This window comes from Tinamus guttatus, unplaced genomic scaffold (assembly GCF_059628265.1).
Source record: "Tinamus guttatus ecotype Peru unplaced genomic scaffold, ASM5962826v1 Tinamus_guttatus_pri_ptg000411l, whole genome shotgun sequence".
NCBI classification, from domain to species: domain Eukaryota; kingdom Metazoa; phylum Chordata; class Aves; order Tinamiformes; family Tinamidae; genus Tinamus; species Tinamus guttatus.
Window position 1 is genome coordinate 748,108 of NW_028288945.1, and position 114,045 is coordinate 862,152.

Below are 114,045 nucleotides of genomic sequence, written 5' to 3' on the forward strand. Positions count from 1 at the left end.
TGTAATATGATAGCTACTAATGAGAAATTTATAACAAATGTTTTGCAGTCTTAGCAAAACGTGAATGCTACCTACACGCAAGAGGTGTGTGGAGAACTGCAATTCCTTGACTGTTTTGCATTCTGGGAGATGTTTCATTGGTAGAGGAACAGCAGTACCTGCTTCTGACGGCACTTCTCGCTGGCCTCCACTGGCTCCTGCTGTCACCGAGCTGCCCCTAAACTTCAGGATGTCAGCACGTGGGTGCTCTTCGAGAGGGCTGCAGAGGCACAATGTTCATACTATAGCTTTGCAGAAAGACCCTATCTCTTACTCCAGTGTCAGCACTAAGTAACTTTAATGATATTGCTATGGTTAGGTAAGTACAGCCTGAATTCCAAGAGATTTTCCAATCTATTTTTCCCTTTATTTTTGTACTTACCTTAAAAGGGGTTGATTCACCCCATAAAGGTTGTGTTCCTACTTCCCTGTGCACATGTGCTCATGTATTAAGTTCATAATTTTTTTTTTCACTCATAGTGACTTCTTTGCAATGAAATACATATATCTATGTTGTCAGAAACCCTAGTAAGCCCATCCAAGGTCAAACAAATACATATATATATATATATATATATATATATATATATATATATAATATATATATATATATATATATATAAAAGCTTGAATACTTGGATTTGATTAAAAAGATGCTTTGTTAAATTGTTAAAAACCATCTGGTTAAACGTAAAATGTTGGGTACATCGTTAAAGGATGTATAAACCTCAGGCAGGCTTCGCGAAGAAATTTCTGAAGACTGAATAATTCTTGTAATTGTGGTTGGTCAAATAGCTTTTGGGGCTACTTTGAGTGTGCAGCTACTGATGTCCTGGATGTGGACCGGTCCAAAAGAACCATCGTGACACTTTTTTTCCAATGGCCTACTCCTGCCACCCCGCTTTGATCCTCCTTTACCAGGTTGTATTGGTGAATGTATTTTCAGGAATAGGAGAGCCATTTCCAGATTTATCAACCATTCATTGTAGGTGCTGTTATAACTAGGTCCCTTGGAAGCTTCTGAAAAAAATATTGTTGCTGGTTGGATTGCTTTAAGAATGCAAAGGTAGGCACCTAATCGAGGATTTACAAGAGTCCCTAAAAGCATTTTTTTATACTTAAAAATATCTGAAATTTTCAATTGATATTTTTTTCTAAACCATCATCAGTTAAAGATGGTCCTGCTCCACATGCAACCTTCCTCTAATCTGTAGAGGAATATGACCTTCAGTATGGTAACTTGCTGGGAATAGGTGCAATATTGTTGTATCCTGAGACTTTTATACTTTATGTTCTCTTACATTTTTAAATTGCCAATGCTTTACCTAAATGTCTCATAGTACAGAATATGGTTGTAACCTTGAGCTCACTATATCCAAAGCATTTGCTATCACTGAATTTTAAGTGCCTCCAGAATCTGTATTTATGGATACAGCTTATGGCACAAATTTTCAATTCTATAAAATGCTAAGCAGCATTCATTCAAGCTGAATAAGGTTGCTTTTATGGATCTTTTTCAACTTTGGGGTGCTTCCTAAGCACTCTTATTCAGCCCATAACAATATGGTATTGGATTTTTTCTTCAGAAAAGCAGAGTTAAGGCTAAAGTTTGCTGGCTGCATGTAGTATTAACAGTCACCATTTAATTTGGCTTTGTTCTACAAATATAGAATATAGTGCAGGCATGCAATACACAAATTTCAATCTTTGAAAAATGACATTGGGCATAAAATAAATATTAGAATGATTTAAAGTTCTTAAAAAAAAGTAATGGAAATTAAATATTCTTTTGAAGGACACACTACTAGATACCAAAAGCTATAATTTCTCAAACACAAGTTACATTGGACATGAAGTCATTTAAGAGATATGTGGTGATGATAACACATTTCTCAATGGTGAATATGCTTTTAAATAGAGTAAAACCCATGGAGATTAAAGTAATTTTTACTTCATTACCATTTAAAACTTAATATTAAACACAGGCTCTTGATGAGAGAAATTAAATGAATCGGAATGCCTCTTATGATTGAGTAAAGAAGTGGTGTTTTTAACAGTTCAGGGATGATACATTCTAGTATTTCTGAATATGGATTCAGACAGAGATAGATGCTCATGTCAAATTATTGTAGAAGGGTTGGACTGTTATAGCTTCAGCTGTGAAAACATGAGTGTATCTCACAGAACGCTGTCTGCCATATGCGCTAAGCGCACACGCGACTCCGCTCTTTAGCACTGGCTGTGTAAGTGCATTTTTTTTGCTACTGCAGATAGCACAGAATATGACACGCACAACTTCTGAAGCTAATGTCAAACTGCTAAGATTTCCTTCAAATGGCTTACTGAAATGTTTCATGGGCTTACCTCCATGTTTGGTGCTATGTTAGAGCCCATCCAAAAGAGCTCTTGACAGACAGTTTTGCAACTTATGTGTCAGCTGGCCAGAGCAGCCCAGTTGAGCCAACAAGAGCATCCCTTTGATGCCAGATCCTAGGATCATAAATTGTTATAATTGGGAAAGACCTTTAAGATCATTGAGTCCGACCATAAACCCTTCAACACCATGCTTGCTAAAACATATCCTTAAGTACCTCATCTACACGTTTCTTGAACACTGCCAGGGAAGGTGACTCCACCACTTCCCTGAGAAGCCTGTTCCAATGCTTAACTACTCTTTCCGTGCAGAAATTTTTCCTAATGTCTAATCTGAACCTCCCCTGATGCAACTTGAGGCCATTTCCTCTTGTCCTATCAGTAGTTATTCTGGAGAAGAGATCGACCTCTGCCTCACTACAACCTCCTTTCAGATAGTTGCAGAGAGTGATAAGGTCTCCCCTGAGTTTCTTCTCTAAGTAACCCCAGCTCTCTCAGCTGCTCCTCTTAAAGTCCGTGCTCCAGACCCTTCAACAGTTTCATTATCCTTTGGACACGCTCCAGCACCTCCATGTCCTTCTTGTAGTGAGGGGCCCAACCTGAACGCAGTGTTCAAGGTGCTGCCTCACCAGCGCCGAGCACAGGGGGACGGTCACTTCCCTGGTCCTGCCGGCTACACTGTTCCTGATAGAAACCAGGAGGCCCTTGGCCTTCTCGGCCACCTGGGCCCAGTGTTGCCTCGTGCTCAGCCAGCTGTTGACCAGCACCCCAGGTCCTGTTCTGCCACGCAGCTCTCCAGCCGCTCTGCCCAGGCCTGCAGCGCTGCCTCGGGTTGTTGTGACCCCAGTGCAGGAGCCGGAGCTTGGCCTTGTTGAGCCTCATACAGTTGGCCTCAACCCATCAATCCAGCCTGTCCAGAACTTTCTGCAGAGCTTCAGCTCAAGCAGAACAGCTCTTCCTCTCAACTCAAGCCCCTCATGCAGATCATCAAAAAAGATCTTAAAGAGGACCAGCCCCAACACTGAGCCCTGGGGAACACTGCTCATGACCAGTCATCAGCTGGATTTAACTCCATTCACCTCTACTCTCTGGGCCTGGCCATCCCACTGGTTCTTCCACCTGCATAAGCCATAAGCTGCCAGCTTCTCCAGGAGAAGGCAGTGGGGGGACTGCGCCAAAGCCTTACCAAAGTCTTGGACAATTAGATGCAGATGGCAACACTGTAAATGGTAACACAGAAAAAGCACAAGTTGGTTTTCTGTTCCTTTTTATTGTGGACAGATAGATCAATCCCATATCCTTTTTCTGCTAATATCCACTAAAATCACACACTTTTAGATAACAATATTTTGAAAGTTGGAAAAGAGTTAACAGCTCGGGCATAATCACAGCAGTAATATTCCTTTAATAGGGGAAGGGACTGTAAATATATATATTCTACAATATGCCTAGTCCAAAGCCTGGATCTTAAGAGATAACATGTTTTGTTGGAATCACTTCTCTGGCTAAATATCTGCATCCAATATGATGCATTTATAAACCTGCTGATGCATCAAGTTCATTATCTTAGAGGAAACTTATTCCCAGGTCTGTAGTTCAGATTTAATACGTATTTCCACTCTAATAAAGAAAAAGCAAAACAATTTTTTGCACCTTCCTTTCATAGCTGGAGGCAAAGCTTGTTGGGAAGGGCCATGCAAGCCTGTCTTCCCTAGGAAACCCTATTCTGAGGGTTTGGGGTAACCTCAGCACCCTGTTTTTGATCATTTATTTGTGTTACTTGCCATCATTTGATCTTTAGTCTTACTTATGATATTCTACAGGAGTCCCTGTAGCCCTCCACGTAAATTCTCCGCAAAGCAAGAAGGGGAAAAAAACCTGCCAAGCTGGTACATATTAGCAAGGAAGAAAGTACTGTGAAGTCCACGATTAGCACCAGTGCCATATCAGAGGAAAATTAAAAATGCTTTGCTGGGAACAGAAAGGTAGAAACCCCAGGGCCCATGGGGGCTGCAGTTCTCACTGGGCCTTAACGAAGTTTTGAGTTGTTTTGGCTTATATTGACTCCCCCTCTGTCTTTTTTTTTTCTTCTTGTTATCCAGAGGAGAGATTAAACATTTTAAAAATTGGAATTTAAGAGGATTTAATGTGACAGTTTGGGGGACAGAAGGGGAGGATTGTTTGGGGTTTTTTTTGAGTGTATGTACTCCCTTGTTATAGTTCACTAGAATTTATTGAGTGTAACAGAAAATAATCTTACATTAGCTCTCGGCCTATCATTTGTGAAGCTATAAATAAAGTGAGATCATCCTATTCAGCTATTTTCAGCTGGTTCAGTAATGATACCCAGATCCCCACTAATGAATCCTTTCAAAATGCTGCATGAAATACCTAGGAAACAGACTACAAACAGTATAGATGTTAAAGAATACTCTTGGTTATTTTGTTGTTGTTTTTTTGATGATGGTGGGGTTTGTTTGTTTCTTTTCTGGAAGGACTGTGAGATGAGACGAACAGTTAGTACATCATTTATAGAAATACATTACAAATCATAATGGGACCCCAGTTTAATGAGAATCTTGCAGTGGTTCCATCTGCACCACATAGTGGCTCTGGATGTCTGTTTCACATAGTGGCTCTGGATGTCTGTTTCTTTTACTTGAACACCAACTGAAACAGAAAAATGTTCTTAAAGGACAAGCAGAATACAGAGTGAGACAGACTTCAACTTAAGTAATTATACCCAAATCCCTCCTTGCACTGCCCACTGGCATAGCAAGGCTGACCTTCCCTTTTAGGCTCATGTTCAGGCCAAAATAGGTTTCCAGCTTCCTAAGTTGCCACAGATTCTAGGGACTCTCAGTTTCCCTGACGTCCCATGAAAAGTCGGTGAGTAACCTGTCCTTTCTCATTGCTCTGGATCCAGCCTTGCAGTGCAGGCTTTCTGCTCCTGTCTCACACCATGCTGTAGAATCTGTCCCTGTCCTTGTGTCCCTCTGCCCTGCACTGCTCCATTCGGGAAGGAGCAATCCCCTCCTCTCTCCCGCTGAGGCTGCCCAGGACAGTGCAACGAGGTCCTGTTCAGCTTTGCTGCTCAGGCACCCTGTCTGACACGCCAGGCAATAAAGCGTTTACACAGCAGATTCTGAATGGATAAATGGTTCTAAAGCCATGCAAATACTTCATAGAAAAGTTTGTTTGTCACCAAAGCAAGTGGCTGTGAGGACTGTGAAACGGTCCTACGTTCAACTATAGCTTGTTTGCAGATTGTCTCTTTTTTGGTTAAAATATTTGAGTACGAAATATGGGAAGTGTTCCTAGAGGGGAAGAGATTTTAAGAAAACACCTTCACTATGTAGGTGGATTTGTGCAGTTTCCACAAAATACAACAAACTTGAAAAAGCAAACAAAACTAAATACCCTTGGCTTCTCTATCCAAGTACTTGATTAATTTTCCCATGTTCATTCTAGGGGCAGAGGTTTTTTGTTATTGTTGTTGGTTTTTTCCTCCTTTTAAATGGTTTTAGCCCTCTAAATGACCTCCAATCCTTGCTGGGCTGTTTGGAAGCTATGGAGCAAATAACACGATGCAGGAAACATTCTCATCACCCTTCCTGTCAATATGTGGGCTGCATGGACGGATGATTCTCCTGGCCACAAGGGCTATTATCAAATCTTGTAAGCAGTGCGAACCAAAAACTGGGAAAGACTGGCGTAATATTGTAAAAAACAATAAAAAAGTTATAATAATGATTTAAGAATGCTTTCAAATTAAATATGGTGTAGATGAGGAGGGAGGATAGATTTGTAATTTTCCATCTATATACTAATTAAAACTAGATTTTCTTAAGTTCTGGAGCCTTTCATGCAGATAGATCACAAGTTCTATGTCAAGAAATAATATAAAACTCTCAGAAGACTCAAAATAAAGCTCTTCAAACTAGAAACTGTTCCCTTTTCATCTTCAAAGTTGAAAATTGTTTCACACCCTTAGCTTCATGAAGTCTTCAGAACATTTAATCCTAATTAAGTTGAATCATTTTAGACATTTTAAGATACTTCAGAGTTTCAGAATATGTCTCTGAGATATTGCCATTCAGGAATGCAAAACAGCCTGCTTTCCCCACCTTCAGGTTGTTAATATTAAGATGTGGCACTGAATTCCCAACCTCCACTTTGGGGGAAGAGAGGTAAGGAGGGGGATCATATGAAATGACTGGCAAGTTTTGTATTCCATTCCCAATTCTGCCCATAAGACCATGGGCTATCTTATCCTCCTTATGCCTCATATTCCCCTTCTGTGCATATAGATAAAGGTATTTTCTCTCTTCATGGTAACATAAATCTGAATTCATTAATCTCCTATAAAACCCACAAGTGCTGCGTACAGCTCTCTTAGTAAACAGGGAAAAGGGTCATGTTATTCTCCTTCCTTCTTTCCTGTGTTTTTGAAGCCAGTGCTATTTCTAGGACAGCAGAAAAGCCCTCTGTGCTTCTGTCTCCCTTGTGCCTGGACCATCAGTGCCAATGTTAGGGCTCTTCCTTAAGAAAAGCTGTTTGGCAACTGTGGAGTGGAAGAAAGAGGAGCGTTATCTTTTCAATTAACTTCCAAAAAGATAAGTATTAGGTAACCGTTACTGAGCAAGCCATTTTCCAGTTCATCTACACTATTCCCTAAAGTGTGTCACTGATGTGTATGAAAATTCTTAAGAATGAAATATGAAAAGTGCGTTATCTTAAGGACAAGTAAATAAAATGATCAGCAAACAACTGACAAGACACGGAAATGTTAAAATGCTTTTGTGGATAAGGGATCTGAGTTTCATGGCCTAGTGGCTCCCCAGCGTGCTGTGCCTGGAAGTGGCGTGCCATGTTAAATCAGTAGGAGCAAACCAAAATAGGTCTGTTACCCTATTGGCTCACTTTCAGATCAAAACTTTGATGTACAACTTGCCATCTTAACTATACTAAAAATAACTGTATAATGAAAATAACCTCTGAGACCATCTAGAAAATGTTGTTTGCAACAAGGCAGGCTATGCACCTCTTTCCTTTGATCACAGCTTCATGTTCCAGATGTCTTCCTAGCAACATCACAGCTTCACCAGGCCGTTTCTACTGATCCCTCCATCATTCAGTGCAGCTCCACTTCGTGTAATAATAGAGCTTGATTTAATGCAGGTAATTGCCAGCTCCTGAACAGAGGGCTGTGTTACCATACACCTGAGACCTCCTGTTAATGTTTTCTGGTTTTCAAAGACTTCTCATTGCACAAAAGACCCTGGAAGAGCGTAAGGCACCACAGGGGAACTTTAACTCTGCATTTCTGATGTTCAAAAGTGACTTTAGTTTATTGTAAAGAGCAAGATATGCCCAAAGAGTTTGTTTAAGCAAAAAACTTGTTCTGAATAGTTAGCGGAAAACAAAATCATAACCAATTCAAATTTACCTCTGTGTACAAAGCAAGAATCAGACATAGACTAATCCATGGGGAATACAGACCTTTAATTAACCAATATTAGGTACTACTGTTCAAATTATGTACAGCTGAGAGCACTTCTCAGGCAGTAAAAGAATGGTGTATGTGAGAAGCAATTTGTGCAATTACTTCTAAATAATCCCACTTTGTAACAAGATGGTTTACAGGTTTCTTAAAAGCAGCTGAGTAAACATTACATTGAAGAAATAAACTCATGTCACTGTAAAATCAGGTAGCATATGCTGTATTTTTTGCAGTTTTTCCACTGCTAATTCCCTTTTAGCTTTCTGTAGCTACCCTGACCACTCCACAACTGTCCTTTGTTACTGTTACTTCAAAAACAGCCATATCTCTCTGGTACTCTGAATTTATCCACATGCAGATTAGGCTGCTCCATCTGCTGCATGCACAGGTAGAAGAGGAATATACAGTACTTTACTGACTGCAAACAACAGGCAAGAAGGAGGACCCAGGCAACTACAGGCCAGTCAGCCTCACCTCCGTCCCCGGAAAAGTGATGGAACGGCTCATACTGGCTGTTGTCTCCAGGCACATGGAGGACAAGAAGGTGCTCAAGAGTAGTCAGCATGGATTCACCAAGGGAAAATCTTGCCTGACTAACCTGATAGCCTTCTATGATGAAATGACCGGCTGGATAGACGAGGGGAGAGCAGTGGATGTTGTCTATCTCAACTTCACCAAGGCTTTTGACACCGTCCCTCACAACATCCTCCTGGGCAAGCTCCGGAAGTGTGGGATAGATGAGTGCACAGTGAGATGGATTAGGAACTGGCTGGATGGCAGAGCTCAGAGGGTGGTGATCAGCGGTGCAGAGTCTAGTTGGAGGCCTGTGGCTAGTGGGGTCCCCCAGGGGTCAGTCCTTGGTCCAGTCCTGTTCAATTTATTCATCAATGACCTGGATGAAGGCACAGAGTGCTCCCTCAGCAAGTTTGCTGATGATACCAAACTGGGAGGAGTAGCCGATACCCCAGAGGGCTGTGCTGCCATCCAGAGGGACCTGGACAGACTGGACAACTGGGCAGTGAAAAACCTCATGCAATTCAACAAGGCCAAGTGCAAGGTCCTGCACCTGGGGAGGAATAACCCCAGACACCAGCACAGGCTGGGGACCGAGCTTGTGGAGAGCAGCTCTGCGGAGAAAGACCTGGGTGTCATGGTGGACGACAAGTTGACCATGAGGCAGCAGTGTGCCCTCGTGGCCAAGAAGGCCAATGGGATCCTGGGGTGCATTAAGAAGAGCGTCTCCAGCAGGTCGAGGGAGGTGATCCTGCCCCTCTACTCAGCCCTGGTGAGGCCGCATCTGGAGTATTGTGTCCAGTTCTGGGCTCCACAGTACAAGAGGGATGTGGAGCTGCTGGAGAGAGTCCAGCGCAGGGCTACAAGGATGATCAGGGGCCTGGAACATCTGCCCTATGAGAAGAGGCTGATAGAGCTGGGCCTGTTCAGCCTGGAGAAGAGAAGGCTGAGAGGGGATCTAATCAGTGTATATAAGTACCTCAAGGGAGGGAGTGCAGAGGACGGTCATGGTCTCTTTTCAGTGTGGCCACTGATAGGACTAGAGGAAATGGCCGGAAACTGAAACATCAAAAATTCCATAGGAACTTAAGGAAAAATTTCTTAACAGTGAGGGTGACAGAGCACTGGAACAGGCTGCCCAGAGAGGTTGTGGAGTCTCCTTCTCTGGAGATCTTCAAAACCCGCTTGGATGCAGTCCTGTGCCACGTGCTCTAGGTGTCCCTGCGTATGCAGGGGGGTTGGACTAGATGATCTCTAGAGGTCCCTTCCAACCCTAAGCATTCTATGATTCTATGATTCTAACAGTATTAGGAGATGCAGACTTCACCAAAGAATAAGCTGATATTATCTGCCAGGGTTCAGGTGGGCAGAAGAGCTGGCTTTACTTCAGAGGAGTGAAAACACTGAATACATACATACAATGAAAAATATCTTTAAGCTTTTCTTTATATACTTTGAAGGCCTTCTGTATGCCCCAACATGTTTTCAAAGCCTGAGTTAGACATTCAAGGCAAATTTGTTTCCCCAGATAAGCAAGATCTACAAGTGCATCCAGCTTTTCAAGTACCTAACACCCAAAGAATTGCAACCTTTCTAAGCTCTCTGCAACACTGAGAAGTTGGAGCAAGAATTATATTTTCTGTGTACAACGTACAGACTTTTTTCCCTTTGAAGACACTTGAATAAATCAAGCAAAACTTTTCCTATTTTAATATTTAAAGAAACATTCTTTAAGTAGTCCCTTATTCCTGTCTCATAGCTCTCTTCGGGCTAAAGGAAGTTTTTCAATGTTTTTTCTCTCCAGTACTGTAGCCCTAAAACATATTTCATCATGCGTATGCTACCTGCACATGAAGTCTTTAACTGGAAGTTCAGCCTAAGCCTTTTGCAGCGCCCTTGTAGATAGATAGGAGAGCAACAGTGCACTTACATTGTTGAATCCTGAATAGTTGGGCTTGCCTGTCCAGCTTTTATACATGTTGCGAAGTCATACCTATGCGGTGGGTAAGGATGTAGGATCAAGTCCTTAACTATGTACTCCAGGGATTCTATTGCATGAGAGAATTAAAAGAAAGGCCCTACTGCAAAAACATGGCAGGTAGGCAGGAGCTGCCAGAGAGCCATGGATAGCCACTAAGCTTCCTGCATTCAATGTCAAACTTACAAAATTGGCTGCTGCTTCACTTTCTCCATGCTTTTGTAGAAAAACACCTGGGACGAAAGTAACCTTGGTCAGTTGGGGGCCAGCCTGATAAATGGCTGGTTGGAGAGAGCCCGTAATGCTGCTCTCAAGGGATCGAGCAGAGGCAGATACTGCTATTGGGACAGTTTCATGCTTAAATGGTTTGATTTTCACAGTTTGAAATTAACTCTACATCTCTTTATGTAGCTTATTTTATTCATTTTTTTTTATTCAGGCAGTTTTGCTCCTTCCCATCCCTCAAAGACAAAATGGTCCACAAAAAGACTTGTACACTCAGAAGTTCATTTCTTTTTCTGAGTTGGTTATGTGGTCTAGTAAGAATGACCACATATAAATATATATCCTTGCTGTGGTCACAGCTGGATGATATGTGTGCTCCATGCGATATGTGTCCATCCTTTAGGAATACGTCCTATCTTACTAGGATGCCCAAATTACAGGAACATAAACTAACCTAATACAAAGTGCACAGCATTCACATCAAGCTGCCAAGGTGACTCTCACTTTTTTTTTCCCCTCACAGATTTTTTATTTTTGACTGTTAGTAATTTCAGGTATGAGCACTTAGCAAGAATGCAAACATTTAACATAGCTGCTCTTGTGGCAGCAAGGCAATGAAATTTTGAGGGGTTACTGGGAGATGCAGTTTCTTTGAAATGTGGTGCTGCAGCTGTGGCTTCCAGATAAAGGGCCAATTTGCCCACAGGTTTTTGCCAGCAGTAGTTAACACGAATTTCTGGCAAAGACCCCAACTTTGTTTCAAAGACAGAGACCACAGGGAGTTTGCACTGCCTAAGTCATTCCAAAACAATAAAAAGCCTTTTTTTTCCAAAAATCCTTTAGCCATGCTTTATTGTAGTTTTTTGTATCTATCTGTCAAGGCAGCTTATACTATCAGCCCAATGGATGGACGCTAACAGGACAGTTGTACCTGAACATTCATTTATGATTCCTGTTTGGGAGCTATCCCCTAAAACACCTCACAATTGTTTAAAATCCTTCTGTCTCCTGAAACACTTAAATTGCTCTGATTGGTGTTATTACAAATCCTTCTCAAGATCACTCTCCAATGCAGATTAAATGAAGTGAAATCTGCTGACAAACTTTCATTAAAAGTAATGACCACAGCTAAAATTGGGCACTACTTAAAATGTCATGTGTATGTGCATTAGGGAACTTTCCATACAGCTCTTCTTTCCTTTTGTTTGCGTTCATGAAACGACTGCAACAGCCTTCACCAAAAAAACAGGTACAAAAAACAAACTGAAGACCTTGCGCAAAAATTCCCAATTTCTGGAGTACTGGGTCCCAGTTCTGGTGTCTTGCCACATATTCAGGAGCAAACTTGAACATTGCTTTAGATTTACCAAAAGCTTTCTCCGGCAAATCCAGTCCGACCAAATACTCGTAAGATGCATGGGTAAGCTCATGGGTTGAGATCTGTGTTTATGGGCACAAGGATTCATCTCAGATTATATGATGAGAAGAGGATTCATGAAGCCATGTAAGTCAAAATTTTAGACTTACCTTTTTTTTTAAAAAAAAAAAATCTTGCAAGCATCATAGTCCAGTTTGGGAATCACAGCTCTAGTTTGGAAGTAACTAACATAAATAATAAAACGTTAGGATGTCATAAGAAACTAGTTTCTCAACTAAGGCACTAGCCACTTCAAAGTTACATATAACGTTATCTTAAACACGGAACTGCCTACTGCTCTTTAAATATATGTGAGAAAATTTGTTTTTAGTACTGTAAATTCAATATGTTCTCCAACAAACATTGAAAAAAAAAAAAGAGTCAAAGAGAAGCTGTGTAATACTGACATTTTTAGCACTAATATTCCATTTTAAGATAAATCTCTACTGACAAATGACTTAATAGCAAAAATCCCCCAAGAGAAGGATTTCCTAGCAGAAGTGTTGCTGGAGACTGGAATGCAAGTATCACAATGCCTGTAAGCAGATTATTACTGCATCCTTGGTAGAGAATCATCATGCTGTGAGAGATGGAAAAAAATTATGGCAGGTCAGAAGACTGTGAAATATGTGCCCTCTCTTCTCCTACCGTCCCTTTAATTATTGACACCCTGTCAGTTAGGCCCTATGGTACAATGAATAAAAAAACAGCATCCCAACTGGAGAGTTTTTTTCCAAATGAAATACTGCCATCTTGAGGCACACAATGTTTCACGTTCACCAATCTGCAGGAATTCAGATGCTCAGTAGATCATCACCTCAGACAAAGAAAAGCTTGATGCTTTCACCAACCAAAGGATTAACACAAGACGGAAAGGGTTCTTAAGAGGTCACCTACCTTAAGGCAGAGTTAACACTTTCTAAATACACTCAGCTAAACCTGCAAGGAAAACATCCAACTATTTCTCTAGCTGCAATACAAGATCAGCAATGAATATAATCATACTTGAGCCTGTAAACATTTCCAGAAATACAGGATATATGTTATTAAATACAAATGCAGATCACTGTAGGATGACAGATTAAACTATTACAGTTTGAGTGGGGGCAGAGTATACGAGTGTCACACTCTTTTTCATTTCTTCCAATAAAGTAGAAATTTAAGATGGCATTAGAGCGTCACATTAATATATGTTCAGAACTAATTAGAAAATGTAATTTACTTCGGGAAACAGATTGTTTCATATAGACTACTCAAGAATTCAGCAGAGCAGTAACATTTAGCTTTCTTTTCCCTCTTACAGTGCCCTGGAGCTGTGTTGACCTACTGTACTCAACCATAAAGACCACATAACAATTTAATCAGTGCAACAGTTGAAATGAAGATTATCTCTGTCTTTAGGTAGCTCTATTTCTGGGTTGACGTAAGAAGTTGTTAAGTCTTTAATTTAAACACCAAAACAGAGGATTCTTAAATTCTTAGTTATTCTTAAGTATAAAATCAGATACTAATATTTTCCTCAAAATAATTTTTCATCATGCAAATGATTGCTGCTATCTTACTGTGCCCCGGGGTATGATATGATAGTATTATATTCATTATCAACAAATCAGAATTCCAGAAAAAAATAAACAAAAAAAAAAAAAAAAAGAAGAGCAGCTGCATCCTGCCTGCTGTTTTCAAACAATTATACAACTCAATTAAAATGAAGTAGGCTTTTTATATTACTTGATATCCTATGTTTCAAAAAGTAAAATTCCAGCTGATGTTATCACAAATTTTATGCTTTGTGCTGTTTTCTTCTCCCCAATTAATCCTGAAAACCTCTGCGCTAAGATTTGCATCTCCACCAAGTTTTCAGAATAACGGCCATGAGGGATTAGTCCCCCTCAAATTCTGTTTCTTTTCTGGGCTGACTCTAAGACTCTAATGGTTCTGTCCTACCATTTTTCCAAATGTCCTTCTGCTATTTCTGCTTAGGCATTTTCATGTCAAAGATCCAAGACTTCTTCTAGTCCCTCCTATACTCCCTTTTCTAATTTCCTTGCATTATAGACAAACTAGTAAACTAAATGGAGCTTGCAGGTGTTCAATAATTCCTCTAATTAGTTCTCTTGGGCATCTCCTTGCATTACTGGAAGGTATGTTATATGGCACGTCAATATTGTTGAATTATCTTATCAGTTAGAGTTTTCATAGCCCAGAGGAATTGCCTCCTGGTCTTTAAGGAGCAAGAATTCAAGATTGTTGCTGAGTCTGCCTCTCCCACAGAAAGGAGGTACATACTTCTTCTGATCCTTAGTAATTAACATTTAGCTCTTTGAAATATGAAAAAATTGACAGTTTAAATTGTTGTAAAGAAAGCCAGTAGCAATTAAATGTGAATTTGTAATATCTCAGAAACTCAGAAAGTGCTACTGATGATTCCATTCATTTGTTGTGGGTTGCGGGATGCAGGAGGAGTAAAGTGTTTGTATGATGTATTAAAGGCCAAGGACTTCAAAGGTTTCTGCGGACTTTCATTTAAAACTTTATAATGACAATTCCTTTCCTTCCTGTTTTCTGTGATAAAGTATTGGAGTGACCTAAGGAGTCTAAGATCTAAGACTATGGTTCAAGGACTCATAACCTGTGATATCTTTACCATATCTGATATAATTACCACAGGCCTAAATAAACTTTCTTAATCACCAAACATTCATCATTAGAAAAATCATACACAATAAAGATGAATTATTTTGCCAAAATACTGCTTGTGAAACACCTACACCTACACCTGTTCTTTGCTCAAATGGTCCTAGAAAACATAATGTTTCAGTCAGTTACTGAAATGAAGGGAACTGACAGTCATCCAAGTTCTTTTTTCCAGCTACAGAATTGGGTGAAAATCTCAACATGACTCTTAAAAAGTAGCTCAAGTAGCTCACACTTTCACTGGGTAAAAGTACAGATAAATTTACATGCCCAAAAGCATGCATAATTGCAGATAAAAAGAGAGGCTGCAAGACTAGTCATTTCCAGACACGATCACAGTAATTTCATGCACTTAGGTAGGTGCTAGCTTCCCAGATAATTTACACACTGGGCTCTGTCACTTCCAGCTTCATGCATGTGTACTGCAAAACACTGTGCAAGGCATCTAGCTTTACACTGGAGTGAAAACATGTTCTCCTTGCATAAATCTGAAAAAGCTTCTTTGTGGTTGTTTTAAACTTACAAATAAGAATTTAGTTCTGCTATTTTATCAGTGAGGTAAGTATATGCCTACTCCCACTTCTCTTCTGTAGGAAATAAATGAAAATTAGGTTCCCCAGTCTTACCTGCTCTTCTTTTGAGAGCTATCTGAGGTAAAACCTGCTGCGTTCACAGCTTCAACCCACATCCAACAGAGAGCAACGACTGTCATGATGTGCACCTTCCACCCCCTCCAACCAAACAGGCTCACCTGAGTTTTTACTCTAGGGCCAGCAAAACCAGATGAAATGATAAAACCACTGCAGAGGTCTACTTTGAAGCTAGAGGATAGTCATTCTCTTCCATTTCCTTTTTCTTCCTTTCCTATCTGTGATGCCCATACCAATACTTTTGCAGGGTAGTACAATGAACCATATCTCTCTTACTGCTTTGTAAGCTCTTACAGCTAATGCATACCCTCCTCCGTGGAAAAGACAGGGTGTTCACATAGGCACGTGCTGCTGCTCTTTTGGATGACAGGGTGGTATGATTGCCAGTGCACCCCAGTCTGCCAGTGCCTGCAGTCTGCTGCAGTTACAATTAGCCGGCCGAGCTTATCCCGTGGCCGAGGGAGATGGGCAGCACAGGCCTGTAGGCCAAGCCCTAGGTGCAAGGCAGCAACATGGCACAGGCCTGCACTGCTCACGGTAACTGCTATGCAGGCCACGAACACCTCGATGTGCAAGGGCCCTGATCACAACCTCTGCAGTGATCATGGGATCACTACACTGTTCCACTGGGTTTCTGTTGTCTCCTATGGAAATATGGATGAAGGCAAAGGATCTATGAAAAGGATTTTCTTCACTTTCCACTGGCCTCTGCTAATACTTCTGGGATCTTGACTAAGATACTCTGGAATGACTATATATTCCAGACAGCATTACATTAGCTGCTCCAGGTTCTCATCGTCTCACCAAACATGAATTTAACATAGTAGTCATCCAAATAATCTGTTACAAATGAAGTATTTTGTAGGTAATGTAACATGTTATAACAATAATATTGAGTATTGGTCACCAAAGAGCATGCAGTTGCACCCAGCAGCCCCAAGCAACTTTGCAGTGACCCTTTATATAAAATTACTTTTTTATAAAATTGACCTCTCTACTAGATTCAATTTTATTTAATCTCTTTAACTAATTAGTATTCTCTCTGTATGTGAAGCAGGCACTCAGGCTTCAGATCTTTACTATTCCATGTGATCATTTCAAGCTATATAGCTTAAAAGCTTTGTTTTGACAGCATACTTTCATTGTACCAATACCATACATGTGTAAACCTCCCTGATGCTTTGACTATACACATCCTGCTTGTTTAGTCTATTATCTCACTGCCTATCAGTCATAAGTGCAAGCACCCCGCCACATCAATCGCATAGCTGCAATAATTAAACTTCCTGTTTTTCAGGTTTTTTTAAGTGTGGTTTTAGCCTGCACTGAGGTAAAAGGAAATGCAAAGCAGTTAATACACTGAAGCCAAAGGAACAAGATTTCACTAGTCGCAGAACTTCGCAAACTAAGTTGCAGGGGTTTTTTGCTAACTATAGAAGGAAGAAATTAGAAGTTCAGCTGAAAGCAAGCAGGTGGTTTCCAATCACAAACAAGCGATATTCTAGTGTATTTTCTCCAGGGATGTAGTAAGATCAAGAAACACAATGGTCTTTAAAATGCAGCTTGATAAATGCCATTAACAAGATTGTGCAATGTAACTATTCACGGTGGCAGAAGATGAACTGACACTAGCAGCCGCTTCCAAACCTATATTTTTATATAGATTCTGCAAAGAGTAAAACTTAATTTATACAATATTCCCAGCTCTTCAGAGACATAACTGCCCATAAGGTGCCTGGAAAAGTGAGGCTTATCTCTCTCTTGAGTTTTCTCGTTCCAGCAGATACCACAACTATATTGCTTTGATGAAAATGTTGCAAATTATCAATGCTATAATAGTCAAATACACACACATATTTTGATAACAATGTTACAACAGATTGTTATAAAAAACAATGAAGACAAAAGATTAAAAAATTTAATATTTGGGGTATTTTATACCAATACCAGGAACAATTTTTGGTCTATTTTTGAGTGTACCTTTTCTAAAACCAAAGTGGAAATTCTGCTCTCTCTTTTCATCTTTTTCTTAGTGGTATTCCTAACGCACCACTTAAAGAATAATTTATCCTTTGAGAACGTGTTTTCACGAAGAAGTAATTTTAAGAACCATTTATGCAGTCAACCGGCTATGGCAACAGGACCAAATATCTTTTATTTGGATCTGGCTTCCTACAAGCAAATCCTGAAATCCGGATGAACATGCACATCTGGGTATCAGGGTCAGATACAACCTCACAACTCGTTCTCCTTCCTTAAGTACAATCCTAGTTTTGGGTCATCAATATGTATACCTTTTTCAAATACGCAAAGAGATTACTTCGAAAAATGTCAAAATATATTGCTATATATGAGTACACCTTTAGTGTTATAAACTGAAGGATTCTTACTGCTTAATGTCTGCATTATGATTTCTGAGCAGTTTCTATGTTTGCAACAGTACTGGTTGTATGACTTTTAATTTCATAAAATATAAGCAATAGCAATGAAGAAATTCACTATTGTTTATACCTTCCTGCTTAAATTAATGCCATGAAGGCTGCACAGCTGATAAGAATGTCTGACAATGTAATACTTCATTCTGCTGCGACAGCACTTACTGTGCTTGCCATGCATGAAGCAATAGTGACGCCCAGTGTTAAAACCATTGCATTGACTCCAAGCGCTCTCACCTTTTTGTTTCTCATTTGTTGTTCAATATTGTTGTCCAAAATTAGTTCAGTCTCGCTATCAGAAAGAGAACAGTCTACTTTCTTGAAACAGAAAAGTTCTAGAGGTGTTCTGCCTAGAATTTTAAAATGTTTAAGTATTACAAGCAAAAGCTTATTTATGGTACTTAAACCATTCACCAGGGCTTAATCAGGTTGCATTAAATTTAAATAAACGAATTAAATATGAAATAAATTTGAAATAAATGAATTTAAACATTCAGAAATTGTACAGGATGGAGTTAAAGAGTTACAACAATGAACAGAACCTGGCAATCTCCTGCGGCCTATAAACATTGCAAATCCTCAAGAAACTTTGAAGTCTTATTTACTGGGGAGATACAGATGACTAGACACAAATATGGATGTCTAAGTAATAGAGATAATGGAAAAAAGAAGAGTGTGGATAGCATAAATGTGAATAGAGGTTGCACCTCTATCTGATGCCTAAAGGCATCAATCCCTGCCCCTGTGATCGGATGCCTGCCCCAGGGTCTGCATCCAGCTGCTCTTGAAAAAATGTTCATCACGTGACCAAAAAACGTGATTCAGAAATCAAGGGTGGAATTGGGTCAATCCTGATTTTGGCAGAGTGGTCAGGTAACAAATTCATTAACACTTCAATACATTTTTTTTTGTTCTGACTCAGTGAATTGAAACATCACTGTCACAGATGGACAGGGAAGTAGAAAAACATACATGGAGTGTTAGTAAAAATCAGAAGCTATTTATGACTTTAAACACTTGATATGGGAAGTTGCAGTCAATAGGGAAAACCCCTACCTTACAAGTTTTCTTGCTCTTGCAGAACAATTCTGTTCTGCAAAAGGCATTAATTAATATTTTTTTATAATTTTGTCACTGTTCTGTCATTATTATGTATTATTTCACAATTTTTCTATTATCTGTACTTCTATGCAAATTGATGTTTGTTTTTTTAAATTGGTAATTAAAAAAGCCTAAATGTATTTGGATCCATAAAGTACTTTACAGGGAGTACTTCTATATGTGGTTGTGATATATAAGTTGACGATTTGTTCTTAATCAATGTAATACACGTGGTACTTTTGAAATCATATTTTTTTTTACTAGGTGAGATACCTTAGAAAGCTCCAATATAATGCCTCTACACCTGACAGAATTGGTATCAGATTAACTGAAGAATAGTTATCACTGATGCAATGACCTGTTCCCCCTACCTTTTTTTTTTTTTTAATATTGCCATAGCCACACTATTCTCACTATTCTTTCAATCTTCTTCAAGGTCTCCATGTTCTGCTTTCGATCAGAGGGGCTGCAGGAAGGAGCAGGTTGTAACAAAACAAAACACTCTCCTGCCAACGCTTCCCATTCAAAGCCCACAGATATATACATATATATATACATATATGTACACATTTATATATACATGCATGCTTGATTAATAGCCTGATGAGTGTCATGATGAGCCTCATGAGCTTCATCAGTCGATATGAAAATACTGTATTTATTTTTAATTTTCAAACAGAATACCCCTACACATTGCAATGTAATACACATACTCAAACATACACCTGGAGATTCTTACTTTGTCTATTCAATTACAGCCATGTAATTTATATAGTCATGTATTTTTTCATGCAATTTACATTTTACCGTATTTATATGTGTTGCACTTTCTTTAGAAAATCCCCCCAAACGAGCAACTAGATATTCTTTTATATGCTCATAATAAAATTTTCTTATTTTCAATACTTAATCTATACTAAGCACAGAGCTGTCTCACCTGGAAGAATGCAGGAAAGAACACTTCCAATTCTCTCCTTGCTTTTATAACCAACCGCTATACTATAGATATAATTTTTTAGTATAGCTCTAATATAAATAATCCTTAACTACGCAGTAACTTCTACAGGTAAGTACAGGTTTATAATACTTATTTTAACCAAATTTACCATCAACTATTACCAATTTTGTTAAATTCATTTTAAAGTGAATAATAGAGTGAAAGGGAGTTGGAGAAGGGACAGCTTTTTATCTCCCTAAATCTGCTTGGCACTTATGGGTTACAAAAGAAGTATCAGTAGGAAGATTTAAAATATAAGATAATTGCATGTCAGTGTAATATACGCTAAGTTTTTGTCTTATCTTCTGCAGTGAAACTTCTGGTCATCTGTAAGATATGCTTGTTAAAATGCATTGCTTGCTAACACCATGAGCTATGAAGGTTGCAAAGGCTGAGAATCCTCCCTAGAAATTTTAGGAAAGACAAAGGCATATAGAATTATATGGACTAAACCTAAATAGAAAGGACAGATTCGGTCATAGAAAACGAGAAAGGTAATTAGATCAGATTTTCTTTAAGATCTCATGTGACGGGAGCTCTGGCGGACACCATAATACAGATGTATACTGATACAAATCCCAACATGCAATTATATTGTAGATAAGGATAAGGATTTTGATTACACAAATCATAATCCTAAATGCCTGACTCTCAGTCAGTAGAAATGCTCAGTGGTTTCAGCTCTCCATATATTCTTAATGTATGTTGAAATAAAATTTACAGAATCATCCTGTGAACACATCTTAAGTCTTAAATAAGTACTCACAGATGAGATAACACAACATAATACCTAAAATTGTTTATTTACCTCAAAATTTTATTTCCTTAGTTTCTAACCTGTCCTGCATTGACAGTCAAACTCATTTTATGTATCTCATGCTGGAGCAAACATATTACATATATTACACTGAATCGGCATAAGTTCTGCATTTTTTTTTGTGGTTCTAATACCTGCCAATAAAACTACCAGCTCTGCTTTCATTTTTAGGGCCAAGATGTTACTAGCTAAGTGACAAATGCACTAGCTAAGTGATAAATGAGTATTTTAAGAAAACTGATCATTTGTTGTCTTAGTTTTGTATCTTTTATGCTAAAGACTTTATAGCAACAAAAGATCAAATTCAGAGACTGAGCTTTAGTATGTAGGAGAAAAATGACAAACACATATAGGGAAAGTGTTCTGAAGGTGAAACTCCTTAAAAGAGGTAAGACTAGAAAAGATGATAAAAGAGGTAGGCAATTCACAGCATAATAATCATGTATCAACATAAGTGTTAATCAAAGCAGGTTAGAAAGGGTAACCTTGGTTATTCATCAACATTGTATAATATAAATTCATGGAAAAAAACCCATCCCTCTCTGTGCCCTGTACATCTATCCATCCATCTCAAAATCATGTGACAACATGTATCAGACATAAAACAGACATTCAGAGACACCTGCCCAGATTTCTGCAGAAAACAGCAGTAAGTGTGCAGGTAAGCAAAGACTGCATTACAATGGCTATTTGGAAGTTGCAGAGCCAACTTTGATTGGGGGATTTATTCTGAATGCTTGACATGACAGGCATGTGGTTGGAATGATTGACTCAGACTTTCATGTTCTTTTAATGTTGTTTTTTTTTGTTCTTACTGATATTAATGTTTGAAAACAGGAAAAAAAAAATCTGTGTTTTTGCCAGAATGAACTACCGATTATATCTTCAATGAGTTGTAAACTCAGACAAAATGTTCTATTACTCTATTTTTTATCCAATGGTGTAATAGTATTTTCCTCAAAGTGAACATGTCCTTACTGTCCTGGTGCAGACTAACACTACAGGTAACAATAATAATCATAGCATCTCAGGTGTTTTAATCCTCACATCATTTATTCCTGAGCAAAGCACCAGAAGATCGGGTTCACGCAGTGCATTGCCACTGCTGCCACGCTTTGCTATTTAATAGCAGTACTAAACTATGTATGTCCGAACTATAATTTGTCTCCTCTTTTCACTAAAGGCAACTCAGGGAGAGTATTATTAGAAGTGTTGTGGCCTGTATCTGCAAAGAGGCCCATGCTGCTGTGCAACGAGGGACAGCCGTGCCCTTGAGCCAGATGCGAGCAGCTACCAGAGCAGCGTGTAGACGGACCGAGGCCCCGTCTGGGCCTTGATCCTTGTGAGCAGCGGGAAAACGATAGCTGCAAAGGAAGGACGGCGAAGAAGCTGTAGTTTCTGAAGACACGCACCTTGGGGCAAGTCCAAGCACATATCAACGGGTCACTGCCCGCCTGCGGTCTCGCACCGACCGGCTCCTGTGGGCAGGCGCCCTGCTGCCTTTCCTTACTGGCACTGCAAGTGTCTCCCCAAAACTCCGAAGCACTCAAAACAAAACAAAACAAAACAAAATAAAACAAAAGGCGGCTAACACCCTGCTGTGTGTCACGCTCGTAAGAGTGCCCGCACGCATCAAGATGAGCTGTATTTGCAAAGCGCGGCGCTCCGCACAGCTGACAGCGCGGCAGCAGCAGCCGCAGAGCTGGGCACGCACTCACGCTTTACCCATCTACTCGCTCCCGCCTCTAACGCACGTTGGCACACGCGGCGCAGCACAGCGAGCCGCGCGCACGTGCACAGCCCGCGCGGACACCCGCGCGCCCGTCCCCGCTCCGCTCCGCCCCGCGCGCTGCCCCGGGGCAGCCTCCTCGCGCCCGCGCCTCCTCCCCGCCGGCGGGGGCAGCAGCGCGGCCGCCCGTCCCGGCGCGAGGTCAGGGCGGCGGTAGCGGAAGCTTCTCCCGGCTCCATGTCCCGGAACCAGCCCCGCCGCCGCTGCCGCCGCCCCTCGGTGGCCGCCACCCGCCGCTGCCGCCGCCGCGCCGGCATCATGGCGGCGCCCGTCCCCGCCGCCGCGCGCAGGTGACACCCCCGCGGGCCCTTCCGCGGGGGCCGCGGCGGCCGCGCGCTCCCTCCCCGCTCCCCGCGCTCTCCTATATGGGCCACCTGCTCTCCCGGGAGGCAGCCAGCCTGAGCCGGGAAAGGGGCCGCCGCTGCCGCCGCGGGAGGAAGGTGCCGCCGCGGAGCCGCAGCTGCTTCCTGCGCGGGCCCTGTATGCTCTGCTTCATCGTGCACAGCGCCAGCCCGCCCGCCCCGGAGCAGCCGCTGCCCGGCACGGACCCGCTGCTGCTGCCGCCGCCGCCCTACGCGGCCCTCGGCGCCGCGGAGCAGCGCGCCGCCCGCCGCCTCCTCCGCCTGCCGCCCGCCGCCTGGCAGCCGCGCGGCCGCTGCCAGCGCCTGCTGCTCTCGGGCCTGCTGCCCTCGCCGGTGCGGAGCCTCCTGGGGCCGGCGAGGCCGCCCGGCGAGGCCGCCGCCGACATGGTGTGCAAGCGCAGGGGGGCCGGCCTGCCCGCCTGCCCGCCCTGCAAGCAGCCGCGCTGCGGGGCCGCCGCGGAGCCCGAGGCCGCCGCTTGCCAGTGCCCGCCGGAGCCGCAGCTCTGCGCCCTGCCCGCGGCCGGCGGCGGGGGCGCGCAGCCCCGCGAGCCCGCGAGCGAGGCCGGCGGCGGGGGGCAGCCCGCCTCGCCGCCGCCGGAGGAGCCGGGCGAGAGGGAGCGCGGCGGCGCGGCGGGCCGCGAGGAGCCGCGGGAGCAGCCCGGGGACTGCTGCCGGGAGCCGCCGCCGCCGCCCGCCGCCGGCATCAACCAGCTGCCGCCCTCCATCCTGCTCAAGGTGCGTGGCGCCGCGCGGGCCCTGCGGCGCGGGGGCGGCCGAAGGCGGCGCGGGGCTGCGGGGCCGGCACGGCGCCCCGGCGTTGAAATAACTCGTCCGCGTTTGGGAGCGCCCTTGAGCACCCTCGGGCGAGGTTTCACCCGCTCTGTGGCTCTCCCCGTCTTACTCTCTTCTAACTTCATGTGAAAGATCAGGTCTGCATGGAAATGAACTTCTTTCTTGGGCGAGGGGTAGTTTGGGGTATTAGAGCGGCTTTGCCCTGGGGTGCGGCAGCCCGTGTCGGCGCGGGCGCGGGAGCGAGCGCTGGCTCCTGCGGGCCCGGCGCGGTGGGCGCAGCGCTCACCCCTTCGGACAGGGCTGTTAGTAGCGCGTGTGTCAATACTGGCATAGCGGCTGGTGTGTTTTTATTTTGTATTTCTAAGGTATTTGTAACTTTTCAGGACTGTCTAATTAACTTGTGACTGGTGGGGTATTTGGCTTCCAGTTCCGCTCTTTCTGTAATCGTTTTGAAGAAGTCTGAGTGTGTTGGTTGTAGATTCTGGAATTAAAGACAAACTCTTTTTTTTTTTTTTTAATCTTCCTTTCAATCCTTAAGAAGAAATCTGTCTATTTTCTTCTCACCCTATTCTTCAACTTCAGGTTTCCAACCATTTTCTTAATACAAGGTCTTAAAGGCTCTAATGTACTGGCCTTTGGCCCTGTTGTTTGGCACAACATTCCAATCGTACTCCAAAGATAGTATTTTTCTGTAGGATGATGGGAGAGAGTTATACCCTGAATTTCAGATAGTTTTTCACGCTAACAAGTGGAGACACAAACTTTAACAGTGAGGCAAGAGAGTTTAACCTCAGTAGTTTCAGGGGCTAGATCTCGGTTTGCTACCCAGGTCTGCTGCCTCGATTCCCACCTGCGCCGCTGGGGCCTGCGGCTCCGTGGTGCTCGTGGAGCAGCGGCTGTGGTTCTGCTGGCGTGGTCTGTGCGCGAGCAGCAGACAGACCTGCCTTCACTCTGTCTCTTCAGTGAAGCTTTGTAGGGACTCCTGAATCACGAGTGGGTGCAGACTGCTTGGGCTGTGTTCTGTTGTCCTCACTGTGGTCGTCAAACTTAGCTTGACCTGCAGATCGTCGGCTGGGCACTGCTGACTTCAGGAAGTCTGTGGTGTGTAATGCCGGTTAATTTTGTTCAGCTATCCCATTAAATATTTACAAACAACTGTTTTGCTTATCACTTGGTCACAAAAACATACATCAAAAATATTGCAGAGAGGGCACACATTCATCTTGAGGCTTTGCAGAGGAGGGTGAGGTGTCACAGAACTAAATATGGGTAATTTCAGTATGCTCTCTTTAAAAGCCCTGAGGAACTATAGACTATAGATTACTCATCCTGACAGTAGCCTAGACAGATGTAGGAGCAAACAATTAAAAAGATCCATATGTAAACATATAATGCAGGAGTTCACAACATTTTATTCTTATTCTGTGTGTTGCTGTCTCATGTTGGTTACTCTTTCACTGGCAGCAGATCCTGGTTTACCACGTTTTCCAAGGAGGTGCTTTGATGTTCATGCAGCACTGTTTTTGGTTGGAAATAGACTTGGGTATCTCTGAGACTCTGTGACCCAGAGGAGAGGATGATTTACAGACAACTGCAAGTGCTAAAAACAAGTATTTAATAAAACCCTATTGATTTAATACTCAAAGTAACTGATTTTGAGAATCAGAATAGCATACTGTCCTGTTAGTAAAGTCTTCGTCATATTTCTTTGTAATATTTCTGTACTTAATTTAAGAAGTGTGGCTGAGAGGAAAGTAATTTAAAAGTGTTTGGAAGGGGAAGATACAGGGGAGTTGTTAATATTTGTCTATTGCACCAAGAGAATGGTCCAGGAAAAACTGCTATGACCCCAGCTATTTATATTTTTCTATGACTTGGCTGATGACAACATCCTTAGTTAAGAGTATTCTGAAGCTTGGGGAAGGTGCCAAGTAAAAGGATGTGGCCGTATTAGAGGATATGATTAAAACTCAAATATGATAAATAGATTTAGAGCTGTTTGACTTTCACATTGATGGTTTTTGAAGTATTGGCAAACAGAAGCAAATCCCCTTCTTGCCTTTCTCCTTTGTTGATTTAATAGCATTGCAAAGAAGGAACTGGTGTAAAAAGTGATAGAAGGCAGAAAGACCTTTTTGATATGTAAGAGAAGGTACTGGAAGTGCAGGACGCAGAAAGGAAGTTCTGATCTGCTTGTTACTTGTAAGGCAGTGCTGCGTGAGGCTGCGTGCGCTGGGCTCTCCTCAGTGATCCCACAGGTAGAATGAAGAGGATGTGGAGAGCGCTAGAGCATGTGGAAACATGGCCTGTGACAATGGTCTGGAGGCTCTTTTTTGTCTAGAAAAAGAGGAGTAAGATGATTCAGATGCGCACCTCTGGTATGAGGAAACTGGTAACAGATGTGACTGTTTCCTGTCCTTTGCGATACAGCAAGAAAGAATAGGTTTACCTCATTTAAATCTCTCTTACATCAAATATGTAAAATGACATTGCAAGAACATCCCAGTCTTGTAAAATATTGTTTCTCTTCTCTGAGCTTATGGGAGGCATATAGTGTGCGTATATGGGTCTTTGTTTTTTTTAAAGAAGTGGAGTGTCCTTGTTGGTTATCAGCATTGCTTTAGGTACACTTGAGCTTACTTCAGAGCAGCAAAAAACTCCAGACTAGATTACTTTTTTCCGATTGTCTTTATCATTTTGCTGCTTCTACAAGCCATAGTTGTATGTTATTCTGTGTGAAGCAGATGAATTATGGTTTTCAACTTGGAGTTCATATACTTACTTTTTCCTTCATTGTGTATCTTTGTTTACTTCAGTTTTTGTAACTAAATTTTGTATGTATTTCTGTTGTTTGGGCATTTCTGGTTCCTGCTCTTGATTCCTTCATCCCCTGCCCTGTGACGTTTTTTTTCCCCTCTCACTTTTTCATTCTTTACTTACAGTAATAACTTGCCTTTACATGTTTGTTTTTGGTAATGTCGAGGTTAAATTACTAGCACTGAATTTAAGATTATTAGGACAATACAGAGAGGGTATGATTAAAACCAAAGCTCTTAGTTGTAGCCAGTCAGTTGGCTCCTGGACACTGTTTGGCATTTATTTGGACCTGAAAAGACTAGAAATATTTATTTCAGTTGCACTTTTTTTTTTTTTTCTCCTCTCTTTCGGTCAAGAAGCAAAGATATTCAAAGACATCACTCGCATCCACAAATTCATGCTGTTAGTATTCCAATACCAGCCTTTCCATCCTGTGCTAGTGTTTCCGTCAGATTCTCCAGCCTGGAACTTGTTTCAGATTTAAAATATATATATATATATTTTATTTATTTATATCACTAGAAATAAAATGAAAGTTTTTTCTTCCTAACTTTGTTGCTGTTGCAGAGGGGCAAATGTTCTTCTCCTTGCGCTTTGATTGTTCTGATTAGCTCTGCTGACCATAACTAGAGAAGAGTAGCGCTGATTTGTTTTCTTGAAGTTCACTCTTAGAGGTGAAGGAGAAGTGCCAGAGACTGGTGACAGAAATGAAGATGGTGTTATGAACATTATTGTTAGTGGGAAAATTTTAAAAGATGTCCTGATGTAACATATGATTTCTTGCAGAATTATTAAATAAGTATAGGTATTTTGCTTTCCGTGGGTCCATGTACTTTTTTTTAAAAAAAAAAAAAAAAAAAAGGAAAGAAAAAAAGTTTTCACATATGTATGTAGGTGTGTAGGTGTCCATATTATAGAGTTATTTATGAATGGAAGAGACAGAAGACATGGAATGAAATTCCTGCTTTTCTAACACTTCCCCCTCATTCCCCTTGTGCTATGTATTATTTCATGGGAAAACATAACAGAATGCAAGTCTTGGGGTGTTCAAGTGCGAAGTGAATTAATTGTAACCTGTGGTTGTGTGTCCGATTCGTGTCCGTGGTGCTTGGGTGCCGGCTCGTTGGGCCCTTCCCGGTTTTGGTGGCGGTGCTCCGCTGGGAGCCGCCTGTGTTGAAAATGTTGCAGTTTGAAAGCCGTAGTGGTAGTGGTGGTGGTGGGGGGGAAGGAGATATCAAAAAAAGGTATCGGATTCACAAACAGTCTGTGGACTGTAGGTCCTGTCGCCTTCCTAGGAGCGAATCGAGTTCCCAAATAGTGTAATCAACTATAAGCTCGACTCTGGCAGTATCGGATTCACGAACAGTCTGTCAACTGTAGGTCCGATCGCCTCCCCCCAAACAAGTAGTCGAGTTCACAAACAGTATGATTTATTCAAATGCAACATTTACAAAGCAGGTTTCGGATGTCAGTACAGGAAATTCTCTACTAGAGCGTGGGGTTTTTAGCTAGCTCTGATGTACAAATGTGCAATCATCACTCACCCCAGAAGATGGGAGAGGGCTCTCAGTCTCGAGTCTCCTCAGGCGGCATCCTGACGCAAGGGGAGGAAAGGGGGATCAGCGCATCAACTGATCCAGAATTTATGATGGATTCTTCCCTCTCGCTTCTTAGTCTCTTCAGGCAGCGTCCCAGCGCGAGGGGAGGGAAGGGGGCTCAGCCTGTCGACTGACCCAGGAGTTACGATGGTTTCTTCCCTCCAGACTTTTCATCCTTAGTTCACCTTTTATACTTTTCTTTACATTCAGGTGGAGCTTGAGTGACTAGAGTCATACTTAATATTGTTATTGATTGGTGAAAAAGTTTCTCGCTTTCGTTTAAAGGTACAGTCAACCGAAAATCTAGAGCGCATGCTCAGTGAGGGGTGGTCGTACCTCGGAGGCGGGTAACTTTTGGGATGGAGGTGTGGTTTTCACATTATAATGAGCAAAGTTCAAGCAAAGTTCATCATTTGCCACCTTTGCTGTCTCAGCACCGGACTTGTTATCGTATATCTCTCGTTAGACAGCCACTGTGCAGCTTATCAGCAGCCCAGCACAGGGAGTGCAACAGAGTTTGGCCGCGGTGCCTTCACCCCGCTCCATCCTCCGTTACTCCCTTTTGCAGCTGCGAGGAGGGCAGATTGTGCTGCCCAGGGAACTGTGGGGGAGCAGAGTCCGTGCGTACCAACCATCCTGGAAGTGGCAACCGTGTAGCACCCCAAGCAGGCCTCTGTAATGCCAGAGCTGTGTTAGGCCCTAGTTTTCCTCTCAGTTCCTGCTTTCAAACAATTCTTCCACAAACACTCCTTCCACACCGCCGCAGCGTTGGGAGCTGCCGCGGACGTTGGTGAGGGCGGTGTGTCAGGCCGAGATGGCTCTGTGCCTTGGTCAGCGCTTTCCTCTCGCAGGAAAGCCTGGAGCCCCGAGCGGGTGTCTCCTCCTCATGTCTTGGAGACAGAAAGGAAGGCTGGATTTATTTATTTATTTATTTATTTATTTTTGCATCCCCACTAAGCTGGTCTGTGAGCTGCTAAGGGCAGTCTCTCGCTGCCCTCTGAGACCCCTGTCTGTGTGCTCCCGTGGCTCCTGCTGCCTCTGTGTGGTGGTGAAGCAGCTGTAGAGCAGGCTGGTTCAGCTGCCTGATCTGCCCCAAACCTGGCACTGCAGCTGGTCCCGGATCAGCTCCCTGACCCTGGGCGCAGTCCCTAAACCCGGCGCCCCAGGAGCCCCTGCCCTAAGATGAGCCCAATGATCAGCTCCTGCTGCCCGAACATCAGCTGAGGTGCCTTGTGAAGCGGCACCTGCGCTTTTCCAGGCTGACAATTTTGGTAGCCCCCCTCCAAATACTCCTCTCTGAGGTATGTTTGTGGAGGGCTTATCACTTTCACTTATTCCTTTTTATTTTTCTCCGTATTCTGTTGAGGTTATGTGTGGATGGAGTGGCAAAAAAAATCCTCTTTGAGAGTTTTCTGGTGAGAGGTTATTCTGCTGTTTCTTCTGCTTGTAGCAGAGTGAACTATTTGCTTTGTAAGCCTGAGATGGTGTATAAACATATAGTTCACAAATACTGTGTTTAACATCACACAGTAAAATGTCATACTAAGGATGTTCCTTTTATAGAGTGTTTGTTAAGAATTATTTGTGATAATTAAACTTGAATTAGTTGCTTAACTTATAACTAACATGTGAAACAAAATGGGAACTTTCCAAGAATTGATACATCACATCAATTAGACACTAAGATGAATAATATAATGTCTGCATCCATGTTTTCAGTTTATTTTAATTTTCTTTATATATGCTGTTTCTGTTAATACTATGAACTTCTTCAAAACAGATACAATTCATACAGCATAATGGAAATAATTACGTAGATACCTATTTTTCTTGGATACAAAAGATTTCTAGTGAGAAAAAGAATGCTTTATTTACAGAAATCTCTTCCAGTTAGGTTGAAAGATCTTTTACTTGACAGTAGGGAAGAAGACCTGGCTGATGTTTTATAAGCTGTTTTTCATTAGGATCTGTAGCCTATAGTGTCTTAACGCTGTTGGCTCATTTTTGTAGTTAGCAGCAACTTTAAGTAATGCTGTTAGTACTCGGCTGAACTTTCTTGCTCCTGTTCTTGAAGCAAAAGCTTCTTAATTCCATGGATTCAATAATTCCAACCTCTTGTTTGTATGTTAGAAGTTACTTATTGTAAAATGATGTTGTTTTCTGATACTCGAATGCATTCTGTTTAATTCATATTTTATTTTTGCCATATGAAGTCTGGAATTCTGGAAATGTTGGTGTTGATGATCCTGCGTCAGCACATAGGGAATTTTGTGCAATTTTTTTTTGGTGGTAGGGGATAAAGCACTAGAACTTTGGTTGAATGCTGGATTTCAACTGTCTGAAGTGTGTTCTGCAAGGATTTAAGTTGGCTAAATGTAAAAATAATTTGTGCCATCATCTGGTCCAGCGTTATGGCTTGCCTCAGATGTGTCTGAATATCCCAGGGATGATATTGTGGAGGTAGCTGTAATTTGTTGCTTAACATTTTGACAACCTGTGGATCCTTTCCTTTAGGGCGTTTGCATGGTTGTGTGTGTCAAGGAAAAAAAAACTGGACTCTTGAATTAGTAATTAAAACAGTTACTGCAACTATAATAGTTGCTGCAACTTCAAGTTTGACAGCTGTATCGGCAACTGTTTCCCCGCACCTTAAAATGACTCATGTTTTCTCTAGTAAAAGTAACATCTCTAGGCTCCTTACTGTTCTTGGTAACTAGGTTTATGTACAGCATGGACAAAAATGTGACCTTGAGTGTTTCAAACACCTATTTCAACAGAATTGTGCAAAAAATATAGTCTGTGTCTTGTATTGAGTCAAACTGGCTTATTTTCAGCAATGCTATTGCTACATCTCTTGCTGGAGTTAGCAACAGTTTTTTTTTTTTGTCATTTTGTAAGGTTTTTCAGCTTTGATAACATGGTAATTTAAACAAAAACATGATTTACAAGCTTTTACTTTCACAGTGGCAGTTGGATTCACTATCATTTTCCTTGTTTTGTACTTGCTGTGCTCTTCTTTTTGAGGCCTGCATGCTATCATTTTTCACATGAGCATGTTATCTCCATGAAAGAGAATATTTATTTCCCCTTTGTAACAAAGATTGGCTAGTTTTGGCTAGTTACAAGGCCTTGCTCTGCTTTTGTAGTAGTTGTTATCATGGGCAAGTGTGTTGTCTGTCTAACCGTAGCATCCGTCTAACCATAACGTGCATCACATTGCTACAAAAATCTCAGACAAGAACAGGCGGAAGATTTGTTTTGTGTCCGTAATAGCAACTCCAAAAGTTCCCACTGCCTTAATAGCTTGTATTGCAGTGTTGCAACTTGCGAAGGAACGGACTCCAGTGTAATGCACTGAAGACATTTTATTGAGCATGAGACAAGACATCCCTGAAACAGGCCTCTGCATTGCAGAATACAATCAAAAAGGCACTGAAGTCTCATCCCCAACAGTGATTATTTATTTATTTTTATTTTTTTTAAAGTGACAGTTAGTGCCTAATGGCTAAAACTACCTGTGCAGTAGGAAGATCAGCTCTCTTGCCAAGTCAGTGTTTGCTTAGAGCTTTTTTCCTCGAGGTGATGGATTTTTTTTTTTTTTTTTGGATGCCATTCATGGTCCTCTCCTTGCTGTGCCCTTGGAAGTGAAATCACCAATGCACGCTGAGAACTGCAGGGAGGAAATGGGCCTTCTCTGTTTCCACGAGGATTTCAGCCTGTCCGTGTTCAATCCCAATTCCTTAATAAGAAACCTCGGTTCACTCTGGCAGCGGCCAGTCAAAGGCTTGCAGGAGAAACGAGTGGCACTAGACAGAATCCTTAGCTCCTTGAGGACTCCTGCATAGTAGACTGATACTTTTTGAGACACAGAAAGGTGGAAATGGTGAATCTCACATGAATTTGAGGAAGGTTCCCTCCTGCCCCTCACAGTCATCTCTCGCAGTCCTCCTAGGAACGGTCAACCAACTCCCCATCCCTAAGGGGTTTTCGTAGGGCTATAGAGATTTAAAGCTGCTAATTTAAACTAGCTCAAGTAAGAGGGACAATAATGGTTGTCTTATTCCTGACAGCTGGCTGACTGATGTGTTTTAAAGAACACCAGTGCTAGAAATTCTGTAAGCTATCACACATTATAGTCTAAGGCTTCATTATTATTTTAGAAACTTGACAATTTGCGGGGGGAGACTGACTCTCTTACCTACCCAGGTGATACACCACAAAAATGATGAAAGCAGTGTTTTCTGTTTTGTTTCCCCTCTCCCTTCTCTTTTCTTAGGCCAAATGGTCCCAGTCTTTTCCTGGAATGTTTTTCATGTGTTCTGGACCTCAGTGCTTTCCTCTACTGACTTTCCAATATATTCATGTTTTCTGGAAGCAGAAGTGGCTGTAGTACTTCACATAGTGCCTGTAAGGCATCAGCTGAGTAGGAGGGCTCACTCATGTTTCGCAGCTGCCCTTCTGGTTAGACATCCTAATATTGTAATTGCCTTTTTCACTGTAGGCTGACCCGTAGATTCAAGTTCGTTTGTGTTTGCAAGGTACTTTCATAATTCACTCCTGATGGCCCTTCTTTTGATATCGATTTATAATAGCACTTCTGAGAAAAGGCATAAAACAGGAATTTATGTGAGCTTGCCATAAAGTTACAGTTTATTTCCTCCTTGCAGGCTGCTGTAGCCTTGAAGCGCTTGGACCTGTAGGGTACAGAATGCAAAGGCTGTGCATCATTTTCTTGCATTACACTTGCTTGCTCTTCAGATCTTTGTGCTGCTTTTTCCCTCACTCCCCTCTCCACACATGCCCAGTACTGATGGTTTAGTGCTCTTCTGATTTTTTTTTTTTAATTGAATCTGAAATAAAAAAATGCCTTTCTGTGTACATCAGAAAGGAATGCAAGCATCTCTTTACTGCTTGTGAATGATGTGTACAGACTTGTGCTCTTCTAGCAGTTGTATTGGTAATAGCTTAAGTGTGCCATCTCGGAGGCGTGTGTAAGCTTCTGTGAGACAGGAGTATTTCTAGGATGCATTCTGTTTCCTGCTGGTGTTGCTAATGTGACTGCTACTACCTTGTCAGCTGTTGTGAGGTGTGGGATTTTGTTGTTCTTGGCTGATCTTGATGGGCTGATTTCTGAAAGTGTGTGCTGCAATAATAAGTAATGCTTTTCCAAATAAGATTACTTCTCCTGACAAATATATTTATCTTTTCCTTTTCTTTACAGATATTTTCCAATTTATCCCTGAATGAGCGTTGCCTTTCTGCATCTTTAGTCTGTAAATATTGGCGTGACCTGTGTTTAGATTTTCAGTTTTGGAAGCAGCTGGATCTCAGTAGTCGTCAACAGGTACGAAGGCTTAATTGTAAAATTTGTCTGGATGACGCAGATTTTGTTCTCCGAGCATCTGATCAAAGACAAACAAGCTTATGAGGACCTAAGTGCTTTCAGAAGATTTTCATGCTAGAGACTGAAAACATCTGAACTCTGAGTTTAATTCTTTTGAATATAGATGGCGTGTGTTGACCGTGGTAGTTCAAGCAGTACGTGGGCTGATGCCCATCGTCACACAGGGAGAGGACAAGCGCAGTTTGGAATGGTTTGTAGGTTGTGTGTCAGGTCCTTGTTGATTCCTCTGCTCCTGGAGCTGCTGTTACCTGTGCCTCTGAAGCGCTATTGAGAACCACTGGGACAGACCACCTGATTGTTCTGAAGTGACTCCAAACAAAACCTGGTTCCAAGGCACATCTTCTTGACAGACCTCTAGCCTGGAAATAAACGCACAAGTGCTATGTGTCTAATCTGGATTTGCTCTAGGATTAGACTTCTTATTAGTGGAAAATGGAGTGGAACACACAATATGTATTTCTTCACTGCAAAACATAAAAAACAGAAGGGGTTTATGTTAGTCTATCTTGACCCTTTCATGGTTAAAGAAAGATCTCACCTATCCTAAGTGGTAGATAAGTGTTCTTTGTTGGAAGAATTTCAGTGTAAAGCACCTTAGGTTTTGAAAACTAATCTTTATGAAAGCAAGTAACTTCCTCAGTTTAAAGGTTATACATTCTGTCTTATAAACTCCCAGTTCTGCTTGTTTTAATTTTTAAGTCATAAGCTTCAGCTTGAAGAATATCTTATGTTTCCTACCTGCTTTGCATCATTGGCATCTTTTTAAAATTATTTGTATATTAATTAACTACTATGTGCATACATAAGAGGGGGATAGGATGATATATCCTTAGAAGGAGTTCCATGAAAAAATAGTGACTATGTCTTTGATTTAATTGGCTTTCATAGGCTACCACTTTAGGTATTCAAATATTCTATTTTTTCACAGTTACTAAAAAATTATTCTATGTTCCAAGTTACTGGAAGAAACTTACATTTTTAGTTATGCTTCCACCCCTTTTTAATCATGTTTCTCTTTTCCTTACCTTCTTTTTTTGTCCAGTGACATTTGAATTACTTTTTTTTTTTTCTCCTTCCATTTTAAAAGAACTCCATTGCTAGTTGCATCACTGTGGAATGCCAAAACCTTATCAAGAATTCATTGCATTTCAGAGAAATATAAACCTTTTACCTCTCTGTAAATTTTACCTTAGTTGGAAAATAGTACTCATATAGAAGGGCAAGCTAATCTTTTCTGAAGGATGGAGAATTCTTGATCTAGAATATGAAGAGGAGCATTAACTCTTACGGTCTCGAAAGACCAGAGCAGATCTCTGAGGTTAGCTGTAAAACTTCTAACAGCAATCTATTCTTATTTCAGAAAATAAATCTCTTCTTATTCTCTTAGTTAATGCAAATATGTTATGGAAATACTAGTTTTTGTGTGAATGAACCAAAGATGTTGATGAAAAAAGTAAATATCAGTATTTGACTTTTTTTTTTTGGCAGGTTACTGATGAACTACTGGAAAAGATAGCATCAAGAAGCCAGAATATTACTGAAATCAATATTTCTGACTGTCGCAATGTGTCAGATACTGGAGTTTGTGTATTAGCATTTAAATGTCCTGGACTCCTAAGGTATACTGCTTACAGGTGTAAACAACTTTCTGACACCTCCATTATTGCAGTTGCCTCTCAGTGTCCTCTTCTTCAGAAGGTGCATGTTGGGAATCAAGACAGACTCACTGATGAAGGCCTAAAGCAGGTAACCATCAATTCAAGAAATTTATTTTGTAAACTTACTATTTTCTGACTTTTTTCAAGTACAAAGAAAGATGTGGAAGAAAATACATCATTTTTTTCAGATATAATCAAAATTAAATTACCTCTTTGAAAACTAAATTTAAAGCTATATATATATTTTGGTGCAATACATACTTTCTTATAGAGATTGTGTGTACTTTAATCCAGGGATTAAATGATCTCTTTTAAATAAAATCTCCAGTTTGCCATGCTGCAGTTTACTCTGACTGTCAGGTTTTCCTGTGCTTGGTTTCTGTTTGTAACCTCTGTTAAAGTAATTCTTATTTGCATTATTAAAGCAGGTAGTGATTGAGCGTGTTGTTTGTTGGACACAGTAGAAAGTTTTGCCAACTGTATCTCTGTTATCTTAAAAAAAACATTTAAGGCAAAACTGGGAAGTAATTATGTTAAACCTCCTGTCTCTGTTTAGCATGCAGGTATCATATGTTAACTAGTGAGATAAGAACCACCTTGTTTATAGAGCTTAGGTGCTACCCTTAGCTCCTTTGTACTAACTGTAGTAAGAAGCTGCATTGCGCCATGTGCATAATTGTAAACTTTCTTAGTTGCTTACAGTTCTGATAAAACCTGCAGACAAAGATGCCTCTTAGAAGAAAATATGCAAATCTTAACTCCTAGAATTTATTGTTCCGCACATCCTGTTGAGAAATTATGTGTCCTTTTTTGTTTGGTTGGTTTTAAATTTTATCTACTTCTGAATTTTATCTGCTTAATCTGCTTTGATTTCATTGATTGTAGCTGGGTTCCAAGTGCAGAGAATTGAAAGACATTCATTTTGGGCAATGCTACAAGATCTCAGACGAAGGAATGATCATTATAGCCAAAGGCTGTCTGAAGCTACAAAGAATATACATGCAAGAAAACAAATTGGTAAGTACATGGCAGGCTTTTTTATTTTTTTTTCTTAACACCATTTTCATTGTCAAAACTTGTTCTTTGTTTGTTCAGAACTTTCTTCACAATGGTTCCTTCTTTCATGGCAAATGCTTAAGAATTTGGGTTCTGCAGGGATAGCGTGGAGATGGAGTTCATGCACAGCATAAGTCCATGCACAATGTGTGTCTGTGTGTGTATATATATTTTTATACCAATATATTATTCTAAGGTAAAAATCGTTAAACACTTTTGCAGAAGAATTTCTTGACTGCAAATAAACCTTCTGTTAATCTTTTCTTGAAATATGTTGCTCTTTCATCAGGGTGTAATACTACAGTGTGCTAATGCTGATAGAAGAAAGATGTTTAAGTCAAGTTATTACAATCTGTTCTAATTACTATATGCATTCTCAGAGGTGGCAGGTTCTAAAGGTCAAAGCCAGTATCTACTAATCAGTATGTTAGAGCAATGTGTTAAACTCTTAATTTTCCATTCTTGTAAGTAGAAAAGTTTGCTTGTGGTTTAGTTTTTATCTTTCAGGTCATGTCAGAGTTGTGACTTCTGCTTTCAAAACTGCTGACCTGGCACAAATAAGTTGTGTTTGTAAGAAAACAACACACTGGGACGTCCTGTCCTAGGAGCCCCTAGGTATCTGGCTTCAAAGAGAGAGATAGATATTAATGTGTTTAGCCCCTACCCTTTTTTTTTTTCTTTTAATCTTTAAACAGAACTGTATGAATTTAAGAAACAGGAGGTAATGCCCGCAGTATCTGAAATCTCAAAATTGTTCAGACAGAAAGATTGTAGGGGAGTTTTTGTTTGTTTTTGGTAGTGAAATGGAATTTTGAGTACCATTAAAAATAATAAATCCAGAAATCTGTGAACATTCAGTTCTCCATTTTTTTTTGGTTTGTTTGAGAGGCCTGCAAGAAAAAGAAAAAAAACCCGTAAATACTACAAAAATTAACCAGAGACAGATAGGAAAGTCTGTAGTGCTAACTGAGTTTAAAGAAGAAAAGGATAATTGTTGTGCACTTTCAAGATCCGCATAATTGTGCATGAAAGGTTGTCCAGTTATGCATGAAGATTCTTTATATATATCTATAAAAATGCACTTGTATATATGTCTGTATAAATAACTATGTAAGTGCATGATTGTTCTAAGATATGTGCGTAAGGTAGAACCTTAACCTTTCTTGCCGTTTTTGCCACTCATGAAGTTTGTAATCTCTCTTCAATTATGAAGAGAGTTAGGTTTGAAATCAAAACTAACTAGTTGTCATCCCAATTGCCAACATTCAAAAAATCCTGTGCCTTTACTATCAGAAAAGCAATTTAGGTTAACAATTGATAAAGGACCTAGCAAAAAACTTTTTTTTTTTTTTTTTTAAGGAAATATTATCCATTTGTGTGCTCTCTTTGGTCTTTTATTACTGCAGATGTAATAATGCATTTTCAAGTGGAAATAAAACAGAACTAAGTGTTCTCAAACAAGCAGGAAATTTTTTTTTTTAAAGTTTGTCAAGTAATTTATCAAAATCAGACCTTTATACTTCGATGAATGAGCTTTTCATTTTTTTCCTCATTTAATATTTCTGCCCTACCTTAAAGATCAGAAAAAATAAACTTTTGGCCGCTTTGGTTTGACATCATAAAATCCAAATATAACTTCTTGAAGTCTAGAATTATAAATGTGAAAAACTGCAAAGCTGTTAAGCACTCTACAATGTTGAACATACAGAACATAGTAGCATTTATTGATGATTCCAGTAGATGAAAAAATTGCCAGCCTTTCTCTTGCCTGGTGGTGGGGGACTTTCAAACCATGGTCTTGTGGAAGCACAGTGTTCTATGAACCAAGTCAACTTACTCCAAGTTTTCAAGCAGTTGTAAAGTAAGAATTTTCTCCTTCTAAAATAGAAGATCAGAACTGGTTAATGTCTTGGAAGTATTTGAAGGGGATTAGTGAGTGGTGACATGCTAACCAATTGCTTGCTGTGTCGAATACTTTTGTTTTTAAGAGTGCCTTCTCTAATAAAACCACTGTTGGTATTTGCTTGATCATGTCTTATTTCCTACACTATTGGTGGAGAAAGGGATTTGGTGAAATGTGTTTTATTTTTAAACTGCGTAATGATTCTCTGAAATAAATATATTTCTTTCACAGGAAAAGTGTACTTGATACACATTCCTGGTTTGCCTAGTTGAAGCTTGTGGATTGTCAGTCTGCTCTAGGAAGAAGGTGGGCCTCCTTGCCCTTTTTAAATGGCTTCTGTATCTTCCTAGTGAATATTACAGATGGCATCTTCAGATTTTTTTTTTTTTTCCCCATGTTTTCATAGTGCTCAAAAATAGGAGAATCTTATAGGCAATTTTTACTAGCTTCAAGCTGTAGCACACCGTCGATGGTGTCATTATAGTGGCTGGGTTTACATGTAGGCTTGTTTCAGACTAATTTTTTTTTATGCATTGAAAATGCATTAATACAGAGGTGGCCAGCAGCTAAATAATGCCTTTGTGGCTGTTATTTTACAGTGAAGTGGGGACCAGTGAATGCAGTTCAGTTGCTGCTTCTGTTGCTAAGTAACTGTGTTGTTAGCCTCCTGAGCAGGAGCAGAGACAGAAGAACTTGCTTTGGTGGTTTAACATGCTATGCATTTCACAGAGGATCTATTTTTCCTTTACTCTGAAATGCTGATAACTTATAGTAACAAGTGAAAAATATGGGTAGAGGTAGAAAGGACGCATGAGCAAGTTTAGTTAACACTGCAAAGCTAACTTAACAACACAAGGTGGTTGTGTGCATAACTGTTTGTACTTTATTTCAGTTCCTTTAAAATGATTACCCCTTCCTCTGTCTTTTGTCTTTCTGATACTCTTTCTGTAGGATTTTGTCCAAGTTGAGAACCTAGCAAAAATAAATAATTTTACAGGCCTTTGGAGATGTGTCAGATTATTGACTTGTCCTTCCTGATCTGCTCCCAAGCAATCTTATATATTCTATATATTCTAACCATTTCACAGGTATTCAGAGTAAATGGAAGAGCAGCCTACAGAACTGTCCAGGAGACATCAGGAAACTCCCTAGCTTCTGGCTTGAGTTTAGTTGGACTTCTCACGTTTCTGTTGATTTTGCTGGAATTTAATTCCATGAGGCAAAATTTCACCTTTGCCTTATATGAATGATTAATATTTGCAGTTGGTGAAGATGAATTTGCTGGTAGCACTGTTAACATTTTTTCCATCTTCTGCAAATCTCTCTTACCCCTCCAACCCAAAGAAACACTGCCTAATTTCTGTAGAAAGATTGAAGAAGTGCTCCCTGTGCAAATGGGAGCACTTGGGCTTGGACTGAGGAATGGAGTGCAGCTGCGATTTACCTCAGTTGTCTAGAAATGCTCTTTCATTGCAGTCTTCCCCACGCGCTGGGCGCTCTAGAAGGTGTGAAAAGTTTTGTGACCCCGTTGTAACGGAGTGCAGAGCAAGCAGTGACTGCAGGGCATCCAAAGAGGAGGTTTGCACACCAAAGGGGGAAAAAAAAAAAAAAAAAAAAAAGCATAAGCGGTGGGTCAACTTTCCTGTTACTGTGATTAGAGTGTATGTGGTTTGGGGACCTTCACTTTAGAGCTAGGAAAACTAGCTCAAATACTAGCTCTACCTTCCATCCTCAAAACTTTCCTTAACCTAGTGGCTTAATAGTCAAAACTGTAAAATGATTTTTGCTGAAAATTGTTTTTTCCTTCTCTCCCATTCCATACACTATTGCAGTTTTTGCATACAATTTTTGAAACTTCTCCAAGGAGAAGATCCTTAAAGCAAAGGATTTCCTTTACGTCATCATTGTAAATACTTTTACAGAATGCATTATAACTTGTTTATTAGATTGTTTTGAGCTAGCAAAGGACTGTAGCTGTTGCAGTTTTACCTTTCAACAATTCCGTTTATTGAAAAGCTGTGGTCTCCAGAAGCGTGTGTTGGTTTCCTCTGTAGATAGAGAATACATATATGACTTTACTTGTTAAAACATATGCAAACACCTTGAGGATGACAATGATACTGAAATTCATCTCTCCACTGGGTATTGTCTCTTTGGGCAATGATACTTGATGTGCTGTTGGAGACTATATTAGAGCTTTCTGTTTCACAGAATTAGCTTGAAGATGTTTTGCAGAAAGTGCCTCTTGTGTTTTAATTTGGCAAACATGATACTTAAGTACTAAAAAACTACTCTACAAATGATGTGCAGTGTTTTAAAAATGGGGCTATATTGAGTTACTGTATTAAAATTTAACTGAGATGTGGAAAGGTACCCTTTCACGGGGAATTGAAGACATTTGTTCCGTCTTGGAGGCAGTCTGTTGGGAGGTTAGCCTTTGAGGAAACTTCTCTCCTGAAGTGTTCACTTTTTTCTCTTTTGCAGCACAGTAAAGTTGTTTGGGCTGTTCCTTTGAGCAATTGAACTAATACTGCCTTTCTTCTTGCAACTTGATCTTTTTGTTTGCAACTATTTTTGCATTTTTTAGTCAGCTCAGCAGTTTCTTTCTGTAATGCTGCCCTTAACACAAAGCAGTCTTGCTGAGTGCGTGTGTGTGTGTGTGTTTTTTTTGTTTTTTTTTTTAATGCACCTTTGCATAAATATCTATTTTCTGAAATAAATATTTCTGGTACTCCCATAGAGGCATCAGACTTCTCAATAAAAGGTTTCTGGTTAAAAAAAAAACATAGTGGTAAAGGCGCTGCTTCATATTCACCTTTAGGTGGCGATATTGACTTGGTAGTTGGTGGTAACGGGTCTTTGGGCCTTCGATAGTCTGCAGCCAGTAACTCCTGCCTGGTATACTCGCACCCTATTCCCTGTTTTCTGTTCCATCCCACTGCCAGGATCGCTATCCGAGAATTCTTTAAATGCCTCCGGGATGTCAGCAACGAGCATATAATAAAGCTTATTCCACTAAGTATGTTTGACGCTTGCACTGTGGTTAGGTATATTCGTGTTGAGGTGTTTCAAGCAGCGTGCTTCGTGTAGGTCGCTAGCGCAAGCACAGCGCAGGAGGGCCAAGGGCTTATGTGTTCTTTTGAAGCAGAATGAGCCCTAAGCATGTAGGAAAAGATTTGCCCTGCTGCATATGCAGAGTATAAAACAAGTGAGTCGAAACTACCTGGGATGCTGGGGAAAATTTGGGAGGAAGCCTGCTATTTTTCCTTGATTTGCTCTTTAACTATTCCTAGATCAGATCACCTGCGGCAGTGAGAGCAGAGTTTTGTGCCTGTGGCTCATTACAGCCCCAGAATAGCGCTGTAATGGGGATCTGTATTTAGGATGTAGCCTAGAAAACTTCTGTCCAAGTACTGGCAAGGGTATTTTCTAAAAATAACCCCTGATTTGATTTCAGTTTTGCTTTTAAAAGTTTAGGTTCCTGAAGCAAACTAATTATGTGTAATATTACTAGATAGTTGTTTTAAATTAGAGTTTAAGTTATGTTGAGAAACATACAATTATAGTGCGTTAAAATCTATGCTATCTTGAGCGCTTCAGTTATTTTTCTCAGGGGCATGCGTCAGAGACTTAAAGTAATTCTGTAAACAGCCCTTGCTGTCAAGTGAATTAGGAGCCCATTAGAAAGCAACACTTTTGGGCTCAATGCTAAATGCTAATTTCTGGGCTTAAAAGCTGCATCTTCTTTTTTTGAAAGTATTTTTTCATGTTGTTTAAAAAAAAAAAAATCTGTGAAGCAGGAAGATTCAATTCCATTGTATCACTAAAACTTTTCTATTCCAGAATTGCTAGTTCATTGTTATTTTTGTGTGCATATGGGGGTGTGTGATGGTTTCTTAATGTTCTTTGATTGCTTTGATCCATTGTATGACTTTCCTCTCTTTCTCCGCCCAAATCTGAAGTCTTGAATAGGCAAGCTTTGAGATTTTGGTGAAAGATATTTTTATTTCAAGATGAATTCAGTATTTGTGACCTCTTCAGGCTGACAGAACTGGGAACTGAAGTCGTCTTTTTGACCACCGAGCAGGTACAGCATGAGTAGCAGCAGTGCAAGTGTCACCACCCTGCCCCAGCACAGTGCAGCACGCCCTGACCTAGAGAGGAGCTCGGGCTGAGGGGGCTGAGGGCTTGTTCGGTCTCCATGCTCACTCATTCCGTGCTGTGGCTGCCAACGGGAGTCCCCATTTCGGACAGTGGATAGATACGCACATTACAAAAGTGCCAGGAACTGGATGAAAGCACCAACTCATTTCAGTTAAAAACTACTGAGCATCTGTGCAATGATGTATCTCCAGTTACTGCAGACCCAAGCCACTGCTTGAAGTGAATGGCTCCATGTCCCATTGCCAATCCCCGAGGTCAGTGTTTTTACACATACTAACTTAGCTTCTTTATGCTATTCAGAAAGACTGTGCAGACTGTAACTTCCTTGTAAAGTTAGTTGTATGTACTACTTCCAAATGCCTGTATGTGTCAGTACTATGGCTTAACAATAAGGTCACATATATGATTTCACTACTTTGTACTTTAAAAACAAACAAACAAAAACCCCACAGGTACTGCAATTACTGAGCTCTTTAAACAACTATTGATAACTGTGAGCTGGTTTTTGTCATGCCTTTTTTTTTTTTTTTTCCCAAGCAACCAAGAATAGGAATTGTAATATGTATTTTGCGTTAATTATATTTTCAGACTTTCCTTGTTAGATGATGTGTAGTGGATTAGGTTCTACCTGGTTCATAGTTCTAAAACTCTGTTTTATATGTTAGGTAATTACATCACTGTTAATTTAACTTAATTTATGGTACTGCTTGCACCAGATATTTCATATACATGGAAATATTTAATATATACATTGTAAATTAATATAATTACAAAATAAATTGAGGTATGGAGTGAAATAAGAATTGAGAAGAGGCTTATCTAAACTTGTTTCTGCTTTGTTTTTGCCTTCTGGTCAATGAGTATATGCTCAGAGATGATTATTCATTTGATACTTGCAGGCAATAGATTTTTGCATATGGTTTAGAAAAGGTTAGGTACTTACCAGTATGTTTAGATGGTAGCTGCTAATGTCTGCACGTGGATGACAGACACGTTAATACTTGTATGTCAAATTTACAATGTACTGTAATAGTCTCAGTACTTAAGTTTGCGGTACTAAATGAAGGTGTAATGGATGGAGGCAATGTGGCAACGAGGGGAAGGCAAGTTACAGAAAGGTGCAAATTTTAAGTGCAAGCCATGTGTTATGCTCTCTGTATAGCTATCAAGGGCCATTGTATAATATAATTTAAATATATACTGGAGGCAGTGGCACTACGGAAACCAGTTTTGTTTCTAGAGTATTTCTGGATCATGGAATGTTATCCTTTTATTAAGCACTCTGAACTGCACATGCAAAGTTAAAATATCATTGGTGGTCAGCTCTGAAGACAACTGTACAATTTCTTTACTATTGTGGTATATGGTTCTATTTGACCTGTTGACATTTTATGTTTGAAGAATGAATGTACGTAAAATCAAATAAATAGAATGTTGTAATAACACATTGACTTCAGAAAGAGTCTTTATCAAAGCTATAATACCTTTATTATAACATGTAACTGCTTCACAGAGAAGGATGTATACAGTCATTTTTTTTTCTTGGATTCCTGTAAATAATAAATTTTAGACAAAACTATTCCTCAATCTGCTTACTAAAATGAGTAAGTGTTACTGAATTAACCAAAAAATTTAATTTTGTTTATGTAGAGTAGATTTATATATCCTGTAAGGGGCATAATAAATCTCGAGTTAAACTGGAGTGTAGGCAGTCTCATTTTTGTTGAATTACTTAAGCTTTTAATCTAATTAAAAGTTTGGTGACCTGGGATTGGTAGTGGGATATGGAGCCTTTTTGATTGCTTGAAATACCAATATTCTTGTCTGAGTCAATGGTAACCAGCTATCATTCCGTAATTCTCTGATAGTAGAATGAAAAAGTCTTTACACAATCTGGAGTTTGTGAAACATATAGAACTGGTAGAAAGCTGGTAGAAATATTAGTTTAAAATTACCTAAATTCAATTTTAACAAAAAACCTTCCATTTCTGTATTATTTTTATTTTAATCTATCCATACTTTGTGGTAGCAGAGAATGCTGGCAAACTCCAGGTGAATCACTTGAAATTTTTCATTTATTAAGTTGTCACCTTGACCTGTGTTGTGCTTGGTAAAATTCTCCAGCCATTCACTTAAGGATAAGCAATAAATCAAAAGTGATAATGCTGCTCTTAATAATAGGATCTTTGCTACGCCTTGCTTCTTGCTGAAAGAGATCACAAGTGTGGGGCTATGAACCAGATGCTTAAAAGCGCCAGTATGATTTTTTTTTTAAAAAAGGGTGATAGTTTGCCTCCATTGTAAATAAAAATAGATACAAATATACTCTTATTTCTATGGTACAAAGACAAGATTATGTGAAAATAAACAGAATTCTTGCCTGACATTCTTTATAACCTGTTCCAGCAAATTCCAGTTGAACTGGAAGCTAAGTAAATGAACTTGTCCAACTTCTGAAGTTTGATCCAAACACTTGACTTCTACAAAGAACAACTTCACTAAAACCATGAGATAGAACTACCATGCTGTTATCTGTAATGGAAGGAGGTGCTACAAAATTTTGCTCCTCCCCTTCCTTTTCTGCTATAGTGACCATTAGAGCAGTATTTGTGGTCAAAACAAGTTTTCTGCCCTCTTCTGGGTGTCTGGAGATGCTCTGTAGGGTAGTTGTGTTAACCCAAAATGTTGCTGGCCTGTAGGCTACAGGGCAGATTGAGTGGGCATAGAGAGTGAGCTGTTCTAGCTTTCTTAAGCACCATTCTCTTTCAAGCCAAGACTAAATCTTTAACTGCAATGTCGGTGTCCAGATGCATTTTTTTTTTTTTGGATTTATGTTTCACTGATGGATTTTTCTTCTCTTTCATTTTAAATTTATCATCCATATATGCTTTCGTATATGCTCTCTTTATCCAGGAAACTCCTGTCTTCATTACAGTAGTGTTTGCTATAGTCAACTGTCATTATTCTTTCTATTCCAAATGCTACTACGTAATAAACTGTCCTTTGGGTTCCCCTTTTCAAACCCCACCTGTCCTGAATCCGAATTCTTCATCACTCTGAACTCCTCTTGCCTGTTCTGCCCAAGACTTTCCTTGAAAACTGGCTTGCTGGTGATGTCTTTAAACACCAACTTGTGTCTGTCTTCTGATCTTGTCGCTCCACAGCATGCAAAGATTATGGCTATGTAAGGTTAGTACCTTGCTCCCATCCTCTGAAATAAGGCAAAAGTTGCTGTTTTGTGGAAATATGAAGTTATTTAACAACATACAGGATTTTTAGGGGTTGGGGTAGGTGCATATCTGCTGGGAACATTAACTTGTGAACGCTCATGAAATTGGCCTTAGCAGTAATGTTGTGGGAAAGCTTGTGCTGATAGAATAGCTACCTGTTTTAGCCACCTGTTTTAGGAATGGGAATGCCTTTTGCATAAACTATGATTGTGTATTTTTATTTTTTGTTATTATTATCTGAGATGAAAATTCTAGGGGAAAAGATCACATGTCACTGGAAGGTATTTTTCTTAGGGCTTTTTTGGTCACGTGCTCAGGACTAGAGAAGATGTCTGAGGGCTGTGTGTAAACTAAGATGGACAACAAAGGAATGATATTCTGAAGGGTAAATAAAAAGTATGGCTGCTACTGTTAATATTTTTATTAAACTAATACTTGAATTTCTTAAGACTACTGTTCTTTGGAGGGTTAAGCTATGCAAGAAATAAGAATGTGTTTCTTTTAAGCTTTGGAGTGCTAAATTGAGAATGAAACGAGAACACACAAATACTCTAAAATAAAATTGTATTACTGATAAGGGCTAAGCAAAAGGCAGGTTGGCTTGCACAGCTCCTTATTCTTTCATCTCTTGAGAAGTGTATGCTGTGAAAGATGGAAAAACATCTGTTGCCTTTACTATTTGTGGAAAGAAAAAAACACAATGTATGCAAAAGCAAAGTTCTGCAACACAGGGATTGTCTATGGAGCAGTTTGCTGCTGTCGCAAGGAATTGGTCGCACTATGCCTTGCTACTTACTCCTATGCACTGGCTCCAGTGGTGTTCTGAGCTTTATGACCTAAATCTGCAGATGAAGATGGGTTAAAAAAAAGTTAGAAATGGTTTTATGTTGGAGTGGTGAGCAAAGCTCACTATGCAGTGAACTTAAGATGCTAAAAGGCCTGTCAAACAGGAGAGCTGGTACCTGCTTCCCCTTATAGGTAGACCTGCCTCTGTATGTGCAGCTGTGAACTGTTCAGGTGTATCCACTAACTGTTAAGATATATCTACTGTTTTCTTAAGCAGTTCCTACACTCAAAAGAAAAAGTCTTGCTTACTATTGCTAAATGTGAGCAAGTGGCAGTAATTTTGAGCTAACTGAGGATGTAATGAGCTCTGTATATCCTGCAGACTTACCTCTGACTGTTGCCAGTAATTGTAATAGCGTTTTTTTGCAGCAATGATTGTGCAAGCAGCCAGTTTCCTCCCTGCTGTGGAAGAGGGGGTGCTGGCTGTGCCCTTGCCTGTGCCTTCTCCTCCACTACCAACAGTATCACGTGCCCAGGAAGGATCTGGCTGTAGGCCTTTGGGTCTGTAACCTGCAGCTTGGATGCTCCTTACCATGTTCTTTTGTAGCAGGGAGAGAATTAGCCAATTGTATTCATTTAAAAAGATGGTCTTCATTTGGCACCAAAAAAAAAAAAAAAAATTGCTTCCAGTTGATTATAGAGGTATGGCACAGGTTCAGAATATTTTACAAATCTGTTCATGTTTGGAAGCTGCCTTTAAAGCACCTATCTTTCTTATAATGTTTCTTAAAATCATTAAATACTTTTTAATGCTTAGGATGCTTAACTGTTCTTCAAAATTCGCAAAAAGAAATTCAAAAGTTTGGAGTATATTTAAGTTGTCTGAATTTTGTGTATGTGTGTGTAAACGCTCCTTAGAATTATTTCTGATAGCTGTTAGTTTTGTGCAGTCTCTTGAAAATGCTAAGGGCAACTTAAGTATATTGAGAATATGCATCTTATTTTTTAAGAGATTTGTTGATATGTTATTTAAATTCGGTACTTTTTAATACATACTGCTTAAAATTCCATGTTGAATGGTTCTATGACTTTAATATTTTATGAAAATGTGGAGAATTTCTAGAATGAAATTCTGTTTGAGAATTTCTGTATTGGGCGTTTTTAGGAATATCTTCATGGCATATACTTTAAAATATCTTTTGTGGATTTCTGAATGTATGGATGTAGTATCATTTTTCTGCATTTTTAGTAGTCACATGAGAGCTTCTTAAAGCATTTTTTAACTTTGGAGATATTTTAGGGGTTAATGTCTTTTTTTTTAACTTCTAGAATTATAGAACTGAAAAGCACTGTGCTGTTTATGTTGCTTACAGATGATATTGTCTTCAGATTTTGAAGTATTTGCAACAAACTTAAATATACTGCAATACTTATTTGATATTGAAAGGAGATTGAAAGAGTAGGGTGCTGAAATAGAAAAATACTTGGTTTAAAAAATTTGAAATTAGATACTACTTTGTGTTTGACAAATAGTCAGTTATAGGTTTGACTGTCTAAGCCCTTGTGCCGGTGTAGGCGACACCACTAATAAATTAGGGTGAATGAGCCTTTTACTGTATGTGGAACTTGTAAATGTTCCTTCCCTTTTAATTTTTTTTTTCTACTATTGGAAGTTTGTCTTGCTTGGGAGGGGTGTTGCAGATAGATTGACTCTAGCAACTCTTCTGTAATAGACTTTCTTTTCTTTTTTTTTTTTTTTCACTTGTGTTACTGTCTTCACTCAAGCGTGGGACTTGCTTATGGAAACAGGTGGTTAATTCTTCACCTGGAAGAAAAATAAAGGAAATCTGGGAAGAGGATTTTAAAATTGGATAGTGTTACCTTGACACTCCTGCTGTTAAGTAAACTGAAAGTGGAGGATGTGACCATGCTTTAGAGGAGGTATTTTTGTATGATAATATCACGCAAGGCTGTGTCACCCTGAGGGGGTTTTATCCTCCCCTACTCCTCACATCGGTGCGTGTGGAGTTCTCAGGGAGTTGAGGCCTCCTTTGCCTCGGAAGGCACCACCAGGGCTGTAGGCCGGAGCCACAGTGCGGGTATGGCCCTCGCTTGCTGCTGCTCCCGCTTGGCACATGAGCTCTGTGAGGCCTAGTGAGTCCCCCCTAAAGGCCGCGGTAACGTGTGCTTGGGTAGCTGTCTCCCTTAAAGCTTGCTCTCTTTGAACTGGAGGAGAAAAAAAAAGACAAGAAAAAAAAAGTCTAAACCAAGGATTTAATGTGTTGTTCTAGTTTCACTTCGATGTATTTGCACTTGCTGCTTTATTGTGGAAGTAGTCTGTCATTTGGCGATGTCTTGGGCGGCAGCAACAGGAGTGATCTATGTGGGAATGTACGTGCTGCTTCCCTAAAATTAAGCGTGGTGGCATAATAGGAGAAGTTGCTGTGTTAATAGGTTTTTCTTCTTAAACTAACACCAAGTCTGCTACTGTTTTGCCCTGGTCCTGTGAAGAAGATGGAAGTACAGTTTGTACTTTAGATTAGAAACAGGTCAAAGACTGCAAGCCGGAACTGAGAGTTTAAACTTCATTTTTTGGGAGAAACTGCAAGTAGATTATTGAGAAAGAGGAGTTATATCAAGAAACAATAAAAGCTGACTGTTTTTGTCCCTGTTAGTCTATTTACCAGTGATGCATGACAAACAACATGCAGGATGATTACATGCTAATTTCAAGTTTCGTAAAATGTCTACGTCTTTGTATGTAGAACAATTTTCACTTTTTATTCAGTAGAGGAAGCTAGTTGAAAGATGAATAGGGTGATTGAAGTGATAAAGCATATTAAAGAACATTAAGAAGAATAAAGATTTTTGTTTGTGGTGATATAAGCATTTCTGATCTGTAAAGTGTGGCTGATTTCAGATGGCTTTCACCTGAGAATATTAGCCATGCAGATTCCTTGTAGAATAGCTACATATAAATGAGATTCTTAGGACGCTATTTGAAGAATTCAGATTTTTCATTCCACAGTATTATTGGTTCTATATTTTTAAACAAATTGCAAGCAAAAATTCAGTATTTCATTTTTGTATAGTAGCTCAAAAAGAAACTTTAATAGGCTCTTCTTGAATTAAACATGTTTTTATCTCTCCACATCTCTCCGCAGTATTTTTTGGAAACTTGGCTTCGAAAGAAGATAAATTTAGATGCATAAATAAGAGGCAAAAAGGCGGATTAAAGATTTAGATACCTTGACTCAAGACTTGGTGCCGAAAATAAATGTGTCTCTTTTATCTGGGAGCTGTGTTAATGATGTCATTCTTTATGTATCAAATGTAGCATGCTCGAGTCATTAGTATGCTGTGACTGCGTTTACTGGAACAATTGACTCCAGCAATACTTACTATTCATCACGCTGGAGTGCAGTTCTGTTCTAGCTAATTCAGTGCTACTCCAGGAGTATTTGTTTCTGACAAATTTTATTATCTCGCAAGTAATATTGTATAGCTCTAATTTTCCAAAGTTGAAATCGGGTTTGAAAAACATTAACTTCTTTTGAGATGGAGCACTGCAAGTTATTTTCTTTGAGCTAAAGGGAAAGCTGACACTTTAATTATAGCTACTATTATTCCTGGTTAACCTGTTTGCAGTTATATTCAGAAGCCGTGTGATTGCGGTTTTGCTTGATTTAAACTTGTCATGTAAAAAAGTTAGATTTTGAGTCCAAGTGGTAATTACTATTTTCTTATACACCACAAGATCAGCATGTTTTATAGAAAACAGCTGTTGATTTTGAAAATTAATATTTTTGAAGAACTATCAATTCATTGATGTTGCTGTCAGGACAGTTTATATTACATATGATTAATATAGCACAACAATTTCCACTTTCCACAGTTTTCAGTTGCTTTGTGATATTCCCTCTGTGATTACTTTGGACAGAAATTTCCTTTCTAGCTTGATTGAGAGTAGGTTTGTGAGTTAATATTTTGCTTGGAAAAGCTTGGGTGTTTCAAATCTGTTTTGCCATTGTGAATTGCTAGAGAAAACTGAATTTAAGCGGGGGAGATCATCACAACATAAAGGAATGCACTTTGTTGTTGTTTTATTGTCTTTTTAAAAATGTAGTTTGTCTATGTTCAGCCCAAGGTTTGCAAGAAAAAAAAAGTTTCCCTTGGCATTGCCAGTATTAAAGAGAATTAATTCTGAGATGGATTGCACAGGGGACTGAATGCATGGCAGTGTGATGACATGGCATGATATCAACACTTTCTGTCTTTTGGCTGAAAAGATTTAGAAGGACTCTCTGAAATTGTGCTTTATGCTTACAGCGGGTCATGGCATCTATGAGATCAGTGAAAACAGGTGATTTTTTTTTTTTTCTATCTCACCATGTGCTTTATGTCTTGTATATAATGAACACGGAAAAATGAGGAAGCAGGAAGTTCTGAATCTTTCATCAGCAAATGCATTCAACAGTTTTAAACGAATCGCCAGTCTTTTTCAGAGATTTCATGGCCACAGCCTCCTCCTTCAACTGTGTTAACCAGGGTAACAGGCTTTGTGTTGGAATACACTGCTGAAGAATATAGGGCAGAGCTTATAAAGAATCAATGTTACCAGTATTATTTCTGAGAGTAAATATTCCGAGAGTAAAAGAGAACCTTTTTTATCACAAAAACATGAGCTCTGTCCTGAGCTGGAGCATTTTTGGTCTACGTAGACCTCAAATGCATGTATTAATTGACACAGTTCTTGCAGTTGTACTGCACATTTACATGTTTTTTTGCTGTGTTTTGTGGTGTGTTTGTCAGGTTTGCCATTATGACCATTTGTCAGCAGGTTTCAGCTGAACAAAGAGCTCTTTCCTTAATATAGTTGTCTATTATAAAAGGCCAAAAACAGATACTAGACAGGTACCAACTTAGTGCCTTATTTATAACTTCTAATTTATCTTATATGTAATTTGATGTCTTAATGAATTCCAGTCATTATATTAACATTGTAGTTTTTGTCAGACTAGAATAAAAATTTGTTGGTCTATTTGCAGAATATTTCTATGTATATTTATGGTCCAAGAAGTGACAAAATAAGTTCTTATACCTTTTTATATGCAAATGATACAGATATTGAAATTTAAAATTGCTCACTATCCAGTAGTTGCTATTTCCAGTCCTTGAATTGAGTTGTTGGAACTGAAGCATTTTAGCATGCAGTCTTTATATTCATTGTTCTTATTTCTTCCTCCTAAACACAAACTCGTTTTTATGTAAACAATTTTAGTATCGATTTCAAATATGCTTATATTTGCTATGTTAAAAGTCAGTTGAAGTAAAACGTATGCATCTGTATAGGGTGAAGGATTCCCTCTGCTACCTCAAAATTGTCTTGAAAAGAAAAAAAAAACCTCATGTATCTGATGAATTTGTTGCAGGTGTGTGAGTCCATTCCTTTTATCTCCAGGATATCTTACTGACCTCTCTGGACTGCTCAGTGGGGAGAAAAAGGAGAAATTACCCTCTACCTAGTTATAGCACATTTCAAGAGAGCTATTTATTTGGTAATCAGGTCAGACTGTGGTGTGGTTTGAGAGCTTCCTCTTTTTCAAAACTCTCTCCTGTCCCCAGCGTGGCCAGGAAAAAAAAAGAAGTACCGCAACACTGTAGATAAAACAGGAAAACCTGTAATCTTTTGGTTGCTTGTGAGAATTTTGACTTAGTAGTATCTGACATGAATACTAATAATAACTTAAAAAAAAAAAGTTTTGACAGTTCATTTCATTAAACACAAATGAAAGGTTGCTTGAGCCATATTTTTTTCTATATATTTGTTTAATACTTACAATTCTGTTTTGCTTCACACACACAGACTGCATAGCTGTTATTTTATTTACAAAGTATTAGATCTCTTGGTATTCTTTATGTTCTGTAAATATAAATTTACATTCTATAAATTCACTTTTTTCTCTATTGTCTCTTCTGTCACATATGAGTGCAATTGACTAGAGAAATTTAAGTGTTTTTCTCACTGAATCGAAAGGACTTTATACAAATGCTATGCCTTTCTTTTAGCAACTGTAACATTTTTTGATCTAGTGCAAGTGCGTTTACGTGGAATGTTATAGGAGACTGTCATTTTTCTCCAAACAAATTTAGGCTTTTATTTATTTCATCTTGCAAACTGCTTGAAAGAGACATAGGGCTTCTCTCTTTACACACCTTACTTCCTTTTCAAATTCAAATAACACATTATGATAATGATGCAACCAAAAGGTTTATCCTTTAGTTGGTATTCTAGGGTTTTGAGGTCCTTTTCTGTAGACTAAAGTGATGGGTTTTTTTCTTCTTAAGCATTCCTTCTGTTAAATGCTTCTCTCTTTGCCTGCTATAGTTTTATTTTCTTTTTCATTTTCTGTTTTCAGTTACTGATACCAAGTCTGTTGAAGAGCAGTTTGTCTAGTAGTAAGTCTATATGATGTCAATAAGGAACTTATCCCTCAACTCAGTAAAAAAAACAAAAACCAAATTTTGCTATTTCTATCAGAATGCAATCTTAAGACTTGGATAAAAAGCGAAGAGAAATTATAAAATGATCAGCTAGAATCCCTTAATTAAGAATCCTAGCTGAGAATAGATTTATTCTACTTTGTACAAAACAGATATTTACTAGGATTTGAACAAAAGACTGTTTTTCTGGCATGCCTCTTTTTTTTTTTTTTTGTTTGCATTTACTTTTAAGTAGTGTGATAATAGCAGCTACAAGCTCATTTTGCACACTGAAGTTAGCGAGTGTGTGCTATTAGCGTAGCACTGAGCATGGAAGCCTGCTGAAAGACAGGCTCAGGCTTGGCACCATGCTGACTTTTTCAGATGGTGTCAGGTTTACATATATATATTTTATATATATATATAAAAATCAGGTTTTTTGAATATATATTCTTTTCTTTATCTTGCTTGACCTAAAAATCTCACTTTTTTTTGCAACTCGTCATCTGTTCCCATCAAAGTAATATCTTCTCTAAATGCTTTCTCTCTACAATTAATGCTTTGATTATTGATTTTTTTCATGTTTACTAAACTTAGGTCTTTGCATTTTCTCAAGAGTTTGTTTTGTTGTTTTGAACTTCCAGAATAAGTGAGGTAAAAGCATTTTAGCATATGTTTAAGGCTTCACATAGGTTATCAGATGAAAGGATGTTTTATCAGTTAAGCCTAGGTATATTTCAGATACCTACTGTCTTCTTTGCTTAGGTCTTGCAGATGTTTTTGGCCCCCTCATCATTTGAATATAATATCTTTAACTTTGTGTATTAGTTCAAATCAGAGAGGTCTAGCTTCTGCACTAGTTTGTCAGAATTTTGTATAGTTGTCATTCCTGTAGTCTTCTGTCCTGCAGACCTGCTTTGTATCCATTTCATTCGTTCAGTAGCCCTCTCCCCCTCCCCATTTTAGTTACCCTGAAAGATGTTTGCTACAAAGATAAGGTAGGGATATATGGTCGCATAGATACTTAAATTATTCAGCAAGATGTGATTATGTCATTTGACAATACTGAACAATTTAGTATTTATGGAGTCAATTTCTCGCCTCCTCAAGAAACAGTAGTTGTATTAAAACCCCTGAGAATATCTGTTTCTTATTTTTGATGAAGGCAGCCAGCCTCCTTGCACATGCTCTTATGATCAGTGCTCCAGCATTCCAAATTAGCTCCTTATGCAAAGCCTGACAAAGCCATCTGTTCTCATCCTGCTTTACCTCTCCTATTTTTTTTTGTCTGATTAAAAACTTGCAAGGATGAACTTCAGTATTCATAAATTACAGTAATGTTGAGTATCTTGGCTTTGAGCTTCTTGATCGAAGAAGATAAGCGAATGAATGAACATCTTGCTTTCTGTTCTTTTGCTTCATTTCAAGTATTGTAGGATGCTTGTGAGGAGGTCACAGGTTATGATGCAGTGCTGCTTGTGTGCGTGATTATGTGGCCATGCAAAATTCAGCAAGCTTTGGTAGGAGCTCTACCACATCTTGAGACGTGATCTGCTGTTACAGGGTGGGAGTCAGGTTTTTGTTTCTGAGCGGCAGTAAGCAGAGGATGAAAAAAATAAGATGAACTTAAGTGAGAAGTTAAATAGTGATGGGAAGATCTGAATCTTTAAATGTTAGTTAGACCTATACATCTTTAGAAGATCTTATTTAAGGTTTAGAAGTAGAGCAATTAACAAAACTTTAAATTCAAGGTTAGGGACCTGAATGAAAGGTTTCTATAGGCATTCAGTCTAACTTCTTACTAGTTTTAAAATATGACTATCCCTTACTCTGTGGAAGCTTTATTATTATTATTATTAAAGGATGTCAAATATGTAATCTATAAAAGGAGGCACTGACCCACATTATAAATCTTTGTTCACGTGATAGTGATGGTGTGAGAGCGTCTCTGTTCATCAGTGAGACTTCCAGACAGAAAAAGGTTTTGTATATTCCAGTATTTGCCGTCACATTCAAATCCAAGAAAAAATGCAAGTAAAAATATGTATAGAAGAAATCACAAGACTTATTTAATCTATTTTTCTATAGCTACATTTTCTTTCAAAGAATATGATGCAGGATTTTTTCAAATGTACTTACTGGTAACGCACTGAAACATAGTAGTTTGGAAGAAGAAGGATGGCTATAATGAATTTATAAATCCTCAAAGATTTTCATTAATAACACGAAACCCATGCATTTCACCTCTTGCTTTCCCTGCTCTTTAGTGCCACCAGCCATCTGCCTTTAATGACCTCATACAACATTGCTCGGAAAAACGTTAATTTAAAAAAAAAAAAAGGGAGGGGGGGAGCTCCTTAGTTTAACTACAGGACATTGACTGGCTTTTCTTTTTCAAGGAAAGCGGATTTAAACAAACTTTCCATAACACTTGCTGGCTGCGTGCTTCACAGTAGCCACCTCGGCTTTCACAGCGCGTTATGCGAGGACGGAGCGGCGCTGAAAATCCCTGCATTGGTGAAGGCTTCGCTTCCCACTCGGCCTCTAATCCCCTCTGTTGTCCCGCACCCGAGGCCCTGTGGCCGCCGGAACAAAAGCGGCTGAATGGGAGGCGCTGGGAGCCGGGCGCGCTGCGCTGGCGGCGCGGCTGCGGCCTGCGGGCCCTGTCAGGGCGCCGCGTGACGCCCTTTCTTCTCGCTGACAGATGCGAGGTGAGCCGTGCGAGGGGAAGTCGCGACCGGCGCGAGGCCGCCGGCAGATCAAAAGTAAGCAGTGATCAAACAAGGTGAAGGGCTGTGGAAAACAGGCTTTCTGTCTGGCCTCGACACCTGCCTGGTCACTGGGGGGAACGGTGCCGCCGTGGCAGGTTGAGCTGATCCTCTTTGATGTACAGTGAATGCGCAGAGAGGGAGACTGAAGTGGAAAGGGAAGGTTTTCATTTCCCGCTACTCTGGGGCAATTAAAGGTGCTTGGCTGGGGGGTGCTGACAGTGGCTTTAAAGCAGCTCCAGCGTCCATGAAAGGCCCAAGTTTGAAATGAAATGTTCTGCCTTTGCATTTGACTTTCATCCGGGTGTCTGACTAATTAAACTTGCAGTGGCGTACTGAAACTGACTGCGTTTTGCTGACTGAAAGAATGTTTTGCTGTTCTATTTTTAGTTTCATGTACTATTACAATTCTTTTTTTTTAAAAAAAGTTGGTAAATAAACTTATTGCGTAGAGAAAATTGTATTTTGTGGATTTATTCGAAGAACTACAGGATTTTGAAATTATTGTTAATGCATTTTCAAAGTCATGTTTCGTTTTTAATCTTAATTTCTGTAGTATGCTTCAAAGTAACTGTAAGAGATTACCTATTACCATTTCAAGTGTGTTAAGAATACTCCATAGAGGGTAGCAGTAGGTTGCTTGGTCAACAAAAAGAAATGCCCCCTCAGATGTGTACATGTACAGACACATACCAAACCTAAAGTGGTTTTATATCTTCGGTGCTTTGTGGTGCTCCATATTCTGTATGTTACTGTATTTCATTAAGCAAACATACTAGAACTTGAGCATGGATGAGCTCCGTCTGCTGCATCCTTTATATTCTTTTTTTTATTATTATTTTTAAAATACATAAGTATTACATGGTAAGTTTCCTTGTTACAGCTGGCTGCATTTTTGCAGCTGAAAGCAGCAAAGGAGTTTGTTTTATTAGTGGCATAATTTTAGATATAACTATGCAAAAAAAAAAACTTTACTGATTATATTTCAACCATTAGCTTGTTTTTACCCTCTGAAAACAACGGGTATCTATACGTACCCTCTGGAGCATCCTATTAAAAATCTGTAATAAGTCAAATATTAGAAAATTTTTATTCATGTAGCTTAAAAATGTCTGCTAACTTTAGGGTCAACTTCAAGATTCAACATTTATCAACTCTTCTTTCGGTGCTGTGTTTTGTTTTGTTTTGTTTTGTTCTGACTATTCAGATAGCTTAAGTAAACCCCAGCAGTTTTGTTTGCAGTAGGGAAAGCTTTGCTTGGTTCTGAATTGACCAAGCAAAACTGAAATGTCTGTGCAGATCTGAAAGCATTTAAAAGATATTTCAGATTGAACTGAAACAGTAACAATGCTATTACAGTGCCTTAAAAGGAAAAAAAAAAAAAAAGCGTGCGCGCACACACGCACATGCACAAAAATCCCCAAAAAACTCTTGTGTTCTGACATCGACCTACGGAACTTATGTTCCCGACTATATAATAATCAAGCTTTTTGTTTTATTGTTACGTTAGCTGATGCTGGAGACCTCCAAAGTGCTCATACTGTTTAAAATAAAAATCATTTTTGCACTTATGCATACCAAGATTGCTCACAGATTGCAGTGATTTCTATATCTTTTGAAAAAAAGAAAATCTTTCTTCACCCTTTCTCCTTCTTTCATCTGTGAGCTACTCTGAAAAAACTATGAATGCACAAAAACACACATTCAGGATACGTTTATGTAGTACTCAAAATGAAAGTTGGATATGGTTTTCACCCTGCTGCAGTAACCTAGATAAGCTAGAGTGAATTTAGTAAAAATGATTAAAAAAATGAAGTCGCATGTACATAAAGTGGCATTGATTTTTAAAGGTATGTGAGCAGTAAAACATAATATGATCTCAGCTATGGAGTCATCAGTGTTTATGTTAATAGTTTTGACCTAAAGGTTTAGAAGAACGATATTGTATTTTATCTGATTTATTTATTGTTTTTAACATTTAGCTTCAGACAGTATGCTTAAATTCTGAAAGCTAATGTTGCAAAAATTAAAAACTTAACCAAACCAAAAATACCTTCTTTTTTTTCTTAATATACAAAACATAGAAAACAAGTATCTCCAACTTTAGAGGAAAAAAAATGCCTTGAATTTCTGAAATCTTCAGCCTTCTGTATTAGGCTAATTATGCTTACATTCTGAGTTACTTCTCATACAGCACTACAGAATTCTAGAGGTATTTTTCATGCAACCAGAAGGTCTTTTGAGGTCTTTTCCATACTGTTAGGTTATTTATTCTGTATTGTTTGTCGCACTGCATTTCAGATTTTTTCACATTTTTCCATTGCAAAGCTAATAACTGTTTACAGTGTTGAAATGTTAAGTCCCGGATCTTAACAGCAATACTGAAATCATGCCTAAGCTTTCTAAAGGTTACTCTAGGTAAAATTTTGATAGATCTAAATCTCTGAAAAATATGTCTCTATAAAGGACAGTTAGAATATATATTTTTTCTTAATCATATAAAAGCAAGCTAATCAGGGGGTTGGCCTCAAAAAAAAAAAAAAAAAGAAAAAAAAAAAGCTAGTTAGGTAGTTGACCTTTTTAGCTAATATTTGCACAACAAGGTGCATATTGAATGCTACCTGTCATTTAAAACAAAAAGCCCTCCACAACCTGCCAAGCTCCAAAGCAGTGGCTTTTTATTTCTAGTTTCAGATACTAGTCTCAAAAAAGTATTCAAAAAACTCAATCTATGTGGAATTTTGTTACCTAAAATACATATAACAAACCTTTTCTTCAACAGCACAGTAGTTATTTAGAAAGAACTTAATTAAGCATTAACTGTAAGTAATGTCTTATTTACTGATTAATCACTGTATTGCTTCACTTGAAATCGCCTAATTTTAGGAATGAATTGGTACGGTTGAAGATGAGAGCTAGAAATGGGTTGAATAAATGCAGTGTTTTCTGCCCTCCTTTTGAGATTTGTACTACTATGTTTTTTGTCCCAGATCAGTGTTTTTCACCCACTCTTACAGAACAGGCATTCTTTTCCTTCCTTGTGATTTCACCTGAAGATGGTTTCTTTCCCGTGCTAACTACCACTTCCTGAGAATTTCTGAGAAGAGACATCTTTGAATCCTGTAAGTGATATGTAAAGGATAGAGGAAGCTTGGCTGCCTTGGGAGATTTGGAGAGTAGTGTTCATGGTTGCAAGCTCAGTGGTCTCTGTCAGTGAGTGACTGTCCATCTGGTTCTCTCATTTAAAAAATAAATAAAACCAATATATTAAGAAATCGCCTGGTTTCAGAGACTTATCCTGCAAAACTAGAAACTTTGTTGTAAAGGTGTATGGTAAACTGTAGAACTGAAGAGAGCTCTGTCCCCTATTTTGAAAAAAACAGTGTGTTAAATATTTTTCAGCAAGGTGTTTTGCGTGATGTGCTTGCAGTGAAAGAATCACTTTGGTGATGCCCTAGCTAATGCAGCTTAGGACGTTTCCTTGAACTTGGAAGAGGAGGAAATAGGAGGATAAGGTGGGTTTTAAAAACAGTCTGAATAAAAACACTTCTAGCGGTGTAATGTGTTACAAAATTAACTTCAGAAAATAGCTATTGAAATATGTCTGTAAAGGTAGAAATTCACTGTCATCTTATAAATTGGAATTCTTTGTCTCTTATGGTCATCTAATTGTGATGACTATATACACACCTGAAAGAAATAAGGTTATTGGAAGGCACTGGTTGTGGCTCTCAAGGACCTGTTTGCTCATACTACGCTTTACTGTGCGAGAGCTTTGCTGTGGTAAAGCAACACGAGCAGCTAGAACAGAATGTCTGTTTTATCCTGAAAACCAGGGTCATCTCAAAACTTGCTATTATGGCATTGGAATTTCATGTGTGGTCCTCATCAGCCATTGCTAGGTATGAAATTATCCATCGGTCACATAAACATAAAATATTTTAAGTACTAAATGAAGTCAGAAGTAATTTGCATACTGCTCACTGATGTTTAATTCTGTAGTTCTTTGAAAGTAGCCTGTGTTGCTTTCCACATAGGCCCCTGGTTAGTGTTTTAAACTCTGCCAACTTAATTATTCTGGAATAACTATATTTCCGTTTAAGGAAGCATGTTAATTAATTTGGGCTGATTCATTACTTTATATATCTTGAGGAGTGTTTTGTTGTGCTCACCGGATTTGCCTGAAGAGGGATTTTCCATATGACGTTTTAATATGCTAAGATCATGACCAGGCTTCCTACTTCAGTCAGGGCTTTTGTTTTTTTCCTCTTGTCAAGAACTGGAGCCTATCTCCTGCCAATTATTGCTAGTTCAGAAACTGCAGCTCTTCCGTGTGCTGGATGCTTTAGGTTCTTTCGTTGATAAACATTCTCTTACAGTGATACAATGCATTTCATGAAACACGATAGATTTGTATCAGAGGACAAATAGCCTATCCTATTTTTTAAGGCTCAAATCCAGAATTAATGATTCATCCGATGGCTTGGAGTATATGAGAAATTATTCACTGATGGCTCAAACTCAGAATCCGCGTAGTTTTGAATTCAGTTTTTAATCCCCACTGTTTATTTTTCAGCAGTATTATCACTGTCCTCCGTTTTTCAGTGGTCCTGTAATGCACCTACGCAAGACATGGTTGTCTGCTAGAGGGCAGAGGTGATTGGTAAATGTTCCAAAGCATACTCAAAAACACACGTTTAAATCTTAAATGTGGTAAAAACAGCATTATAGATTAGCACATCAGAAATACGGTGGCTGTGTTTCAAATGAAGGTCAGTTCTGGTCTGCCAGTACATCTTTGGGCCTGTTGGTTGTTGGCCATGTGCTGAACGATAGCGGTTGCCTCAGTTTCGCGTACGCGGTGCCTAACGTGTTTGGCTACAGAAGCAGTGTGTGTTCCAGGGCACTGGACCTATGAGTAAATGTACCTTGATGTGAAGCCGATACAGATTTTTAAGGATTTTCCGTTATAATTACTTTCCTTTATAACAGTTTAAGCAGAATTAAAACGGCTGTTAAGATAGCTGTTTCATTGAGCATGGACATGCCACCGTTAGTAATTCTGGCATGAAGAACATAGTACAAATGGCAAAAAAGACTACAAACTGAATGGGCAAAACATATTGGAAAAGGAGTGTCTCTTAAAACTCTCGCAGGAGCATTGTATTCTTAAGTGAAAGAAAGCATTTTAGAAATCCTGGATAGATTGGGTAGCATTTTGTGTGTGTGTGCTTTCAAATGCAGGTTGCTTGTTTGCACAGATACGTTGCTTAAGGCAGCAAGTTTAATAACCCTGGAGGAGCACTGGACATACCAACTCCCCCTTCAGTGTTGTATCTGCTCGCCAGAGTGCGGAGACCAAACAAGAGGGAGGAGGTGGGAAGGAGGAAAGTTTGGACAGTTTCCAAGACTCCAGGGTATGTGTATGAGAACTTGTAATTGCCGGCTGTGGGTCTGAGTTTTATTGGACAGGCTTTTCTGGTGGGCTCGGAGCCCCCCTCGATCCCTCCCCAGGTGGCGGCTGGCTTTGTAAGCCGAGCACCGCCGCGCCGAGACGCGGCTAAACGGGGCGTCCGCCCCCGGCTTCGCCCGCCGCCAGCCCGAAGAGGAACTGAGGAGCAGCGAGGACAAAATGCAAGTGTAGAATAAGGGAGAGCAAGAAGAAAAGCCAAAACAAAAGGTAGGAATAAGAGAGAAGATGGACACTGCAGGGAGAGGTGGCGTTGCAGTGAATGGAAATGCCAGTAAATAATGAGCCCTAGTAAGCTATATTTGTATGGTGCACACTCAGCTGACTCTTCCTCATGAGCAAGAAATATGTTACGTAAGTAAAATATGAACTTTGCCTTAACTATTTTGATGCTCTCTGTTATATGGTGATACTGTGCTATGGTTACAAGCATGGTGAAAATTGAGGGATATTCGGTAGCCTTTCTTGGTAAGGCCAAGGTGGTTGTTGGCCCACTAGTCATTTTGCAAGATAGCTTGTTAAATTTATTTTGAAGCTAGTTTCTTCATTTGTTTTGAAGGTCTTTTCTTACATTTTTACTTTTGTGGCAAAACCTTCTAATCTGGAGATACTTTTAATTTGCCTAATAAATATTAATAAAGTTTGCCGCAAGTTCTGTGCTTAAAAAAGGGAAAGGGGAAAAAAAAGGGCATAGGACTGAGACAGTGAATTGAAGGGAATTCTAGACTTGAAATGTTAATAGGAGTTTTTAAATTACTTTTATATCACTTCTAAGTCCTCTGCATTTCTGTGCTTTTTGTTTACTGTTCTGAAAGAAAAGGATGCTTATTTATTTGTTTATTTATTTCTTCAGAACAGAACTTCATTGTGGTTAAATATTCTGTTTTGTTCTCTGAACTGTGTAATATGTAAAGTTCTACTAATAAATCAAACGAGAAATTTGCCATGTGTATGTAGATCAAAAGAATTGGTGGCTCTAATTCTAACTTTTAAAGTTATGAAAATAACACACAATGACTTTGCTTTAAACATTAATTATAAATATTAATAAGGATTTTTAAAATGTAAAAGCACTTTGTTCCACATGCTCTTAAGCAGATTTCTAAGTGTAAATAAACTGTCATACGCATGCAGTGTTTACTTTGACTATTTTTAACTTATTTTTGCGAATATTTGACTGGCACGTTGCCATCCAAATGCATTTATTGCACATACCAGTAATAAACATGGAAAAGTTCAAGATATTCAATCTATAAAACTGATCATGCAATCTTCTGAAATGTAAAAGGCAATAGGATTAAGCAAAGGTTTTTTTTTTTTTTTTTTTTTTAAAAAAAAAGGAAGTACCCTATTCTGGAAAAGTTGGGTCACTTTTTTCAATTTTTAGCTTTCGTACCTGTTGAACAAAATCTAAACATTTTGGCAGAGGTGAGGCCTTCCATTATCATCTGAATTTATAAGATCTCATGTATATTGTTGGTGATTCAAAAAATAAAATTATCTAATGAAGATAACTGATACAGCATGTTTCTGTTGACAGTTCTTTTTATTGTTATTTCTTTTTCCACAAGTGTGATAGCTTGATAACGAGTCAGTCTCGCATTGTGGTGTATTGACAAACATAGGTAAAAATTCCAAAAATGTTTTAGGGATTGATTGAGCAGGGTAGAACACCAAGTTTCTAATGCGGAGACACCTGGGAGTGTGGTCATCCATCATATTAAACTTACCTTGAAGGAGAGTTTAAATAGTGTGAGAGAGAACGTTCCTGTTGAACCTGAAATCTGCCGTAGCAAGAGAGGGGAGAAGGGGTCGGGGTGTGTGCGACGCCGCATGTGACTATGAGATGTTAATAGCTTCGTGGCTTCCTCAGGAAATTCTGTGATCTCTAGTAGAGCTCTTTCCTCTTCCAGCTCTTCTCTTTTTGCTCTTGCTGGAGGAAATGTAATAAGCAGAGGACCAGAATGCAATGACAGAGAGCAGGTCATACAGAGTCCAGGGTTATTTCAGGGTGCAGGTTTCTGCTGCCTCACGGGAAACTCATAGCTTCATGCTATAGCTAATTGCTGTTAGAAATGAGCTTCAGTAACTGTCAATGCCTGCTATTAAAAGATACAGTAAGACAAAAAGATATTACTTGCTTCTTGTCAGTGATTTGGTAGGAAAGGCTTGGGACAATACCTTGAATTGCTATAATGCTCTTTCATATTTACAGAACACATATGAGAATGTAGTGTTTACCTTAATAGAAAACTTAAAGAAACATTTGTTGGTGTTAGTCTACTTTCCTTCCCCTTGCCCCATTAGATTTTAGTGATAGATGTGTTTAATGGGTGACATTTCATTTGGCATGATACTGAATGCTTTTTACAGAATGTTGCTTCCATTTTTGTTTTGTAGTTTTAATATGAAGAATGAATTCAGTAGAAATTTGTGATCAGCTCTGTTAATTGTGTATGTTATATTTTTTTTCCTCTATTGTCCGAGGACTGGCTTTAGCCCTTTTTATGCTTGTGTAAAGATATTCTGCACTTAAAGAGGCATGCCACTGTCTAATATAGACCCAGCTAATTTTTCTAAATTCTGGTGGGCCTAATGAAGATGAATAAAGAAGTGTTTGTTTAGTTTTACTTTCAGTTTTACTTTCAACACTTACAAATATGGACAAAATATACCACCTATGAAACAAAACCTTCCAGAGAGTAGATTCAGTGTCTGCTATCTTCGTCATTTTTCCTGCTTCACAGATACTAACTTGTAGCTGAATACCAAAAATAAGTTAACCAACGTAAGCAAAACAGTAGTGGATAGGAATGTCTTGCCTCTCAGTTTCCAGTGTGCTTTATGCCTTTTAAGCTTTTCTTTGAGACTTTATTAATCTACTTAAGATTTTTGTATTTTTGACCAGTGTAAGTGCAGCATCCTAGTTCTGATTTTTAATGAAGAAAATGATATTCAAAGTTTTTAATTTTCAGCCTTAGCTAGGAAGTGTTTTCTTTCGAGATAATTTTTTTTTTTTTAACTTGTGGATTTTTTTTTTCTGGATGCACTTTAAAAACTTTTATAAATTTATTGATATACTTGTTATTTAAATTAAATTTGAATTGCTTACTGTATGTTTAATAGTTATGGTTTAAGTATAAAATACTTTTGTTATCATTTGAGCTTTTTTAAAATTACATTTTTTTTGTTAGCATTTAAGTTTTCCTTTCTACTTCATCTTTTGAACGCTTATTTTCATGCTAGTGAACACATTCATGTCTCTATATTTACCTTGAACTTACTAATGGGGAAAAAAAGAATTTGTAGATTATGCCAATGCTATTTTGAAATATAGTTTGGTGACACTATCTTGATTTATATATATATTTTTTAAGCTACTTAGAGGCCAAAGTTTGTGAAAGATTGCAATTACATTGACTGGTAACAGCGATGGTTCTGCAGAGTCATTTATTATTCAGTTGATACAAAAAAGGATCAAAATTGTACTGATGGGTGATTGATATGTCTTGATAAAACAATAGAGGTAATATTTAATAAGAGAATAGAGAAATTAAGAATTTGTGTGTCTTAAAATATAAATATGTAAAATAATTTCCACTCTTCAAAATAGTCTGTATGCAGACATTTAAGCCTGGTATTGTCAGTACCTCGGTGCCTTTGTATAGCAGAAAATGGTTCTCTCTTTATACAATTAAATGTAAGAACTTATGTAAACCTGTTTACATAGAAATTAGTTTGGATTTAGAGGCTCAGAGTAAATGAATATTTGTGTTACAAAATCTTTTCTTTTCAGCTGTATGTGCAATATATAGGCACACTAATGGATGCATGTGCATACGTATGCATGTTTGTGTGTGTATAAGCTTTGTGCACGTGACAAATTTTGAAACATAAAGGAATAGAATTTATAAACAATTACAAGTAGTTGGTATATACTTTCTAAGAAAAAGTGTAAATAAATTGTTTTAGTATAATTGCAAAATAATATCTTTGCATAAAGTGTAAATAATGTTAGTAAATTGTAGCATTTATTTAGTGAAGCAAGCTGTTACAAATATTTATTTCTCTTTCTAAATAGAAAGCGTTATACAATATATTAATATTTTTAAATCACCATAGGTGACATAAATGACCCATTAATATAAACAGTACCTTTTAAATATAAGTGTTTTTATTGGATTAAAAATGCAGTAAAAAATAGTACATAATTTCATTCATTTTATTGATAAGAAACGATATTGCTTTATCTTAGAATGACATCCGATTTTACTCTGTTGTACAATAATAGAAAAACAATAACACAAGGTTAATATTTTTGATTGCAGCGATTTCAGTGATGCTCTGGCTTTGTAGGTAAGTTCATTGCTGTGCTGTGAAATTTCAGAGGCAGTTTTGTAGAGACTGCATATGCTATCGTCACATAATTTGTTAAATATTATCAGCAGGTATTAGAATTATGCAAGAACTGAAAGACTTTTTTTGGTGTCCTAAATTAAAGAAATAATCTCAAAGGGCAGTATGCACGCCGCTTTTAGGTTCGGTGCTTGTGTCCAAGTGCCTCATGTAAAACTGCCCTGGCTGTGAAACACTGAGTGCTCTCCTTTGTTGGCAGGATAAGCACAGGGAGAAATGGTTGAGATGCCTTAAGGAAGGGAAGGGAAGAGAAGGGAAGAGAAGGGCATCACGGTGCCTTCGGTGGTCTTGCGTGCTGAGGTCGCTAGCAATGAAAGACTTTCTTACTCAGAGCTCCTCTTGGGTGTGTAATAAGGTATCCTTTTGTTGTTCCTGTAGCAAAGTACACTGTTCTCTTGCTGCTGGAAATTTTGGTCTCTCCTATTCTTTTGGGCTCTATAGTAGTATCACTTTGCACAGGTGCAACAGTTAAACAGGTATGTTTAGGTGAACGTGAAGCAAGGTATCTGAAAAGCAGTAATGAATATATAAGGTCGAGCTGTACAGTACAGAATATATCCTTATCATTATTTTAAAGTAGTTTTTGTGTGTAGGCATTTTTTTTTCAGTTTTTGTTTGGATAAAGTCTCTTTTATTTTTTTCTGAACTTGACCGGTGTTAACACTTTATGGTCCATGTGGTAGCTCTATTTGCTCTATTTATACCGCAAATGGGGCAAAACAGACAGCCACTGTACTATTTCTAGTTTTTATTTCCTTGTATGGATAATTATCTCAAAAGAAAAAAAGAAAAAATTAACATTATTAGAAAAAAGGGCCTCTTTTTTGAAGAGGGACTAAGCAAATGACATTTTTGATGAAAAAGGAGTCTTTGGATCTTTATTATCTGATGTAGATGGCCCAGCTCTTGATTTTTGTGCTCATGAGCCACATTTTTCGATGTAGTTTGTCAGACCAGAATGTGATTAATCTGGCTGTCATTGTGAATTGATCGTTTGGGAACTTTGTCAGTGCATACATAGTGATGTATGACTGTGTCTTCTTTTGATAGTAATATTATATTTACAACTAACAGAATTTAAGCATGCATCATTGTGTCCTTGAAACAAGCTTATTCTGTTCTTGATTTTCAAAAATACATAACTCTTGATAAAAAGAACACTTTACTGAAAAAAAAAATCTCGTTTTAGCTTTTTGCATTCATTAATTAAGCAACCTGGTTGTTGCACACTAAATTCTGTGCTTACAATTCATTAGAAAGTTGATTATAATTATTTTTCTCTGCCTTTTCTTATTATTTTGTGTGGCTGGGAACACTCCAATGTCATACAAGTATTTTAAAATAGTATTTTCATTTTCAGATACTTGCTTAACATACTTGAATATCATTTTACAATTTGATTGGATGGTCCTGTGCCTAAAACGCAATTTTATGATGAAAGAGTGCTGGGAAAATTGCGAGTCTCTGTCAACATGTGGACGTTGGGGATTTTTTTTTTTCTCCTTTTTAACCGTCAGGATGTAGTGAAAACCTGCTGAATGGGAGGGCAGAAGGAAAGTTCCTTCCTTAACCGTTTGCAATGTACTGTCTCAGGCTGTAACACTGGAACTTATCACATAAGACAGACTTTCTCTGTCATCTTGCATAAGTAACAAACTCTTTGGTGCCTACATTTTCCCATTGATAGCACAGTGCTAAAAAGAGCTACTTCATGAGTAAGTTAATAACCAGTAGTTAGTATCTTCAATTTTCTTTTAAGACTGAGACCTCTTTCCTAGTAGAAGATGCAAGGTATGAATCAATCATTCAAGTTTCAGTCTTGAAATTATGTTAATTTAGGTGGGAATCAGAAGACGTATCAAATAATATGTTAAAATGAGTGTTTAGTATACAGATATTTTAAGTATAGCAATAGAATTTTCTCATGAAAACTTAGAAATACCTTCTATAAAGTTGTGAGGGTTGGACATCCTGATGTTACCCAGGCCAACCTCCTCCTCCAGGCAGATCCAGTTACAGCCGGTTGCGTAGGTCTTGTCCAGGTGAGTTTTGAATATCTCTAAGGATGGAGATTGCACAGGATCTCTGGGCTATCTGTTCCAGTGTGTAACCATCCTTGCAGTGTTATGCTCCTGCTAATCCACTGTCTTGCTCGATCCAATGAGACAAAAGCCTGGAAAAACTATTCATATGGTATACAGCAATCTTTCTTGTTGCAGTATTGGAGGTGCAGCCTTAATTGTCAGATTCCAGTGTTTTAAGACTAAGTTGTTTTCCCCCAAATATGAAATCATCCTGAAGATCAAGAGCAATGGGTTTGCTTTCTTCTAGGTTCCACTTGGAACTATTTTTACATAAAATACATATTTGAATACATTATTGATAAATGTTTTGAGGAAGGCGCATAAAAGATGATGATGTGATAAAGAGAAGGGCAGAAAGTTGGTAGCTGTGAGAAAAAATTATCAGTTCATATATTACGGTGTATTGTGGTCATGGAATTTACTCAATTGTTCATCTGGCAGATTTTTGGGGAGTCCTAGGAAGATGACTAGGTGAAAAAATTTTTATGCGTTAAGTCTAATAAACAAAAGATGTTGACTTCTTAAAACTTCAGTGTATTACTTAGGAAAAAGAAATGTAAACCATTTAGAGAAAGCTCACTGATACCACCCTGTTTGGAAGACTTATTCTACTGCTTCTAAAGCAAACACAGTTGTAAGAGCAACAAACAAGAGATTAGGAATCCTGAAAGTTCTCTCAAGGTTGTAATTTTTAGCTAGCTTTCTCTACCTAATTTCATTTGATTACCTTCTTAAATTGCCCTAAGACTTTACGATGGAAACTGTTTGTACTAAAGAAAAAGGTGATGCTGTGTTTTTTCTGTTTATGTTTACATGCCAGCAATTAACTGTTTGGCTGCAGATGAAAATTGGAGGGGGGAAAAAAAAAAAGTATTCCTGCAGCCTTTTGCATAGGCAGTATTTGCAGGTGCAGTGAAAGGTGTTGCGCTGTCCTATGAGGAAGACTCAAGGAGGGCTTTTTGGTCTTGGGGAAGTCTTTTAGGAGATATGGGCAGTAAGAGCTGGTCCATGTACAGATTATAGTGTTAATAAAGGTTCTGATGTTTTTGGCCAAATGATCTCTTCCTCATTTCATCACTTGATTCCACATCAGTCCACTCTTTGACATTTTAATCTGAAATACAGGAAAGAGTGAAGGAAGTTTAAACAGATGGTTGAATATTATGAAGGATATGTGCTGCAGAATTTATTTTTCTTTATACTCTTTGGTTGTTGGGTGCTGAGACAAAGCTACTTTATAAGGACATTGACCTGAACGGAAATTTTTGGGCCCCTAGCGATGCTTTTAAGTATTTAATGAATTTTAATGTAAAAAAAGCACCCTAAATTACAGCTAGCTAGAACTGAGAACTGGCATATGTGTTTAATTCTTTCATTATAGGTCTGCATATGTGACAAAAGAAAGATGTAGGGAAAATGATGCGAGTGCTTCTGCTGTTCAAATGAGGTGTTAAATTCAGTTCTTTGAGTGGGGAATGTTCCTGATTACAAAATGCTAATCTTTTCTTAAGCGGGCAGGATTGATAAAGGAGTACTTGATCTCCCCCTTTGTAGTGACTGATACTCTGATTTTTTACAGTACAACTATTACTGTTCATTGCTCATTTCATATACAGATAATACTGTCATTTTCTGAATTCTCCTCAGTAGCTTCAGTCAAGTACCATTTTTTTGATATCATCCACCAAATATACTTTGATAGGTGGTTCTAAAAAGTATTTTTGATTTAAAAACTGATATTATTTGATTAGTCAGGAGCCTATAAAGTGTGTCTCTTTAGATGTGATAGTGAGAGAGAGTTTTCTGAGGAGTTTATCTGTAGTGAGTGTATGTTAAGATAATCAATAGATTCCAAGTATTCTTTTTGCATTTTTTGAGCCCCTTTAAATCACTGTATTTACGAATGTATTAGGGGATGCAAATGACTTTTTTTTTTATACTTGGTTCCTAGATGGAGGTTTTTTTTTTTTTTTTTTTTTCCCTCTATATGCCTTATTCTTATGTAAGGTATATATCATGTATAACCATTCCAGAGAATTTTTTTATGCAATTGAAAAAAGAAAAAACATCACTCCAGAACTTAAAAATCCTGCTTCCAGGAACTGTCATTCAGTAATTTCTAAAATGCTCCTTTTAGTGTATTTGAGGTTATAGAAAAGGGCAGTGTCTTGTCTTTAGTTGGTTGGCCAGCATGCCTTGAATAATACTGCTTAGTGCTTGTATAATTCTCTACATTTCTGAAGCACTCTATAAATATGGAATAGTTAATCCTCTTGGAGTGTATCAAAATGTAACAATGAAAAGCTTCATCAAACCCAGTCTCTTTCAGAGATCCCTCAAATCCTCAGGCCCACAAGAATTAAAGCTGCTTTTGCCTTCTGGTAAGTTTTCTTCTTTCTAATTATTTTTTGATGGTAAGTGTCCCTAATTAATGTGATATTTTCAAAATCCCATAAATATATTGCTATTCTGAGAATTAATTTACCCCCACTCCTATCTTGTGTGGATTTTTCTTTTGAATAAATATTTAAGAGACTGCATTTGTGATTGCTTTCTAACTGTAGTGGCATCTGGATGGAAAATAATGGCACCGACTTGAAACAAATAGCAGCTAATAAAACAGAGTTTTGTGTCAGATTTTTTTTTCCTCCTTTGAAGTGGTCTATGAGAAGATGACTAATGTATGGAGATCTGTTCTCTAGAGCTACCTAGTTGGAACATTTGTCCTCTTGAAATTCTGGTGTCCTGGAAGTCATGATTGTCGAGAAAGAGCACAACACTAATGCTTTTCATATGGTTAGCTGGTCATATGGTTACTCAATGCCATGTGGGTCTTATGAAAACTGCCAAATAATGTAACTAAAATCAGACACAAGCTTGTTTTCTGTTTCTTTGGAGAACTGCTGTGTGGTGTGGTATGTAGTTGATTTCAAGAGCAAGACAGAACCTTTCCATCATGCCTTCTGAAATTCCCTTGTACATTTGTTTAAATGTAGTAACATCTGGGTTTCAGTTATTCATGCATTGCTCCAGAATCAATATAAATATTATTAGTGTTGCATACTTTCAGAAGGAAATTGGAGATCAGTGTTTCTTTTCCAGTAGTTTGGAAGATTAGACTGGAAATACAGTTGGGTTGCTCTCATTGCTCAGATTTGTTCTTCGGATCAGCCCTTTGTTTCTCTTACCTAATAAATCCAAGACACATACAGATTAGTTCATTGTGTTTTTCTCCTCACCGTTTTCAACATATAACCTCTTTTCATCACTGAACTTGATCTTATTTGGTTTTCATATTTTGTTTTAACTTTATTGTCCTAAGGCTAACACAAATGGTTTAGCATCTGCCTATTGGAAAAAAATATAACTGTTTTGATCATGTCATTTCTTCTGAATCTTTCTGCTACTGCATCGCGTTAGATTTATTTCTATGCTCAGTATAATTTTGCTTTGCTTTTTTTCCAGATTACTTTGGTTTGTCTGCATATTTGATGTGTTTCATGTCTGCATCATCCACGAGTTGCATGTTTCTGCCTTTGTCTACCTTGTGTCAACATAATACTTGAAATCTTTTGTCTTTTTTTTTTTTTCCTTTTCAGAATTACCACTCTGTCATTGCACTATCAAATCACAGAAAGAATTGCGAGTGTTTTGTTCTGAAATTACATCAAGTGCAGTGTGGCATAGAAACATGGAAATAAGTTAATCCGTCAGAGGAAAAAAGTAGCGTAGATGCAGTGTTATATGTAATAAAACAAAGAGTATTTTCTTTCCCTCCTCCCAGTCATCTAAAGTCATTTTAAATTTAAAAGTACCAACTTTATAAAATATATTTAGAGGATGTACTTATATTACTTTATTAAAAATTAGGAAACATCCAAAAAAGAATCAGAGAACTTGCAGCAGGTACTGAATAGACAATGCTCATTTGAAATCATATATGTCTTAAAATTAGTTCTATGAAGCTATGGAAAATCTTCGAATTTGGTTTCTGAAACCCCATAAATCAGTGTTTCCTTTGTCCTTAAGACCAACTTTCACAAATAAAGACTTTCTTCATCATTCTAACAAATATGTATTTAATAGCAGTTTGTATTGTCATTCTCAGCAAGATTTGGAGAACGAAAGAGAAAAAAAATACCACTAAATGTAACAGATATCTACAATAGAAAATCTTAGAATAAAGAAATATCACAGAAAGGGCAGTTTTAGTGGTATTCATAAACTTTTTCTTTGTCATCGTAGATCCTTTTTATTTTGTTTTACTTAAAAAAAAAAAAAAAAAACTTTGGTACATTTTGTATTGCAGAAGTTGAGCTATCTTATGCTTTCCTTCTCTGCAACAAAAGTCAGGTGGTAGCATTTTCATTAAGCTGTTACATGTTTTTAATTAAATTATTGCACAGAACAAGGGAGTATCTAAAACACAGGACAAAGAATTTATTAAGTTGCTAGTCTACTGAAGTATAAATACGAGATTAAAATTTTGGAAGTAGAAAAGTTACTAGTGTAGACACTTTGAGTATATTTTCTTTAACAAACAGTGTTTTTCAGACAATCGCTGCATATGCACTTCCCTGTTTATCTTGTGCTTCAGAAATTTCAGTGTATTTGTTTTTAACGCTGACAGTGAAAATTTAAACTATCTGTTAGTGACTTTGGCAAAACGAGTGAGCATTTCTGAAAAATGCTCTTGCATTTACCTTTACCGTAGTCTTAGCAAAGATCAGACAGGCATAGCTAGGAAAAGACATTAAAACTAGTGTAGGGAGAGTTATATGCCTGTTAACTCAAGATATTATTCTGTATGAAGTAAGGGTGATAAAAGTGATAATAGTTATTTTACTACTCTAAATTATGCTCTAAAATATATATATGAAGCTGACAAAGGACAAGGTAGAATTGTATATGGAATTACAATGATGCTTAAAATGACTGCATATGTTAGATTGTAATACACTCATAAATGTGTGATACTTTCCATGAAATCTATGTTTAGTCATGTGAAGTGGTCAAAAAACTAGGTAACATCCCTTAACGTTGTGCATGTGACCTTACCATTTTGACGTATGCTTTCTGATATAGTTTTTGATTAAGCCATCATATTCCCCATTTTTACCTCAGTCTTATTTCATTCAAACACAAAATGGATGTTGCTTATTCAATGGGAATGTAGTTAATACTTCCTTTCCAGTCAGGTTTGAAATTGTGGCCTCACCCCATTTTACTGCTCACCTCCTGTTGGTGTTCTGTTCTAATGGCAGAACTTTTGTCTTCTGTTCGTGTAAGTGTACATGTAGGTGCCTCAAAGATATTAACCAATTGCTTCCGACTATTTCCTGTTGAACTGGAGGGAAACTGGGGAACGGGTTAAGTCAGAAGGTTCCAGTATTGAGGTTGATTTGGGAGCTGCCAGGATATGGAGGGTTGACTTCGGTAGCCTTGGCTGAAGAGAGCCTGACTAATGTGGTACTGAAAGAGAGGATGAAAGTCTTTTTAAATAGAAAATTTACAAACCTACGTTATGTTTGTGGATTTCTTTTAGTGACTTAATATTCTCTCTTTATTCTGAGATGAGTCCCAGATTGTGAATAATCTGTGTCTAGAATCTAGATTTCATGTGATCTTCAACAGAATTACTAAAGTTAGCCATTATCAAAGTTTTAAGAGACGAAAATGTGTAAAAATACTATTATGCTGTAGGCTGGGCAGTCTGTTTTCATAAATAGGTAGAGGAAGGAATCAAGAATTCCATTCAGTTTTGTTCTTCATATGTGTCAGCAGGACTGTGTGAAGCAATGATTCAGGAAGATGTAATGATTGCTGCTGTAAAGGGGGAAAACTGTGTAATTTAATTTGAGGGGAAGTACTTTAAATGTTGGTTCTCAATTGTGGCATATTTTGGCTAAATGCTACAAGAAATTTTGAAATAACAATAAATTCTGACATACTGATAGAAAAGTGTATTGTGTTAGGCCAAGATATGGCTAGGTGTTTTTTAGGAACATAATGGAGCATCTAGGACCATGGAGATAATTATACTCCCTATCTTTCTGTGTTCAAATAAACAATGGCATATCAGCAATTCAGATAGATACTATTTGATCCTATGTGACCAGTAACTAAAAAGATATGTTTTTATAATATGTATTTTCTTTCAGAATCCTTAGAAACAATTAGTTTGTTATATATTGTTTTCTCTTCCTCCTGTTTTCATTCTTAAGTGGGAAAAAATCCTGTCTTGAAACCGAAACTAGTCACAGTGTTACTCAGGGTTTGAGTTCCGCGGTTTCGAATAGGTGACTTTTCTTTAGATAAAATTGACTTAACATTAAGTTTTCTAAGAATAGCTGTAGTAAGAGGAGAGTATTTTTCCCTTTAGAAATATCACAAAGTGAGCGGACATAAGAGGGTACATTCATGGATATGAGAGATGTCTCCATTAGTGTGTGGTGTTTTTTTTGTGTTTGTGTGTGTTTTCTTTTGAGCTGTTATCGTGACATGACTGACAATGAAACTTCGTTTTAAGCAAATTTGATACTACTGATTTCAAACTGATACGTTATCTCTTGGATTCATGCATCCAAGAAAAATGGAATGATGTGATTCAAAACAAATGTTCAAGCTTTGATATTGGCTTGCAGAAATGTAGGATTTATTGTCTTTGACCAAAGGTATGTTATTTTTATGTGATGATGAGACAAATGTGCGACAGGTGCCTCACACACAGATGACACTACATACTCTGAACTGCAAACTTTGTGCTACCTTGTGCAACAAGTGTTTGCTATTACCATGCTTATAAACGTTACAGATTCAAAAGTGTCTATTTCCCCTATTAGGATTGGCCAGAGACGTAATTTGTCATCCTTCAGTGTCTGAGGAAGCAAATTTTGACACAGATCACAGGACTGTGACAGCTGAGTGGCAAGCTGTCAAGGGCTCCAGATAAATTGTACAATTTATTACCCTCAACCCTACTGAGTAGATAAATGTCAGTAATAATACTGAAATTAATAGTTACAACTATTGTGGAAAATTACGTGAATTGAGAATAGTAGATGTCAAGGGTCTTAAATTATTTCAGGGCTAAAGAGAATGCTGAAGCAATGCTTCTTATGGAAATGATCTGTGCTAAGTATCATTTCATATCTTTGCAAGATTAATTTGAGTAACCTCAAAGATGTAATGAAACCCGAGTTAGATTTTAGGATTTCCAGAGGAAGTCCTTGAATCCAAAAAGTTACTTGGCTGTTTTTAACTTTTATTCTCACATTTGCTGTGTGTCCAGCTCTAGGGTTTGGATGAACCTAGGGGCAACATGGGGCTGATGGCTGTTTCCTAGGGGCTACTTGTCCCCATACTCTCAGCAAATCTATGTAAAAGATAATAAGAAGTCTTATAGGGTAGGGTTCACCTGAAAATTGTTCATTTCTTTCTAAGTTTTTCATTTTAAACTGAAAGTGATGTTTAGTTTATTAGTTGTCCATATCTCAGTTGGCAGGATTTAGCAGGATCTGCTGACCAAATCTCCTCTTTCTTTTTTTATATTAATCCTGATTCAACCACAAGCCCGATTCAACTGTATGTTGTAGGGAAGGAGACGAAGTGTGCTTGCGCTGGAAACTGAAATATTTCCTTTTCACTGTTATTTCGGTGTCTGTGATCCCTAGCCTGCTTGTTCAAATGAATGTATGTCTACCCAGTGTGTGCCGAATGCTCTAAGGACTTTTTCTGCCTTATTCAGAATGTTTCCAGGAGAAAATCTCTGAAACTATTCTGAAAATTATTCTGAGTGAAAACAGTAAAACATTTACAGGTATGTGGGTCACATTGCCTGCTTACTGATAGGGGTTTTGCTTAGCAAACTGATATTAATGTGATATATGCATATATGTAAAAATAAATATAATTTTCTATTTAGGAGTACTGTCCTTAAGAGAAAAGGTAAATTAATTTTTTTCTTTTGGTACATAAGGTGAAAAAGACAACAAAAACAACATTGAAATTTTCGGTTCATGTTCAGTGACTGGCTTAGCTGGCTGCTTCGTTATTTAACTCGTTGATATCACGAGGTGTGACAGAATTATTTCTGAATTTTCATTTGTCCCAATAATATCGAGCTTATATATATATATATACACATATATATTTACACATATATAAAGAAACAAGGAAGTTAATGACAAGTACTGTAGCTTATAGTCATTTGGGGTGCTTCCAACGATCTCTCAACATAGCTGGAAAGTAGCATAGAATAAGTTTAAACTGATGCTGCATTAAAAATATTTACCTGTTATGTGTAAAAATTTATGTCAGTCTTTAAGGTGAGACAGAAAGGATTGGTAAGGTTGTTGTTGTTGTTGTTGCTAATATTTTTTTTCCACTACTCACTCAAAATGAGCATTCTGCATCAGTTAAGAAAACCTTTGTTCATTAGTAATGAATAGTCAGTATATTAGCCTTTCTGCTAAGCTGTTAGTCTTTTTCCTTACAGGATGTGTTCTTTAATGCATAGTCATGTCTTTATCTTGGGTGAAAAAGTGAAGCTTAGAAAGACAAACAGCACTAATGCATTCATCTTCTATTTCTTAACCCCTTTCCTGCAAAAATCCTCACACAAATACCTCTTTCCATCCTAGAAGAGGAGTTCTCATTTATCAATATCTTTATACTGGTGGGATTTTAAAGGGATTTTTTTTTCTATATACAGATAATTAAAGCTGCAGTTTATTTGGTGGTGTAATATACTGTTATCACATTAAGGCAACAAAATATGTGTAATCACTTAACATGTTGGAATGTATTTTTTTTATTTGAAACCTTTGTGTTTGGTCCTGTTAATGTGAGAGGATGCAAAATTTTTATTCAAAACTGTAATTTTTAAGACTTTTTCTACATTTTTACTGTGTTCTTTTTGCTATATTATTGTGAATATCTCAAAAATGTAAATAATTTTCTTTTTCCCATGTAATCTGAAGTTAAAATATTCATTTTCTAAAAATAAAAAGACAGAAATACTGCAATTATTACATTACAGTAATATTTTGAAGAACAATTCTATGCCAATTCCAAAATAACATTTTAATTTTAATGACAGAAGTATTTATTGACTGAGAGTTTTTAAGTATGAATTACAGAGAAGTAAGAAGTGATGAAGGATTTTTTTTTTCGAAGTGTGACTATTTCCAAGTAAGCTTCTACAAGGTAGATTAAGCATTTACCTCCCTGTTGGTATAAAGCTGCTTCATGATTCTGAATTTGCATTTATATGTAGCTCAAGAGAAGTTATCTTCAGCTGCAGGATCCAGCAATTTTGTGTAAGGTTAAAAGGTGATAGGTAGTTTGTTAGCAAAAAGTGCAGTGGGCAGTATGTGTGCATGAAGTGTCCTGTGTGTTTTAAACATCCTAAGAGAAATTTAAAGCAGGATATGTTGAATCGAAGCTTCATGACAAGACATAGTGTCCTAAATTAATCTAATTCATAGTGCCTTTAGAATAGCAAACATTTTTAAAAGAAGTTTGTTTCAGAAAAAGTGAAAAGGAGGGAACGCCAAGTAGGTAAAAGAAAAAATAGAGTAGTGAAAGCCACTCCTTGGAGAGGTAACAGAAGATTTTAGACAAATGTGTTTCAGCATCTGTATTTATCATGATAATAAATACCAAGACAATCTGTTTTATATCCCTGCTTCTAACCTAGAAGTACAAAGTAAATATTTCCATCAGTCAAGTAATTGAATCTTTGTGACAGCATTTAGCAAACAAAGGTTATTTGTTTATAAGTTTTCTGAGCTTCCCTGAATCTGTCTATTGCAGCAAGGAATACAAAAAAAAAAAAATTATTTTGGTATACTTAGAAAAATCCTTAGGCAAAATTTTGGCCTTCATTGTTATCTTTCAGTTTTATTTTTTAATTCTAAATAGTTGTTATTTTCAGGAGAAGGTTTAATTCCTAATTTGAAATTGCTTCTTTGTACTTAGGATATGATATTTTAAAATATATGGGGAAGTAGAAGGAAAATATTTTTTACACTATTGAAAAATATGCATGATCTGGTGTTTTTTTTGTAATGCAAAAAATACATAGCTTGTGTGTAATATTGTTACTTCTTTTTCCTATTTGAAAGACAAACAGAAAAGCCTTTCTGGTTTTCCATTTTATTAACTTCTGGGTAAAGCAAAGATTTTGGTTCAGAAAGACTGAGGCGTAGTAGCCTTAAAATTTTTGATGTATTCCCACTATTCTTTGGACTCCAGTTTTCGGTTAAAACTTTATGTGATAAGATCCAGTCATGCATCGATCCATCAGGAAAATTCATTCTAAGTATGCTTTGCTTTTAAAGTATTTTTATAAATGAAGACATTGACATTATGACCAGTTAGGGAAGCTGGATGGAAAGCAGGACATCAGCAGGACACTCTAGAACTAGGATGTGAATTATGTGATACATGATAATGATAGATAATTATGTAGCAAGGATAAGACAGGTCATGAAGTGAGTCATACATGAAAAGAGAGTTAATGGTTGAATCTTTTTTTTTTTTTTTTTTAAAGAAAAAAAAAAAAGTCAACTTGCCCCGAAGCACAGAATCTTTATAGTTTGAACTCCAGGCCTAAATGGGAAGAATATAGTTTTGTTTCCATGTTTTGACTTCTGGACCAGATTGGTGACATTGGCTGTAATATACTGAAATAAAAGCAAGAAAGTAGAATGGTCCTGAAGAAATACAGGGGTCATGGGAGTTGTCAGTTATGGGCAAATACGAGCTCTGGTGAGATTTAGACACAGCATCAGTGATTAAGGAGGAACAGGTTATGCGGTCTGTAAGAGGAGATTTGACACCGAGGTGGTGCTGAGGAGCGCGCGGGGTCTGATGGAAGATCTGGCAAGTCAAGAACCTCTCTGTAAGGGTGACCACTGCATACTTCAATCAGTAGAAATAACCACGGACAACAAAATACCAGCCCTGTGATTGTGCCCTTGGAAAATGGAAATGTAAAATGAAAGTCTCATTGAAAAGAAGATAGAAGGTACAGTAGAGAAAATGTAGCCCATTCAGTGGAAGATCTATAAAGAAAAGAGGAAGCATATAATGGAGATTTCAGAAGTGGGAAAAGGCAGGTTATGCATTATGACAAGAGAAACTACTGAGTGGAGGAACATGTTACTTCCAAATGAAGGAAACAAAGAATAAAAAATCTTGCAGCTTAAGTTTAATACATGGCAAGACAACACAATAAAGGACATGAGGAACAGCTGGCATAAGAAACTATGGATGAATCTTTCCTCAAAGGCTTCAAGGGCAGGAGGCTGTTGGGAGAGGTGGCTGGACCAGCTTATAGAGAGACCAAAGGAATTTCTCTCACTGTGGTTCACTGTGGGGGATTCAGGATTCTCAAGCCAGGACTTGCATTCCTGGAGAACTCATCAGAGATTCTGTTTGAAATTAAAGTGTGTGCAGAAGAAATAAAAAACAAATCTGTAAAACGAGCATTAACAAATGGCTAGGTCTAGCTGGCGTTCAGTGCAGAATTCTGAAGAAACTTGAACATAAAATATTTGAATTAGTAGTGACCCTGTGTATCCTCTTGCATAGAGCTGCCTCAGCCCCTGAGGACTGGAGGGTACCAAATGTGACATTAAAAATTTTTTTTTTGGTCATTGATGATCCAGGGAATTACAGAGCAAGAGACCTGGACAGTTAGATAAATGAGATCTGCTTGGAAAGAATATGTTTATAGTGATTTATTTTAGAAAGCATTAATAACTGTGGAATTGGAAGCATGTTTTGTTTGCTGGTTTTTTTCCTTTCTTTTTCCCTTTATTTATTTATTTGCTTTTCATGCCCCCTCATTAAAAGTTTTTGTGGAAACTAAGCATCAGTGAGATAAAAGGGAATATCCTTGCATGGCTAAAGAATAGAATAAAAGGGAGGGAATACAGGAATGGGAGTAATTGTCAGTTAAGTTATAAAATTTTGCATATATTTGAATATAGCTTTGTATAACTTTTTTAGAGTGTAAATTGTTAAGAAACCTCATACTTTACTGATGCCTTGTTATTAATAAGCTTAATATTCAGTTCTAGAAAATATTTGACAACAGTGGCATGTTAGATACTCAGACACTTCTTTACGAAGGTATAGGGGAGGTAGGCAGCAGCCCAACTAAACAGAAATATCATTTGTATTTTTGCATACACAAGAATTTAGCCTGTCTTCAAAATGTGCTGGGATACTGAAGTTAGAGAATTTTTCCCTTGAAAAAAGAAATTAATTTTAGGAGACTCCTTTGGATTCAGAAGCTCTTCACAACTCTGCAAAGGTGATGCATCTTTGTTTTTCATAAAAATATAACATAGTGGACCCTTCAAAAGAAAATCCCTTTCAGCTTATCAAGTAAACTCTTCCAGATGATTTTCAGAACAACGAGAAGAAATGGTGTTTTCTTTAATGGAAAAGCTGGGATGTTGCATCTAGTTCCCAGGCGTTGCTTCATGATGAGTTTAAAGTAGTTCAGTCCTTCCCTGAGGCTGCACTGTCTCTTTTGGAGTAACTTCAAGAAATATGAACAGAGATCTGTGTTCTTCCATCCTTCTTCCCTTGCAGGGACAGGGGTTATGTTTTGATTTGTTTACAACATCCATAGCATGCCTTCCTAAAGTGCAAGATTTGTGATGCCTTTTTTTTAAAGGCATCTATTTGGGCATCCACTAAAATCTGATAAAAGGTGGATAAGTTTTTTTTTAAAAATTGCTTTAGGCTGGTAAAGAGCAACTTAACTAGGATTAACGGCACAAAAGGCGGGTGGTTTGAAAGTCTTGTGTAAACCATCAATGATAAACAATTTCCTTCATTTTTAAATTTTTGTTACCTGTTTTACGCAAAAAGGTTGTGGGAGTTTTCTGTTTTATGCCATGGCTTAGAGGCTGCCAAGAATTCTCTTTGTGGCACCGTTCTGTGTGGCAGACCTGGAGCCAGCAGGTTCCCCAACACTGCGACCCCCCTGTAGAATCGGATCCTTTCAGGAACCTGGCTTTGGAAAATTAAAACAAAGCAAAATATCCTAATGAAGCACATCTGAAAATGTGTGCATTCATTAGCAATGCATTTATATATTTTTATGTTAAAGTATATTTTTATAAGTCAAGAGGTTGATATGTGGTGTGGCATAAAGGTGTTTCTTAGGCTGTTTCATGTATAGCTTTATATGTAGCTTTGTAAAATTTTACATAGCTTAATATATTCCTCACTTTAAAAGAGCTTAAGGTATTTCAAGGGAGCAAAGGAGGATTTCCAGTAAACGAAGAACTATTACAGTCTTAAAAGGCCATATATCCTTAATCCTGGGATGTTCATAGTTTTGTATATAGCTCCATTTTCTTGGTTTAGCCTCTGAAGATACTGCTTTAACCTTCCTGGTAGCCTAATTTAAGTATATAAAATTAGAGCTTATAGTCTGAAATATTATTGAACAGGATTCTGTGATTTGAACTGAGAGGTGTTTAAAGCTTAAGCACTACTGCAGTCGTAAAAGCAAAGGAATGGGATTAAGAGATTTGCAGTCTTTCCTGTCATTGCTGCTGATCAGCTCCATGTCCTGAGGCAGACAAATCTGCGTCTCGATGAGGGGATGCTGCTGAGTTTTTTAGTAAAAACCTTGGAGATCGGCTAATGAAAATCACTATGCCGGAGTGAAGCTAATATAAAAAACATCACCTATAAATATAACTTTACTATAAAATGCACTTGCATCTTGGCATACACTACTACCTTAGTTGGATAAAACTGAAGTTTGCAACTGAATCCCTTTAAGGAAAACAAAGGATCTTGCTGTCATAGAAGAAAAATTCAAAACTTGGATTCATGTTTTGGAGGTTGCATAATATTTCCCTCAGTTACTCCTATCGCTGTGTTGTCAAGCTTACAGTGACTTGTGTTTTATTAATGGTGTAGCTGGAGGAGTCATGTAACCAAATCAGTTTTGAGAAACAAAGTATTTTGAAATTAAAGGATGAGTTGCATGGTTTGGAAACTTAATAAAGTTCTTCAACTGTCTAGATGATGTGGTGAAAAAGTTTACAGGATAGCATGGCAAAAGATGTGTAAGGATCTTTTAAGGAGCATGAAAATGAACATATTTCATCATGGGCATGGAGCATAGTCTGACCATGCGATGACTGGTGCCAGGGGAAGATCTAAAATCCCCTTAGTATGTCTGAAGAGATGAAGATGATATATTGCTGTTGTCTGTGAGAATTTGTGCCCTGGATGTGACAGGACAAGGGGTAATGGCGTAAAATAAAACACAGCAAGTTCCATCTCCATTTGAGAAGATGCTTCCTTCTTTTCTGTGAGGGTGACAGAGCCCTGGAACAGGCTGCCCAGAGAGGCTGTGGAGTCTCCTTTTCTGGAGATCTTCCAAACCTGCCTGGATGCCACCCTGTGCCACATGCTCTAGGTGTCCCTGCTGGAACAGGGGGGTTGGACTAGATGATCTCTAGAGGTCCCTTCCAACCTCAGCCATTCTGGGATTTTGTGAGGAGCCTTCAGTTTAAAGGAGCTGTGGAAACCTAAGAAGGATCAGGACCAAAACTGCTGAAAGAACGAAGATGACCTAGGCTATAAATTATATCCGTCTCTGGTTTATCTGCTGTGATGAAAAAGTGAAACTTTCATGAGTTCACTCCTTATGATCTTCCCTTTCAGTGTAGACTATTCTTGCTGGAAATCTTGCAATGGATACTGAAACAGTTACTATACTGGTGCTTGCTGACCCGCTTCTTTATCAAGGTTCAGATAATGGAGAAGGTTTTTTATTACCGTCGTTTCTTTACCTTCATCATTATTTGCTGCCTCATATGGCTTTTCTCACAAATTTTTAAGGTATTTTTCTTACAATCATGGGACAAAGAAATACTATTCCCATTTTCCATGTAGAAAGTTGACAGGAAAAAGTGGATTTTCCATGTCATTACCAGGGAAAATGCGGGAATGGGTCAGGACATGGGTGTGAACCTGGATTTTCTCGATTTCAATGAAAGGAGTAGTAATGAGATATAAAGAGTTGTAGCTACTGTTAAGAAAAGTCTTCATCTAGTTGCCATCCTCAAAGACATTACAATAATTTCTTTTTCTTTCTCTTCCCTAGTTAGCCTGGCTTTCAATCTGTTTACTGGATTCATTTCCCTCTTTTTTTTGGTTTGTTCCTTTGTAAGTTCTCCTTGCAATGGTTTAATGTGCATTGCTGGATGGTATTTATAGCTAGCACAAATCAGCAACACTCAAATGGTACTTGAACCTTTCGAAGTGTTAAACTCCTGTTGGAGGCTGAATTTTTGACTTAATTCTTCGTGAGCATAGTTGACTGGCAGAGATAATTCCTGTTTGCTTGCAATTTTTCTGACTTCCTTTATGTGACTGATAAAAAAGAGGTGCTGCATGAATGTCTGGGACCTGAGGCACTTGTGTGTGGGGCTGTAGATGAAAACCCCGCTGAGTGGTACTTAAAGGAAGAATATTTACAGTTCTTATGGAGATACAGTTGCTTCTTGAGTTCTGTTTCCTACTGTGTTCCAATCTATTTTTCACCATGCACTGAGTTACTGGGTTCCCATATGAATGAGGAGATGGGTTGTAAAAGAGACGCTTTCATAGTGCCTGCAGCCCCAGTGAGGAAACCTTGTGAAACTCCATACCCTTGCAAGGCTCTTCTGGTTATCGTGGCCCCGTGCACCGGACCTCAGACCAACCAGGGAAGAACAGGTCAGGTCGAGCCACATGGACTGTCTTGGATTGGGTATGTATGATGTATTGGTACTTATAATTTATGCCAACTATACTGTGAGCTTTTTTCTCTCCTTACCTTTATCCTGGGACAACTGTGGTACCTGATATTCCTCAGAACATGTAAGATTCTCCTGCTGTTTATGGAGCTGAATATGTGCAAAATAGGTTTTGGTATTATTTCTCATTTACTTAGAAATTGCATTCTCTGATAATGCTCAGCCACAATGCAGAAAGATTAAAAGTGCTTGTTGTTAGAATGCAGTTTTTTGTTCTTTTATGTTATTGATCCATAAACACTGCTCAATCTATTTTAAAATTACTGTTGAAATACTGAGGAAAAAATTAAGAAACGGCACTTACAAAAGTCATCATTATGATGACAAGCAATTTAGACTGAGGTAACTGGAGCAGTGAAGAATACAATCAATCATATCAGCAAGTATCTTTACAAATTTTATTAGTCTCTCTGACAAATGCTATACTGATCATCAAGGTCATTTCATAGTGGAGCTGGAATGTTGTTTTCATATTCTTACAGCAATATGAGTGCTTTGAATAAACTGCCATGTCCAGTTCCCTGGAGTTGTTGCAGAACACTGAAGCAACAACAGGAAATAAAAACAGCTGCAAAATGAGGCAGTCGTTTTTTTTCCAATCTGTCTAGGCTGTATATTCAGGCTAACAGTGCTAACTTTTGGGGGAAACTAGCAGTTCTAGTGCCAGTTGCTGTCAGGTATTAACTTGTGCTCCCTTTCCAGTCCTTGGTAAATAACTTTATCCTGGTAAAACATATTTCATGAGCCTCAGGTTAACTATATATTTTCATAGGGCGCTTATTACATCTATTTGTCACAGGGAGCTTGCACCAGATTTTGTAGCATATAGAGGCAAATGCCGTAGTAGAATAGATAGGCTCTTTTGATAATAAAACTCCCCAAAAAAGCTTTGCTTATAGAGTATATTGACATTTTAGTTCTGTGAATTTTTAATACATAGCAAGTAGATTCTCAAAGTAAGAAGAGAAGAGATTCCTCAAAAAAAGCAATATGATTCATGATAAACTCTGTGTTCTTCTGAATTGTCTTTTTTTTCCCTCTGTTCCATGGTGGTGGTACCTCTTTCCTACGTTTGTCTGGCCTAAGTATGTGTGAACAGGGTGAACAAATAATACTGAATGCTTTGTGTGGGTGTATTCCTTCTCTCTTCTGGGAAAACTCTGCCTGCTGTATTCTGGGTTATTTTCCTTTTGCATGCCAGCATCTGATCAGCGCTCACAGTACTAACCTGAAATCAGGCAGTGGACCCAGTGCTCCTTCCTCCTCTGTGTTTCCAGCTCTTGAGATCTTGGTTTGTAACAGGGGGTTCTGGTTAGTCGCCAGAGGTGCTTTTGTATGTAGTCCTGATTGTTTTCACCCCCTGTGCTGTATTCCAGTCTTCAAACTTACCTGGTGGTTTGTGCATAGAGTCATCCATAGGCTCAAAGATTCTTACCCATGTTAATGATGCTCCCGACTTTGTCAGTGAGTTTCTTTTCCCTCTGCTTTTTAGGGATGCACATTCTTAATGGAAATACAAAACGTCTATTACAAAACTTATTTTTGGTTCTCTGCTTGTAACTGTGGATCCCGTTCAGCTCAAATTTCCTCTCTGTAACCAAGCTGTCTGCTATTTCCCTGCCAGCCAGTTCCTTTCCTTTTTTAAGTCCTGTATTGATTCCCACCTTCTTCAGTTAAATATTCTACTTTGTGGTGCTCTGTCAAATACTTTACTCACTGAAGCTGTTGCTAACACATTTTCCTCATCTAAGAAAGGTTTGCTAGATAGTTGTAAAAGAAATATATACACAAATATATAGAGAGATACTAAGTTACAGTAATATACTTTTGCTAGGTATGCTTTACATGTAGTTTTTTTATATCACTAAGTTGTCAGTAGTATACTTTTGTTAGGTATGCTTTAGATGTTTCATTTATCTTCCTGCCGTTTTCTCTCCTGAAGAATTCATTCTAATAATTGTTTGAATAATTTAAACTAACAAGGTCAAAAGAAGAGGAATTGAAATAAACGAGTTCACAGAGCCAGAAGATATTTAAAATAAGGCAGATATGGGGCCAACTCGCCAGGGGTAAAGGAGCAAGACAGGAACAGATTTCTGTGACTGTCCAGTTGGTCATTCTGATTTTCCCAAAGAAAGTGGTTGCCAAGGGGAAGCGCAAAGAGGTTTGAGAACTCATTTATGGTGTGCAATTCTGTGGATGGGTGCGGATGAGAAGGAGCATGGGCACGGAAGGGGACAAGAAAAAATTCTGTCTCCTTTCCAGATAGTATGTTGAGGCTCTGGAGGACGAAATTGTCCTGCTTATCTGTAGCAGAAGCTATAGGTAGTTAGCTAGCTATAGGTAGGCAAGGCTTTAATCATGGTCTCTGTACCCTCACCCCTCAAAAAGAAAAAAAATGCTGACACAGTATAACTGGTGTCATCGAGCGCTGTACTTGGGCACTACTGATGACTATTTGAGAGCTGACATAATTGATTGCTCTGCCAGGAGCTGGGGATGTTGGAGATGCATCGATTATGCAAAACATTGGATATTGTATAGTCTGCTGTTTTCACGAAATTGCAGCTGCCTTGTGAAGGAATTCATCAAAAGATATAGGAGGCTGGCATTAGTTCGTGTGTTTTTCAGAAAGATAATGGGTCATCTTGCCTTATTGATCTATATAGCTTCTTTTACGGTTCTGGCATAAAAAAAAATATTTTCTTGGTTGTAATTGTCATATTTACCAGTAAGGAATTGGTGAGGGGAGAGAGGAGTTTCATTGACAGAGATTAGAAAAATCAGGGGAAAAAAAAGTTAATTCTTGGCGAGGGAGGGTGGAAAAAATTGGCTTGTTGGGGAGTGCAGTGGTGTGTTGGTGTTGGAGGGCTGCTTTTTTGAACGCTGACGTTTGTATACCAAAATGACTTCTCTGTGCCCACGCTAGCTCACAGTGAGTTATGTCCAGTGCAGAACTTCGAAAGTTTTTTGCTTTGTTTTAGCGTTCATTTTCTGTGTTGGCGAAGAGCCCAGCAACAAGTGCGATCCCTCTTCTCTGAGTATGAGGAATTCCAGGAAAACTGTACGCAGAAGCTGCTTTGCCCGATCCCCGGCCCTTTGGAGGGCGGCTCCTTGAGCTTGGGCTCCCTCTCTCGCGCTCGCGCTGCCACTGCCGCCTCACGCATGTGGCGCTCGCGCGCCTGCACGGAGCGAGGAAAGGGCCAGGCCTGCGCGGCCCACGCGCGCCTGTGCGGCCCTCCCGCCCTGCCTTCCTCCAACAAGACCGTTCGTTGCCTGAACTGGAAGAAGGAGCAGCTCCAGTTGACTTGTTCTGCCACCTTGCAGAAAGGAAGGATGAAGCCTGGTGTAATAACAACTAGAGCAAAGAACCCTCCTAGTGTTACAAAGTTATGAAGTAACCTGACTCCTTGTATGCCTAGGAGATTCAGTCCAAATGTTTGGTGCAAAGACCTGTTTAAAGAAAAACAAAATGCTCAAAGAAACACATCAGGGATGAAGAATTTTGCTAAACTTTACCATGAATTTTTGGTAGATTTTATAGCTGGAATGACCAGCTATAAACACCTTTTCTTTAATGCTTTTTGGAGCTTATTGGTTTTCCTTGCCATTGTAATTTTGACAAAACAATGATGCTCTCTCTTTTTTTTTTTTTTTGGTGCAAACATTTTAAAAAAGACATTTCCTCTTCTAGTATGTTCTGTGTGGTATTATAGTGTACTCCTTGTGGCTAAATAATGAACAGTAGGATAAGGAATAAAACACACAATGTACGTTCACAAAAGAGTATTTTTTCCAGGTAAGAGATGAATATTTAGTAAAATCTATAAAATTGATTGTTGAGTGATGTATATGCAAGAACATACATAGAGTTACCCTATACAGTATCGTTTTTGTTTTATTTATTCCTGAACAGAACTGTTCTGTTTGTGTTTGAGTCTTTGTGTACATGCATATTAGAGCTCCCTCTGTTTCTACTGTTTTAATTTTCATTTTTATTGTTACTGTGTTTGGAGATCTCTCTTACCAGTTACTGCTATTACTTCCGACATCAAACTGTGATTGTAATGAAGTAGTCAATCACAGTAGGGAATGCTGAAGATTACCATCTTAATGACTTATTTTCTGCAGCTTTTCAGTGTAGGCCCGTGCCAGTCATGTAATACTCTCTAGGGGTGTAGCAAGTTTACCTCTTCCCTATAAAATTTGATGGAGGACACTACATCCTGTTGAAGATGTACAAGGGCAATGGTGGAAAGCTGCTTTTCAGAGAATCATGGTGTCCAACCTGTTAGGCTGGCTTCTGTGCCGAGCAGGCTGTGGAAGCACTAGTTATGGTGCTGAGTTCGTGAGAAAGCGTGGAAAATTATTTCATCTAAGTGCCAGGCTTAAGGGATGTGATTTGACATAACTCTCTAGCAGACTTTGCTTCATGTCTGATGCTCTTAATGATTTAAATTGTGTCAGGATTCAAAGCTGATTGTGCTTCAGACTGCGAGAATATGTGTGCGGGTTAGTGCTCTACTTGATCAGATTGATATAATGATGATTTTTAATTAGCTGTAGCTCACTGAGAAAAATAACAAAGGAAAAAATCTCTTCCGACTGCTTTCAATTATCAGATGTTTCTTTTTAATAGCAGTTCTGTTGCATGAAGATAATTTATAAATCAGACTAAAAATACTTTGCTTTCCATGCAGTGCATCTCATTTTCATTAATGGTAAGCTCATGCTATAGCTCCTGGCTTCTTTTGAACCTGTCGTTCCTACCTGTTCTGAATATCAAGTGCTTTGATAAAAAGTTTGCTCCAGTTAGGGTTTGGAATGTGGCATTACCATGGGCTATAAGCGGCTGGAATATTCCAGATAAGTTCTGATTAATGGACCTTGAAGACTATTAGTGCTCAGATTTGTGCAGGATGAATAAGCATTATTCGTGAATACCTGATGCCATGTCTGTTAGCAAGTAAGGCAGCTATAATACCATGCCATTAGTCTATAGTACAAGATTTTTTTTTCCCTTTGCATGTATAATTCTCCCTATGAAAAGTATTTTTAGAAAGAAGAAGGCAGATAAATGTAATTTAATTAGACTTTATATCATCAGAAAGAAATCTTCAAGTATGGTTAACATTTTAAAGTTTTTAGTCCTTTCTAATAGATGCATTAAAATAAATTAAGGTCAGTAACCTTGGCTGAATTTTGTGTGACATACTGTGTCTTTTTTGTTATGTTTGTTTTAGACAGAATCCTCTCTTTATTAGCTTATGATAGTGTTTATTACATAGCAAATGTGTTACCCAAGAAGAATAATTAAATTCTTCTGAGTAATGAATAGGTAGCTATTTTGAGATGCTCTTTTGGTATCCCAGCAAAAAGTCCATTAATGACTTGCCTTTTATGGTAAGTTTTGAAATAGACTACAGAATTATGTAACATTTTGTCAGTAAAACATCTGTTATTTTCTCTCTACATGGACATAAATAATTAAAATTTAAGAGTTCTTTTTTTTTTTTCTTTCACCTAGCAGGAGCTCTTCATGTTGGAGAGCAAAATTTGGGCATGATGATTCCCCACTCTTTAAGGCATGTGTGAATCCCTTCATTTGTAACACGTTGCACTTTGGGTGGAATTGACGTAGTCAGAAGAGAAGAGCTCCGTGATGACATTTATTTCAGTGGTTTGGGCAGACAAACCTTCTGCACCTCTCACGCCGTGCACGGGCATTGCATACACTGGAGTCTTTTCCTTTTATGAAGGAAGAGGGGATAGGGAATCTGTAAATAGTGTGTAGGGAATGCCATAGGATGGGAGTTCCGGGTAAGCTGCAAGGAGGCTCCGAGTGTTTTTGAAAGCCTGGTTTCAGTTTCAGCGGTGATCTGTAGGTGTTTGCTGGCAGCCTTAGCTTTATATTAGAGCTGGTGCTTTCAGTATCATGAAGCCGTATTGCATTTTGGCTGTGTAATTTCATACATGGCTCGTGTGAATGGGCTTAATTTTCATACTCAAGGTTGGTTCCGTGGAAAAAAAAAACAATACCTTTTCTGTAGAGATTTTATTGTGTAGGTGTACTATGTGTATATTATTTACATTTCCAATTGCTACAACAGTTTTCCTCTCATTAAAATTGCATGATCTCTCTGAAAAGCAAAGGAAAGATTTACAAAGGAAGCCTATGTCAAGGAACTGTGTAGCTTCATGGCTTTCTTAAATGTGACAAGGGTTTAATTTCTGTGTTAGAAAGTGTTTACATTATTCTTTGAAAAGATGATTTTTTCAATCACATGTACTGGATCCTAAAATACACACACGATACCATGGGATATATCCTACTTTTGCCCTGAAGATTTCTGAATGATTCTGTCGGCAACAGCAGCTTCTTGCTATGTATGAGGGAATATTAGCCTTGGAGGTTACAATGCCTGTGTTACCACTGTAGATAACTGTAAATATATATTTAATTCCAGGAGGTCTTATAAGCCCACATTATTGATTGCATCAGAAAATAGGAATATATTTATCGTTGGTAAAATGAAAGGATTTGGGTTTTTGGGTAGACATACTGTTCCTTTATGTATAAGGATTATAGTTTTAATGGATTAAAAACTTTTGGTAATTATTTATATAAGCTTTAAAAATTATTTTCATGAATATGCCTAGAAGTGATACGTGACTACACTTTTCACTAGGATTTTAACATGTGGGATCCGAGCTGTCCAGATAATGCCAGGGCTTACGCAAAATGTAGGAATTTGGCTCCCAAGGAATATTATGGGGCACGTAGCATTTGGGCAGAGAGAAGGTGAAGTGCAGCAGATGTTGCAGCGATAGGTTGAGGGTCAGGGACAGGGAGCAGCTGTTAGCAGGGAAATGATAAGCTGCAAAACAAAACCCCCAAATGTTACTGTGAGCACTGATACGCTGAAATGTTCTTAGCCGCACTGGTAAGAACAAACCTCGATCTAGTCCTTCTCCTTGGGCTGACAGTGTCTGCAGGATGCTCTGCAGCCTCCACAGCACACAGCTCAAGCAAAGCTGAAGCCTTTCTGTCTGAGTTGTCGCGCATCTTGCCTGTGAGCTCACGCTGTCCTCATGGGGAGAGAGTGTTTGTGTGTGGGGATGGTGAGCAGTTCCTCCCGCACAGGATACGGGCCTCATGCTGCCCCAGCCTGTACCGACTGGGCTTTCGCAGTTGAAGAAATTCCTTGTGCAAGAACTGAATGACTGTATCATGCAGTAATATTTTGCCTCTTTTGCGGTTCCTGAAAACTGTTAACAAAATGATTTGAATATTTTTGCGTCCAAATATAATATTTTGTTGGTAGTCTGCTCTCTGATACCACCTTTCCACAGAGCAACCATAACCTCAGTCAGAAGCTTAAATACAGCGATTGGTGTTGCTACATACTCCTGAGTAAAGGGAGTGCAACTTCTTAGCTGAAGGAACAGTGTGCAGGAAGTAACATGTTGGTTTTCCCGTGACAACAATTTGACCATAGAGCTGGTATCTGCCCTGGTAATGGCCATGGTGGGGCTTAGTGACAAGAGTGTGCCTGTGTCAGAGACTTGTCCAAGAAAACCGAAATGGCCCATTTGGGCAGTGAAGAGACTGTCAGAAGATACGTAAGTCATCGGAGCACAGTGAAACAGCGCCTTGGTGTGGAAATTAAAACCTTCCTGCATTAAAGCAAAAGGCTGACAGTGTTGAATAGCTCTCAGGTGTGATGACTGAGCAGTGGAAGGAGTGTGTGTGAACATGATCTTCTGTCTTTCTCAACATTGGAGCTGTTTTAGGAAAAAAAAATAGTACATTCACAAAGCAGTTGTATAACACATAACACATTTTTCTCATCCCTTTGGAAGCCCTTTGTGATGGGATAATCAGGCAGATAACTCTGCCAGAGCCCATTGTTTTAATGGGAATGTGTAAGAAGGAATTGCAGGGGGACTGAAAATAACAGATGACTTTAGGAAAAAATTTTAAAAGGAGATGCAATCTGTTTTGTTAGGATGAACAGGAGAGCTGTTGAATGCTCCTTTTTGCCCCCACCTCCTATGGCTGTGGTACCCATAACCCAGCAGGAAACAGGCTGATACCTGGCATGAGCGATGGAGCTGACACGGGCTCATTTTCTGGCACGAAATGGGTGGAGGTTGGACTCTTGTGAGACCCCAGCCCATTCATTTTCTCTTAATGGTGAAGAACTGATTGGAAAAGGGGATGACGTTTGAGAATTGTTTTAATATTACTTTGCCCTCGGAAGTACCAGAGGTGCAGCTCAGGCTTTTGAAGATATGTAGCCACGTGATAAGGACAGGCCAATAAACCACGGAACTGTGTGGCACTACATGGAAGTATTTTTGTCTTTCTTATTGAAAATTATACTGAAATAAACATTTTGTTTGGAATTTATTTCTTACCATGTGCACACCTCTGTCTTTTTGATACAAGATTCTGCCTAAGACAGGATAGTCAGGATATTATTTTAAATTCACAGAAAGTTTTGCATTCTTTGCATGTTTTGTAAATATATGTGTATACTGAGCATAACTTAGTCTTCCTGGATCCCTTGCGAAGATGCTGTACTTGCCTGTTTAGCTCTCATGTGCCTCTCATTAGATCACTTATAATACAATGGCACCAACCATCTGCAATTAAATAAGTAAATATTTTATTGTTTTCTAATTCTAAATTCTGATATTTAGCAGATGTTTTTATTTCCTCCTCTCTGTATGCAAGATATTTGTATTCACTTATTGAGAATATATTTTTCTATCATTAATTTTTAAGCCTTGTATTCCTTTTCATAAAGCTAGAATGCTAGATTTATGAAATAAAATGCTAGAATGTGCAACATCTGCCTGACTTTGTAATTAACTTATTTTTATTACATCATTTAAACTGTAAGAAGTAAAGAATTTCTTTTGCCTGTCATCTTCATGTTATATCTGTGTTCAGTGGTGAAACTTTTTCGAGGTGTCCTGGCTTCATGCTTGACATACTGTGAAGAGTTAAGGCACTGCAAAGAAGCTTAATACCTGCTTAGTGATTCTCCTTCTTTAATAGAGTGTCCTTGAAAAAGAAAAATTATTTTATCCCTGAACTAGAACAGTTTTTAAAAATACAGCAAAAGCATCAGTAAGAACTTTGTGGTTCTTAATAGTTGTGATCAATTTATTTGTTTCTCCTAGAACAAGGCTAGCTTTCTAGGATGCATTTTCTAAAATGTAGTATGTTATGTAGTGTGTTAGTATTAAACCATTAAACTCCGAAGTCATGAATGTGAAGAACTGAGCTTGCTTTTGTTGACTTGCACACTTCTTACGGGTTATTACTGTTGTTCTCAAGCTGTGAAGTAATTTCTTATGGGTTCTCTGTTCATTAGTGGTGCTTTCTTTAATAGCTGATTACTCAGAACACTTTAGTTCACTTTATTTCTCCAGCACAAGAGAGTGCTGGAATCCTGATTATTAGCTGTGCTGTCCTTGTAAAAGTCACTCTGGAAGTTACTCCTACAGGTGCAGGCTCTGTTCAGCGCTTTGCCTGCTTGTTTCACAGGAAGCTTAGCATCTGCGTATTGACTACGAAATTGGTATCGTAGCAACTCTTGTTTTGAACCCTCTTATTACCACTATTTCTCAGGCCGAGCTGCGCAGACCTTAGGGTACTTCCGAATTTCTGGCAGCTTACTTTTCCATTGCAATAGCCTTTAAAAGAAAACTATCAGCTCACTTTTCCATTGCAATAGCCTTTAAAAAAAAAACTATCAATGAGGCTGGTGCTGTCTCAGTCGAGGGGGGATCTCTTCTGAGACCAGAATGTGCTGCAGAGCTCTTCTGCAGTCAGCATTTTAATCTTTTTTTTTTTTTCCCTTTCTCCCATTTCCTGGCTTGCGTGCTGGGAGATAGTTGCTGTAGTTCCCCTTGTTTCTGCCCCTACCTTCCCAAGAGATTGCCTTCTTGTCCCTGGCACCTTCCTTCCAAGGAGAAGACTCAAGCAAAATGGTGGAAACGTTTCCCCCAAAGCTGGGGGTCAGCAGTTTTACAGAAGGAAGTGCAATTTGGATCATGTACGTACAGGGTTTTGCAGACAGGCGTGAGCTTGCTCTCCCTGCTCTCCAGAAGTACCGCAGGCCCCCAGGGCAGTGCAGAGCTACCCGGGCTCGCAGCAGGGCTACCTGGCTCCTCCATGCAGGGCGCTCTGCCCAACACGTAGTTCTGGGGTCTCTAGGTAGGGTCTGCCTGTGTTTGGAGCCCGGTGTGCGGCTCCAGCGGGAGCAGGTTTTCTGAACCTGCTGCTAGAGGGCAAAGCCAGCCTTGCCAGCTCCAGCGGGAGCCTGAAAGAGAGAGGAAAGGTGGGAGAAGAGCTGTGTGGGAAGGAAGAAATGAGCACGTACATGAGGAGTGTGGGGAGAGCAGGCTGACTGAATATAGAAACAGAAACGCAACCGCTGCTTGCACGTACATTTTCCTTCAGAAGCTGCAGCAAAAGTCTGCTTTTTATTATTTACGGTTTTTCTTTCTCTTGAGCCCTCTGGTTTGTATGAAGCAGTAGTGCTGCAACGGCAGCTGTAAACGTGAGTTCCTAATACTGCTGTTGGTTTTTCATTGCAAAAACATGGGTGTGAAGGACAGCCTACAGAACCGTGGGGTAGTGATCTTTTTCTCTGCCTTTCATTTAATGGAAGCAGTTACTGCATTTTCTTAGCACTTTACCAATCAAACCTCTTCATCTATGAATATGTATTGTGAGTTGTCACTTCATGGTAATTACTCAAGCCACAATTTTTTTCCAGTAACTTAATAAATAGGCTTTCAGTAAGTTCTGAGAGATGGAGGCAATTTTAGGACAAATTTTGTTTATAACTACAGTATATCAAATTAAAATGGCAAAAATCATAATGAAACTGACCTTTTTATAAAGCACTTACTTGCCTGCTCATGAATTACGGGTACTTTAGAAGACTTATGTAAGAGTGCTGGAAGTATTAAGGTTTTTACAGCCTCCTGGTATTTTGTCACATGTAAGGGCTATACATGAAAAGAAAATAAAGTAGAATCATAAAGAGGCTAATTTTATATTTTTGGTATGGAAAATATGATGGATTAGTATTGCTTGGTAGAGTAAACTTAGAATAAAACTGCCCTTACGTGCAAGAGGAGACGTTGGAGTCCACATCTGCAAAGGGTGCGAAGTGCAGTGATTCACACCTGAGAGCCTGCGAGCTTGGAGGGAAGGGTGCAGTGTGTGCCAACAGCGCCCAGGGCAGTCAGGTGCCTCAGGACAGAATCTGCAGAAACCAGGAGGAGGCATAAGGGGCAGCATAAGGGGCATGGACTGTGTGTGGAATCTCACCTGCACACAGCCTACCCTGTAGCTGTAAGCTAAAATTCCTTCTTACTTACGGGAATATTGGTTCGTGCCCTGTAGGGCAATCCCACAGAGCGAGAGTGTGGGCAAGACCACATCTCCCACTAGTTCTCAGGCAAAATAACCACTATGGAAATGCTCCTCTCATATCATGGGAAAGGTGCTCCTAAGCTGATGGAGGAGGGTGAAGGAAAAGGATAGCAGTGCTATCTTTTATCTCCTCTCCTCCTCTCAAATTTTCTAGGAAGACAAAAAAAAAGGGAAGAAGAAAAAAGTGTCATAGTGTTACCATGTGTCATACTATTGCAAGCCTTGTCATGATGGACATCAAGGTAGCCAGCAGGGTGCACAGGGCAGAACTCCAGGCAGATGTCAAATTCTGATCTTGAGGTGGGACAGCCACAGAATTAGTGCCAAAACGCAAGGACTTTTGAGTCACAGTTCTGAATTTCAGCATTCTGCTTCAGGCGGCCATGCTTTTGTTATTGCATTAATCTAGAGTACTTCAAATTTGTTGACATAGATGAAGTAGCCCCTGTTGTGAGGCTCACTTGAATGAGTTTCCAGGTTCTGCCTCTGTGTTTTATGTTTACATTTCAGCTTTAATAGTGGGATATGTATCAAGCAACCCGTTCTTGAAATAAAATAAAATGGTTCGTAAATTCATCTGAAAGTACTGTGCAAGAATTTTTGTTTTATCTTGGCCTCAAAATAATATTTCCAGTGCTTGTTTTCTAAACAAACAAACAAAAAGCTCACACAAATTGATCAGTTAACACTCACAAAACACGTTTTTTTGCTATTAGAGGCACTTGTTTTATGAAAGACTACACATTTATATTGAATACTGTTTTTGTAATGGGAGGAAAGCAATCTAAGTTTGCAAGGTCTTGTGAAAAGATTGACGAAGTACCCTAAGCATCACGCATAAGTACTTAAAAAAAAGGATAATTTCTTTTTCAGATAAATTGTTTCTTTTCGAGATTAGACAATGGAAATGTTTCTATTTCTTCACTTTGCCTAATTTTTCATTTTTACTTCTTGTTAAAACTGAGAATTGTTGAATTTTTGATCAAGGAAATGGTTAAGTTTAGCCAAATATGTTATTGAATGTGAGGAAATAAATTGTATGTTTGGTGGCAGTAAGTTAAGATGAACCATGCCTTCTTCCTGTTGACTAATGAAATTTGGGTGCCCTGGATGCTTGAGAATGATGATGGATTATCTATGTATTTATATCAATGTTTTGTGATTGCAATAAGAGGTCATGAATTAAAAGCATGTTTACCAATAATAATTCCTTTGTCAGAGCTTATATGTGCACTATCACTTAAGCTACAGCTCGTGAAAAGTAGAAAATATATCTCTACTTTTCACCAGCAAAAACCTTTTCCATTTTAAATTTGAGAGAAATATTTCACCATTCTGGTCCTTTGTTTTCTGTGGGAGGGAAAGCAAAAAAATCCCACCTTCTAATATTTGTGTTTGTATGTGACATATGTGTGTTTATGACTAAACTGAGTTTTATATTCATGCTCATCTAAATTGTGTAATATAAGAAATTTGCTCATTAGGCATTTTCACCTACTTCCATTAGAGGGACCTTGCAGACGAGAGTGGTGACAGCACCACAGAAAGACAAAAGAGGTTGTTTTTTTAAGGGCTTGCATGGACTGTGTTGCACATCCCCAAGCACTGAAGGAACTGCCTTCCCTGAGGACAACTGCTGTTGAAAGAAATTAATTGCATATGAGGGGGGAAAAAAAAAGAAGGCCTGCTTGTAGTTGGAGTAGGAAGATGTGTGTTATTGTAAATGTATGCTTTAGTTTAATAGTAAGAAGCTTACTGGTCTTTATAGTGTAGTCTGTAGTATAGAATCATAGATTGCTTATCGTTGGAAGGGACCTCTAGAGATCATCTAGTCCAACCCCCCTGCACACGCAGGGTCACCTAGAGCACGCGGCACAGGACTGCGTCCAGGTGGGTTTGGAAGATCTCCAGAGAAGGAGACTCCACAGCCTCTCTGGGCAGCCTGTTCCAGTGCTCTGTCACCCTCACTGTCAAGAAATTTTTCCCTAAGTTCCTGTGGAACTTCCGGTCACTTTCTTAGTTTGAACCTCTGTTTAAAACATTCATTTTAAAAGGTGTTAGCCAAAAGAGACGGTTTGTGAGGTGATATAGCCTAGAAGCAGTGAGAGTTTTACTTCGCTTGCCAATGGTAAACACAGAAATAAAGGGAGAACCGTTTAGGAAGTCTCCTTTCTCCGGGTTGAGCTTGTGAGGCAATAGAGTTTATCTACATAAGCTATTCCAACGCCAACTGAGAGCTGTATTCAACAGTGTGAGAGATCCTTGTGAAACCAACCCCACATTTTTTAATGTAGCACGTTAGCATTGTTGTGCTAATATTATCATAATTACCAGGCAATCTGATGAGTGTGAGAGAAGAATTAATAGGAGGAAAAGAAAAAATAAAAAGGAGAAAAGAAACAATACTGCTATAAAAATCATGGAAAACCAAACAGATGTATCCCTGGAGCTCCTGCTTGGTTAATGTCGCCTGCTTTTGTAATCAACACTATTTTTTATGACTGGGAGTGTTTTATGTGTCTTCATTATGTTAAAAATCTGAGTAATAAATTCTGGGTGTGACGAACATCATCTTTCCTTCTGTGGCAAAGAGGGAACATCTGTCTTAGTGCGTCTTCATCATGATTCCTTTGCAAGAACTCATCTTTAGTTCCGTCCTCATCCTTTGACAAGGTGTAATTAATTCAGCAACTTTTTACCTTGCGTTGCCGCAAGCTGATGATGCGGATGCTGTTTAGTGCAGTGCAGCTTTTAAACAAGCTCAGCTGGAGAAACCAGTGTCAAGTTGCCCCCAGCATTAGGCAGCTTCTCTCAAGCTATTTTATTACTGCATGCATGTTTGGGTTTTATTTAGTTACATTTAGGGACTTTCTGCAGATGCAGCAGTGATGACTGGCCTGCCCATGTGTTGTGATACTAGATAGAGATACTCCTATTGTGAGATATCTCATGGTGTTATGGTGGGAGAAGAAGGGCATGTCCATCACCTTGGATATTCAGCTGGGGGGCTGAATAAAAATGCCTTTATTCTGTGCCAATTGCCTGTGTTTCACAAAGTCAGTGCATTTCAGGAGTTTTAATAAAAAGGGAGGGGAAAGGAGGGTAATGCCCGAGTGGGATCAGGTGCACGTTGGCCTATCTTGCACGTTATGGTCAGTTCCAACATGCACGGAGTTGGACAGGATTTGAGGGAAGAGAGACCAAGGAAAATGCCCCTTGTTTGACTGCGTCATTTAAAACACAGCTTTGGAGGACAGGTTTATATTCTTGACACTTCATTCATTTCCAGTTATTTTTCTATCAGCTTCTCTAAGTTTTATGGTTGGAATTTCAGTAGCTTCTACTCTTGTACTTCCAACTTTCTTGTAGAATTATCATTTTTGCCTCAGCACTGCTCCTTTTTGCTACTTGAATTATTTAATAGAATGTAAAACAAACTAATACTTATAGAATCTAGTGCAGAGTAGCCGAAATATTGAATTCCTGTAAAACACTGCAGAACTGGAATTCGTATATAATAGGCTGCAATACATAAAAAGAAAATGATTAAACCCTACCTCACTTATCATAGATCTTTTTAATAGGAACAAAATCCGCACCATTAGTTCCAGACCAATGTATTTCCCATTCACAATGCTTTAGTGCATAACTTATAAATCTCTCCTCATCATCCTACATTACTTTTTCAAAGCAAGACTAACATCAAGCAAGACAGGATGAATGAAAGTCAATGAAGGTCGACAAGACAATCCAATTATTAAAGATTCCGCAAAGAACACTACTGTGATTTATAAAAGAATTAGCTGTGGATTTCTGTATCATTATTGACAGGAGTCATATTAGTAGAACTGTAGTATATTTTCTGTGGTAGTCTGGTCTAGGTCTGTTTTAGGTTATCTAAATCTCATCTGTTTCTGTAGTATGTCTGAGTGTCTGTTGGTCATAACTCTGTTTAAAATATTTTCCAAAAGCCATATTTATAATTCACATTTCATATGTCTCTCCTGTTTCTTGAATGGAAGGGATCTGTGAGGAAACTGTACAGTTACATGTTGGCAACAGAGTTAAGATTACATAATCACTGCACGCCTGCTATGCCAAATTTGCCTTGTGCTTTTTTTGCGCAGAATAGGTCACCCCTTGGGAGAATAAAACACCTCGTACGATGGAGGAAACTACTGTTTCTGGGACTTGTTTTTAGCAGAAACAGCGAGCTACCTCTACAAGAGTTCTGATATAAAATTTCAAATGTTGTGCATGTATATTTATTAAAAATATATAAGCCTTTTTAGTAGCATTTTAGGCATTTTTAAACTTCTTCATTTAGAAAGAAAATGTTTTGTAGCAGCACAGAAATAGCTGGTGCACCTGCATAAGGATGTAGGCGGGTAAGGTCAGTATATAAGTGATGATGACATTGTAGTTGATAAAAGAGAACAGAGTCTGAATAAGCAGTAGTTGCTCTCAGTCTTAGAAATTAATCCTAGCTCTGCTTCCATTTTAGATCTGTCTGAAACTTGTCTGCTTTCTTCCCCCTGCTGTACAAATAAGTCTGATGAAAAATATTACTTCCACATGCAAGCATTGTCTTGTTAGGTTTTTGGAAGCATATGTCAATCACTGGAAATAAGATCTAGTAACCACTGGTCAATGCACTTAGCTACACAGTGCTCTGTGGTGTTTATAAACAAAGTCCAACGACACCTGTTTACTCCTCTGAGACAAAATGAGAACAAGTAGCCAAAATACCGATTTTAAGTTTTTGCCCTCTCAACTTCATATCCCGTGCTGTCTGTGTAACCCGTATTTGCCCTCTTAACTTTGTGTCCTATCTTACTTTACTTCATATCCAATATTCTTTTCATGAAAAGCAATTTTTCTTCTCATGAAGCAGCAGGTGTGTGTATACACATGTAAAAATACATGTATTCTTCTCCACTAACACAATCAGAGGAGAATGTGGTTATATGTTAAGAGTAGCTCACTAAATAAAGTATCAAGTGACTGCTGCTACAGAATGAGTGGATGAACACCATAATATTAAAATATCAATTGCTATAAATGACAATGGAGCTGTAAAAGAAATTATATACTTCTTATATTGGTATAGTAAAGATTGCAGCTTGTGAGATTACGGTTCTGATTATGAACTTTTTTACAGGGTTTCTTTTTAAAACATCAAAATAACTCTTGCAGTTAGTGGCGTTTCACTTGCTGACAGCAAAGAAACAAGATCTATTATTGAACAGCACTTAAAGGCATCAACAGTTTCAATGCATCGCTCGTTTATTTATTTATAAGCCAAAATGTAAGAGTATTTGTCTGCAATAGCAAAATGCCTGTCTAAAATTGTTATTTCTACCAGAGTCAATGTAAGGCATATTCAGGTAATACCACACTACTTTTGGCAGATAGTAAATAATTTTTGAAACCTGGAAAATTTTAAGACTTGCAGGGTATACAAAGAGAATGAAAAACTTCTTCCCGACCAAGGAGGTGTTGAACGTCTAATAAACGTTGAAAAGTTTCCCTGCCAGTTCCCAGCTATTCAATGCTGATAGTCTATAATCTTGGTCATTTAGTTATTGATACTACAGTTTTACAGTAGATTTGTGATCTTAGATGTTTATTCTATTCTTTGCTCACTAATGCATTTCCTTACCAGCTGGTGCAAAGCTGTCTGAAAGGAAGGACTCAAATTCTCTGTAAAGAGAGGTGGGGAAGATCATAACAGGATACTCCTCCTATTGCATTAGCTATACAGAGATTTCTTTTATTTTCTGTAGAGAAGCTAAATGACTGAGTTTCTATTTCTCTGTGCCTAAATTTAAAACTTTCCTGAGCATTTAGAAACCATTTTTACTGTCCCCTGGTGCCATGAACAGAGCCAATCCGACACACTTTGATTTCTAACAGTATTTGTCAAAGTCGTCATTAGTCAAAATCTTCCCAAATGGGCTGGCTATTGACTCAACTGAAAGGCCTGTGTAGAGATCTACACCTGTCAGAGGGAAAGCAAAGAAGAAATCTCATACACTGGTTCCTTGATAAAGGAAGGAGGCTTGTGACATGGGTCTATAGAAACAAGAGGTGATCGCTACCCATTTTTTTTTTCTGGCTGAACATTTTTACCTGAGTTTGTTCCCCCTCCTTTGAACTCCCTTTCAATTTCACTGGTTTCTAAGTACCCAGCCCCCAAGGTGTATTTTCTGCTTGTAATTATCAGGCATGCAACTAAAATACTTTTGCTTGCTGAGAAACTGTTGTGTTAAAACTGCATTTGACGTCTCACCGTATCCGGTAACGCCAGCCCGGAAGCACCTGGATGTGTCGTCGTACCTAAAATCCTCCTTGCAGCCCTCGCCCCTGAGCCCCGTGTCGAGGCGGGAGCTGGGCGGGCGCTCGGCCTGCACGGGCTGTGGCGCCGCGCTCGCCCCGCAGCCGCCACAGAGCTGGGCCTTGAGGTCTCAGTTCACCTGAGGCTCCCTCGTGCACTAGATAACTCAAAACCTGTACAGTTTCCGAGTCCGGTTAAATCAAGAAGACATCCCTGCAAACCCAGAGTGTCCTCAGGCTTTCGGTCTTTACGATTCCAGACCCAGTGAGATGTTGCTGGTGCTTTTTTCCTGGGAAGTACACGTTCTGTCCCAGAATCACAGGAGGGTTTTGCATTGCCATCATTTGCATTGGGAATGCATACTGCTCTAAAACGAAAAAAGGAAGGTGTGGAGATGTTTTAAGAGTACTCACGATAATTTTATACTCTTCTATAGTTGTTGAATGTTTAGGAATAGAATTAAATAGGTCAAGAATTAGAATTCAGAAATTCAACTATATCTCAAAACAGCACTCAGTGGATTCAAAAGCCTGCCCATATCCCACTTCTGAACAGCTCCAAAAACTATTAATTACAGTGTGGTTGTCTCTCCTCCTTCTCTCCTCCTCTTTTCCCTGACGTTAGTCTTTATCCTTCTGTCTGTGAGGGGCTTCTGCACAAAGATCAGCACCTGGATTGGTGGATCCCTGTCATGGACATGCAAGTGCTTGGGTTGGTTGCTGAGCTTCAGAGGGAACCCTGTTTGCTTGCAGTGCTTTAGTAAAGAAAACATATTGTGGGATCAACTCTTGCCTCTGCTGTGTTCTTCAGTAACACCATCCTGTGTATTTATTTTAACAAATACGACGGTCACGTGTGGGCAATTGCAGTATAGCGTTGCGTGTAAGGGCACAAGCAATTAGATTTAATAGAAAATAGGTAGCAGCATGAGTGTGGAAAAGAGGAAAAATAGTCTATTTGGAAGTTAGAAATGTGATGTGTGATTGAGGTGCTAGGACTCTGTACTTATCTGTAACTTCAGGAAAACACGGAAATGTTTGTAGTGGAAATTAGTACTTAAAGAAAAAATGTTAACAAAGTGTTATCCTTCTAAATATTTGGTTTACCTACAAAGCATTACATTTATGCGGTAGCTGGCACTTCATAGTACTGAATTTGATTTTAAAACCTTAATTATAAAACAAAACTAATTGGTGAAATAGATATATCACAATAGTAAAGGTAACATTTCATTCGACTGGTAACTGTCACAGATGTCGCATACAACTGTATGTTGCCATGAGATACTAGTTTTGTGTGGGAATAGGCCAAGAGAGTGTAAGTTCAAAATGGTTAATAGATTGTAGTAAAACTTTTTTATTATTATTATTAGTAATGCCTTAAAAATGGAATACAAATTTAAGTATATGGTATAGTTCAACTTCAGTGCAGTCAGTGATGGGTATTGTGTGAATCCGTACAATGGCAATATCTGAAATTTTTCAGTACTTTGATGGTTGCATATAATTATGTGAACGACAAAAAGAAGGGTCTTTTGCTTTAATCTGCAGAAAAACAGAACAGTAATGTTTGAATTTCAGAGGACATCGTTCTGGCCACCTCTTTCTGGAGGAAGAGAATAAGAAGGTCCTGCTGTCTTTCAAGGATGATCTTTGTTTCTTTCTTCTCTATCTATGGATGCATATGCATACCTCATGTGTACCTCATGTTTTCTTTCAGACTTTCTGATATGATAATAATAAAATTATTAACAAATGTTTTGCCTGAGAAAAAGCTTAGATTTTTTTTTTATTCAGAAAAAGATGGATTTTATTGTGTATATACTCAGATCACCCCTTCTTTTTTTTTTCTGTAGGTGACAGATCAGTCAGTGAAAGCGTTTGCTGAACACTGTCCTGAGCTGCAGTATGTTGGTTTTATGGGCTGCTCTGTTACATCTAAAGGAGTCATTCACCTCACCAATGTAAGTACTATAGCTACTTCTAGTTTGTCATTACTATTTGTGACAATTGCCAAAACACAGATACGAACAAAGCTGCATTTTTACATTTAATGAATAACCCTGTAATTGATAGAGCCATGACAGGACAAATGAAGCTTGCATCTTTCAAATTTTTCTGCTTTAACTTCCTTATTATAAATGGGTTCAATGGATGGTATTTCTTCTGCAGAATATGCCAATCATCTTTAAAATGCCTGTTTAGATGAGATTGAGTTGCAAAAGTTCTATAATTTGTGTTGCCAATTAAATGAAATTGTGAGACTCTGAGGCAAAAGTCTTAGAGAATTTATATACATCCTGCATGTATGCAAATTTTGTATGGATTCACCTCTGTATTCTGTGTGTATGTATAGATTCATTTTCTTTTCTTTTCTTTATCTTTACCTAAGAGGAGTGATTTGTGGGAGAACTCCCTTGTGTGACTACAGAAATTGATTATATTGAATGCTTTAATGATCTAGATGAACTGGACAAACAATTTTAACAAAACATTTTAATTAAATACGGTTAATTAAAATTAAGAGCTGAAACAAAACTGGGAGATCATGCAAATATAAGGGAAGACAGAGGAGGAAATACATCTGTAGCAGATATGTTAATATTTATAGCTAGGAAGTTAAAAAAAAAAAAAAAAGGGGAAATTGGAATCTTACATAAGCTGTAAAGATGGTAGAGACCGTATTGAAAAAAAAGTAACATGCATGGAAAATTCAGGATTTTTTTCTTTTTTTGTGCAGGAGTGCGGCCCTCTTGTCATGATAGTGAATTCAGCATATATTCAATATATGTTGATTGGTTTAAGGCTGATTAGTAATTGAAAATACGGATAAATGGAAAAGCAATCAGAAAAATCTAAAGAAATTAACTTGTATGGTAAAGTTACAGTACCTCAAAGTATGTAATTTGGGAAGAACTTAAAGGATGCTCAAATGACATTAAGTTGTTTAAAACACAAACATTTATCTGTGGGAGAGAGAAGTAATAATTTTAATGTCCTAAATGATTCAATATGGGTTGTATTTATATGCAAGACGTAGGAAACGAGTAAGTTAGTCTGGCAGAGAGCAGTTACATCATCTAAAGTAGCTTGGGAAACTGCAGCGCAGATCATCTTTCAGCTGCATCCTTCAGTTACTGCGTTATTCAAACCTAGTCTTACCGGGTGTTAAACGGGCGATCATCATGTCTAGTCACTCTAAGAAGTGACTTTAGTCAGTTTCATGATACTAGGAAGCTATGAAAAATCAAGAGCTTTATTTTCTTAAGAGCTCTGATTTTGATGTGGTTTTGTCATAGATGTTTGGGAATCATGAGTTATAGTAGGACTGACACAGCTGTAGATTGCCTTTCAGAATATATCTGGGAGTCAATTTCATCTCCAAATGGGAGAAAGTGATACGGAGTAGGTGGGAGCTGTAGGTGGTTCTTCCCGGAACATGAGACAACCCTAGAAACTTAGATCACTAATACCACAAAGACAGTGATGTGACAGCATCACACTTTTTCTTTTCCTTTTTCTTTTTCTTTTCCTTTTTCTCTTCCTTTTTCCTCCCCTCCCCTTCCCTTCTCTCCTCTGCTCTCCTCATTATATATATTTTTTTATTTCATATGCAGGGATATGTTCAGGGAATTTGTAACTGAATCCTGAAAAACTCCTTTCTTGTAGCATTTGCTAATTATTTCACCTATTTTTAGTATTAATTTTTTTTTCATTAGTTACCCTTCTTCTCATGGTGCTGTCTTAGCTGTCCTGATGCATTCTTTCTCTGATGTATGTAAGAATTTTTGGGTTGATTAAATGCTGGTCATGTTTATCTGTGTAGCACTTGAAACAATATTTTCTTTAAATGGAATGTTGTTGGGGAAAAGTGGGTTGTTGCCAACTTCAAATTTCATGTTGGACTGAAAGCACCAATTCTGAAATGTCTGATGTTTCTGAGTAAACATTTCTTACAGTTCAAAAGGGAGTTTTTTCTGGCTTACTCCTGATGGTATAATATAAATGAGAATTTTTACATGTTGAAGCATGTTCAAAATATCTTGTAATATTTCTGAAATTATACTTCTTATGGATAATACATCATGCCTTCCCTGATTTGACTCTGGAAGGTTTGCAGAGTATTATGATGATAATATATTTCTTTACTGTTAAAGCAGAGGGCTTTAGGGAAATATGCTGATGTCGTATGCTGAGGGACAAAGCTAAGAGATTTACCTAGGCCGGCAGCAGGCGAGGAACAAAGGCAGTATTGAAATTCTAGCTTCTTTATTCTGAAGCTATTGGCAAGTGATTGCTGGTTAGTCTTGCTGCAGCAACTTCACTGGTTGTTGCAGTGCTCCACTACCAGGTGTCACTGCTTCCCCTGTAGCAAAGCGGTTAGTTCCACCGAACCTCTGAAATGCCCTGACATCCAGCCCAGAGCCATGTTATATTTCTACAATTCTTCTTTAGAGCTAGAAAACCCTTTAACAGAGAGTGATAACACATCTCTGCGGAGCAGTAACTTCCTTAACTCCATTAGTTCTTTTTCCAGAATTCCTCTATTAATGACATTATTTCTTTAATGCTATCAGTTCTTCGTTTTAAACATCACACATTTCTTTTAATGGTCAGTTTTATGGTCAATTCATAACTGGTACTTCATAGGTGCTTAATATTAATGCCAGTTCCCTGTTCTATCAGATCGGAAATCTGTTCTTAGCTCTGCGTGGCCTGCCCAAGCTGTCCTGTCCCAAGTTAGCTCCTGTCTGTCCCTCTGCTTCCTCCTTGTAAGCTGGAGCTAACGACACTGCCCTTTATAAAAATGCTTTGAGACTTACAGTTGTATAAAAAATTAGTCTTTTGTTATTACTTTATTTCCTCCCCAGTAATTTTTTTGCTCTTTAAAAATACCAGTACTTGAAAATTTTGATTTGTAGTGTTGCTGAATCACAGATCTTTCTTAACAGATGCTTGTGAGTTATAGCAGTGAATATGTTGCGTGTGGTAGAAAAGAAGAAACACTCCAATGCTGTTTTTGCTCCAAAACATTGTGACATTTAAAAAAAAATCACTTCTTGAGCAAAAATATTCTCTAGTGTCTTTTATTCTTTGAAGCTATTATAAACTATAAAAAAATGCACCTCCAGTAAATGACTATTGGGCAGCCAGAGAAGTGCTGCATATATGTATACAGACAGGAAGAGAGTCTCTACGTGCAAAGGTCATTGTAATGTGTGGAGTTTAGGTAATTGCACTGAAAATGGGATGACCAGACAGGTGATTTTTTTGATTCTGTGTCTTTGCGTGGTTAAGTAAGCTGTGTTTTCTTTCCCTATTGTGGTAAATGCCTCTCAGCATTTTAACTGTTGTCTTTCGCATTGCATCCAACCACTGAGCCAACATCAGTGAATCCCTCTCATCATCTAGACATGATTCTGTTTCCAAGCTACTACTATGAAACTTCCCTTGAGTTCTGACATACGTGCTAAAGTAATGCTCTGTAGCCATATCCCTCTACCTCTACTTCTATACTATACTATATCCTTTTTACAGAGAACAGATGGGTGAATTTTATTATACACATTTTCATTGAAATAAGTATTAAGCCTGATTGGACAACAGCTTGATAGAAAAAAAATCTAACTTGTTCCCAGTACAGGAACTCAGTTTATTGAAGAAAACTGGTTTTGGAATAACGTTATCTTTAGTCTTTCTGGGTCTCATAATCCTGTTACTTGAGGGCCATGTCCAGTCTACTCAATCATATTTGTGTCTGACTTCGTGACTGGTGTGAAGTCAATCAAAATTTAGATTTATAGAGCAAATATTTGGGACTCCTTCAGTGCAGAGATTATTGGCTTGACAGATTTATAGTGGTAATCTAAACATAGCTAGAGTGATCCCAAAAATGTCTCTTCTAAACTGAGTTACTATATGCTACCTTTTCTTCAGTTACTGAAGACACAAAGTACTCTGCCTTATGCTCTTTTTATAGTAACATTTGAGCATATCTTCCAATCTTAAGATCATTCTGCTTTCGAAACAAGAGAATGACTTTTTTCTCTTTGGCAAGGTCAAAAGAAAACAGTGTCATTTGTTTGTTTTTTTTTTGTTTGTTGTATTTTTTTAATCAATCTAACAAATTACACTTCTTATCTTGTATTTGTGTTAGTTGTCCTTTTAGACACTAGTCTATTTTCCCCATCATGACATAAACACCTAGAGGTTATGTCAAATAAGATTTTCTAAGCATAGTGATTTGGGAAGATTTGGTGCTATAGACTCTGTAACAATTTTATTTCATCTTGTCTAACTAAACCAGGCTGTTTTGTTGCATGGAGATGACTTTGTCCATCTTAAAAGGTCATATTTACCTGTGTAAGGTTTGATTAGTTTCTACAGGTTGCACGTTAAGTAGAGAAAACGTTACAGAGAGGCTTACTTGCAAAACTGAAAAGGTTTTGGTACTCTGCTGGTTTGTGAAAATTTCCAAAACAAAGTGGCTCATTAGATATATTTGAGAGTAACTACTATAAAAACGAAGTGTGATTTTTAGTAGTAACAAAATTCATCAGCATTTTTTATTTTCAGGTTAAAAACTCCCAAATCTTTTAAATCAGATACTATATTGTATGTAGTATGTGTGCAACTAATTTTCAAGTCTTCTATAGTGGGTTTTAAAACACTTCAGAAAAGAGGTCAGTATATTTATTTTAGTAGCGTAGCTTGTTTATGTTTGCAATAAATCAGAAAACAGATTATTATCATCAGTGAGCTTGGAAGCAGTAGCAATTTGAATATAAATGTCTTTCATTTTGCTATTCCGCTTTACTATGTTGCATTACAAAATAAAGAAATGAATAAATTTATTTTGTTACTAAACGTATGTCTTCAGTTTATTTTCTTTTTAGGTATGGATTTTTTTAAAAAATACATACGCTCTTTAAAACAAACTGACTTGCTTTATCTAAGTGATGAAAATTCAAACCCTTTCCTGTGCTTAAAACAGAGGGTTTAAACCGTTTCTGAACCTTTTCTTATTTAACCTATGGAAGTTCAATGTTCTGTGATATTTAACTTTAAAGAAACAAATTAAAAATTGTCAATGTGGAGAATACGAAAACAGACTGAGGGAAAATAGCCTCTTAACTATTCAGTCAGTTTCCAGTTCTTTAAATCATGTATGATTACTGTTTCGTGTGGACATTAATTGTATACTTCAAGTTACTTTTTGGTTCTTTATTCAGAATTAATTTATGTGTTCTTCTTCTAATAGCTTACTTATTCTATTGACAGAATAGTGAAAAGAAAATGAATGTTTTTTTTCTCTTCTGGTTGCTATTTCTACTTCCTCTGACCATGCATTTCCTCAGGAGAGTGTAAGCAGAAAGCACTTTATTCCCTGAAGACATGTATACACAAAAAGAGTCAAGAAAAGTAAGCTTAATTAACCAGAGGTGGGAATTTAAAGCTCATTATTTCATTATAAATACTTTCCTTCACAAATAACTGAGCTTTAGTTCTGAAAAGGATCGGTCTTCTTTGAATTGTTCTATTTTTAAGCAAACAAGAATTAAGTTGGAAAAGTTGAGGAAAGAATTGCAAATTCACCATATTCTCTTAAAACAACAGCTTAATATTCACCGCAGTTGGTAAACCCACTTTAGGAAAATACAAGAAGAAAAACTGTGATCCATATGGTAACAGTAGTCCTCATCTAAACTATAAGCTATCTAAACATCTAAACTATATGAGCCATCGAGGAGAGGTGGGCTACTGGACCCACTTCTAACAAATAGAGAGGGACTTGTGGGAGTTGTGAAGGTGGAGGGTAGCCTCGGCAGCTCAGCCATGAGCTGGTTGAGTTTGGGATCCAACAAGGAGGAGGCAGGGCTGTAAGTAGCCTTGCAACCACAGACTTCAGGAGGGCCAATTTTGGCCTCTTCAGAGACCTCCTCAGAAAAATCCCATGGGCTAAAGCTCTAGAAGGAAGGGCGGCCCAAGAGAGCTGGTTAGTTTTCAAGCAGCACTTCCTCCATGCCCAGCGACAGTGCATCCCTATGAGTCAGGCAGGGGGCAGGCAGGAGGCCTGCATGCATGAGCAAGGAGCTACTGGCAAAACTCAAACAGAAGAAGGCCGTATACAGAATGTGGAAAAAAGAACAGGCCTCAGGGGAGGAATGCCCCCATGACAAGGAAAGCTAAGGCACAATTGGAGTTAAATCTGGCAAAGGATGTTAAAAATAACAAGAAGAGCTTTTTCAAATATATCAGTGGTAAAAGGAATATTGAGCAACACATGGGTCCACTGGTGAATGGTGTGGGTGCTCTGCTTATGAAAGACATAGAAAAAGCAAAGTTACTGAATGCCTTCTGCTTCAGTGTTTACCAAGGGCAGCCCTTTAGAGCCCCAGGCCCTAGGGACAAGAGAAGAAGCTTGGAGAGAGGAAGACTCGCCCTGGGTAGAGGAAGATTGAGTCAGAGAGCTCTTAGGGAAATTTGAATCCACAAATCCATGGGCCCTGATGGGATGCACCCGAGAGTATTGCGGGAGTTAGCAGATGTTATTGCTGAGCCGCTCCATCATCTTTGAAAAGTCCTGGAAAACGGGGGAGGTGCCAGAAGACTGGAAGAAGGTCAATGTCACGCCAGTCTTCAAAAAAGGCAAGAAGGAGGATCCAGGCAACTACAGGCCAGTGAGCCTCACCTCCATCCCTGGAAAGGTCATGGAGCAGCTCATCCTGGCTGTTGTCTCCAAACATGGAGGACAAGAAGGTACTCAGGAGGAGTCAGCATGGATTCACCAAGGGGAAATCATGCTTGACTAATCTGTAGCCTCCTATGATGGAATGACCAGCTGGACAGATGAGGGGAGAGTGGTGGATGTCGTCTATCTCGATTTCACCAAGGCTTTTGACACTGTCCCTCACAACATCCTCCTGGGCAAACTCCGGAAGTGTGGGATAGATGAGTGCACAGTGAGGTAGATTAGGAACTGGCTGGATGGCAGGGCCCAGAGAGTGGTGATCAGCGGTGCAGAGTCTAGTTGGAGGCCTGTAGCTAGTGGTGTCCCCCAGGGGTCAGTTCTTGGTCCAGTCCTGTTCAATTTATTCATCAATGACCTGGATGAAGGCACAGAGTGCTCCCTCAGCAAGTTTGCTGATGATACCAAACTGGGAGGAGTAGCCAATACCCCAGAGGGCTGCACTGCCATCCAGAGGGACCTAGACAGACTGGACAATTGGGCGGTGAAAAACCTCATGCAATTCAACAAGGCCAAGTGCAGAGTCCTGCACCTGGGGAGGAATAACCCCAGACACGAGTACAGACTGGGGACCGACCTTCTGGAGAGCAGCTCTGCAGAGAGGGACCTGGGTGCCGTGGTGGATGATAAGTTGACCATGAGGCAGCAGTGTGCCCTTGTGGCCAAGAAGGCCAATGGGATCCTGGGGTGCATTAAGAAGAGCATCTCCAGCAGGTCGAGGGAGGTGATCCTGCCCCTCTACTCAGCCCTGGTGAGGCCGCATCTGGAGTGTTGTGTCCAGTTGTGGGCCCCACAGTACAAGAGGGATGTGGAGCTGCTGGAGAGAGTCCAGCGCAGGGCTACAAGGATGATCAGGGGCCTGGAACATCTGCCCTATGAGGAGAGGCTGAGGGAGCTGGGCCTGTTCAGCCTGGAGAAGAGAAGGCTGAGAGGGGATCTGATCAGTGTCTATAAGAACCTCAAGGGAGGCAGTGAGGAGGATGATGCTGGCCTCTTCTCATTGGTGGCCACTGACAGAACTAGAGGAAGCAGCTGGAAAATGAAGCATCAAATGTTCCACAGGAACTTAAGGAGAAATTTCTTGACAGTGAGGGTGACAGAGCCCTGGAACAGGCTGCCCAGAGAGGTTGTGGAGTCTCCTTCTCTGGAGATCTTCCAAACCCGCTTGGATGCAGTCCTGTGCCACGTGCTCTAGGTGACCCTGCGTGTGCAGGGGGGTTGGATTAGATTTTAGAGGTCCCTTCCAACCTTAAGCATTCTGTGATTCTATACGAAATATATCTTAAAAAACAGTCTTTTCCCCATTTTTAAAATTTCGATGACTTTCAAATGCTCTGGATTCTAAATATTTCAAATATTTTTAACGTTATTAATTTGAGTAATCGGGATAGAAGGCTCGAGAAATCCATAGCACTTAAGGACAGAATTAATGTAATAATCTCTGAATCTTGATATATTTGAATTGCATAATATTTAATTAAAATCAGCCAACAAAAGTATTGAATATTGTAATTCATATTTTATTATAATTTTGTTGTAAAATAAAATTGGTTTTTATTGTAATTTTAAGTATATTAATTCCAAAGGTAAATTTTATTTTCTTAGCAAAAATAGTATTTCATATTTCATACAACCTTTGAAAGAAAGTATTTTTGTCTTTTTGTTTTTTCTTTAAACTTCCTTTATTTCAGACTATATATAAGCAGTTCATTTACATCTATCATTTACAGCCTAACAGTTCCCTACCTAGAAGTTTTCACAAGCAATCTCCCTCAGCAAAACTTTGCGTGCTGGACTGCTGTTTCTCTATGTGTTAGTGGGACTGAGATGCACTCCAGCAACTTTCTGTTGCCTCCTAATCTTAGCCACCTAACTAGACTCTAAAATTTAAATGCTGTTTTTATACAGTTTTAAAACACAGGTTTTCCTGAGTCGATGATCAGTAATTCCAGCAAGGTTATATATGGCTCACAAAGTTAGTTTAAATATGCTTCCTTCCTCCGTTCCTTTCATTTTATGTTTCATTTCATGTCTTTAAACCTTCTATATGATGTCTGCATTGTCTGTTTTATTCTCACATTAAAAATTCTCTTTTCAGTTAAATACTTCATCTTACTGCTCAAAGTGAGTGTAAAGCTTAAATTCTGCTCATGGAGCTATAGAATAAAGAGTAGGAGAAAAGGCGAATATTTCTAGAAGAATGACCCTTATATTCCTCAATAAAAAGACATTGATACATCAAGATTTTTTTAAATTTAAAAACACAGATACACAGAAAAAGCTTTAATTATTCTGATGCCCTGAGATTGAGTATTTAAGCAATAGAATACCCTCTTTCTATGTAAAAATGCTAATTAAAGGTATGTTATATTAATCATAGATTGTATTTATGCATGCACGTAAACATTCCAAGTCCATCTTTTGTTCTATTTATAATTTTAATGCTACTTCACTATGTAAAACTGCAAGAGCTAAAAATTGCAAAGTTAGAAAAAAATGAAAAAAAATCATTGAGAGAAGTTTGCTATAATGGAATGGGGCTGTTTTTATTATAACAACAAATATTTTCTAGATTCCACACTTCTACATTATTTTGTATTTTGAAGATGATTTTATGACTCATTACATTGCAATGCTTTTTTTCTTCTTTTTATAATTTTCCATAGAAAAATAAATATGTTGTGTCATTTTCTTCCTTAGACTGATATCTTATGGTCTACTTAGATTATGAAAAGGAGATCTTGATATCTCTTTTCTTTTCTGAAGTTTTGGGATTCTCAAAGATCACTGTTAAAACTTTCTCCTCCTAAAATATGGACCAGGCGGGAACCCCATGTATGAGAATTCAATATAGCTTTTGTACTTTTATACTCTGTTTCTGCTAGTTTGAGCACATCATGGAATGCAAGGGCTAGTTGCCTTTGAAGAGATTCCTGTTGTCAAACTGCAGCTCAGTAGCTTCTCAGCGTTGGTGAAACTCTCTATGGGCAATTCTGCAAGCTTTGCATTGAAATGATCTGGCATGCTTAAAAAAACCCAAAGTCTTCTCTCTAAAGGCTCATACATTTTTCTTTAATTAGTTTTGGACATGTCTCATAACTCCAGTGTTTACGTTTCTTCATGTATGACAAAGAAATGTCCGCTTCATAGAGGTTGATGTCTTTATATTCTTTTAGATGTAAAACTACTTTTAGATGTGAAGGTTATGTAAAATTCATGTATTTGTTCTTACAATTCATTTATAATACTACTGATTAGTATGGAATTTGTCACTGTAACATGTATTGCCTTACAAACACCCTTTTGCATTTAAAAAAGGCATCTGGCTTTAGAGAATTGATTTTTTTTTTAATTAAAAATGGCTTCACATGTGTTTCAAACAATTCCCTGACTGGTAATGCATGCTGCTCCCTGTGATTTAAGTGTGTAGAGAAATGCTCTTTCTTTACTTGCTATGCTCAGATCAATCAAAAACATGTTGGGAGTCCAATACCTAAGGGAATGTGTTTCTTGCTTCCCAGCCTTGCAAGTCATTGTTCCTATCTACCACCAGCAACTTCAAACTTCTAAGCTGCTAAATTTGCTGGAATAAAATACTTTATGTCTTGTATAAAGGGGATTTAACCCAATAGACAGGGTATGATGTAGACATTTTGAAGGATTGTGACAATAAAAAGGGTGAGTGAGGGCTGACTTCTGTGCACGTTGAAAAATGGTGGTAGAGCATTATGTGAGAGTGAGAAACAGTAAGGAGAGAAAGACAGTAAAAATGAAGTTGCTTCAGTAGGGAAATATTATCCATTTTGTTACTGACTCTGTTAAAAATTCAGTGTAGTTTCGAGCCTACCTGTGCAATGTAACAGTCTGATTTTCCTGGGAAATCATAATTTTTCAGCTGCATTCATCTTTGCTTCAATGAAGTTGATACCGTGCTGTCAACCTTCATCTAATTTGATAAATAAGATGATTTTGTATTTACTTTATTTGGTTCAGGAGATCTGACTTTAATTCCCATTAACATCACATGCTCCCATGTGATCGTGGTGAATTTATTTGTGCCTCGTTCCCTATTTCATCCACAGGGGATAAGGAACCACACCACCTCAAGAAAGATAAGTAGAGTTGGTGTGGC

At 38.4% G+C, this 114,045-nt stretch overlaps 1 protein-coding gene across 1 annotated transcript; it reads left to right on the plus strand.

Moving 5' to 3' along the window:
• The first annotated feature begins 22,896 nt into the window (after positions 1 to 22,896).
• On the plus strand, positions 22,897 to 103,218 carry FBXL17 (F-box and leucine rich repeat protein 17). The gene is made up of 5 exons (XM_088531370.1): positions 22,897 to 23,628; positions 33,322 to 33,444; positions 34,993 to 35,250; positions 36,048 to 36,179; positions 103,021 to 103,218. The coding sequence occupies exons 1-5, from the start codon at positions 22,897 to 22,899 to the stop codon at positions 103,216 to 103,218; spliced, it is 1,443 nt and encodes a 480-aa protein (XP_088387496.1).
• The last annotated feature ends 10,827 nt before the right edge of the window (positions 103,219 to 114,045 follow it).

What these genes read in the sequence shown, in the direction of transcription:
- FBXL17 (XM_088531370.1), top strand. Translation starts at nt 22,897, where the DNA reads ATGGGCCACCTGCTCTCCCGGGAGGCAGCCAGCCTGAGCCGGGAAAGG. An exon ending in ATCTCAGTAGTCGTCAACAG is followed by an intron (nt 33,445 to 34,992) that starts GTACGAAGGCTT and finishes TTTTTTTGGCAG; the next exon opens with GTTACTGATGAACTACTGGA. An exon ending in CTGATGAAGGCCTAAAGCAG is followed by an intron (nt 35,251 to 36,047) that starts GTAACCATCAAT and finishes CATTGATTGTAG; the next exon opens with CTGGGTTCCAAGTGCAGAGA.